The sequence below is a fragment of the Argentina anserina genome, chromosome 7 (assembly GCF_933775445.1).
Source record: "Argentina anserina chromosome 7, drPotAnse1.1, whole genome shotgun sequence".
NCBI lineage: Eukaryota > Viridiplantae > Streptophyta > Magnoliopsida > Rosales > Rosaceae > Argentina > Argentina anserina.
In genome coordinates, this window is record NC_065878.1 from 12,028,420 (window position 1) to 12,172,598 (window position 144,179).

The following is a 144,179-nucleotide window of genomic DNA, read 5'->3' on the forward strand; positions in this document are numbered from 1 at the left end:
CAGCAGAATTGATCTCTAATGTTCATCAAAATCAAAGAACAGATTCAATAAACTAACCCCGACTCAAATAATACAAAGAGGAGAATAAATTCGAAACGGATCGAGCGTTGGGGGTTTAGAGAACTTACGGTATTGAAGATCTAGAGAGCTTTTGCGGCTCGGCTAATCAAATGGGAGAAGCTCAGATTGAGGTCGCAGACAGTGAGAAAAGAATGAGAGAGAGAGAGAGAGAGAGAGAGAGAAGAGAGAGAGAGAGAGAATGGTTGCGAGATGGACCAACAGGTAAAGTTCTGGTGTTTTGAAGGGCACCCATTGTCATTACGGGAAATATCATTTATCGCAGACCGCTTTTTTCCCGACTTCTACTTATTTTTCAAAGGCCCTAACTTCCACTTATCCCGACATTCCGGCTTGTCTTCCAATGAAGTACTGAAATATCTATAATTTTTTAAATAATTTTTTATGACCGTTTCTATTTTTCGACATATGAATATATTTATTACATGTTAAGTATTTTTTAATGTAATTTTTAAAAAATTTCTGATATATTCAGATATTTTCATAATATATCTGGAAATTTTCGAAATTTCCAGATATTTTCATAATATCACCACGTGTCAAGCCAATTTAAAATAAAATTACAAAAATCACTGGTTAGGAGAATTGAACATCTGATCCATCCTTTTGTAAACACAAAGTTATAATCAACTTTACTACACCAACTTATTATTATATATGACTTTTTTTTGTTATATATTACATTACATGTCTCAACATTCACTTAAAATTAAAATAAAACCGAACTAGTTGTTGAGGGGAATCGAACCCCTTTGGTTTAGGAGGAAGCAATGATGGACATTACCCTTATGGGGGAAATTCAACATGCCTTATACACCATATTTATTCTCTAATGAGATGCATTCAAGTGAAAACATATAGACACAATCTGATGCACAATCTTCACAAAGATATGGTTATAGTCAAAGTCAAGAAATGTTTGATCCAAACGGGAATTACCAGTACCACAACCCACAATCAATCACCCACGACTCCTATAGTTGGCATATAAGTCAATATATGCAAAACTAGAAATGAGATATATCATTTAATGACTATTCTTCACAAATCACAATATACTTAGGATTTTACTCAAAGACATAATAAAAATAGTGAAAATGTTGTACCTCATAGATCATTTATGTGGTTCTAAATCACTCATGTAATTTCATGTTTAATATATCATATGTAAATAAGGCGTGATGAGCTAGCCTCCTTTTGGGTATATATACATATGTTGCAGGATAATTAAACAAAAATAATAACAACGTAATGGAACATAACATAACCGTTTATTGATTGATAATATGGCATATATATAGGCATTACATAACTACAATCTTGTAGGATTCGGAGTCCTAATCTATTACAGAGATGTGAATCTATCTCTAACAAGAAACCTAATAAGGCTAAGACACACACAATAGTAGAATAGTAATTCTCCCATAATATTCCCCTTGTGTCGCATGCCTAGGTTGCATGGTGCACACATCATTGGCTCTGTAAAAACCTTGTCAAGCAAAATAAAAACCTCTTGGCTAAAAACAAAAGGTTGATCGAATGGAAGAAGAGCACAACGCACCAGCTACATTTGATAGCATCATGTGAGGTAGACTCCCCGTGAGGTCTACGAAACAACTCTCCCTGATTAGTGTCATAATCGTATAGTACAAAGAACAACGTATACAACGTTCATTATATGCTTCTCAAACGTAGTCTTGGGCTAATGATTAATCATTAATATAGCCACACATCCTTAGATCATACATGTTATACTTAGCCAAACTTAGATCTTAGAAAACAAGATTGCATAACAACTCAAAACAAGAGTTTGCAGTGAAAATTAGATTCTCAGATAGAATGACCTTCACTCACTTAAACGGCCATAACTTCTTCGTCACAATAGGTATCAACAAACCGTAAAATATTCTGGAAAGTAGACACCCGTGGCTTTCCAATGACATAAATTTCATAACCTAAGTCGATCGGAGCCGTTCATAGTGCTCTGTTGAAGTTAACTTACTTGCAAATTTCCAGACATAACTATCATACTTTACTCAAACGGTCATAACTCACTCAATATGATAATTATGAACAAATGGTTGGTGTCCCTAGAAAGTAGACACATAGACCTTTCTAATGGTTCAATAGGTATCAGAAAACCGTAAAATGTTCTGGAAAGTAGACACCTGTGGCTTTCCAATGACATAGAGTTCACAACCTAATTCGATCGGAGCCGTTCACAGTAATCTGTCGAAGTTGACTGACTTGCAAATTTTCAAATATTACAGTCCTACTTTGCTCAAACGGCCATAACTCACTCAATATAATAGCTATGAACAAATGGTTGGTCCCTGGAAAGTAGACACATAGACCTTTTCCAACGGTACCAATTTCACCATATTTCATTGAGTGAGCTGTCATGTAGGTCTCGTTGAAATTGACTTATGAACTGGATATATTCTGATTTGTCACATTCAATGTGTATTTCATAAAGGAATGGGGGAATTGACCAATGAATGACTGATTTTAGTCCAAGACGGAACCGTACACATCCTCTACGCAACTAGTGTCGATTGCTATACCAAGGTGTACGTTGATGTTGATGTTGCTGGAGCTGCTGGCGGCGTTGGTGTGGATAGGATTTATGTTGGTTCACAAAGTGTAGAACTAAACCCATGTCAATGGAACAATGTAAGTCCAATGACGATGCATAGACACATAGTTAATCACATCATAATAAAAGCAATAGTGTCCCAACAACACTTACATATATGAATCCATAGCTCATTAAGTCTCTTCATCATCTTTACTTAGACAGATCAGAGTCCAAAATTGGCTTTCATATGAACACGTATGGGTATAAGTTCTTGCAACCGATTGTACTATGTTCTCTCGAACATCGCAATCTGATTACATAAGCTCTCCGTGGTCTGGAGGCATTCAATCAAGCAATTAAGGTCCTTCGGGCACTTTCATATATGCGTTAAGATCCCTTTACAGATATTCTATGACCACTATCATATGTTGTAAATCAGTTTCCATGTACACTACTACTGATTAAATATGGGAAAACAATTATGTCCATAACGAGAAAATATAACTCATCGTAGTCAATACTAGGATAATGAGACAATCTTTGTGCCATAAGTCCTGCAAATATCGCATGACTTCATCTTTCTCATTACACTTACAAACAATGACTAATATAACAAGTCTAGTTCAACCTATATTGATTCTTTCCACTTCGGTCAAGTTGCTCATCGTTGATACTTTACAACAGAATAAGAGTATATCTCTTGATGATGGGCGAAATACTTATGCCTACGCACCTCGCTTCTTTATGGTTATTAATTACAGAGAATAACGGTCTCCCCTCATCTAGGTAGGAGCCAAGACCGAAGTTATGACCCGTACAAGTCCATCTTTGCGTTTACCGCCCTTGTTTTGTGGTGCAATACCACGGGCGCCGACAACACCACAGCGTACGATGGTGTCATCGCCGACTTCCTTCCCACTATCAAGGATGGTACCAACGCTGCTAGGACCAGGTCATATGAAATTCTCCCATATACTGAGAGTTTCAACTTTACTGGCACATCATAACATTTATGTGTGATCTCGTCACTTTCACAATATCGTTAACGTCATTGAGTATCAAATTTTTGACTTATGGAGGTTAATAATGCTTTGCACTTCTTACTTACTCAGAGCAGTGCGGGATCTTAATGAGACATAGTGTCAGACCACGTCAATTTCTGGCGTTAAAATCGGAATGGGAAAATTCCATATCTCCCCTAACAACGGGAAGTATGTCTTATCAAAGTTACCGTCTACGGATATCGCATGATAGAGATCCACGGTTTTAGATTGGAAATAGCGAACAAGTGTTGGTGATTCATAAATCATAACCAACCAAAATACTTAAGCGTTTCAAGTATACCCATTGAGATTACTACAATGGAGGCACATAAACAACTTAACCAAATAGACGTTAGTAAAAAGAATGTTGGGATCGTATCCAGTAACCATCTGGTATACACTAAACACTTGGTAAGTTGTGGGTCTGAAACGAATAAGTGTCACTGCATGCAACATCATTACATATCCCCAAGCAAAGATTGGCAGGTTAGTACCCATAACCAAGTCCAAACTCTGCTGGATCGTACTATGAATGAACATGATGAATTATATGTTCAACGACGATCTCATTAGACATGCAAAACGTAATCATCAAAAGTCTTGGAGATGAACTCTCCAACGGTATCCAGTCAAATAGATTTGAAAGGATGTGAAGGGTAGTGAGCCCTTAGTATGATGATCATAGCTAAAAACTTAGCAAATGCAGCATTCCTTGTAGATAGTAAAGCGACGTGTGACCAACACGTCGATGCTCTTAACCTATACCATAAAAATATCAAAAAATGTCCGCATTCGGTTGGATAAATAATACAAACAAGCTTTCAATTTCAATAGACCACTTAAGTTAAAGTCGAGCAAGAAACATGGCAATGCCAACGTCATACTTGAAAAATAATATGCAGAAAACATAATCAAAAGAGATTGACTAATCAAAAGTATGTAGCAACAAAAATCTTGCATATCGGACTGGGCGGAGCCTTAGTCTGAGGCTCAAAATTTGCGTACGTGAGAATGGAAGAATGTTACATTTCCATCTTCAAAGTTCCCCCAATAAATAGATACAGGTGCCAAAAATTACATGTGTTTCTTGGATGTAGAGCATGAATCAAGGTCAACTCTGGTAATACAATGTCATAGACGGTTATTGAATCACTTTAAGTGTGTCCCATAGAATTTACTATTTTTAGGATCTTTTGTCAACCAATATTGCTGCTTCAGAGTAATGGATTTCAACTCAAATAAACGAATACATAGACATTGAGATTATCGTTTATAAACATTTGTTTAAGAAAACTCAAACATTTAAATAACAGTCGCGATGACGACACATCTATAATAGACGAGATTTGTATAGGTTTCGAATAATCGAAACTATTCAAGTATTTAACTGGAATTATAAGGGTTGTGCTGTATATGGTCACAAAATAATCGATGTATATCGGCGATTCTCATAATCGCACCCAAAACAGCGGTGTACTTAGACAACCACACAAAATCGATTTTTTTCCTTTAAATAATAGCGTGACTCCCCCATGACCGTCACACGAAAAAGGTCGACCAAGAGGGGAATTATATCCCTCTTTGGTCTCATCGGCGTTATAAGAAAGACCGGAAAAAAGACATGAAGAAGGCTAATAGCGCCCGATATATATGTTCAAAAGCAGCAATTTTAAGAAAAATTTATTTTGTGGTTTGCCAAGTAAACCGCATTAATTTGAGATAGTCTTCAAACTTATCTTCATGCAAGAAAGTTGCTTGATGAATTCTTTTTCGATCTTCGTCCGATGACATAAAAATCTTTCGAGGATACGATCGAAATCGCATGTTGATGACAAAAGTATCTTCCATCTCGGCATGAATGTCATCACCATCATACGACAAGTGATCACTTTTGCTATGCAAGCATGTGAAACATAGTTAGAAAACTAAAACGTGCAAATAAATGATTAAAGAAATAAATAGGAAAAAGAAAAGGAGAGAGAAAAGAGTTGAAAACCCAAATAGGCTTATTGGACTCGATAGGGTCTGAGGCCTAAAGATGAGCTGTTGGGTGGGTCGGGTCAGGGGACCGCCGACTCGGGTTGGGTCGTGCAGATCCGGGGCGAGTCCAAGAAGAGACGCGGGTCTGCAGATGCGATGGAGGAGACCTCCATAGGTCGTTGGAAGGAGGAGCTCGATGTCCTCGGCGCTGAGATGACATCGGGACTAGGCTTCTCTAGGCGTCGTCGCCGTTGGGCTTGAAGCTCCAGAGGACGGGGTGAATGACGCCGGAGTCTGGGTCGATGGATGGCTGCAATCCGGAGCTCTCAATCTACAAATCATGATGGGACGGCGTCGAATGGCCGGTGCGCAGAGCAGGCACACGGTGGGAGCAACAACATGTCACCGGAGGAGAGACGAGGAAGATGATGAGTGCCCAGAACAATGTTCTGGGTGCCCTGAGAAAAAGATAAATTTCTCTACTTTTGCCGACAATCAATTTGTCGGGCTGCTGACATATTTTTCCGATGATGTCAAGGAAGGGAGGCTGCCGAGAAAAAAAGAAATTTAAGGTCTAGGGTTAATTTTTCTTTTAGTGGCCTCATCGCTCAGACACTTTAGAACAAAATGTATGATAACGTGTTTGAGGAGGAACAAAATGAATAATAACAACGTAATGGAACATAACATAACCCTTTATTGATTGATAATTGGGCATATATATATGCATTATATAACCATAATCTCGTATGATTCAGAGTCCTAATCTATTACAGAGATGTGAATCTATTTCTAATAGGAAACCTAATAAGGCTAAAACATACAAAAGGGTAAAATAGTAATTCTCCGGGAATACTTATTAAATTTTCTAATAAAGAATTAAAGGATATGTGAAGAAAGTGTTAATTTTATACCTAATAATTAATCACATATTAATTTATATTAATTTTTATATTCACATAAGAAAAAGAGTCCATTTTTTTTGTCGGACCCTAGGCTTGGGCCTAGTGGCTCTTGGCCCAGGGCCGGCAGTGGGTAGTTAAGTGCAAGCGTCCTTCTGTGGTTGCTTAAAGATCATAGCTCCCGGAGTGGTGGAGTGAGTTTTGTTATTCGTGATTGTCTTAGGACAATGGTGGGAGGAGGTTCTTGTCCTATGCTTAGTTTGTTGTCACCTGAGCATGCGAAATTGCTTGCATGTTCGAAGGCGGTGGTCCTTGTATTTTGAAAACGGATGCTTTGGAGGTTCAGCGTCAGCTGTCAGATGCTTGTATGCCTAACAATACGGTGTTAGGTCGGTTGTACGAGGATTTTTGGGTCACTATATGAAGGAACAAGGGAACTAGATTGTTCGATTGGTTCATCGGTCTGGTGCTCCTTCGGTGCTTCAAGCTGCTCTTGCAGCTGAAGTTTGTAATGTTTGATTTTGTTCATGTTCAATAAGATGTTTTGGCTTCTGATTCAAAAAAAAAAAATTTGGGTAAGCAGTTGACATCGATGAATGTTTTACTGGGTTTGAGATTCCTCAACTAGCCTCATACTAGCTCGATCGCATGTGGTACGTGGTATACAAATACAGGATAATAAATGATTCAAATAGAACAATTTCAGGTATTAATAATTCTTATTTTTAGATATCAATCATAGATGTCAAAGAAATACACTTAAAGCAACATACATTACATATAAGATCACTCCATAATAACTTTAGCTTTCTGAAAATGGAATAGTCTTCTAAATTTTTCGTTCTTATTGTCCCAAACACCAACTTCATATTTTGCGGTGACAGCCTCATCCTTAGCATTAAGGTCCAAGTCATACAAAAATCCCGAGGATAGATTATTTAAGATTTTACCTTGAATTACATTTACAAAGACCAACTTTGTTTTGGACTTCTGGTTGTAAGCAGAGACTGCAAACTCTGCTATCTCCACCACTGTTGGATCGCTTGTGTTTGTTATTGGATCCCAACCTTTAAGTTCCGCGGTGGTAATGAGAGGAAGGAGGAGAAGCATTAGCGCAAAGAGGTATTGGGAACCCATAACTTTATTTTTGTTCAATGAGATATTGACATACTCTGATTTATATAACATAAGTTGGATTGCACATATAGACATACAGTGGTAACTGCTAAGCAATTCAATGTGCATTTATTAATTGATCTACGAAAATTACATTTTAGTGACTCATAATTTCATTAGATTGTCTACATTGTATCTCGATTGTCAGTTACAAGAGTTAAAATTTATGGTACTTAATTTAATCAATTGCCATTGATGAAAAATACTGGTCAAGAATATGGAGATATATATTAATTAAGACCGTTAAGCCTAGCAAGATTTAATTGACTAAAACAGTGTAAAATATTTAATATTGTGTCCCTTGAATCTGACCCACAAAGAGCAGATTTCCCCCCTCACCTAATTACGAATTTACAATGATGTAATCTTGCTCAAAGTTTTTTGCAACCATCTAAAAAGTATGGTTTTGCTTCTCAGCCTAATAATGTGTGGTGTGTGACAAATAAAATACAACTTATAAATGGTGGATAATACTCATTTATATCGAGACATTTTGTGATTAAGTTAATTAAGGATAGTAGTGATTCATCGTTTGGATCTCAAGTTATAGTTATTTTTCCTAGAGTATACATATATTAATTAATACCATATTTAATACAATTATGTCGATGATAATTTTTTTGCGACAACTATGTCAAAATTCATGATTTTCTTATTTAATTAATTTATATTTATGATTAATTAATGACTATAATTAATTAATACAATTACCATATAGACATCCCCCCACACACACACACATATATATATATATATATATATATATATATCTTGCCCACGTGCACACATACACATATATATCTATATATATTCAAGCATACTTTGTATATATCGTATTTGTTTTACATTTTGAGAGTATTTTGAAAAATAATAATGATATAAAAAAGAACTACAATTTTTTTATAATAATCTAGAGCCGCTTAATTAATAAGGATAAAATTATTTTTTCATTTTAAAAATAACATTTTGTGATTATTGTAATTACTTATACGACAAGATGTCATGACATGTCACATGAGATTTTAGAGCCAGATCTACCGCCATAATATGGCGCTAAAATATTTTCCCCATGAAGAATACTATTTTACAATTTTGTACAAAGACAAAGTATACTAGCTCAGGAGCCAGGGACTGAATTACTCCTCTAATATTTGAATGCCCAGATTCTTTTTCCAGGATTTTTTTTTGATCTGCAGGCACAAGAAACTATAAACCAGCGGTAAAAGGCACGTTGGTGTCTGGCAACCACGAACTCCCAGCAATGAAGCTACCCACAGTGAACTTGGAAGCCTCCGAAGAACTTGTTATGACATGGTAACCTTCCCACTTAACCCTGCCTGAAGTGGATGAGCCAGGGCCCGTATTCATATACTCACCATAGTACAGAGTTTTTAGGGCAAAAGTACCACTCCATTCCAACCAACCAGCTGAGTTAATCAAGCTGTCAAGGTACGTCTTCATAAAAACTGTTCGAGAATACTCCTTCCATGGTCTTCCTAGGTACGTTTTGGTTGAACTTTTGTCTAAATCCGAAGCAGCCGTAACCTTAGAGTTGTGAATGGAAATCCCAGTGTTCTGGTTAGGATCGGTCCGACCTTGAGCAGTAACGGTGTTGGTTTTGTGGTTGTGTACATAAATGTTACAATTTTGTATAACCACGGCTGCATTGCCAAAAATGAAGTCCACGGTTCCGTAAATATTACACTCTCTGTAGAATTGCCTGTCGGAGTGGACATACAGGGTGTCTTGGTACCCCTCAAAGCTGCACTTGTAGAACACTGAAAGATCTGAACCGGACCGAAGTGCCACAGCTTGATTGCTTGATACACCGGCAGTGTTCTGGAATGTAATGTCACGAGCAATAAACCCGTCTCCAGTTACAGCTGATAAAATCACAATAAACCGTTATAATATTCATAATTCATATATTTCATATTTACAGTTGTGATTATATCACAATACCAATTGATTAGTGGTATGTACTATATATAACTTGATCTATAAGTTGACAATCAACTTCAAATAGTAACTTGCATATTGAGGCACTGACTTCCCAAATCATTGACTATAACTTGCAAACTAAAATAAAGTTTGTACAAATTGATGTTTATGTTCCAATCAAAGGACCTACATCAGCCCTATTTTTTTGTCCACTTGATTAATACATATCAACAAACTTCTTATACAATGAATCTATAAACACATTTTCTGCCTCAATTTGTAAAACTTTATTAATTTTAGCATAACTAACGACTTTGGTAGTATGAAATGCCACACACGTCATCTGATTACTATCCACAACACTTAATTATTTTGTTATTATATATTTACATGTACAATTTCCATGAAAACTGATGTGAAAACCTTGCATTAATTGGTTGATATATTCGATCAGTACGTACTTAGTCCCAGCACATAGTACGTACCATGTTCAATCCAGACATGGAAATTATCGGTGACATTTTGAGAATCAACTGGCCGGTTAATTATATGGTTCCTAATTATATATCTTAGTATCTTACTATTCCATGAATATAATATGAGATGTCTTATCGTAGCTTAGTCATACTTTTAAATTAGTAGTTTTAGCATGACCAGGGCCGGCTCTGCGTATATGGAGGGTTAAGGTGAAAAAGATTTGAGTCCCCGGACATAAATATGGAAAATTTTAAAATCCTTATAAATAAAGATGAAGTAAATTCATTATTCTAAACATATTAATGATTATGAAGTCCTATATTTTCAACTAATTACAATTTTATTATATTATCTTAACTAAAATAGAGAAGAAAAAATACAAAAATAATAATAATATAGAAAACACAAAATAAAGAGTTACGAAAATCTTACATCTTATGTCTTAAATTGATAGAAGGAAAAAATTGTAATAAGAAATAGAAAGACATGGTCGCCGTGAATATTGCATGATTCATGCATAATTAAGAAAAAAGTTATTCTTAACTAAAAAAAATGAAAGCATACGAAAATTTTTGTTGACGCCCCCAAAAAATTGGGCCCTAGACTTGTGGGACTAATCTGTCTTGCCCCAGGGCCGGCGGTGAGCATGACTGACTAAATGGTGGTTGCACACTACAAAGATTTTCAGACAATACAACAAATAAGAAAAAGAATGACAACGGCGTTTCATCATCACTTACCGACGGTAGCAGAATTGAAGGTTGTAGAACCTCCTCCAACACTTTTGCTTCCTGTAATAATAGTCTTCCCTATGCCGTCTCCCATCAACATAATATTCTTGGACTTTATCTTAACGTTCTCCTTGTATGTTCCTGCCTTAACGTATATCACATACCTTGCGGTGCCTGATCGTTTAGACGCGGCAGAAATTGCCTCGTTCACCGTCTTGTAATTCCCTGACCCGTCTTTAGCCACCAAAAGATTCGCTTTCGGAGAAGTTGACTGCAAGAGCTTCCGGTTACCTGCGTTAACCCAAGTCGGAAATCCGTCTTTGTACGCCGGTTGAGGGTTGTAAGGTACTTTGTTGATGGAAAGAGTGTTTCTGATCAAGTTAGAAACGTTATTCGACATCACGGGGATAAATAAATCCGACACCCCGAGCTCGGAAAACCCTTCACGGCATGTCTCAAGGTTTGTGAGAGCCGTGCTGAGCCAAGTCTGAGTATCCTCCTGGGTGCACTTGGTGCTAGGGTTTATGGTTTTATTGAGCCTGCGGATTGTGTGGTCATAGAGCACAAGACAATCGTCCCATGCAGCTTTTGCACGTGGATTTGCGAACTTTGAGCTGAGCGAAAGAAAGTTGGTATAAGCATGCATGGCTCGGTCTAGGGCTAGCTGGGTAGATATCTGGAAGAACTGGGATTTTTGTTTAATGGGGATTTGATTTTTGTTATGGCTCAGAAGATCCTCGCATGGTTTTGGATGTGGGGTTTGGCTGCACCATGTTTTGATATCATTGACAGAGTAACCAATCACGAATGGAGAAAGATAAAGAACGAAGGAAAGTGTTAAGAATAACCGAGCGGCCATTTTGAATGGTTTTGTATTTAAACTTAATTCGAATGGTGTTTCATGGCCTAACTTGGGCTCTTTATATAGAAGTGAGAAACTATGGGGTTTGGCAGAGTTGCTGATGTAAGCAAGCGTGTGCTAGCTGAGCTCCTGATAGGGGTTAGGGGGTACAACTTTTTTTTGAAACATTTTTCATGAATGTGATACCTAATTTATTTGGGCTGCTGTTGAACTCCACATTTGTTCACTAGACCTCACATACTCTCTACACTTCAAATTTATTTTTAAAAATAAACATTTGCTCACTAGACCTCTATTTAATTTACTAAAATAACTTTGAATATTTTATTGACTTATATTTCAATTAGTTACTCACTACACATCTTATTCACTTACTAGACTTCCGTTTTATTTTCTTCTTTTTGTATCTCATCATTCATTCCGAACTCTATTTTTTTAATAAGAATCTCTTCTCTTCCTTATTATTTTTTTTGTACATATAATGTTGCTAAACTTGTATTTTTTGCTCAACTGTAAATAAGATTTTACAATATATCGGTTTTAGACTAATTTATTCGAACAAGTAATCATTTGAACAACCAATTGTAATCAATAAAATACATCAACTCCAGTTTATTATAATTATTATAAGAATCTAACAATGAAGAATCATTTTGAACATCATGAGATATATATTTTAATAATTACATATTCTAATCGTTATTGGTTACTCACTTTTCAAAGAAAATTAGGAAAAATGAAAGATTATAATTGGTAGAAAAGAGAGGGGAGGTACATATATGATATTGAGAATTGGGGATTGGGAGGTAGAAGATGGTGGTGTCTTCATGTCTTCATCAGTTCACGTCAAACCTAAACCTTGGTTGACAAGGTTTATAAACAACCCTATTTTAATTATTATTGAATGATTATTACGAAAAGAAAATAATTAAATGCTTTGATTTTTACCAAATTTAATGTCTCAAATTGTTTTTTACAAGAGGACATACATGTAATCTAATAATTAAGAAATTGTGGAGGTCCCAAAGCAAAAAAAACTTTATTTACTTGTCTTGATTTATTTATCATTTTGGAATATCTGAATGACTGATATCGTAACGAAATTGCAATAATAGGCAGGCGATGGGGTGATGATAATTGAAAGACTTTGATACTAATTGTAAGGATAGTTGACTGACTGCATTTCTTTATTTCAAAATATATAAAAATATATATCAGTTAAATTTACGCTGAATGTTCCAGTTCTGACGGGATCATATGTATGTGTATGACCTTAAAACTTTTATAATTAATGAATAACGAACGCCATATCAAATATGATCATAAAGAAACCAACCGTAATATAATCATCACAAAGATCTAATATTTACTTTTAATCGTGTTCTAGCTTGCTTGAAATGGTTAGGCATGGCCAAGTTTGAAAAAAAAAAAAATATATATATATATATATATATATATATATGACAAATGATCAACGGGAAAATTAACCTTGTGAATTCTTATCAGGCTATTGTTTCTGAGACCTTTGATTCAGAATTTTCCAGAACGTACAACTTTGAACTATTCCAGAACGTGTAATAATCACTGGGCCGCCCAGCTACTTGATTGATCTTCTCAGGACGTTGATTGCATGGGTTCGTAATCTGTGGGTCGCATAAAGATACTGCGGGTTCAATCTCTGTGAAAGTGGATGAATAAATCAACTAGAAAGATCTTTCAACATTCTCTACTATTCCTAATATGAAAACCTGACTGATCATATTTGATTTTCTTCTAGAATTTTTTATATTCCAAAACCTGAAACTGTTGATTCTTGGTAAAACTCAGAGTTCCGAGAGAAAAAGAGTTGGAACATTTTGTCTCAACTTCTATCCCCACATAAGAGATAGTGTTCGGGGAGGTCTGAATTGAAGCCAAGTCTTAACAACGTGCTGCTTTATGTTTCAAATAGTACGTGATTTGTATCCAAAAAAAAAAAGAGTACGTGCTTGCATGATCAAGTTGGTTTTTTATTGTTCTTATTATTTCCTTGCTCGCTTAACTTGTGGGTGAAAAAATGTCTAAATTTGTGGTTTGGCAAGTCAATTACCACACCTTTGGCCCTTACCGTTTTCCTTGGTGAGATATCTTCAAAGTTTATAAAGAGTATGGGCTGCAAAATTAGTATTTCAATTATAGTGTGACCATTTCAATCATGATAAACCCAGCTAATAAGCAAAACTATTAGGATTCTTAAATATGTAAGGGCCTCCCTGAATATTTTCTTCCTAAAATCCTTTGGTCCTACTTGCCATACACTATCATCTACGTGCACGCAACTGTCAATGCATGCATGCCTTGCCCACCATATAGACATATAGTGTTAGGTGTTTATAATGTGCGGCCGGTCCTTGATTAAGCTCCTCTTGGTGGATTAGTATGATCATTTATTTGATAATTACAGTGAAAATTTACAGTATCCTGCATGACACATAACTAAAAAATAGTTCGATGTTTATGTATAATTATAAGCTAGAAGTTCAGTTTGAATTAGTCATGCATGTAGACTAAGTTCTGATGATTGACCAATGGCCAAAACAAAACAAAAGAAAACAAATAGGTTTTTGATTTGTTTAAAATATTAAGAATGATTGGATATATATGTGCCCAGAGTCCAGGACTAAGACAATGGCAATACCTTAATGTTTTAGTCATGACCTAGTTGCCCCGAACTTGTGCATGTTCGGTTTGAAAATGAAGGCCTAACCAACACCATCGACAATATAATGATCGAATTTGAAGACGACGTTCAATTTCCAATGGGAATGATTCTAGTGCAAATCAATTCTCTAATATCAACTATATTCGTGTCTATCCGGTCCTAATGATATAAAAATATTCCATCTTAATTGTATCGGAAAATTTTGATTAGGATACCTGAACAATGGACTACTATTAATTTTAGTACACCAAGTCCTAAATGACTAAAACATATATTTTAGTACATTAAATTCTTAGTTAAACTCAATTATCATACACGACGTGATTAACGCCGTTAAATTAAGTAAACTCACCATACTTTAAGGGTAATTTAGTCTCTTCCATAACTGCTTCACTCACCAGTCACCACCCACACCCCTCTCTTCTTCCTTCGTCTCATTTATCTCTCCCCAATTCCTCCCATGAACGAAAATACAGAATAAACGTTTAGTCTACTTCTGCCTCCATACCAAATTTTGATGGCAATCAAACCTCCCCATATGCAGCACCCTAGAAACCTTAGGAATAATCCACCAAAATAACAAAACACACTATTTTGAAATCAATCAAAGTCCGAACTCCACAACCCACCACAACGGATTTGTTGAAAAATATATACATGCATGAAATCACCTATGCGCCGAGTTCGAGTTCCTCCGCTAGTTTAGAACATACTTCTTGCTCCTAGCAGCGGTAGACATCGTAAAGACATCGTCGAAGGCAGTGACGGATCCAGAAAAATTTGCCAGCCAAGGCAAAGAAAAATTTTCTTGTCACTTGAAAATATGATCTAACTTATTGAAAAAATTACAGTACGGAAAATACTTGTGTCCATACCGGTATAGACGCACATGTCTATACCCTATCTTATTTTAATACTTTTAGTAGTGTGATTTTATGATGTTAACTGTTCAAAAATTTACTCGTTTAATAAATATCATCCATGTAAAATATAAACAAAAATCGTTTGCTAAGTTGTTTATATCAAACAAATGAACGGTACTTGTGAAAGTTAGTAGTCTCATAATCAGCCGTCTGTTTATTTGATACAATCGGTTAAGCAAATAATATTTGTTTACATTGATTTTTTACAAAAGTGATTTTTATTGATTGACAAAACTTTTGAATGGTTAAGATTTTTTATTCACACTACCAAATGTATATAAATAAGAGGAGTTTGGACGCACATGTCTATACCAGAATGGATACAAGTATTTTCCATGTTATGGGTATAATAACATTTTAGAATTTATTGTTTACATGTCTAAATTATAAAAATAATTATCAAAATGACACAGCATCTCAGGGAAACTAATTTACATTACATATGAATAAGTTTATTGAATCAAGAACAAAAATTGTTTGTACGTCCTATTTGGGGGAGATGGGAGAACCTTATTCAACTCTGGGAGAACCCTTTTCAACTTGGTTTTGGGGTTTGGGTCTCTGAAAGATCAAGATGAATAAAAAACTAGACTATTAGCCTATTAGACTTGATTGATATTTGATTTTAGGAGTTGACGCATCGTACAGGCAACTTGCGTCTTTTATACATGAAACGACATCGTTACAGCTCAATTAATAAGAATCACGACGTCGTTTTGGGTTGTAGATTTGAAAAAAATAAAAGAGTACCTCTGTAAATCGTATTCTTCCTCTAACCTTCACCAGATTTTGCCCTTTTTACATGGTTTTTCTTAGGAAAAACTCTACACTCCAAGCCTAGACTCAAGAACCTAGTTGCCTAGGCTTTCCCATGAATGAATCCGCCCCTGGTCGAAGGCCATTATTAGCAAAGAGGGTGAGTGACGTTTAGAACGAGATAGTAATCAGCCCAAATATAAAAATTGCATAATTCACAATTAGATGTATATAAGACTTAGATGTATTAGATCAGTGTGGTTGGGGTTCTATTAAGGCCTAAAGAAACTAATGATGACAAGGTCAAGGGAGTGGAGGAGGAGGTTGAGATGGACAGAGAAGTGTCAAGGAAGAAATGAGATCATGTGAGGAAGAAGAGGATAAACAGGTGTAAGTTTTGGGGTTGGAGCGGAGGTGCTAGCAGCGGTGAGGGGCAAAATCGAGGGGAGATGAAGACCATTTTACCCCTAAAACTGTGATACTTGTCAGGCAAACTAACGTCGTCAGAGACATCGTGTACATGTATTAAGTCGGATCTCATATTTGATGTACCAAAATTACAATTTTAGAACTTGATGTATTGATCTTAGTAGGGGGCTTAAATTCATATACTATTACCAAACTTTTTCCTAATTTTATCGTCAATTATATCAGTGAGTCTTCGATCAGAGATCTTGTTCCACCAAAAAAAACTAGGTTAATCACTTTTTAAATTGATTTCATATTGTCATTTGACTGTTATAGTTATAGTTATCCATATAAAATGATGGGAAAAAAAAATCAATTGTACGTGCTTACCGTAGAGGCATAACCTCAGAAGTAAATTTGCCGACCACTTTTTATTTGCCCACTTTGTACTCATCCTTCTAAATTCATGTCATGTGTCTTTTCTCAACTCAAAATTAGATAATAATTGAGCAATTGGACACATGATATGAGTTTAGAAAGATAGACACAAGGTGACAAATAAAAAGTTATCGGCAAATTTGTTTTCGCATAACCTCGGCTTGTTAACTGTCGTATGATTTCTATAACCGGAAAGCAAAGCAAAAACAAGTTCAATATATGGACTTTTTTGGTGGAAGATTGAAGAAGGGTACGTAAACCTTAGGCTCTTGCTCGTTTCCGAAAGTCCAAAGTGAAGTTTTATTTGAACGATGCACAATTGCAAAGAAGTCTTATCTAATATTTTGTTCCTTTCGACTAATTTGGTACCAAGAAGAATCAAAGAGGCATCATCATTTTCAAATTGTTACACCAGAGAGATGCGAGAAAAAGATGGGCGCTGTCCTCATTGCTGTCATATCTGCTGGTTATGTTAAGGTTTGACTTGGAGCTAACTTATTAATCAAGCTTAAAGCAGGGTGTATATATGCTAATTGCCGTTGCTCGGTGATCATTGAAACACGATCGTAGTTTGATTGACTGAAAACCCAAAACAATAGACGAACGAGCTAGGTAGATCACCAATATTATACCGAATTTGTTGACATTGACTAATGAAAACCATCAAAATCAGAAAACAGTGTCTGAGTTATATTTATCTCATCAAATTGATTTTGTTGAGATATATATGTGGATAGATCATAAACCCAATTCATATTCCCGTCGATTTTAAGCTCACTCACACAGAGATACATATATATATATATATATATAAATATGTGCGCGCGAGTTTATATATATATATATATATATATATATATATTCCAAATAGATATCTTTTTCATATTTTAAAATAATAACTCATTAACTAACTTTTTGATTATATTTTCACATATCAATCGTTCAAATTTTATGGTCTAATATGTAGATCACTTATGTACAATTTCAGCAAAAATGGTGATCGTTAAGATATCAAATTTTGTGAAAGTAATAGACGCACTAAATATGTTAAACTTGAACCGTTTATGCTTATAAGTTTAAATCTTAGTTTTGAATGTCTTAAACACTTTCATTTTGGCTGAAATTATACATAAATAATCTACATATTAGACTCTAAATATTGAACGGTGGAGATGTTGAAATGTGATTGAGAAATTGACATATCCTAGCATTTAAAAGACAAAAAAATAATAATTCCTTAGTAGAAGAGCCCTGTATGTATATATATGTGTGTGTGTTTGTCTTTATTCATTTGTGAAATTTCATTCTAAGACTCAAAGAAAAATTTAATTCTACTCAACGACGACTTTGAATGTCATATGAAAACGGTCTATATAATACGGTCCATATAATCTTTGTGTGACAAGTAATAAGAGTGCGGATGAGTTTTATTCTGCTTGCATGTATTTGTTTAGTTTATACTTTGGACCTATTTTCCATTTTTCTTTATATATGTGCTTTTTTTATATGGAGAAAGAAGTTCTATTTAATCACTAATTAACTAATTGCATCATTGCATTGCATGCATGGTAAAACATTTTGTTCCTTCTTTCTTTGATACGATAAATCATGTTTACTTGTCATACGTACTGTTCATGCCTCTTTAACATAACTCGAATATTTTCTTGTCTATATATGGTGCAGACTAAAAACCTAGAATGATACATGAACTATCGCGAAAACTAATTTTTGGTACCTACGAATTTTTGTTATTTAAAATGGTACTTGAATTATTACACTGTTACCAAATATGGTACATCCGTTAGTTTCTCTGTTAATTGATGCCGTGACATATATTTTGACTTTTTTAACTAAATAAGTAATGAGAAAAACAATAATGTTAAAATTAATTTTGTTATAATTGCTAAACAAATAATATATATACTAAAATTGTGGTATGTTTTATGGTACAAGAGTAGATTTTGATCTTAAAATTATAAATTTCATTACAAAACTATAAATAAATTTACGAATAATATAGGTATGATTTATCAAGTCCACCAAATTTATGATCAATTTGGTGAATTTGTGAGAATTTTGAAGGAAAAATAAAAAAAGTAGGGAGACAGAAAATAAAGAATTTTTTGTATAGACCATTTTGTCTATCTAAATAGGGAGCTTCTATTCATACCTTCAAAAAATGTATTTAGACCTCCATTTTACTTTTATAGATACATAAAATAATATTTAGACCTCCAAAGTTTTCTTAAAATGCCCATTATCTAATTTGATATATCAAATCATACTACTATCTATTAGTTTCTTTCCTACTCTATTTCTAAATTTATTATAGGGAACTTCTATTCATAACCTCAAAAAATGGTATTTAGATCTCCTTACTCAGTAGACCTCCATTTTGCTTTTATAGATACATAAAATACTATTTAGACCTCCAAAGTTTTCCTAAAATGCCCAGTATCTAATTTGATATATCAAATCATACTACTATCTATTAGTTTCTTTCATACTCTATTCCTAAATTTATTATATATAACTCTGAAAATGCATAATAATCACATAAATTATCTTCTCGAATTAATTCGATCATTCTTCCACTCTATTTCTAAATTTATAATAAATTGGTAAACTATAATTTTCATTCATTGATAGTAACATCAACGTATATTTTTTAACCTCTAATTAACGAGTTTTGTTTATCAACGTATATGAAATAATTTAACCTCTAATGAACGAGTTTTATTTTATTTTTGGCTCAAATCGAAGTTTATGAGAAATTCTATATAGTTATATAATTTATACATTAAATCGTCCACATTCAATTTGATGTTTATCAACTTCATTAAAATTTTGACCGATGATGTTTATAAAAAAAAGTAATCAATTAAATCATTTAATGTAATTTAATATCCAATTTTGGATTGTTTAGCAATAAATATAAAGAATAATTATCTACATTTATATTTTATAATAGATAAGTAAAGAATTATTTTGTCACGCCCCAAATACGAGACCACTATTATATGGAAATATGATTCCCGAATTAGATGTGCGACCTTAAAACCAATAAAATTTTCTTAATAAAACTGACATAAATATATGTCTGAATAATACTTTTATTAGAAAAATAAAATCAGAGTTTTACAATACAATAGATTTAAAAATAATGAAATTTAGCGAAGATACATGAGTCTCTCATTTATTGTCTTGAAATAGTATTTGAAGGAAAACCATCATTTTATTTAGTAGATTCATCACATTCCCCAAACATCTACTCATTACCTGAAAATAAGATTGTGTAGCATCATGAGTAACACAGACCCAGTAAGTACATAATATATTCTTATAATAATTTGGCTAATGAGAAATTCAAATATGAACAACCAAGTAAAATGTACCAAGAACCAGATGTATTGGGTCACACGACTTCTTACTTATGCATATAGATATACATATCAACATCAATATATTCAATCAATTGTGTGAATTTTCAAGAAATTGGTAATTAATCACAAAGTCACGTGTTAGGGTTCACGTTTACGCAAAATACGGATAAGTCTCAGCATACCGAGGCCAACACCAAAGTATGTATACTAAAGGTCAATTCTCTCATGAGTATAATAGTGCACTATTTGTAGTGACTAGGGCCCAAGGCTAACTCACAAAGCACAAAACAATTTTACCAGCAATTCACTTAAGCACGAGATAATACTAATCACTCGGCTTCACACCTCAAACTCAATAACGTCAATAGAATATCACAAAATTTAGTAATTAAGACAATATTTAAATACTAAAAAATATATAAATCTTACACTAAGATATAAATACTTATCAATAACTCAATGTATGCATGAAATAAACATGTTAATAAACTTGAAAGTAAATGTGCAAATAAAGTAAATGTACTTTAAATTAAAATTAATTAGATAATATTAGTTAATAATCAAAGGATTAGTAGTTATTTCTCTCATAATAAGGAAATTTTTTGTCCAAAGTAGCAATTTTCATTCAAATAATAGTGTTAAAGTCCATCAACTTTCCGTATCAATAACTCAATCAATAAACGTCCAAATTAGGCAAGTGAGAGGTCTATGTTCAAGTATTTTTCGTAAGGAATCCAATAGAATAAGTCATACAGTCCAGTTGAAAATCATTGAGTCCAAAAATGTTCAGACACAGTAGTAGTGTAGAAACCGATCATCAAGTTATCATCTTAGATGTCTACATATTCTACTTGTAACAAACATTTTATCATTTCTTCTGAAACTTTCCAGATTACAAGTTGAGGTCTTATACTTTAATTTGATATAAAGTTTGTGTAAAATGATTAAAAATGAGTGAGATATGAGTTTTTAAAGTTGTGAGTGCTACAAAAGATTTTCAGTGAGTTTATTAACTCTAACATTGATTAGCCATAACTTCTCCATTTCTAAACATTTTTGAGTGATTTAAAAGCCTAAATTGAAGCATTTTTCATGAGAAATTTAATGTTATTGTTACCTATAGACAAACTCAGATGTTATTAAATACGAAAATATAACTCGTACTAAAACATGGTTTTTTTTTCATTTTATCCTTAGCTATGCACTTTGATAAATCTAAAGAGGCAAAAGATTATAAGGATGTAAGATATACTTCAGTTGAAGTTTCAGGGGTGAAATGAAGGTTTTGATGTGGATCCAAAGTTGGATTATTTTAGTAAAGAATGAACTTGTTTAATAGACAAAGAGTGAAGGCTATAATTGTAGCTTGAGAAACATTGGATGATTGAGTTTTCTATCAACTAAGAGAATTCTAAACTTACATGATTTCTGATTTTGAAGTGTGAAGAAAACTTGAGGTAGCTCACATCTATAAATATGCTAAGAAGGAACACAAAAGTTCAATTCTCACATACCATTCTCAATAATTAATATTGACTGATGACCTAGCTAGTTAGTGTGGTTGTTGGTAAAGAAAAAAAATAGTGTAATGGGTTAAAACATAAAAATAAATCAGCTAGGTTAAAAAAATATTAACATAAGGATTATATATATATATGTAGATATAACAAACACATTTATATGTGTTATTCTAAAAAGTAAAGGAATTTAGTATATTCATTTCATAAGGTTTTCAATATATTTGTACTATCTAATACTAATATAATGCATAAAAGATAATACAATTAGTATTAGTCTTAAACTCGATTACAAAGTATCGAGTATACACAAGAATATGAGCTAACATAATCAAATTGTGGTCGAATACTTAAAAACAAAATTCTATATGTGAAAGTATGACCTTAGCATCAATGGTTTCTAAATAGAAATATTAGAAGAAAAATTGAATTAATTCTAAGTTAATACAACCATAGAGTATTAAATAGTGAATACTAAATTTCAGGGTATTACATATTTCTCTTATTGTATTTTTATTGTTATATATTTTTGATAATTTCATATGTATTGACTAAGTCAAAACTATCTAGGTAAAAAATTGAGATCCAAGTGTCATTTTAAGAGTTATGAATAGAAGCTCCATTCTAAATACTGTTAACACTACTCTCTTTAATGGGCTAAATATCGTGATTGCTCGCAGCTTTAGGGTCCGATTGACCCAAAAGCCCATTGCGTGTATTATTAGCCCAAGATGACAGTTTGGTAAGTACACTGATTACACCCCACTTATCTCTATAAATACACATATCCTCTCCACATCGAGGTAAACGGTCACATCCCGGAAGGGAAAATGACGGTACTAGAGTTAAAAATTTTAAATTAACAAGCGAACAAACGAACAGAGTACGTTTGAACACTCGCTAGCTTGGAAACTTGTAAAACAATTTCGCTAAACAACAAACTGAGTTTTATAAATGTAACTTGAAAATAGAAACTCAAATTACAACTTTGGAAATACACTTCAAAAGAAATATGTGAGTTTTACAATAATTTGAAACAACGGAAGGTAATCAAAGAGTCACCAGCACAAAATAAATACAACTATGACAACCCAAAATATACAACGAATGTGACATGGTTTATAATACAACCTCAGAACTTATATCTAAATAAGAACAAGATACAAGAGAGAACTAATAGAATAAAAATGACTTCAAACGATTCAAATGGTGTGTACTCCTAAACTTCATATTTCCTAAACTCTTGCTGGCTCCTAACCTGCACAGAAAACTATAGTATGAGTGAGCTTCGTCCTCGCTCATCAAGTAGGGGTCAGTCCACCTATGTGATTTGAAAGTGAAATAGGCTAAGTTTTATGAAAACTTAAATAGTTTTAGATGTGAGCTCGAGCTATAAACCTTTTTTATTACAAAAGGGATAAGTTAATCTTTTGGGGAAATCAATGCAAACATGTATGATGGCCATCAATAATATCCAGTTAGTGGTGACCGATCCTAACGACTTGTAGCAAAACTATCAAGTCAAGACCAACTGCCTTTGTTGTAACAACAAATGAGTAAGAGTGTCCATTTCCTAGAATGCCCTCAATAATACTGTAAGGTATGGATCCTTTTACGGTTATCGACACCGAATGGTTACTGGAATACCGGGCCCTAATCACTCTCAGGTCAACTCACTCACGAAGTATCCGTCTATCCTCGGGTTTTAGCATTTCTAAAGCAATAATGCATTTCATTTAACATTTAAATAAATCAACCGATGCATCAATAATGAATTCAAGGGCACAAAATACACACAGGGGGTTAGTTGACCCTACCTGGATTGAAGTGCAGAATCCTCGCTGCTATTCCAGTTTCGAAAGTAATCCTGCTATTGCTGCTCTAGCTTTGTACGATCTCATTGCATCAACTCTGAATCCATTTATCAAAGAGTCAACATAAATTTCCGAGTATCGTAAATTGACTCGATTCAATATTCCTAATTTGACCAGGAAGGTCGAAGGTTGACTTTATGTTGACCAAGAATTCCTGGGTTGACCAGGAATTGACCATGTTGACCAATTAAATCTCGGAAAACCCGAAAATAGTCTAACTTCAAATGTCTAGTGATAAAAAACATACTTTAATGATACTCAGAATTGCATCGACAACTTTATTATTTACCGACACATTTCTAAGTTATTCGGTTCTCGATTTCCGAACCGGGCGGAAATCAGAACTAATATTATTCGTAACTAAGCATTACGTTAATCGTCGCCATTTTAGAATAAATCAGGTTTTCACTAAGTTACTATAGGTAAAAGTAAAATCATAAAAATCACTTGGTAAATAGTAAAGAGGTAACTTATGATAAAACAATAAATAGTAAAAGTCAAACAGTCAAACAGTAACTTCTGCCAATGGCAGTTTGGTAAATTCACATTGATGGTAAAACAATAAAAGGGTAACTTTAATTCGGTAAAAACCAGGGGATTTATCCCATTCACTTCCGATCGATTTCTCCCTGCTAAACCCGTCTCCGATCAAGCCTAAACTAGCAAGCAATGTACTCACAAGCTTCTCAACAACATTAAAGGCAAATAAACACAATTTAAAGGTCAAGACAAGGTCTTTCTACCTCCAAGAACTCAAAGTCGAAATCGGAGGTTGCTGGGCACCGTGCTCTTGAATCCTAGTTGTAGCTGCCACACCGCTGCATTTCAAATTCACTTCAGAGCCTCCATGTAGCTACCACTTTGTCTAGAAGACAAGAATGGTTCGTTGGGCATGTGTTTTCCATACCCAAAAATCGAAACAGAGAATGAAAGAAGATTAAGGATTAATTTCCAGAAAAACAAAGGGGAAATTAATTGGGAAATTAAAATAGGAACAAAAGTTTGATTAGGCTTACCAAGATAAGGTTGACATGCTCATCGGAGAGTCTTGGTTACGCTGAGAAGGGGGAGAACAATGGAGGAGAGACCTGCCGGAGAGGCGAGGTCGATGGTGGTGCGGCAGTGACGAAACCGAGCAACAAAGAACATGAGATTAGGTCGAGTTCTCTGAAATTGAAAGAGAAATTGAACTGGGTTTCTGAAGGAGTGATTCAAACTTACCAAGGTGAAGGTTAAAAAGCTCGCCGGAGCCATGGAATCGCTGGAAGCCCTTCAAATGGCTTGGTCTGTCTCAAGACCGATTTGGGGAAAAACTTGGGTGTTTGCTTAATCGAAAAACATGGTTTTCTAGAGAATGAAGTGGGGAGTTGAATAGTGTGGTTGTATGCGATTGGAATCGACAGACGGCGGCGGCACAAAGCTGACAAGGTGGCGGTGGTGTTCGGTGTCCAGTGGTGTCGCAGAAAGGAAGAAAGAAAGAATGAGGGAGAGAGAGAGAGACGAAGCTTCTTTTAACAAAAATGGACTTGGGCCCGGGTATGGGCCCGGGTAAAAAAATGGCCTGGGCTGGGCTTTCTTAAGCTCATAAACAAAAACATAAAACTGATTTTCAGAAAATAATTTTTAAAACAAGTAAAACCTTTAGAAATTCGTAAAAACAAAACTGAGCGTCGGAAAAATATTCCGAAGACATTTCCGAGCTCGTGGTGACGTGTAGCTTAATAAAGACGTATTAAACTATGTTCTCGACATTTAAGCTAAATATCGATTAATTAGTCCTAATGTATCGGTAATCGAGATTAGAAATCTCAGGTATTACATAAGCCTCCTAAGCCTCTTATACTTCACTCACACATATTCTAACCCTATATGTCCATCTTTACTGACTTAGTCATCAGAGCGTTGAAGGCCGGCCAACCAGGTCTTCTTTTCGTAACCCCGTGTGTTTGTGGATCTCAAGTGACGAAGAGCTTCATCGGGTCGCCGGAGTTCCCCCGTCGGAATCCCGACATAACAAATACATGCCACGTAATCAACTTAACAGATAAATTAACATATGTACCATATTGGGTAACAATGCAATAATTTAAGTACCATTTAAGGTAATAAAAATTTATAGGTACTAAAAAGTAAATTTCACAATTGTCAAGTATTATTTTGGATTTTTACTCATATGGTGCATCTAAATTATTGTTGATTTCATTATATATATATATATATATATATATACAGTCCATATCCAGAGTGAACTTTCACTCTGAAATTGCAGAGTGAAGATCCAATTTTAGCACACTTTTCGGTCAAATATTTTCACCATAAGTGATTCAATATTTAGGTATGTTATTCAAGATTATCTCTACAAAGTTTCATCCAATTTGACAATGGTTTGAGTTTTCAAAATTGAGATTTACACGAACGGTTCACGTTGAACAGTTTTAATTCATTCATTGATTTAATCTAATTTCAATACTTTAACGATGTCCGAATTAGATGAAATTTTGTAGATATGATCTTAAATAACATACCTAAATATTGAATCGCTTATGGTGAAAACATTTGATCGAAAAGTGTGCCAAAATTGAAACTTCACTCTGTAATTTCAGAATGAAACTTCACTCTGGATAGAGACTATATATATATAAGAGTGAGTTCCGCTATATTATATTTGTGTCCGTGCAAATGTCTATGATCATAATGTGGGGTTTCGGGATTTATCAAAATAATTAGTAGGACATATAATTAATTACTTGATATGCTTAGTGGTGACAGACCAAAACCCTTTAAAAGATGATCTATACTTTTATTTAGGTCGTCTAAGTACATATATAGCATATCCTGCCTAGGCAAACGGGCTAAGCCGGGCCGGGCCAAATTGCGGGGGAGGAGTAGGATAGGGTGACAAGATGATTGTAATGCGTCTCCTGTCGCCGTAGCCTTTATGTTCTTGTAAAAAAAATTTTTTTTGTAACGGCCTTTGTGCCGAACTTGTTATTGTCTGATGAATGGAAGTTCTTTTTGATTCGTGTTGTTTTTGTACTATTGCCGTAGCAATATTGTAGTTGTTGTTTTGTGCTTTTGGTTGTATGCTTAATTCTATCTTTGTTGCGCGCACAATGAAATTTTCTGTCGAAGGAATTTAATTGCCATAGTACGCTAGCGTAGTAAGGGTCAATGGTTTGAAAAATTCCTCATTTCATTGATAGCCTGGCCGAAGCCGTTTTGTACAAAGATAGCTAAAGCAATGTGCCAGAAGCACTCAAACAGTTAGTCCTTGTCGTGTGCTACGCGTGGACTCTTACTTGTAATAGTACTTGAGTTGTTCCATGTTCCAAGGATGGGCTAGTTTCTCTCCGTACTTGTCTTCTAGGCAGTACGTGTTTGGTGCTATGATTTGGACGACCTTATACGGTCCATCCCATCTCGGGCGTAGTCCAGTGACCTTTGTTTGGATCTTCTTTAGGACCCAGTTGCCTAATTGTAGTGTCCTGCTCTTGACTCTCGAGTTATAGAAGCGTGCCACGCGCTGTTTGTTCTGGATGTTATGGCGATGCGCTGTGATGCGTTTCTCTTCCAGGAGATCCTTATCAAGGTGTATACTGTCCGAATTGGTATCAGGGTCGAATAGCGAAACCCGTTGTGTTGGCTGAATTACTTCGATGGGTAGAACTGCTTCCGTGCCATACATTAAGCAAAAAGGAGTTTCGCCCGTGGCCTCTGTTGGTGTGGTACGGATTGCCCATACTATCTCGTCAAGTTTTTCTGGCCAAAGTCCTTTAGCTTCACCCAGCTTTTTCCGAAGAAGGCTTTTAATCAATTTGTTGGCGGCTTCTACCTGCCCATTGGTTTTTGGATGTGCTACGGATGCGAATTTGAGCTTAGTTCCTCTTGCCTTGCACCAACTGATGAGGTACTCGTTGTTGAATTGCGTACCGTTATCTGTGATGATAGACTCCGGCGTACCGTGACGGTAGAAGATGTTGCGTTGCAGGAAGTTTTGAACCTTCTCGGTTGTTATGGTCGTCAGGGGCGCAGCTTCAATCCATTTGGAATGATAATCGATACATACAATGACCCACTTGAATTGACATTTCCCGACGGGTAATGGGCCAATCAGATCCATTCCCCAAAGGCAGTTGATCCACGGGCTAACTATGTAGGATAGTGGTTCGGAGGGTAGGCGTGGTATGGGTCCATGGATTTGGCATTTGTGGCAAGACCTGGCGAGCTCCTGTGCATCGGAGGCTAATGTGGGCCAATAATATCATGTGCGGAGTGTTTTTGCGGCCAATGCGCGGCTGCCGTAATGGTTGCCACAATCACCGCTGTGGATTTCGTTCAAGATCTGCTTGCCTTCTTTGGTTGTGACGCATTTGAGGTCAGCATTCAGCAGACCGTGGCGATAGAGTGTGTTGTTCCGCAGGTAATATCTTACCGCCCGTCTCCTTAGTTGTTTTGCCATGGTCTCGTCTTCTGGTAGCTTGCCGTTGCACTTGAATGCTACTATCTCATCCATCCACGAGGCTTGGTCGCGCTCTATCTGGCATATCTGTTGCAAGGTCTGGTGAATGGAGGGATGGTGGAGAATTTCGACCCTGGTATCCTGGTGGCATTGGTGGGGTTGCGCCGTGGCGAGTCTTGCTAAGGAGTCCGCTCTTGCGTTATTGGCCCTCGGTATTTGATTGATGTGGTAGAATTCGAACCGCTTTAATAATGTTGTGGCATACGCCAGGTAGGCTGCTAGTTGCTCATCCTTAGCAGTGAAGGACCCGGTGATTTGATTGACTACGAGCTGAGAATCACTAAACACATTAATGCTAGTGGCACCCGTGCTTAAGGCCAATTGTAGTCCCGCAATCAGTGCTTCGTACTCCGCTACATTGTTGGAGGCGGCAAAGTTGAATTTTAAAGCATACTCGAGTTCGAGTCCCCCCGGTCCGCTCAAGATGATCCCCGCTCCGCTAGATTTTGCGCAGCTAGAGCCATCTACGTGCAAGTTCCATGGCGAAATACTGACGGGGTGGATGACCTTATCTGGTTCCACTTCCGCCGTACCTCGGGGGATCATTTCTGCTATGAAATCGGCTACGGCCTGTCCTTTGACGGCGGGTCGTGGTCTGTATTCGATGTCGAATTCTGTCAGCTCGATAGCCCATTTGCTGAGTCGCCCGGAGTGTTCTGGATTCTGTAGTATTTGTTTGAGAGGTTGATTTGTAAGTACGTGGATGCTGTGAGCTTGGAAATAGTGGCGCAGTCGTCTGGCTGCTACGATGAGCGCGAGGGCTAACTGCTCCAATGTTGGGTATCTCGTCTCTGGGCCGTTCATGGCTCGTCCTGCGTAAAAAACTAGCAGTTCTTTAGTTCCATCACGGCGAACTAAGGCACTGCTGACCGCGGTTGTGGATACCGCTAGGTAAAGGTACAGGGGTTCACCCGGTTGTGGGGTTGACAATAATGGTTCTGCGGCGAGGTAATTTTTCAATCCCTGAAAGGCCTCTTGGCAGTCCGGTGTCCATTCGATCAGTTTGCTCTTAGAGCGCCTTAACAATTTGAAGAACGGCTCACATTTGTCAGTCAGTCTTGATATGAATCTAGATAACGCCACGAGTCTGCCTTGGAGGGCTTCTACATCCTTCTTGAGTATTGGCTGCGCCATATCTAGGATGGCTTGTATCTTTTCGGGATTTGCCTCTATGCCGCGTTGACTGACGATGTAGCCCGGGAACTTGCTTGTTGTTACGCCGAAAAAACATTTCTCCGGGTTTAATCTCATCTTGTACTTTTTGAGCACATTGAAAATGGTTCGGAAGTTGGTTACATGGTCTTCTGCTTTTATGCTTTTGGCCAGCATGTCATCGACGTACACCTCGATTTCCCGACCGATGTGTTGGCATCCGGTTAAGTGTAGGCCGGCCGATGATCCCGTTGTATGAGCTGTAGGCATCGACTATGATGAACTCAGCTTCGACGCAAACTGTGCATGGTGCGGTCCCAATGCGTACTGTCATATAATCCGAACCTAGGGGTTGGGTTATGTCACCAGAGAAGCTGACTAGCGGTTCGTGGTCTTGTACCAACTTCTTGCCGCTACGCTCCATTTTTTCGTAGCAGCCTTTGAATAGGACGTTGACTGCCGATCCCGTGTCGATCATCATCTTTCCTACATCCCATTGTCCGCCCAAGATTGCGTCTATGAGGAAAGCGTCGTCATTGGGTAGGGAGATGCCAATTTCCTCGTCCTCAGTGAAGGTGATCGGTTTCCATCCTTCTTTCTGTCGTTTAACGGTTCCTCCTGTGATGGCGTACACCTGCCTTGGGTGATTATTGCGGTCAAAGCGCTTTTTTGCTCGGTTGGACAAGTTGGTCTTCGGGGCTCCTCCCTCTATAACGTTGATGCGGCGTAGGGTCTCGACTGCAGCAACCACATTCTGCTGTGCCCTCTGCTGCGCCGGGCGAACTCCCGTGTCGCCATTGGCTCTTAATATGCGGAGGGTGCGGCAATCATTCGTGTTATGACTTCCATTTTCGTGGAATCTGCACCATTTACCAGTTTCTGCTTCGGTTTGGGGGCGTAGCGGTCTTGCTGGTTTCCTCAACGTGCCCTGATGTGCGTGGAAAAAGTCTTCCAGGGTCTCTTCCCTAGGCAGTGTGTGGTCACTACGGCGTCCCATCGCATTAACTTGGCGGGGGTCTCTCTTGTCGCGACGTTCCTGGCCGAGTCTCCTGTTCTTGTCCCGGCCTCTGTGCCGATCGTTGTTACGCGCATCATGGTGATTGGCTTGATGCCACTCTCTTTTCCTGCCTTTGCTATGGTCTTCTGTGTTTGGGAAGAGCTCGCGCTGGAGGGGGACTGTGTGTGTAGACGTCTGCGTCACAGTAGTTTTGTCTAATGGTACTGGGGTCCGCTTCTCTCCGTATGTGACGTATTCTGCCTGAGCGTATCGTACTGCTTCAGTCATGATGTCATCGTATGTGGCGCCGCGCATTCGAGGGTCCACATTAATGTGGAACAAGAAGTTCTCTGACCGTAGTCCTTCCTTAAAAGCGGCCAAGGCGAGCGTTTTGTTCAGGTTCCGACATCTAGATGCCGCAGTCTGCCATCGCATGACGAAGGTGCCCAATGTTTCCCTGCTCTCTTGTTTTACTTGAAATAGGCCATCAGTTGTGTGGGCGGCCCCGACCATGAGTATAAACCGATTAAGAAATGCTGTGGTTAACTGCGCGAAAGAATCCATGGAGTTCGCTGGTTGTTCAAAGAACCAATTCATGGCATCCCCATCTAATGTTTCGCTGAATAGGTGGCACAAGGTGGCGTCGTCGAATTCTCTACTGGCGGTGACTTTTTTGAAGTTATCAATATGCCGGAATGGGTCGCCTTCACCTGTGTATGGCGTGATTTTTGGGCTCTTGGATTGAGAAGGACGCACGGTGTTCATTATTCTCGCAGTGAATGGGCCTGGCCTGGCCGCGAACACTGGTTGGCACTGTGGATTGGCATCCTGTTGTTCTATCGCTGTTAGGCGCTGCAAGATTAGGGCTAGCGTGGCAGACTCGCTGTTGTGAGCGGCTGTGTGGGGTCTGGAACGGGAGGTGACGCTTGTGCTTCCTTCCTCACGGTTATGGATACGCCGTGGTGATGGTGGCCGTTTCTTGGCGAGTTCGGAGGGGGTCAAGCTGATGCTTAAGCGAACTTGTTCTCGTCCTCTTGTTTGCGCGCTGCCCTCGCGATTTGACTCCCCATGTAAATGACTGCGCTCAGCCCGTTCGAGCTGTGTCCGTATCCTGTCAAGTTCGCTCTGAAGAGCTGCTGCTTTCTCGCGTTCCAGTACCTCGCGCTGCTGGCAATCGGCTAGATCGCGAGCCATGCTTTCCATTCTTGCGGCGGTTGCCGGATCTGTAGTCGCATTGGTACTAACGACTGTTCCGGGTGTAGGTGTGAGGATGAAAGGGTCGTTGGCGGAGGGTAGGGGGTGGTTGAGACTAAGGTATGTGACGTCTTCGATGTGACCGCCTGCCGGGGTAGAGGGGGATGGATTCCTAGTGCCCATGTCGAACTGTAATTGTTTGGCTAGGTGTTGCATGGGGTGTGTTTTGTTTTGTTTGACTTTTTGTTGCGGTTTCCCACAGACGGCGCCAATGTTAATGCTGTGATTCCCACTTGATCCAGTACGCCGTGCTCCTCGTGTATACAGTACGCCGTACTCCTGGTCACTTTCCTGTCGCAAGTAACACACGTCGTTAGAGTAGAGACCACGGCGGCGTGGTCTTCGACTCTCCGACGCTTAAGTTAGGGCAATGGTAATTTGTGCAGAGTTATGGTAGAAAGTTCAGTGTACTTCCCTTGTAAGGTCAAGAGTCTGACCTTTTATTGTTGAGTTGAAGTGGATCGTTTACTTACCATTCGATGTGGGACGAGGTCCGATTAAGGTGCTCTCTGGAGCCTTCTTTGAGATGCGCGTGAGGGCACGTCCGTAGTCAGTTTGGGCCGTGGGAAGGCCCGTTGTGTAGCTAGCGCGGCTGACTTGCTATTAGTATTGTAAGATTGTGCTATACGTTAGCTTTAATGCGCTGGTAGTTGTGCTGATTATGGCGGGCATAAGCCTATGCAAACATGTATGATGGCCATCAATAATATCCAGTTAGTGGTGACCGATCCTAACGACTTGTAGCAAAACTATCAAGTCAAGACCAACTGCCTTTGTTGTAACAACAAATGAGTAAGAGTGTCCATTTCCTAGAATGCCCTCAATAATACTGTAAGGTATGGATCCTTTTACGGTTATCGACACCGAATGGTTACTGGAATACCAGGCCCTATTCACTCTCAGGTCAACTCACTCACGAAGTATCCGTCTATCCTCGGGTTTTAGCATTTCTAAAGCAATAATGCATTTCATTTAACATTTAAATAAATCAACCGATGCATCAATAATGAATTCAAGGGCACAAAATACACACAGGGGGTTAGTTGACCCTACCTGGATTGAAGTGCAGAATCCTCGCTGCTATTCCAGTTTCGAAAGTAATCCTGCTATTGCTGCTCTAGCTTTGTACGATCTCATTGCATCAACTCTGAATCCATTTATCAAAGAGTCAACATAAATTTCCGAGTATCGTAAATTGACTCGATTCAATATTCCTAATTTGACCAGGAAGGTTGAAGGTTGACTTTATGTTGACCAAGAATTCCTGGGTTGACCAGGAATTGACCATGTTGACCAATTAAATCTCGGAAAACCCGAAAATAGTCTAACTTCAAATGTCTAGTGATAAAAAACATACTTTAATGATACTCAGAATTGCATCGACAACTTTATTATTTACCGACACATTTCTAAGTTATTCGGTTCTCGATTTCCGAACCGGGCGGAAATCAGAACTAATATTATTCGTAACTAAGCATTACGTTAATCGTCGCCATTTTAGAATAAATCAGGTTTTCACTAAGTTACTATAGGTAAAAGTAAAATCATAAAAATCACTTGGTAAATAGTAAAGAGGTAACTTATGATAAAACAATAAATAGTAAAAGTCAAACAGTCAAACAGTAACTTCTGCCAATGGCAGTTTGGTAAATTCACATTGATGGTAAAACAATAAAAGGGTAACTTTAATTCGGTAAAAACCAGGGGATTTATCCCATTCACTTCCGATCGATTTCTCCCTGCTAAACCCGTCTCCGATCAAGCCTAAACTAGCAAGCAATGTACTCACAAGCTTCTCAACAACATTAAAGGCAAATAAACACAATTTAAAGGTCAAGACAAGGTCTTTCTACCTCCAAGAACTCAAAGTCGAAATCGGAGGTTGCTGGGCACCGTGCTCTTGAATCCTAGTTGTAGCTGCCACACCGCTGCATTTCAAATTCACTTCAGAGCCTCCATGTAGCTACCACTTTGTCTAGAAGACAAGAATGGTTCGTTGGGCATGTGTTTTCCATACCCAAAAATCGAAACAGAGAATGAAAGAAGATTAAGGATTAATTTCCAGAAAAACAAAGGGGAAATTAATTGGGAAATTAAAATAGGAACAAAAGTTTGATTAGGCTTACCAAGATAAGGTTGACATGCTCATCGGAGAGTCTTGGTTACGCTGAGAAGGGGGAGAACAATGGAGGAGAGACCTGCCGGAGAGGCGAGGTCGATGGTGGTGCGGCAGTGACGAAACCGAGCAACAAAGAACATGAGATTAGGTCGAGTTCTCTGAAATTGAAAGAGAAATTGAACTGGGTTTCTGAAGGAGTGATTCAAACTTACCAAGGTGAAGGTTAAAAAGCTCGCCGGAGCCATGGAATCGCTGGAAGCCCTTCAAATGGCTTGGTCTGTCTCAAGACCGATTTGGGGAAAAACTTGGGTGTTTGCTTAATCGAAAAACATGGTTTTCTAGAGAATGAAGTGGGGAGTTGAATAGTGTGGTTGTATGCGATTGGAATCGACAGACGGCGGCGGCACAAAGCTGACAAGGTGGCGGTGGTGTTCGGTGTCCAGTGGTGTCGCAGAAAGGAAGAAAGAAAGAATGAGGGAGAGAGAGAGAGAGACGAAGCTTCTTTTAACAAAAATGGACTTGGGCCCGGGTATGGGCCCGGGTAAAAAAATGGCCTGGGCTGGGCTTTCTTAAGCTCATAAACAAAAACATAAAACTGATTTTCAGAAAATAATTTTTAAAACAAGTAAAACCTTTAGAAATTCGTAAAAACAAAACTGAGCGTCGGAAAAATATTCCGAAGACATTTCCGAGCTCGTGGTGACGTGTAGCTTAATAAAGACGTATTAAACTATGTTCTCGACATTTAAGCTAAATATCGATTAATTAGTCCTAATGTATCGGTAATCGAGATTAGAAATCTCAGGTATTACATAAGCCTCCTAAGCCTCTTATACTTCACTCACACATATTCTAACCCTATATGTCCATCTTTACTGACTTAGTCATCAGAGCGTTGAAGGCCGGCCAACCAGGTCTTCTTTTCGTAACCCCGTGTGTTTGTGGATCTCAAGTGACGAAGAGCTTCATCGGGTCGCCGGAGTTCCCCCGTCGGAATCCCGACATAACAAATACATGCCACGTAATCAACTTAACAGATAAATTAACATATGTACCATATTGGGTAACAATGCAATAATTTAAGTACCATTTAAGGTAATAAAAATTTATAGGTACTAAAAAGTAAATTTCACAATTGTCAAGTATTATTTTGGATTTTTACTCATATGGTGCATCTAAATTATTGTTGATTTCATTATATATATATATATATATACAGTCCATATCCAGAGTGAACTTTCACTCTGAAATTGCAGAGTGAAGATCCAATTTTAGCACACTTTTCGGTCAAATATTTTCACCATAAGTGATTCAATATTTAGGTATGTTATTCAAGATTATCTCTACAAAGTTTCATCCAATTTGACAATGGTTTGAGTTTTCAAAATTGAGATTTACACGAACGGTTCACGTTGAACAGTTTTAATTCATTCATTGATTTAATCTAATTTCAATACTTTAACGATGTCCGAATTAGATGAAATTTTGTAGATATGATCTTAAATAACATACCTAAATATTGAATCGCTTATGGTGAAAACATTTGATCGAAAAGTGTGCCAAAATTGAAACTTCACTCTGTAATTTCAGAATGAAACTTCACTCTGGATAGAGACTATATATATATAAGAGTGAGTTCCGCTATATTATATTTGTGTCCGTGCAAATGTCTATGATCATAATGTGGGGTTTCGGGATTTATCAAAATAATTAGTAGGACATATAATTAATTACTTGATATGCTTAGTGGTGACAGACCAAAACCCTTTAAAAGATGATCTATACTTTTATTTAGGTCGTCTAAGTACATATATAGCATATCCTGCCTAGGCAAACGGGCTAAGCCGGGCCGGGCCAAATTGCGGGGGAGGAGTAGGATAGGGTGACAAGATGATTGTAATGCGTCTCCTGTCGCCGTAGCCTTTATGTTCTTGTAAAAAAAATTTTTTTTGTAACGGCCTTTGTGCCGAACTTGTTATTGTCTGATGAATGGAAGTTCTTTTTGATTCGTGTTGTTTTTGTACTATTGCCGTAGCAATATTGTAGTTGTTGTTTTGTGCTTTTGGTTGTATGCTTAATTCTATCTTTGTTGCGCGCACAATGAAATTTTCTGTCGAAGGAATTTAATTGCCATAGTACGCTAGCGTAGTAAGGGTCAATGGTTTGAAAAATTCCTCATTTCATTGATAGCCTGGCCGAAGCCGTTTTGTACAAAGATAGCTAAAGCAATGTGCCAGAAGCACTCAAACAGTTAGTCCTTGTCGTGTGCTACGCGTGGACTCTTACTTGTAATAGTACTTGAGTTGTTCCATGTTCCAAGGATGGGCTAGTTTCTCTCCGTACTTGTCTTCTAGGCAGTACGTGTTTGGTGCTATGATTTGGACGACCTTATACGGTCCATCCCATCTCGGGCGTAGTCCAGTGACCTTTGTTTGGATCTTCTTTAGGACCCAGTTGCCTAATTGTAGTGTCCTGCTCTTGACTCTCGAGTTATAGAAGCGTGCCACGCGCTGTTTGTTCTGGATGTTATGGCGATGCGCTGTGATGCGTTTCTCTTCCAGGAGATCCTTATCAAGGTGTATACTGTCCGAATTGGTATCAGGGTCGAATAGCGAAACCCGTTGTGTTGGCTGAATTACTTCGATGGGTAGAACTGCTTCCGTGCCATACATTAAGCAAAAAGGAGTTTCGCCCGTGGCCTCTGTTGGTGTGGTACGGATTGCCCATACTATCTCGTCAAGTTTTTCTGGCCAAAGTCCTTTAGCTTCACCCAGCTTTTTCCGAAGAAGGCTTTTAATCAATTTGTTGGCGGCTTCTACCTGCCCATTGGTTTTTGGATGTGCTACGGATGCGAATTTGAGCTTAGTTCCTCTTGCCTTGCACCAACTGATGAGGTACTCGTTGTTGAATTGCGTACCGTTATCTGTGATGATAGACTCCGGCGTACCGTGACGGTAGAAGATGTTGCGTTGCAGGAAGTTTTGAACCTTCTCGGTTGTTATGGTCGTCAGGGGCGCAGCTTCAATCCATTTGGAATGATAATCGATACATACAATGACCCACTTGAATTGACATTTCCCGACGGGTAATGGGCCAATCAGATCCATTCCCCAAAGGCAGTTGATCCACGGGCTAACTATGTAGGATAGTGGTTCGGAGGGTAGGCGTGGTATGGGTCCATGGATTTGGCATTTGTGGCAAGACCTGGCGAGCTCCTGTGCATCGGAGGCTAATGTGGGCCAATAATATCATGTGCGGAGTGTTTTTGCGGCCAATGCGCGGCTGCCGTAATGGTTGCCACAATCACCGCTGTGGATTTCGTTCAAGATCTGCTTGCCTTCTTTGGTTGTGACGCATTTGAGGTCAGCATTCAGCAGACCGTGGCGATAGAGTGTGTTGTTCCGCAGGTAATATCTTACCGCCCGTCTCCTTAGTTGTTTTGCCATGGTCTCGTCTTCTGGTAGCTTGCCGTTGCACTTGAATGCTACTATCTCATCCATCCACGAGGCTTGGTCGCGCTCTATCTGGCATATCTGTTGCAAGGTCTGGTGAATGGAGGGATGGTGGAGAATTTCGACCCTGGTATCCTGGTGGCATTGGTGGGGTTGCGCCGTGGCGAGTCTTGCTAAGGAGTCCGCTCTTGCGTTATTGGCCCTCGGTATTTGATTGATGTGGTAGAATTCGAACCGCTTTAATAATGTTGTGGCATACGCCAGGTAGGCTGCTAGTTGCTCATCCTTAGCAGTGAAGGACCCGGTGATTTGATTGACTACGAGCTGAGAATCACTAAACACATTAATGCTAGTGGCACCCGTGCTTAAGGCCAATTGTAGTCCCGCAATCAGTGCTTCGTACTCCGCTACATTGTTGGAGGCGGCAAAGTTGAATTTTAAAGCATACTCGAGTTCGAGTCCCCCCGGTCCGCTCAAGATGATCCCCGCTCCGCTAGATTTTGCGCAGCTAGAGCCATCTACGTGCAAGTTCCATGGCGAAATACTGACGGGGTGGATGACCTTATCTGGTTCCACTTCCGCCGTACCTCGGGGGATCATTTCTGCTATGAAATCGGCTACGGCCTGTCCTTTGACGGCGGGTCGTGGTCTGTATTCGATGTCGAATTCTGTCAGCTCGATAGCCCATTTGCTGAGTCGCCCGGAGTGTTCTGGATTCTGTAGTATTTGTTTGAGAGGTTGATTTGTAAGTACGTGGATGCTGTGAGCTTGGAAATAGTGGCGCAGTCGTCTGGCTGCTACGATGAGCGCGAGGGCTAACTGCTCCAATGTTGGGTATCTCGTCTCTGGGCCGTTCATGGCTCGTCCTGCGTAAAAAACTAGCAGTTCTTTAGTTCCATCACGGCGAACTAAGGCACTGCTGACCGCGGTTGTGGATACCGCTAGGTAAAGGTACAGGGGTTCACCCGGTTGTGGGGTTGACAATAATGGTTCTGCGGCGAGGTAATTTTTCAATCCCTGAAAGGCCTCTTGGCAGTCCGGTGTCCATTCGATCAGTTTGCTCTTAGAGCGCCTTAACAATTTGAAGAACGGCTCACATTTGTCAGTCAGTCTTGATATGAATCTAGATAACGCCACGAGTCTGCCTTGGAGGGCTTCTACATCCTTCTTGAGTATTGGCTGCGCCATATCTAGGATGGCTTGTATCTTTTCGGGATTTGCCTCTATGCCGCGTTGACTGACGATGTAGCCCGGGAACTTGCTTGTTGTTACGCCGAAAAAACATTTCTCCGGGTTTAATCTCATCTTGTACTTTTTGAGCACATTGAAAATGGTTCGGAAGTTGGTTACATGGTCTTCTGCTTTTATGCTTTTGGCCAGCATGTCATCGACGTACACCTCGATTTCCCGACCGATGTGTTGGCATCCGGTTAAGTGTAGGCCGGCCGATGATCCCGTTGTATGAGCTGTAGGCATCGACTATGATGAACTCAGCTTCGACGCAAACTGTGCATGGTGCGGTCCCAATGCGTACTGTCATATAATCCGAACCTAGGGGTTGGGTTATGTCACCAGAGAAGCTGACTAGCGGTTCGTGGTCTTGTACCAACTTCTTGCCGCTACGCTCCATTTTTTCGTAGCAGCCTTTGAATAGGACGTTGACTGCCGATCCCGTGTCGATCATCATCTTTCCTACATCCCATTGTCCGCCCAAGATTGCGTCTATGAGGAAAGCGTCGTCATTGGGTAGGGAGATGCCAATTTCCTCGTCCTCAGTGAAGGTGATCGGTTTCCATCCTTCTTTCTGTCGTTTAACGGTTCCTCCTGTGATGGCGTACACCTGCCTTGGGTGATTATTGCGGTCAAAGCGCTTTTTTGCTCGGTTGGACAAGTTGGTCTTCGGGGCTCCTCCCTCTATAACGTTGATGCGGCGTAGGGTCTCGACTGCAGCAACCACATTCTGCTGTGCCCTCTGCTGCGCCGGGCGAACTCCCGTGTCGCCATTGGCTCTTAATATGCGGAGGGTGCGGCAATCATTCGTGTTATGACTTCCATTTTCGTGGAATCTGCACCATTTACCAGTTTCTGCTTCGGTTTGGGGGCGTAGCGGTCTTGCTGGTTTCCTCAACGTGCCCTGATGTGCGTGGAAAAAGTCTTCCAGGGTCTCTTCCCTAGGCAGTGTGTGGTCACTACGGCGTCCCATCGCATTAACTTGGCGGGGGTCTCTCTTGTCGCGACGTTCCTGGCCGAGTCTCCTGTTCTTGTCCCGGCCTCTGTGCCGATCGTTGTTACGCGCATCATGGTGATTGGCTTGATGCCACTCTCTTTTCCTGCCTTTGCTATGGTCTTCTGTGTTTGGGAAGAGCTCGCGCTGGAGGGGGACTGTGTGTGTAGACGTCTGCGTCACAGTAGTTTTGTCTAATGGTACTGGGGTCCGCTTCTCTCCGTATGTGACGTATTCTGCCTGAGCGTATCGTACTGCTTCAGTCATGATGTCATCGTATGTGGCGCCGCGCATTCGAGGGTCCACATTAATGTGGAACAAGAAGTTCTCTGACCGTAGTCCTTCCTTAAAAGCGGCCAAGGCGAGCGTTTTGTTCAGGTTCCGACATCTAGATGCCGCAGTCTGCCATCGCATGACGAAGGTGCCCAATGTTTCCCTGCTCTCTTGTTTTACTTGAAATAGGCCATCAGTTGTGTGGGCGGCCCCGACCATGAGTATAAACCGATTAAGAAATGCTGTGGTTAACTGCGCGAAAGAATCCATGGAGTTCGCTGGTTGTTCAAAGAACCAATTCATGGCATCCCCATCTAATGTTTCGCTGAATAGGTGGCACAAGGTGGCGTCGTCGAATTCTCTACTGGCGGTGACTTTTTTGAAGTTATCAATATGCCGGAATGGGTCGCCTTCACCTGTGTATGGCGTGATTTTTGGGCTCTTGGATTGAGAAGGACGCACGGTGTTCATTATTCTCGCAGTGAATGGGCCTGGCCTGGCCGCGAACACTGGTTGGCACTGTGGATTGGCATCCTGTTGTTCTATCGCTGTTAGGCGCTGCAAGATTAGGGCTAGCGTGGCAGACTCGCTGTTGTGAGCGGCTGTGTGGGGTCTGGAACGGGAGGTGACGCTTGTGCTTCCTTCCTCACGGTTATGGATACGCCGTGGTGATGGTGGCCGTTTCTTGGCGAGTTCGGAGGGGGTCAAGCTGATGCTTAAGCGAACTTGTTCTCGTCCTCTTGTTTGCGCGCTGCCCTCGCGATTTGACTCCCCATGTAAATGACTGCGCTCAGCCCGTTCGAGCTGTGTCCGTATCCTGTCAAGTTCGCTCTGAAGAGCTGCTGCTTTCTCGCGTTCCAGTACCTCGCGCTGCTGGCAATCGGCTAGATCGCGAGCCATGCTTTCCATTCTTGCGGCGGTTGCCGGATCTGTAGTCGCATTGGTACTAACGACTGTTCCGGGTGTAGGTGTGAGGATGAAAGGGTCGTTGGCGGAGGGTAGGGGGTGGTTGAGACTAAGGTATGTGACGTCTTCGATGTGACCGCCTGCCGGGGTAGAGGGGGATGGATTCCTAGTGCCCATGTCGAACTGTAATTGTTTGGCTAGGTGTTGCATGGGGTGTGTTTTGTTTTGTTTGACTTTTTGTTGCGGTTTCCCACAGACGGCGCCAATGTTAATGCTGTGATTCCCACTTGATCCAGTACGCCGTGCTCCTCGTGTATACAGTACGCCGTACTCCTGGTCACTTTCCTGTCGCAAGTAACACACGTCGTTAGAGTAGAGACCACGGCGGCGTGGTCTTCGACTCTCCGACGCTTAAGTTAGGGCAATGGTAATTTGTGCAGAGTTATGGTAGAAAGTTCAGTGTACTTCCCTTGTAAGGTCAAGAGTCTGACCTTTTATTGTTGAGTTGAAGTGGATCGTTTACTTACCATTCGATGTGGGACGAGGTCCGATTAAGGTGCTCTCTGGAGCCTTCTTTGAGATGCGCGTGAGGGCACGTCCGTAGTCAGTTTGGGCCGTGGGAAGGCCCGTTGTGTAGCTAGCGCGGCTGACTTGCTATTAGTATTGTAAGATTGTGCTATACGTTAGCTTTAATGCGCTGGTAGTTGTGCTGATTATGGCGGGCATAAGCCTATGCAAACATGTATGATGGCCATCAATAATATCCAGTTAGTGGTGACCGATCCTAACGACTTGTAGCAAAACTATCAAGTCAAGACCAACTGCCTTTGTTGTAACAACAAATGAGTAAGAGTGTCCATTTCCTAGAATGCCCTCAATAATACTGTAAGGTATGGATCCTTTTACGGTTATCGACACCGAATGGTTACTGGAATACCAGGCCCTATTCACTCTCAGGTCAACTCACTCACGAAGTATCCGTCTATCCTCGGGTTTTAGCATTTCTAAAGCAATAATGCATTTCATTTAACATTTAAATAAATCAACCGATGCATCAATAATGAATTCAAGGGCACAAAATACACACAGGGGGTTAGTTGACCCTACCTGGATTGAAGTGCAGAATCCTCGCTGCTATTCCAGTTTCGAAAGTAATCCTGCTATTGCTGCTCTAGCTTTGTACGATCTCATTGCATCAACTCTGAATCCATTTATCAAAGAGTCAACATAAATTTCCGAGTATCGTAAATTGACTCGATTCAATATTCCTAATTTGACCAGGAAGGTCGAAGGTTGACTTTATGTTGACCAAGAATTCCTGGGTTGACCAGGAATTGACCATGTTGACCAATTAAATCTCGGAAAACCCGAAAATAGTCTAACTTCAAATGTCTAGTGATAAAAAACATACTTTAATGATACTCAGAATTGCATCGACAACTTTATTATTTACCGACACATTTCTAAGTTATTCGGTTCTCGATTTCCGAACCGGGCGGAAATCAGAACTAATATTATTCGTAACTAAGCATTACGTTAATCGTCGCCATTTTAGAATAAATCAGGTTTTCACTAAGTTACTATAGGTAAAAGTAAAATCATAAAAATCACTTGGTAAATAGTAAAGAGGTAACTTATGATAAAACAATAAATAGTAAAAGTCAAACAGTCAAACAGTAACTTCTGCCAATGGCAGTTTGGTAAATTCACATTGATGGTAAAACAATAAAAGGGTAACTTTAATTCGGTAAAAACCAGGGGATTTATCCCATTCACTTCCGATCGATTTCTCCCTGCTAAACCCGTCTCCGATCAAGCCTAAACTAGCAAGCAATGTACTCACAAGCTTCTCAACAACATTAAAGGCAAATAAACACAATTTAAAGGTCAAGACAAGGTCTTTCTACCTCCAAGAACTCAAAGTCGAAATCGGAGGTTGCTGGGCACCGTGCTCTTGAATCCTAGTTGTAGCTGCCACACCGCTGCATTTCAAATTCACTTCAGAGCCTCCATGTAGCTACCACTTTGTCTAGAAGACAAGAATGGTTCGTTGGGCATGTGTTTTCCATACCCAAAAATCGAAACAGAGAATGAAAGAAGATTAAGGATTAATTTCCAGAAAAACAAAGGGGAAATTAATTGGGAAATTAAAATAGGAACAAAAGTTTGATTAGGCTTACCAAGATAAGGTTGACATGCTCATCGGAGAGTCTTGGTTACGCTGAGAAGGGGGAGAACAATGGAGGAGAGACCTGCCGGAGAGGCGAGGTCGATGGTGGTGCGGCAGTGACGAAACCGAGCAACAAAGAACATGAGATTAGGTCGAGTTCTCTGAAATTGAAAGAGAAATTGAACTGGGTTTCTGAAGGAGTGATTCAAACTTACCAAGGTGAAGGTTAAAAAGCTCGCCGGAGCCATGGAATCGCTGGAAGCCCTTCAAATGGCTTGGTCTGTCTCAAGACCGATTTGGGGAAAAACTTGGGTGTTTGCTTAATCGAAAAACATGGTTTTCTAGAGAATGAAGTGGGGAGTTGAATAGTGTGGTTGTATGCGATTGGAATCGACAGACGGCGGCGGCACAAAGCTGACAAGGTGGCGGTGGTGTTCGGTGTCCAGTGGTGTCGCAGAAAGGAAGAAAGAAAGAATGAGGGAGAGAGAGAGAGAGACGAAGCTTCTTTTAACAAAAATGGACTTGGGCCCGGGTATGGGCCCGGGTAAAAAAATGGCCTGGGCTGGGCTTTCTTAAGCTCATAAACAAAAACATAAAACTGATTTTCAGAAAATAATTTTTAAAACAAGTAAAACCTTTAGAAATTCGTAAAAACAAAACTGAGCGTCGGAAAAATATTCCGAAGACATTTCCGAGCTCGTGGTGACGTGTAGCTTAATAAAGACGTATTAAACTATGTTCTCGACATTTAAGCTAAATATCGATTAATTAGTCCTAATGTATCGGTAATCGAGATTAGAAATCTCAGGTATTACATAAGCCTCCTAAGCCTCTTATACTTCACTCACACATATTCTAACCCTATATGTCCATCTTTACTGACTTAGTCATCAGAGCGTTGAAGGCCGGCCAACCAGGTCTTCTTTTCGTAACCCCGTGTGTTTGTGGATCTCAAGTGACGAAGAGCTTCATCGGGTCGCCGGAGTTCCCCCGTCGGAATCCCGACATAACAAATACATGCCACGTAATCAACTTAACAGATAAATTAACATATGTACCATATTGGGTAACAATGCAATAATTTAAGTACCATTTAAGGTAATAAAAATTTATAGGTACTAAAAAGTAAATTTCACAATTGTCAAGTATTATTTTGGATTTTTACTCATATGGTGCATCTAAATTATTGTTGATTTCATTATATATATATATATATATACAGTCCATATCCAGAGTGAACTTTCACTCTGAAATTGCAGAGTGAAGATCCAATTTTAGCACACTTTTCGGTCAAATATTTTCACCATAAGTGATTCAATATTTAGGTATGTTATTCAAGATTATCTCTACAAAGTTTCATCCAATTTGACAATGGTTTGAGTTTTCAAAATTGAGATTTACACGAACGGTTCACGTTGAACAGTTTTAATTCATTCATTGATTTAATCTAATTTCAATACTTTAACGATGTCCGAATTAGATGAAATTTTGTAGATATGATCTTAAATAACATACCTAAATATTGAATCGCTTATGGTGAAAACATTTGATCGAAAAGTGTGCCAAAATTGAAACTTCACTCTGTAATTTCAGAATGAAACTTCACTCTGGATAGAGACTATATATATATAAGAGTGAGTTCCGCTATATTATATTTGTGTCCGTGCAAATGTCTATGATCATAATGTGGGGTTTCGGGATTTATCAAAATAATTAGTAGGACATATAATTAATTACTTGATATGCTTAGTGGTGACAGACCAAAACCCTTTAAAAGATGATCTATACTTTTATTTAGGTCGTCTAAGTACATATATAGCATATCCTGCCTAGGCAAACGGGCTAAGCCGGGCCGGTCCATTTTAAGCAGGCTAAAAACGTGTTCATAGTGGTCCATTTATTTTTCGTGTCGGTCCATTTATTTTAAATATTAACATAAAAAATTGTGTAATTAAAATATTTATTTTCTATAACTATTTAGAATAGTAAAATAAATAAAATGGTACAACACATTTGATAATTTTATTTCTAAAACATTAAGTATATCAAAATTATGAATTTTTATCACTACTTTGATGATATTTGTGTCTCAATGTAATTAAAATAATGAAATAATCAAGAGATTTATATGTAGAAGATTTAATATTTATGTTTTATTATTATAATTGTTTAAATATTTATATAAATAATATAAAAATATGTATTTAATAAGTTATCCCATGAATCGGTCTGGCCCATGAGCTAAAATGTCTAGACCTAGCCTAATCCATTACAATAACGGGCTTGGATCGATTTTTAACGAGCCGGGCCCGTGTCGGGCTCGGACCCATTCATGCCTAACATGCAAAGTAAAAAAGGGTAATAGCGTGCGCCTAGGCATCCTGGTTGAGTTCAAGTGTACTAATCCATGCCAATAAAAGCATCTTCATGTAATTTCGAATCCATGCAAAATATGTGTTATTCATTGCGCATATTATTGGTGAATAGAGGAAACACATAAGTGACAGAACTCTACGTGCTTTTTCATAGGGTAGTCTTTTTAGGAAGCAAATTTGCCGACCACACTTTGTGCCTATTTTTTTAAATTCATATCATGTGTGTTTTTTCAACTCATATTTAGATAATAATTGAACAATTAGACACATGTCATAATATTAGAAGGGTGGACACAATGTGAGAAAATAAAAGATGGTCGGTAAATTTATTTACATCATTTTATGAATCAAATTTTTTTGAAGAGTTAATGAAATGAACTACAAATTTATTCAAATGAGTAACAAGAAAATCAGAGTCAAAGAGATATCGATAAGGTGATTGGGCACCTAATTTTGTCTCGACCGGGGCATAATAAAACTCAGGACACGCCCTGGTCTGATGTGTCATATATTTTTAAGGTGAATGGTTCCTTCCTTACTTCTTATTAGTTATACTAGCATCATATTTTATATTGATTTTAAAAACCCGTCTCAAACTCCATTTTCTTTTATTCTGCCTTTTGTCTTCTATTATAACGATATTAGAATGTGTTTTAGTTCCTCATTTCCATATATACTTAAACTACCAAGAGAATAAATGGTTCCTTTTTATCATGTGTATTTGTGTTTGATGTGCATATATCTTTAGGACTTTAGCCCAATCGTTTGTTCGCTGGTGTGTATATATAAATACCAATCGTTTGTCAAAGTGTACGTACGTCGTACGTTAACTTCAATTACTTTCACTAGTTTTTTTTTTGTATGTATTATATCGATTCATGCAGGTGCATGTTAGCACAAGGAAGCACTATATATATATATATATATATATAACTCGATCGATTGACAGTAAGTTACAAACATGCAATTAATAGAAGGAAGCACTATATATATATATATATAACTCGATCGATTGACAGTAAGTTACAAACATGCAATTAATAGAAGGAAGCACTATATATATATATAACTCGATCGATTGACAGTAAGTTACAAACATGCAATTAATAGAAGGTTGCAGTGCATGTTTCGAACAATGGCACGTACAACGTACTCTTAGGATACCAAATCAAACCATACCCGCTGGTTTTCCCGACACGTTGTTTCACGTCCCTAGCTTCTATCTCTAACACGAGTCATATACTTCATAACAACATATCCCTTTTTTAGTTTGATATGTCACTTGACTAACTTCTCGATTATATTTTCACATCTATACCATTCAATTTATAAAGTCTAATGTATAGATTACCTCTGTAAAATTTCAGCCAAAATGAAAGTGTTTAAGGCATTTAAAATTGAAATTTAAACTTATAAACATGAATGATTCCGGTTTGACAGATTTGTGCGTCCATTATTTTTACCAAGTTTGATACCTTAGCGATCACCATTTTGGCTGAAATTTTACAAAAATGATCTACACATTAGACTCTAAAAATTGAACGGTGGAGATGTGAAAATGTAATCGAAAAGTTGGTAAATGAGATATCCCTTTTTTAAATAAAAAAAAAGGATCCCTTAGTGCAATGACCATGAATATATATATATATATATATACAACGGACATTTGCACTGCACCAAAAGTGTAATTTTTTTTTTATGATTGACGAGTTCAACATTCTAATTTTCTCACTTATTTTATAGTATAAGAAAAACTTTCTATACCCCATATTATTTACAAAAAAAGTCTAAAACCTTATATTCTTCACCTCTTTTTATGTTAGATTTTTCTGTTTTAGTGTTTACTAGTTTAGTTTTTAGATTCATGACTTGTTCATTAGATAAATTTGCTCATTTTATTTAAATTTGCAGCTGTGAGATGGAGATATTTTTCAAATGAATATCAAACGAGATATCATATTCTTTTATACAAAATGAAAAATAAAATTAGAAACGTGTAGAAATTAATTTTAAAGAGATTCTTTATGATGACAAATATCGACATATATAATTTAAGGATAGTGGAGTAAATTTTTTTTTTACAATTCGCGCAAATAAAAGTAATTTTGTACTCCCATTTATATTAATTTCTGGTTCCGCCACTAACCAAGACACTCTATACACCCACTCCTTAAGGCACTTCTACAGTGACCTGTCACATATATGACCTGTCACATATATGGAACCGTCGATTTCATATTCGGCGATGCCCCCGCCGTGCTACAAAATTGCGACATTTTTGTGAGGAGCCCGATGGGGCACCAATCCAACATGATCACTGCCCAAGGATATGGAGAACCCGGGAGAGAACACCGGCATCGTTATTCACCGTTGTCTCGTTAGACCGGTGAGGGAGTTTGAGGGGTTCAAGGGCTCATGTAGGACTTACCTTGGCCGGCCGTGGTAGAAATACTCGAGGACTATGTTTTCAGAGACGGATTTGGATGGTTTGGAGAGGTAGTTTTGTACTTTCAACGCTGTATTATGGGGGGTATATGAATTTAGGGCAGGGCGCCTCAACTGACAAGAGGGTTAGATGGCCTGGTTTTCATGCGCTTAATAGTTCTCAGGAGGTTAGCCCCCCTGCCTTACTGGTCAGGACAAACTGGAAACGAGGCACTCCAGGGTCGAAGGTATACATACATAGACTACTAGCCATGCGGATTCTTCCATGTTTGTTAGCCGACGTCATGGTCGTTGCCTCATCCTTCTTTTATACGTTGACTGACAACATTTTCACCGGGAATGGTTCTTCTCTTTTATTTTATTTCATCAAGGTAGCTTGCTTACTTAGTGCTTGTGTTAAGGATACATCGCTTCTCTTGGATTTCACGGCATAGCATCTATACCCGGACTGAACATATCCAAGAAAGCCACAAGGGGTTGAATTACTATAACAAGTAAGCAAGTAAACTGCTTCGGGCATAATTTTTCTCTTAACTGCGCAGGTAAAAAAACGTGCATCCAAACACTCGCGCCTACCCCCGTAAAATATTATTGGAAAGGGCAACAATATGAACTTGGGGTATGTAATTAGTAAATGTTTAGTAAGATAACATATAATAAACTCTAAATAAACTTAGTAACCGAAATACTGTGTACATTTGATATTTGCTGAGAACACAGACTACAATATCTATTTAGAGCCGCTCATGTGACATATATACACGATCATCTTAAAATTAGTAAAATTTACAACGAACAACTTACTACCTATCACAATCAGTTAGTTATAGTGTTGTATAATGAATTAACATTAGAATTTTAGAGAACATGATAGAGATAACGACATGCCAACACTATAACTTGGAGTCTTCTTTCTATACGTGGGAGATAAAGATAAAATTTGGAGAGTTACAACAGTATGAATGACTACATTTACACAGTGTAGTGGAAATGAGGATAACTTGGGGCGCATTTTCGCTAATATGTGAATTTGTAAAATTATATTTCACTTCAAAAACCTCATATAGACGACTCTTACATGTTTGGTTGATTCTTATGTTAAATCCTATTGTTTTAACTAACAAAAAGTAAAAAAATAAACTAACAAAGAGTTAACTTTTATTGTAAAACACGTAATTATTAATTTAATCATTAGTGAATGAGTAATGACATACTACAAACAGCATTTTCATCTTATCTTTCCCATTTTGTTAAGTCAAATCACTCAAATGTAAATAAATTTTTCAAACCAAAAGGTCAAAAAACAATCTCCATATTCTCCCTTGCGTGTTGTTTCCATTTTTAATCTTTTAAATCCTCCACAATATTTTTGGAAAATCAACAAATGTATAAATAGAGAAATCTCCAAGTGGTTTCCCTCTCAACCCCAAAACCCTAGCCCCCTCCTCTTCTTCTCTGTCGCCCAAATCACACCAAATTGACTCCACTCGCAGCTCGCCTGAGGTGCTGTATGCGATCATGGCCGATGTCGCCAGCCTCTCTTGTGCTCGCTGCAGCAAACCCGCCAATCTTCAGTACGTCGATTTCGAGCTTTCTTCAATTTCAAGATGTAATTTTTATGCTTCTCTCGATTGATAAAGCTTTAATTAGGATCAATAAAAGCTATGATTACTCAACTCTGAGGATTCTTGAATGTTCTTGGCATCAAAGATTGGAACTTTAGTTGAATTAAAGCTTTGATTTTGATGTTGCAGGTGTCCCAAGTGTGTGGAGTTGAAGCTTCCTCGTGAAGCTGCCTCTTTCTGGTTTGTAATGATTTCAATCTTTGTGTTTATAGTGGATGATTAGGGTGCACTGTAGAGATAATTAGTGATTTGAGGTTTTCGAGTTTAAGTTGCGAATTTTGAATTATTAGAGCACATTAGTAGTTTGATTTGACAAGAATCGTAGTCGTATGTTGATTTAAGTTTGGAAATGAGTTGTAAAATTTGTCTGATTGTGAAGTTTTGGAACCTATTATATGGTGCCCTGTAGAAATTATTCGTGATTTTGAGGTTTTCGAGTTTAGCTTGATCAGGAATTAGAACATGTTAGTAGTTTGATTTGACAAGATTTGTTGGTGTATGTTGGTTGAAGTTTGGAAATGAGTTGTGACTTGTGAGTTTGTCTGATTATGAAACTTGGAACCTTGCTTACCAGCACTCAAGATTGCTTCAAGGCTTCGTGGAGCTCGCATAAATCGGTGCATGTAAAGGCCAAGCAGTCCGATGGGACAGGGGATTCAGAGACTGAAGGCTGGCTATATTGTATGAGGAAAGGACAGAGTCGGACTCCGAAACTTCCTTATTTTGATTGGACTGGGTATGTTTCTGTGAACTTGTGTGCCTTTTTTTTAATGTTAATTATAAGTGATGGGATTGACTCTTGGCAATTTGTCTAGTGGTTTGGTAATTTATGTATCATGGCTATTACATTATGTAACTTTCTAATAAATTACAATAGTTGATCAGTTTATGGAGTTTCTGAAGATATTACTGTTGTGCAGGACATTGAGACCATATCCTATATCTAGTAAGCGTGTGGTACCTGCTCATATAGATTTACCTGATTGGGCCGCTGATGTAAGTTTCAGAATCGTTTCTATGTATTCCTCATTGGCCCAATTTACAAATATGCACTGCATCTTTCTCTGATTTATTTGGAAATTAGATGCTGCATTCTGTTGCTACTTCTAGATGAGAATATGCCGCCATGGCTTTGACCTTTCATGAATTGCAGGGAATTCCAAAAGTGGAGCCCAGTAGCGACCTGCAGCGTGTTGTTGAGGTAAGAATGTACTTTATGACCTCATAAAATCATACTTAGGTATAGGCTGATGTGCTATCAAGTTAGACTTTCTGCTCTACTTTTTTTTTCTTTTTCTTCTTTAATCTAATTCCAAGTCATTTCATTTCGAAGATCAAGACTCCGGACCAAATTGAGAAGATGCGAGAAACTTGTCGGGTAAGATCCAATTGCTAATTTGTTATCTTCTACCGTGATTATTAAGTATTGATGGGAACTCTTTACTTGTCAAGTAAGTTCCAATTGATTATTGTCTGCTCCATTTTTACTTGTATTGTGGTGTTCTTGTTGTTGTTAGATCGCAAGAGAGGTTTTGGATGCAGCTGCTCGTGTCATACGACCTGGTATCACGACTGACGAAATTGATCGGGTGGTCCATGACGCTACTATTGCTGCAGGTACATAATAGGCTTTCACCATTTGACATACCATGCCAAAACTAGTTGTCTAGTTCACGTTTTGTATGTTCTTTAGTAAGGTCTTATTGATTTGCAGTCTATTACTAGCTCATTTCTTTAGTTTATATTTATAGCTATTTTCGATCGTATTGGTTGTATACATGTGCTAATTAATTATAATATTTATAATTATATATATATATGTGTGTATATATATATAGAGAGAAATTATCAGCTGCGGACGCCCGCACGGGTGCGGATTTGGCGATTCCGGCGACGTGCAACGACAGTGCAGATGCTCCCCCTCCACACGGTGCCCAGAAACTTGAAATTTCGAGATTCCAGCCGGCGTGGGCAGTCGTTGTGCGTCGGCGGAATCGCCGAACCCGCCCGGTGCGGACTGTGCGGACGTCCGCAGCAGAGACGGACTGTACATATATATATGTGTGTGTGTGTGTTAACTATTTAACTACTTTTTACCATGTGGACTTGGCCAAGTTTTGTCTGTTTGGTTGTCTGACTTGTAATTTATTGCAGGTGGATATCCATCTCCCCTCAATTATCATTTTTTCCCTAAGTCTTGCTGCACGTAGGTATTTTTTCATGTACATATTCTTATAGATTTTTTGATATTGTACAATATTGTTCAAGTAAATGTGCTTTCTCTTGTCTCATCTACAGTTCAGTCAATGAAGTAATTTGCCATGGGATTCCTGATGCCAGGTACGACCTATGTACTTTATAGTTGCCAGTGCCGTTTCTGAAACACTCTGTGAAATCTTGGTACATGTTCGGGGTTACATTCTCCAGCACTTTGTTTTGTTTCATTCTTCTGTTTTGTGCTCTTTTTCGTTAGTAGACTACTAGATTAAAATTTAGTGGAAATTGTGTTTAGCATTGTAGCTATTTCGTTCTTATTCATTTGAGTGGAATGTTTGCTCCAGGAAATTAGAGGATGGTGATATCGTCAATGTTGATGTAACTGTATATTACAAAGGTGTCCATGGTAATACTTGCTCTCCACATTTAACATGTACTTCAGAAATAATCTCAATGTTCTTTGCTTGACCAATTGTTATCTCATAATACAGGTGATCTCAATGACACATACTTTGTCGGAAATGTTGACGAAGAGTCTCGACGGCTAGTCCAGTGCACTTATGAGTGCTTGGAGAAAGCAATATCCATTGGTATGCATTATGAAGTACATTGTCTGGTATAATACTGAGTTGGGGTTGTGGATTCTCAAGTAATACAATTGTTTCCATTATGAAGTTTTTTACTTTTATTCTTTCCTCAACTGTCTGGCTGTCTGCTATTCATATTTGCTATTGAAATTTTATTTTATCTGATATTGCATCTATATTTATATAGTGCCTTCCAAGTTGCAACCTAATCAGTCTTGAAATATCTTTGTGGTTGTTTTTGCTTAGTTTTGTATAGCCAACTGTAGACTATTGATAACTGATTGTGTCGGAGAACTCAACCTATTTGTAATTGGAAGTATTCTATTGTATAATATCTAGTAATTTGTGGGTCCGAAAGCATACCACCTGATTTGTGATTTTTTTTTTCTGCAAATGCAGTGAAACCTGGAGTTAGATTTCGTGAAGTTGGAGAAGTCATTAATCGACATGCTACGATGGCAGGATTCTCTGTGGTAATTTACAACTTGTATCTGAGCTTGCATGGTACTTTTAACTTTAAATAACTGATAGACTTTTGAGTAATCTTGTATTGGACCAACAGGTGAAATCATATTGTGGTCATGGTATTGGGGAGCTCTTTCATTGTGCACCAAATATTCCTCACTATGCAAGTATGCTTCTTTAACTGATAGAAGCTTCTGCGTCTACAAATTTATATGTTTTGCTGCTTTTTATTTTTATTTATTTTTATTTTTTATGCATTGGTTACCTTTAATCCAAGCAGGAAATAAAGCAGTTGGAGTGATGAAAGCTGGGCAGACCTTTACAATTGAACCGATGATCAATGCAGGTACTTTTGAAAAGTTGTTTTTGTGCATGTTGAATAGTTTTTTGGTTGCTGGCGACACTTATTTAATTTGAGCAAAATATCAATAGGGGTTTGGCGTGATCGAATGTGGCCTGATGGATGGACTTCTGTTACAGCAGATGGCAAACGAAGTGCTCAATTTGAGCACACACTTCTGGTAACTGTGTAGTTCGTTTTATTTTGTTATGCTGGTAACTTGTTTGCAACTTCTCTAACTGCAAATGTGGCTGTCAGAGGACATTCTTCTTGGTTTTCCTTGGAGTGGTCTGTATGGCATTGATTTTTTTAATACTTTTTAATTTTTTATATATTATTTTTCCCTTATGAAACACAGAGTGCTCAATTAGAGCACACACTTCTGGTAAATGTGTACTCCCTTTTTATTTTGATTTGTTGGTAACTTGTTTGCAACTTCTCCAACTGCCAATGTGACCATCAGGACACTCTTGTTGGTTTTTCTTTTATGTGTATAATCCTTGTGTTGATATGCATGCTGTTCATTTGTTACTTTTTATTTGTTTATTTTTCTCATGGAAGTGTTCCTGAGATTTGTTCCAAGTCTTCAGTCACTCTTCAAGTATAAAAAAAATTAAAAGAATTAAGACATTCTCTAGTTAGGTCTAGAAAAGGCATGCTAGGATTACAACTTCAAGTGTCTATGAGATGGTGAGGAAGTACCTCAAGCTAGTGTATTGGTATTCTGTCTTAAATCAAGTGCTGTTTTATTTATTTACTTTGAAGAAATGCCATTAATAGCGTATGTGCTATTATGTCCTGGTTATTTGTCTGGGCTGAACGCGACAAATTTCCTGATCATGTCCTTTGTTTCAATATTTTATAGGTGACAGAGACTGGAGTTGAAGTTCTTACAGCACGGTTGCCTTCCTCGCCAAAAGTGTACCCTTGGCTAGATGTATGATCATTTCCTATTTAATTGAAGTTGCAAACAGAGGGGTTCATGTATGACAGACAATACAGTAGTAAAGCAAATATTGTGTTTCGTAGGGGTCAAATCGTTTTTGTAACTCAGTATTAAAGTTTGGCTAAAGAATGAATGATTTTCTTTTTGTTTAGAGGAGCTTGACGAATAATGTTAAACAAGACATGCAACAGAATTGGCTTGATTTTCAACGTTGATTTGTATTACATTTCATGATTTATATCTGAATAGAATCGGCTGTTGACATTTGTTGTTGGGCTCGGTCATTCGATGTTGAATGAAAAGCCAAATACCTCAAGACAATTGCTTCGCTTTATTTCCTGCAATTTTATAGCGTTTTAATAAATTGCTATTCTTTACGTGCTACTAGCATTTGATTATCATAAACATGGGCATGTGAATAAAGAATAAACTGAGTTCCTTACAGCCTCTATGACTATCTAATCCAGCTTGAGCCTCATTCACAAAGAATCAAAATCACAAAATTTCAAACCCAAGTTCTTTGTTTTCCTTTTCATCTGATCACTTCGTTTCCTCTTCCCTTGTGATCTTCCTATTTCCTGCATGATCGATTATTCATGGCTCTGGAATTAGTGGGCGGAGCTTTCCTCTCTTCATTTATCTCTGTTTTGTTTGACAGACTTGCCTCTCGTGAAGTAATTGACTTCTTCTCGAAACAGAAAGTCAACTATGGATTGCTCAAGAAGTTAAAGATGAAGCTGATCTCCGTGAATGGGGTGCTCGACGATGCAGAGGAGAAGCAATTCAGAAACCCAAATGTGAGGGAGTGGCTCGGTGAGCTTAAACATGCTCTGTACTTTGCAGGGGACTTGCTCGATGAGATCAACACAGAAGCTCTACGTAGTCAGGTACACTGTCTCAGCTCTACTAATTCATCATGTGAATTCGACAAATCTATGGAGCACAAGTTATTGGAGACTCTTGAGAGATTAGAACTTCTTATGAAGGTAAAAGATGAGTTTGGTTTGAAAGAAAGTTTTAAAGATACACTACAACCAGCCAGATCACTTGAATTTTCTTCTTTGGTAAATGATTTTGATGTGCATGGAAGAAATGATGACAAGAAGGTCATCGTTGATCTGTTGTTGTCTAACAATGCAAGCGATGATAAGATAACTGTAATTCCTGTTGTGGGAATGGGTGGGATTGGAAAGACTACTCTTGCTCAGCTCGTATACAACGACGAAAGAGTGAAGCTACATTTTGATCTCCGAGCATGGGTTTGTGTATCTATAGAATTTGATGTTCTCAGAATAACACAAAAACTGTGCGGTTCAATTACTTCACAATCTTGTGGTGTGACAGAGCTTGACCTACTTCAAGTTAAACTGAAGGAACTTTTGACGGACAAGAAGTTTCTCCTTGTTCTAGATGATGTTTGGAATGAGAATAATATCGACTGGGATGTACTAAAGCGTCCATTTGAATCAGGAGCACAAGGGAGTAAGATCATTGTCACGACACGGAATGAAGGTGTTTCTTCTGTGATGGGTTCTGTTGCAAGTCACCGTATGATGCAAATGTCTGAGGAGGATTGCTGGTTGTTATTTGCAAAGCATGCGTTCAAAAATGCTGATGTGCTGAGGTCAAATCCAACTCTTGAAGTAATCGGAAGACAGATTGTTGGAAAATGCAAAGGCCTTCCTTTAGCTGCGAAGTCACTCGGGGGTCTCTTACGCTCAGAATTGAGCATTGGGAAATGGGAAAATATACTCAAGAGTGACTTATGGGACTTGTCAGATAGGGAGATGAACATTCTGCCTGCTTTATGGTTGAGCTACCATCATTTGCCTTCACATCTGAAGCGTTGTTTTGCCTATTGTTCAATATTTCCCAAAGGTTACGAATTTAAAAGATCAGAGTTAGTCTTCTTGTGGATGGCAGAAGATCTCCTACAATCGAAAAGTAAGAAAATATTGGAAGAACTTGGAGAGGACTACTTTGATATCCTAGTGTCAAGGTCGTTTTTCCAACATTCATTTGATAATTATCGCCATGAAGCAATTTTCACCATGCATGATCTCATCCATGACTTGGCAAAGGTTGTATCAGGGGAATTTTCTGTTACTTTTCATGAAGAAGAAGAACCAGCCAACATTGTAAGCAAAACTCGTTACTTTTCATATATGAAGACAAGTGACAAGGGCTTTGGGAAGTTTGAGGCTTTATATAGAGCCAAGTATCTGCGGACCTTCCTACCATTCCGACCACATTCTCCACATGAATACTTTCCAATGTCGAAAAAGGTTCTGTATGATTTATTGCCAATGCTTCAATATTTGAGAGTGCTCAATTTGTCAGACTATGATATTAAGGAGTTGCCTGGTTCAATCTGCAACTTGAAACATCTAAGGCATTTGGATTTGTCTCGCAGTTCTATTGAAAAATTGCCTGATACACTGTGTAGCTTGTATACTTTACAAACATTAGTGTTGCGGAATTGTGGAGCTATTTCCATGTTACCAAGCCATTTTGGGAGACTAATCAATTTGCGCCATCTTGATGTTCGAGGGACAAGGTTAGAAAAGATGCCACCAAACATGGGTAAGCTGAAAGATCTGCAACTTCTAACTGATTTCATATTAGACAAGCATAGTGGTTATAACATTGCAGAGTTAAAGGAGCTTCAGGCTTTGCGCGGAACACTTCATATATCAGGGCTGCATAACATTATCCATGCTGGAGATGCTGTGAAGGCCAATATGAGGAACAAGAAGAATCTCACTGCGCTAATCTTGAAATGGGGAGATAATCTTTCTCAACTGAGAATTTGGGGATGTCCTTTGCTTGCAGAACGATGCCAGAGAGAAAAGGGTGAAGATTGGCATAAGATTTCTTACATTCCTCATATAACCATTGATGGATATGAAATATGATCAATGTTGATTCTACCAGGACGCCAGGTATATAGTTGTGTTGTGCTGTCTTTGATTTAACTGCTTACAGTTGGCTGCTCTCTCTTTTTTTTGCCGCTAAGTGAATTGACTGTTAAATTTTGATTTTAACCTTCTCTTTCTTAATCATGATTCTGGTATGTTCTATCATTTTTGACCGAAGTATTTTGATTTTCCTTACTGATTGGACTAATTGGAGTCATAAAATGCGGATAGCTTTAATAAAATGTTTCTATAATTCACTTGCTCCTCTGTGAATTAGCATGTAGGAACTCAATTACTCAAACTTCAATAGGGCTCAAAATAACTGTGCCGGCTATGCGGATGTTTGTTGCAGGAAGCCAACCTGCTAGAAGCCAGGGCTGCCAGGATATGCAGACTACAGCACTTAATGGAGGTTGTTATCGCTGTCATATACATTGGATGCCTTAATGCTCTCAGATCGATCGGATAAGCTTTCAAGTCGACTAGTCGAGGATCATTTTCCACATGTATTTATACCCTATATTATCCACATGTGTCTTGGAATTTTGGAGGTACCCTAGATCCCTAGATAGATAAATGAATTCTCTCCCAGTATATAGTTAAGTCAAGAACCCAACAGAGAAAAGAGTCGTAAGACATTATTCAGATTTGAGATTATAACTGGGTTTCTTTCCAAAGTTCAGACATGCATTGTATTCCTGAATCTTAATCATCGGAGAGGAAAGCAGACTAAACTTTGTTTATTTTGTCAAACGTGAAAATAAAGTCCAGCTAGCTGCACCTGAAACTGTGTTCTAGCTGTAGAGTGACATCAAATTAATCTGAGTTTTACTACAAGTCCTAATTACGAGCACCACTACATTGAAAATAGCAGCAAACAAAACTGGAAGGAAAGATCAGGAAAAGAAACGGTAAACTGAAACCTAAAACTATACCTATCTATATAGCTGAAGTCCTGTGACACCACCAGCGACTCAGAAGCTCTCTTCCTCGAAGATATAGTTCACCCAGCCAACTCAGGCAGCTGTATTCGGCCCCCAGCTTCCCTCCTATTGAGCACTCGTCCCCTTGCACTTCTACCCCATCCATCTCCTCTGTTCCATCATTCTGTCCCCCAGACTCTACAGAAGTCTCAGATACTCTTATGATTCCCTCGTTCTCTGTTTCTTTGTTTATCATCAATAATGGAAGTTCCTCAATACCAATTATCGTGAATGATTGCGTGTTCCTCAAGCTATCGGGAAAGTAAGAAAGTTTTGAGCATCCAGACAGATTGAGAACTGTAAGGTGTGCCAAACCACATATACTGTCCGGAAGAGAGACAAGCCTTCTACAGTTTCTCATACTTAATACATTAAGCCCCTGAATTCGTTCCATTGATGAAGGCAGTTCTTTGATTGCAGTCTCATCTAAATAAATCTCTGATAGCTCCATCATCACTTCTGAAATGTGAGGAAACTTTTCGAGATTCACGCAGCCATCAAGGTTAAGGGTCTTAAGAGATTTCATGTAAAAGCTGCTTGATAGAATCTCAAGTTTTTTGCAACCTTTAAGACTCAATAAAACAAGCTTTTTATGATTCCAAATGGATGGGTGCACCTCCAATAAACTTGTACAACCATCAAGAATTAGCTTCTCAAGATTTGTAGCTTCAGTCAAGTTGGGGGTCTTCTTGAGATATTGAGAGTGACTTAAATTGACGAATGTCAAGTTCTTTAAACGCTGCATCTTCGAAAAGCCAGAAAAACGGAGATAATTAAATAATATACGAGGTATATAGACCTTAACTTTCAGATAAAAAAGAAAGAGAGATTCAAAACTGATTATTTTACCTTGTTTCCTTCCCAAAGTTGTTCAAGGCAGCTAAAAGGCATGTCAAGATCGACAAGATTCTTTGGGTGATAATAGGATGGCAAAGACTTTAGGGGATATCTATGCCAGATGAAACACCTCAACTCTTGAGACATAAACTCAAAGTTTCCATTCACATGTTGTTTACAGTCTGTGGAGCCATTGTCATGGATTTCGAGAAGCCTAAGTTTCCTCATTGTAACAAAAGCCTCTGCATTGAAGTTTACCTCTTTTGAGTTCGACAAATCAAGAGTTATAGCTTCAACTGCTTCTGTAATCTGGATAATCAGTAGCGAAGATTGTGTGAATATAAATACTCTAAACCATAAATTAACACATAACTCCTACAAATTTTACTTTACCGGTTTCTAAAGAAGAACAGTCAAGTTTTCAGAATAATCCAATATGTAAAGATATAATAGATGAAAATGGATATAACTTCATATATATATATAAAATATCTCACCAAATTCTGAGATGATGACAAACATCTAATTCCTTGGTAAGCATATAACCTACTGCGGTTTGCAGGATCATGTTCATCTTCGTGGCGGACACAATCTCGAACTATTCCATCAAGTAAATCATGTATTTTGAGAGTCCCCTTATCTGAAATAGCTATCAGAGATCTATCAATCAGAACTCTTAACGCACTATATGGAAAGAAGCCACAACTGTGCAGAATTTTCATTGCATAGTCTTCTTTCCTTCCTTTAAAGAACCATGCAACATCTAGTAGGATGTTCCTCTCTGAGAAATCTAGTTCATAAAAGCTTGTTACAAACACTCGATACACCGTGTGCTTAAACTTTAATATCATCTTCCACTCATCTACACTTTTCTTATAGAGATAACCACCCAAAACTTTAAGATTTATAGGCAGACCTTGAGCAGATTCAATGGCGAGCTGCGAGAGATGATCATACTCTCCCGAGGGTTTGATTGTTCTGAAGGCGAAATGCATGAAGAGTTCTAGAGCTTCAGCATTTAACAGTTTGGGACAATATATCTTATATCCACTCATAATTTGTTCTTCTCTAGTGGTTATGATTATTTTGCTCCCACCACCAAATGAAAGTGGCATCCCAAGTAAGGTTTCAATCTGGGTTATCTCATCTATATCATCAAGAATGAGCAGAACTTTGGTCGTGCCTACATTTTCCATAACCATACTGGGAATTCTATCTAAATTGCACAAACCCTGCACCTTTTCATTTGAGATTCTAGACAGAAGCTCTTCTCGCATATATACTGCACCATGCTTTGTGAAACCTTCATTGACATTCTCAAGAAAGCAACAGTATTCAAATTGAGGAGCAAGGTTGTCGTACACAGCTGCAGCAATGGTTGTCTTGCCAATGCCACCAATTCCACATACTCCAACAATGCAAACATCATCCACCTGATCAGGGCATAATAACAATTGCATTTCATTTACGTGCCGATCCATTCCAACCAAGCAATTGGTTGATGATGATACTGACTTTTTCAGATGTAAGAGAGATAATGGTTGAGTTATGCCACTTCCCTCAATTTCAATGTCCAACAAGGAACCCAACTTCCCCAAGTTCTTTGGCAAGGTATGCAGATTGAAGCACCCTGTAAGAGTGAGACCTGTAAGGAATGGTAAATTACAGATATTGTCTGGAAGAAAGACAAGGCTTCTACAGTTTCTCATGTTCAATAATATAAGCCTCGTAAGCCGTTCAATAGATGGGGAGAGCATTTTGATAGACGTTCTATCCAAATGAAGCTCTCTTAATTGCATCTCTACTAATATTTCTGGAAACTCTTCAAATTTCAAACAACCAGAGAGAGAAACAAATCTAAGTGAACTCAATAAACAAATGCTTCTTGGCAGGCTCTTAAGTTCTCCACAATCTTCAAGCCTCAAAGTTAAAAGATTCCAGAGAACAGATTTGGTTGTAATGGATTTATGATCAAGTCCTTCAAAATCTACAAAGATTTCTGGAAACTCCTCAAATTTCAAACAACCAGAGACAGAAATCTCTGTAAGGCAGTTGAGTTCAAAAATGCTGCTCGGAAGGCTCTTAACTTCTCCACAATCTGTGAGGCTCAAGGAATTCAAATAGCAAAGATATTTTATTGATGGGGGCAGTTCTTCGATTGATGTATTATCTAAACTAAGCTTTGATAGCCAATGCATTTTTTCTGAAATATGTGGAAACCTCCGAAGTTTTGAGCAGCCAGAAAGAACAAGTGTTTCAAGAGTTTCCATTTGAAATTGACTCGGAAGACTCTTGAGCTCTTTGCAATCTCTTACACTCAAGAAGACAAGTTTATTAAGAGCTGATAATGATGGCATAAATTCTGTGATAGATGTCCCATCCAAATGAAGCTCTATTAATCCTTCCATATCTTCTAACTGCGCAATTTTTGGAAACACCTTAAACTTGGAACATCCAGAGAGGGTAACATATCTAAGAGACTTGAGTCGGCATATGCTGCTTGGGAGACTTTGAAATTCTTTGCAATCTTTCAGGCTCAAAGTGACGAGCCCCCTAAGGTTTTCTACTGATGAGGGAAGCTTTTTCATTGCAGTCTTATCTAAACAAAGCCGTTGAAGCTCCTTCATAACTTCTGGAATTTCTGGAAAAATCTCAAGATTTGAGCAGCCCGAAAGCTCAAGGTTATTAAGAGACTTCATACAGAAGCTTCTTGGAAGAATCTTAAGCTCCTTGCATCCTTTTAGACTCAAGGAAACAAGGTTTTTGAGATCAGAAATGGATGGATGAACCTTCAATAAACTCACACAACCTTCAAAATTTGCTTTCTCAAGATTTGTTGCATGAGTTAAGTCAGGGGTCTCTTCAAGGTATGGAGATAGACTTAGATCCAGGTATTTCAACTTTTTCAAGGGCTGCAAGTATTAATAATCAGGAAACAAATGCATTAAACATTCTACAATCAATCTAGAAAGTTAGTTACTTTCTGAAAGAAGAAATGTAAATGGTGATTGTACCTTGGTTCCTTCCCACAGTTGCTTAATGCGGCTGCAACGCATGTCAAGGTCTACAAGATTCTTCGGGCGAAAATTGTATGGCAGAGAGTTCAGGGGGCATCCATGCCAAATGAGACACCTCAGTTCATGAGAAAGAAACTCAAAGTCCCCAATCATATGTTGCTTGCAGTCATCACTTGGATGGTGAAATTCCTCTCGTGAACCATAATAATCCACAGAGTCTTTGGAGCGGTTATAATGGATTCTGAGCAGTCTTAGTTTTGTCATATCAGCAAAAGCTTTAGCATTTATGTTTACATTTTTTAAGTGGTTCAAATCAAGGTCTATGCTTTCAACTGCTTTTGTATCCTGGATAACCAAAGTGAGAACAACATGAGTACAAATATCCAAAATGTTATTCACAATTACAAGTTAATATATGGTTTCTGTGAATTAAGTTTGTCTGATGTTGAAGCTTTCAACTACAGAACATGAGATGTTGAAGCTTTCGAAAATATTTCATATATGAAAAGGAAGTTATCAAGTATAAATTACACAAATACATATATCTTACCATATTTTGAGTTAACACCTCCTCAATTTCATCAGAATCTGTCAACCTACTGTGGCCTAGTTCCCGACGGTCAATTCCCAAAGCCATGTCGACTAGTAAGTCATGCATATCTAGCACATGGAAGTAGTCACCAGAGTCAGTTACAAGAGCTCTATCAACCAGAACTGGTAACTCACTTACGGGAAAGAAGCCACAATCGTCCATAATTTCTGTTACATAGGCCTTTCTCATTCCTCTATAGAAACTTGCAATGTCTAGAAACATCATTTTCTGCAAATGATCCAGTCCTTCATAGCTTGTCCTCAGAACAGCCTCAATTCCCAGATGTTGGAATTTCTTTATTTTCTCAAACTCACCCTCCCACTCCCATATACTTTTCTTATAAAGAGAAGCTCCCAAGACTATAAGTGCTAAAGGCAAACCTTGGGCATATTCTATGGCACGTTGTAAGAGGGGATCATACTCTCTTAAAGGTTCAGATGCTTTGAAGGCAGACTTCTTAAACAGTTCAAGAGCTTGATAATCATGTAAATACCCAGGTTCGTATATATCAAATTCTCTTAGTAGGCCCTTATCTCTAGTTGTTATAATGATTCTACTTCCACGACCAAATAAACGTTGTTTTCCAAGTAAGGCATCAATTTGAGCTGAATTGTCTACATCATCAAGAACAAGAAAAAGTTTTATCTCACTAAGCATTTCCATTATCATATTGGAACTCAAATTCCGCACCTTTTCCTTCAAGATTCTAAACAGAAGGTCTTCCTGCATTTCTGCTTCACCTTTTCTTTTGAACTCTTCCTTAACATTCCGAAGAAAGCAATGGTGTTTGAAATCCCCACACATTTCATCATAAATAGCTTTAGCAATGGTTGTTTTCCCTAAACCTCCCATACCCCATATTCCAACAACTTGGACATCATTACCGTACTGATTAGGACGTAATCGAGACTTCAGTCGGCGTAAGTGGGAATCCATCCCAACCAAATCATTGGATTTCCTTGACCTGGTATTGAGCAATTTCTGAAAAACATCTTTGGCGATTTCATCAATAAGCTTGGCATCATCCCTAACAAATTTTGCAAACCAGAAAGTACATAAATAACCAGCTTTCATGTCACACATCAGCAATGTATATCATAAGTAGGTTATCAGATGGACTAAATAGGATAGAAAGAATAAAGGTTTGATGTGACAACATATAGAGTTTATTACTTGCGAGTTGTGACAAGCCATAAATGTTATCAGATGTGACACAATAATATAACCAACAAAAAGGTGAGTAGAGATGCATGCTTTCTGAGTAAATTCCCCAATTAAGCACACAAACACAAAACTAAATTACACCTAATCAGGAGTTATCCTAAACATTCTAACACCAATTCTACAACTACTATCAAGTTGGATGTATTAATACTCTGTAATGTGTATATTCAAAATGTCATTCAGATTCCAAAAATGCATTGGGATGATCGGATCGCAATGTGTTAAAATATATAACTAGACTGCTTCAGATAGTTTACTTGTCTCGATTCCTATATCCATCATCTGTTATTGAAAAATTAAAAACGGAATTGGTGAAGAAACTTACTCATAATTTCGGGAATCCCAGCCAGATAGAGTGCCCACCCTTCCTAGAGCATCCTTCCACCTCTGCAGCTCTTCCATGCTCACCCTAAGATTGTGCCCATGTTTGGAAAAAGCCTCCTTAAAAGTCCCTCCCACATAACGAACATCAGCCGGTTCGACTTGGTAGAAGATGGGGACAACAATGTGGTTCTTTGCATCCATGCACTCCATGATTTTGACAAGCTCAATTAAGCACCATTTGGAGTTGGCATAGTTCTGGGATAGAACCACCACCGACAGCTTTGACACTTCAATGGCTTTCAGTAGCACCCAAAGAATGTCCCCTTTCTTAAGCTCTTCGGTATCTATGAAGACGCTCAGTGCTTTGCTTTGCAGAGCTTTCAGAAGATGGCCAACAAAGATCTTGCGAGTGTCGAACCCTCTGAAACTCAAGAAGACAACGTAGTTCCCACGACCACTAAATGCAGAAACAGAAGGATCGGCCATCAACTGATAACAGATTCCAGAGCAAATGGCAGCCTGAGATTTGGAAGATTCGATTTTCTGATTGGAACTAAAGAGCAGTCTTGTATGCCCATAGAAATCGGTAGACAGCGAAGCTCAAAAGTCAATACCTATCTCGGATTTATTGTTCACGTATTTACAGCGGCGAGGTGGGTCGCGTCTTGCTCGGAGGTGAGTCACGTCGAGCTCGTGAGGCTGCTGATGCCGGCGGTGAGGAGCACGTCCCTCGGAGGAGGGAGATCGGCGGTGAAGCCGAGAGGGAGAGAGAGGAGTTTCGGGGAGAGAGAAGAGAGGGAGGCGGAGAGAAAAGAGAGACAGAGGGTTTTCCAATTATGGAAACCTTAATCTCAAAAATGCCCTTTTATACTCGTTTCTAAAATCGGAAACTAACTTCCGACGTTAATAACTTTCACATCCGACGTCCGATTCGAATGCGTGACGTGTTCTCAAACTCGTATCGACGAGCTCTACAACTTCCATGAAGGAAGTTTTCATAAACGCACGACGGAATAAAAGTCGATATTCACGTCGCGAAAACGTAACGTTTTTCTAAATAAACGTTCCGAGAACGTTTCCATTCTTGTTTCGTAATGTCGCAAACAACCAATTTCATTTTAAATGAATTTCACAAGTTTATAGAATTTAAATCAAACCAAACATCGTTCCAAAAAATCGGATTATTACAGTAGGGGCAGAGAGCCTATGCTTTCCAGATAAATTACGCGGCTGCCATGGAATGAGTTATTGACGTGTCTGCTATTTCCCTTGCCCACTGCTTTTGCCTGTGCTCTCTCCTCATATTCTCTCTTTTCTTTTAGAACCAAGATCTTTCGGCAAACTTAACCGTAACTTGATTCAGAATTGCCCGCGCTGAAAAATCTTTCGCCCTTTTTTTGCTACACACTGTTGGTGAGTTCATGTATTAAAAGACCAATTTCATGTTTAAACCTTTGGTTTTCATCTTTCACCTGCGTAATTAGTGATGATGGTATTCAGGTCTCTACATTTCTCTGCCGTTTGGTATTTATATTCCATCTGATTCTGAAATATTCGGCATCATCAATCCTAAATCGGATCTTTTTCAATTTGGGTGTGTGTTTTGATCCTGATTTTTTCCTCTTGATATTACCTTAGTCTTTTTCTTGATACGCTGATTATTTGGATTGTTTTGGTGATTCGGAAACAATTGGAAATGCGAGCTTTTAAGGAAGATGGAATACAATAATAGTGTGGTTGAATATTTAGTCTGATATTTGTTTGGTGTCTTACTCAAGTTCTCTCTGCCATCATATCGGAACCGATATTGAAGATTATAAGTGCTCTTGGTTGGTCGTGAAAGCTTTGGAACTTAGCAACGAGGAGTAAAAGAAAACACTATATGTATGTTATACTATTACAACTAACAGTTGTCAACATATATTGCTCAATTCATATTAGCCCAACAACTAAGTAGTGTAAGTAGATATACTCACTAGAATAAATGTAGCCGAAAATCATTTTATAAAAAATATCAATACCAGTTCTTCTTCTGTTCTTTGTTCCATTGCTTCTTCTTCGTTTGTAACTTTCATCATGTTCATGAGATTATCAAAAACTTAACAACGGTGTACTCTTATGATATCTACTTGCTGGTTGGTACAAAGACATAGATATATTAAAAGTTCCACCATACGTTTTCAGGAGAACTATGGGAATCCTGACCCAGCGAAGGTCGCCAAAGTAAAGGCCCTTGACAAAGAACTCGATATTCAGGTTTAGATTTGATCTTATGAAGTTATTTAAATTTCTCAATAGAATCTATAAGTCGGCATCATCAATCCTGAATCGGATCTTTCTTAATTTGGGTGTGCGTTCCGATCCTGATTTTTCCTCTTCCTAATTTTCTTTTATTATGGCTATTTTGTTATTTGATTCGTAAGAAAAGTATGTTCTTAGGTAGGGCGTGTTAATGCTAAGTTTGTTATTGCAAGCGGGCAATATATGCTCTTGCAATATTTACAATCAATACTTAAGTGACCAATTGGTCTTGATCCGACTAGCTATTACAGTAACTGTTCCAATCATTATTTGTCAATGTACCAGATTTTTATACTAATAGCTTAACTATATATCAGTTCATGGTGGTTCAAATATAGTTTCACTGTATTTGTTTGTTTCCTTCTGGAATTTGCTTATTTTTCAAGTTCAGGTGCTAAATTTTGATCGTTTGAAGAAGCGACCGAGCATGAACGATTGGGGTCACAGGATAATTTAGGCGTATTAATTGTGCTCTAGTATTTTTCAATGAGAATTGAGGTATTTTGATTGGATGCCTAATTTTAACACCCCAAATGGTGCAGCTGACGAAAAAAACAAGAGAGGAGACGCCCAAAAAAAGGAGGGAGATACGATAAAGAAAAAGTATATGCGCATAATGAGGATGCGGTAAAACTGTTTGGTCCTTTTTTTCAGATTGTTATGCACTTATGCCAGTTTGATAAGAGGATTCATATATTTTTTGTTTTTTAGAAATTTATTCTACAAGGAGTCTGAAAGATGTGGGTGATGCCACGCTCTGTACATGTGCAGAATTCAGTCAGGTTTGTCACTTTATTAGTTCTTTGTTCAATTTTGTACTTTTTTGGGTGCAGTAGCATTTTTTTTGAAATTATTATGAATTGTAAGATCATGAGCTTCACTAGTTAATCTTATTGGCTTGGTTGATTATAGGTATCAAACATTGATTATGAAATCCTAACCAACATAACTTTTCTGTTCTAATTTCAGAAAAAGGAAAAAACACGGTAGGAATTGTGAATTAATCGAGTAGAGTTGCTATATTTCTTGCAGATATATAAGGGATGACTCAAATAGGTTCAACCTTACAGTAGCAAGCCCATTTCTATTTCAGGTATGGCAATGAAAATGAACAAGTTGAGGTGCAAGATGAATTATAATGCTCTCAAGTTTTCTTCCTAAGCTGAAGCAAATGGCTCATTCATTGGCATCAACAATGAAACCACATTGAAAGTTGCTGCATTTATGATATAAATAGGTTTGCTCCATTAAGGTATGTCTCGTCCCTTTTTGAGTGCTTTATTTTGGAACAAGTGGATCCTATTCTTCTTGCCGAAAAAAAAAACTTGGGTGTCTTTATGCATGTTATGTCTAACATTTCAAGCAAATTTCTTATTGTATTATGTCACTAGCTTTTGATGAACTGAGAGGTGTCTAGAAGATTTTCTAATTGCATTAAAAAAGAACCATAAAACTACATTTACCTGACCAATTATGTCATATAACATATATACATGAGAATGCGATGAACATGTTGATGTAGTACTGATGTAACTATTGAAAAAACTAACCTTAGCTTATTTAAAATAGAAAACCAAACTACAATTTGGCCCTTATAATTTCTTAATAGTCTAATTTTAGTTTTTTTGTGTTCTTAGAATCTTAGGTTGCCTTCTTCAGTTTTTTGTTAAATTGTATAGAAGAGAGAACTGATAGTGTCTTTGGTTCTATTTTTCACTTTTTGTGTTTTTAGGTCTTTTTTTATGTGGCTTCACTGGATTGTTTGAAAGTTGAGCTTTAAGCAAGAAGGTCAACCTTACAGGTTTCGTATTTTAGTCGCGATTCAAGATGAACATATTTTTGTCATCTAGGTTGATCTTCTCTCACCATCGCAGATGTTACTTCATTGGATTTATGAGACATAACTTTTGTTTGTGGAGCGATGCCAAATAAAGCTTATTAATTTCGCATTTTCATATAGCATATAAGTATTTTGTCCTTTTTTTTTTGAATTTACAGGAGATAAGTCCTTGAGCAAAGGGGAAGAGAATTGCTTCATGTGTTGGCCCCTTGCTTCATTGCTTTTGTTTTTGGTTTGGTACTTGCGTGGTGAGGCCCAAACTGGCGACTAAGGAAGCCACTGTTTATAAACAAATATGAGATGTAAAAATATAGTAGTTACTTTTTAGAAACCAAGTAGCACATCCATTGAAAATAGCTTCAGCTATTACAGTATTTTGTATTAATATTTGTTTTATGTTAACATCCTAAAGTTTGGCTGTTCATGACCTGTTACTGGCAGAGTTTGGAAGATAATTTACCCGCAGCAACGCGCGGGCACTCTAACCTATTTCAATTACTAGTCCTCTTTCTCGCAAATTCTGAATGTCATCTTTCCAATTTCTTCCATACTTTGTCTATCTCAAATTCACATTTCCATAAGTTTCATTTTTCATCCAAGAAGCCACAGCAAAGCGCGGGCTTGCTGACTAGTCATGAACAAAAGAGGCGAATCAAACAGAACGTTCTGTAGAAATAAAACAACATGAGGACTCCTCAAGATGAAAATTCCCGAGGAGGAAATTGTTATCAAACTGAAAAAGAGGAGATAACATGGAACAAATTAAGCCGAACTGTTTGGGCCTAAAATAATACTCCGGTATTATCTACTCTTTAGACTCGTGGACCGGTTATTTGGAAAAAATCTATCATAGAGCAAGATTACCTACCGTATTGGAATAGATTTAGGGGACTAACGCTGTATAGAATCTGAGTTGAATAAGGAAGGTGAATCCAAATCAACTAGGAGGTTCTAAAGACTTGATCCGCAAGAAAGAACAATTTGTGTTCTCTATATAAATGGGTCGAATGTGCAGAATAACACACACAACGTCAAACAAACTATCGTGCAACCGCATAGTCAAATCTCCCCACAGAGTAAAAGTCCGATTAGCTTCGGCAACCAAGTCTCCCATCGGAGCGGAGCTACCCAGATGTACGCCTCGCGCTGCATGTAGCAAACAAGTCCGATTAACCTCGGTAACTAGAGTCAAGTCCATCGAGTCGCTAGCCTAGCTTCTAGCAAACACAAAAGTCTGCACTAGTCAGCAATTCCCTATGGCGAGAGAGTCCTGCTATCAACGACACATTATAAGCTCTGCTTTTCCCCAAGCAGTCTAAAGTAAGATCGGCCATCTACTTGAGGTGGAGTGAAATGTACCTAGCAACTCCGGTTGTGTATAGGTCATTCAAACTTTAGCGGTTTATCAGCAACTGCGGAGTAATCATTTGAGAAGAAGACAGTACGTGAGCGCGATCATCGTCAAACAAAGCAAGAGTTGTACCTAACTCAAAGGTACTGGCACGCTAGCAACAACAGAGACTGAAGGTTAGAACCATCTAGGGTTCAACACCGGGGCTTGCTGATTGTTCTCTGAGGAAGATCTTTTTCCCAGCTCGAACACGAACAAAATGAAAGCTATATCGGCTGAGGTCTGGGCAACATAATTCGTTTCCTTTTGCATATAAGTTGATTTTATAAAAAAAAATCCTTTAGTGGTTGACAGGCACCACTTTCATTCTGCCGTTCGACATCACCGGAGAATCGTCATTGTAGCCTAGAAAGGAATGTAGAGTATGTATGTCGAGAGAGTCCTGCTATCAACGACATATTATAAGCTCTGCTTTTCCCCAAACAGTCTAAAGTAAGATCGGCCATCTACTTGAGGTGGAGTGAAAGGTACCTAGCAACTCCGGTTGTGTATAGGTCATTCAAACTTTAGCAGTTTATCAGTAACTGCGGAGTAATCATTTGAGAAGAAGACAGTACGTAAGCGCGATCATCGTCAAACAAAGCAAGAGTTGTACCTAACTCAAAGGTACTGGCACGCTAGCAACAACAGAGACTGAAGGTTAGAACCATCTAGGGTTCAACACCGGGGCTTGCTGATTGTTCTCTGAGGAAGATCTTTTTCCCAGCTCGAACACGAACAAAATGAAAGCTATATCGGCTGAGGTCTGGGCAACATAATTCGTTTCCTTTTGCATATAAGTTGATTTTATTAAAAAAAAAAAAATCCTTTAGTGGTTGACAGGCACCACTTTCATTCTGCCGTTCGACATCACCGGAGAATCGTCATTGTAGCCTAGAAAGGAATGTAGAGTATGTATGTTAGCTGGCCCTTTGATTTTGTTGGTTTATATTGTCAATTTTGGTGCTTTAAGTTTCCTTTTGTTTCAAGTTAGTCACGTACCATTTGAATCAGTTCATCTTAATTGTATTAGTTATGATCCTGTTTTTATTGAGAAGGGATCTAGGCATGAGTGATTCATTTTAGTTTGAGGCTAAACAGTGAAACGATCGAGACAGTTAATCCAGATATCCAACGTCTAATTACTCTTGTTTTTCCAGCGTACTTTTCTTTTTCGAGCGTCTTATAAGAGAAACATTGTTCCCTTTGGTAGAAATTCGAGATCAACTGCTGGTAGTACGTCTTCCCCCCTCAGCCCCTCACCTAAGTTCAACTGTTCAAGTATATGTTTCATGGTTTTGTTTTTCTTTGTATCTATGTTTGCGTTTTCCTTTCATGTTTATGTTTGGGAGAGATTAATCATATGAAAAAGGATCAAGGGTATACGCATGAGTGTCTGATTTCCATATTCCTTTTTTGGCTTTTAAGTTTCTTCTGATTTGTCATGCAGACGCTTTTTGTATTGATTGTAGAAATCCACTGATGGATTCCTCATTCATTCGAACAACAGGACTGTAAAAATGGGTGTGTCTACGAGGAGTTGTGCAGTCTGTCTATTCTGCCAAGATCTAGGGTTGTTTTTAAGAAATGGCCCCGGTGCGAGTCGCGCAACCCAAATTAAAACTGGCTAGCTCATGTCCCTTATGACTGGAATGGGGTATCTAAATCTTACTGCAAAGCCCTTTTCTTTACTTATGGCCCTTTTCTTTACTTATGGGTCTTAAATATATGGTGTTTGTATATACATGCATGGAAATTAAGAGTAATAAAGTAGATATATGGAACAGAGAACAAACACAAACTTGAGCTATGCATATATATATATATATATATATATCAATTTGATTGTGTGATACTTACCTACAGAAATTTTCCTTTACCCTAGCCTAGCTATTCAATTCATCTCTCAATATTAAAATTAATGTTTGTACAGATTTCTCAGAGAAACCAACCCCCACCCCCCCACCCCCGGTCATTGAATCCATTGATACAAACATTGATTAACATATATATTTGAATCACATAACAGACAACTTCCGAGAGATAGAAAAACTTGGTATTGAGTATTAAAGTTGATCCCTTCACTGTGTGCACATGTTCATACAGACACATATAAACATAAACATCAACAAGTAATTAACACAAATAATGAAAAAGATTAAACCCACGAGACAAAGACAAAACAGATCCATCCTTTTGAAAAGGACTAACTATATGTAGCTATGCTCGCTAGCTTAGAATCGATCTTAGGGTTTCTTGGTGGCACTGCCTGCAGCTCTGTACCTTTTAGCAAATCTATGGAACAAAGCCAGTGCATTACTAGTCGTTTGAGCCACATTGAGCACCTTCCCTTTAATTGTCGCCTTCAGTTTGCTCATATTAGGTCCCGGAAGCGCATCCACACAAGTATTTGCATCAGTTAGAGCAGAGCCAACCCATGTCTCGACGTTGCTTATGTGCCAAAACAGGTCGTCGCCCACAGATTCTTTCTCCAACCGACGTAGTTCCTTGATCGCTCCACTGAGTTGATCCACGCTATCATTTATCTGCTGCAAGCAATCATGAACAACTTGGTTTTCCCTCTTCAATGTGTTGATCTGTCTTGCCACCTTGAGCACGAAGGCTCTTGCATATAGGGCACGGTAGAGGCTTGCCGTCAAGGCGACTTGAGCGAGTTCCTGGGGGCTTTGGATGGTCATGTTGGGTTTGACGTAGGTGGAGAGGCAGTGAATGCATAGGTCTGGGTATCGGGTGGTCCGGCATGCAGCTTCAATGTTGGCTCGGGCCCTAGAACGTCGAGCAGTATGTCCGGAAAAGGCTGGCTCCACTGTCCTCGAAAGGGAGAAGAGGGAAAGGAAAATTACCAGCAAAGGGAGGCAAAGTTTGGCCATCTTCTTTTCTTCTTTACGAGAGAAATGAGGAATGTCAAAATTCTAAAGAGAGAGTTTGAACTTCCGAGTCTGATAGATGTAATGGAGTAAGATGGTGCTTATATAGCTAGGTTTACAAGGTTTATCACATGGATGAACACATGATTAGCTTAACGTGCGCTTTAAGTGCATTAAGCTGCAATAAATTGTGTACATTATTATATTTTGATCCAGAAGAGCGAGATCCCATTAACTAGTAAATTCCAGATTAGATCAAGATAGTTTACTATTTAAGGTGATAACTATGACTCTGCCTACCATTGGCATTATGTCAACTCGAATCTTTGATATGAAGAAATGCATGCCTGGCTAGATCAACCTTGATTCTTCATTTCTGGGTAGCCAACATCTGCAAAACTTCATGGGATTGACAATTAGCGCGTGTCGTATATTATATATGTTGGTCAATGCTTCAAGCAGTTTACGTTTCTTTCTCTTTCGATCAATCTATTTGTGATCTACGTTTCATTATTCTACCATTACACGTACCGAAAACCATGAACAAACTATACATCGATCTCGACATAGTAAACAGGAATTAATATATAGTTCGATATGAACAAAAAGAATGTCCATCTGTGACACTATTATGACTTTGTTAGTCTTGACAGTAGCTAGCAAGAACTTGACATACACGTCCCCGCGTTTTCTCCATTTCTGGAATCCGGATCCCTTTCGGTTAGGGCTTCTTTGTTAGCACTTAGCAGTTAGCACCTCTGCATAATCTAATATATATCTCAGCTAGCTAGCTAGCTGTTGATCCTATGGACTTATATATATGGTGCCCCATTTGGTTTCTAAGCTTGTTGGGGCCTCCGGGTCTCGGATATGGGTGACTGATGTATCTCAAGCTAGTTGAAGTGAATGCATGCATATAATACTGATCCGGATGGTTTTTACTTTGCTGGCAACGGTATTATTATTCCTGGTGATTTGGAAGGGCTCATCTGAGGTCCCAAAGGTGTTACGATGCATGATTTAGTGGTCATTTTCTGGTTCATTTTGCTAATAGTGGTGCTAGCTAGGGCATGCTTCTTAGTAACTGCAGTCCACAGTTCTTGGTAACCACAATTCGGCTACTAAATGGACGACGCATGTCTTCCTACGACCTACCCAGGAGTTTAGGGTACTGACATACTGTTATCATCTCAGGTGAAGCAGTACATAAAATCTTTACTGATGTCGTTTTCAATCTTGCGATCGTGCCATCGTGAGTGTATAAACAATTTACTGATGTTGTTTTCAATCTTACGAAGATGATATCAGCCATCCAATACAGATAAAATCTTTATAATCTGAGCAGAATGATTGTGCATTAAGTTAGTACACATAATAATTTTGTTAGGGAACACAATCCTCTCATTTCGGTGATGAGATTCTAAAATAATATATCAAGGAAACACTAATTATATGTTCTAGAATGGTGCAAGTGGAGTGGGGAAGAGGAACACCACACTCTTTGGCAATCAATCATGTGGGCTTAGATGGTTTCTGGAAAAATCAATCAAAATGATCCTTTTCCTCCGCTACAATCTTTAAACATCTTGCATGCAATTCATTTTGCAAGATTTCGTATTACAGACATTGTTGTCTTAGTTTCACCAACATAATTACTGCAAGTAACCTTGCATTGACCTGCACGCTTTCCTTCTCCCAGTTATAGAATAAGATGAATATATATGCTTATCTATTTCCTATGGAGACGTCAACGTGTTAGCTTAGCCAAGATAAATATACTGCATTCTTTGCATCTATGTCATTCTTGATAGCTGGGACAAGGACTCCCAATTCGCAAGGTTGGATAGCCCCGTTTAAAACAGAAAATATCAGGTCCAGTTGCTGCAGGACTAGAAATTTGACAAGATTTTCAGCCAAGATGTGATTACTCATAACCAAGATGTTCAACCTTACTAGTCCTGGTTATGAGTTATGACCCCAGGTTCACTTTAAAAAAGGAAGCCAGCCAATTGTGCCCTGGAGGATCAATTGGGGCACATCTCGGGCTTAGTCAAAGAAGTTAAAGACATACCGTGAAGAACATCTACCATTTAACGTTGTACATGATAAGGATCTGAATCCTACCATAATTGCATTCTCACCCAAGTGAAACGATTAGACAATTTCATAAAAGAAAATGCTGTATGACCATGGATATGGCAAAGCTCCAAACAACTAAAACAGAATCATACTACAACAATATTAATCCACTCATTCCCCTCGTGGTTTTTGTACACCAGATTCTCAGAAAATTGAAAATAAATCTGCTTAAAAGTTCTTACAGAACACATACCAGAAATGATAGAGAGAGAATGATTGATATTTGATAGCTATTTCATCTTACAATTATACAAGGAAAATACAGACAACAATATATGAAAAGTAGCAACAGACTGTATAAAACACCACATACCCATATGGACATCTTATAGAACTGATCTGGCCATTCATTCAGCAACCTTCATACCAGAGAGATAAACTCGACTCTGGATCACACTGCCTCCAACCCAGAAACCAGGCATCACCATGAGACCAACCTTAGGCTTTTGATCACCTTCATCCATTACCAAATTCTTTACCACACTTTCCATGTAAACCTCTGAAAACTCACTCCCCCTCTTAACCTGGAAGATCTCAACATGAGGATCAAAAGAAAAGGCCAACCTGTGCAAAAGCCATATTGACTTGGCCAGTTTTAAGAAAGCCTGGTAAAATGGAGTCCTTGGATGCCCGCCACCCATTATATAATTTCGTTGATCTAAATTCCCAAAAAATGAAGTCTCCATTTTCGGGTGAACCACTACTAGGTACTTGGTCCTGCAATATCTCCCAAAAACAGAATCTGGAGTTTGGCCAAGCATGTCCAATGGATCCATGTCCCGAAGAGTGAGAAATTGGTGGAAGAAGCTCTCCTTAGCTATTGTAAGATTGTCTAGTTTGATGGAGAAATTTTCCTGCTGGAAGCCACTGAACATTCTTTGGCATATATGAGACTCAAATGCATACTTTTTGTGAGGTCTCTTTGCATACACAACTGAGGGTTCAATTGAGTTAGCAGCTGCATCAAGGTCCCACCCAGCCGCTTTCATCATGTTAATCAATGGTTTGGCAAAGTCGTGAATAGCTTTATATGCTGCTTCAACAACTGATGTAAAGAGATCAGGGGTTAAATCCACAGAAGAAGATCCATTTTCACCAGAAGAAGCTTCTGATTCTTTTGTGGACAAACCCCTAAGCTTTAGATTCTTTTCCAACTTTGCTTGTTTCTGTTTTGCCTCCTCAATATGCTGCTGAAGCTGCATGATTTCAGAATCTTTATTCTGGATCTCAGACTGGAATTTTTTAACCATCACCCCATAGGTTTTCAGCAAAATTTGTTGTTCTTGAATTTCTGCAGCTAAGCGGGAATCCTGTGGAGAAACACATACTGGGCTGGGATTGTTCTCCCTGTAGAAGTGTTTAAGTTCTGAGAGATTTTTCAGCTCAGAAATAACAAGCTTATCGGCAGCTTGAATTTTGTCAGGGTCATAGGGAGTATGAGCAGCTTGGAGTTGGATGTAAGCTGACTTCAGGGACGAGATGTTTGTAAAAACTTTAGATATCAGGGCTTCCACAGCTTCTGGATTCTGACTCATTGAATCTTCCATTGGTTGTGGGTGAACCTTCTGGCTATTGCTCTCACGGAGTTGTGTATCTCTTGCTCCAGTTGGTAGCATAGCTACTTCCCACAAGAGTGGTTAATGTGAACACCTTCAGAAAAACCTCTAACAGTAGGCAACCTGCAAACAAAATTATGTTTAAACCAGGTCATAACACAAAAATAGAGTGGTTATCAACAACAAGACGGCAATTACCTGTGTACAGTACACTAGTATATGACTGTATCTTATATATTAGTCCTCTATGATTTCATATAAACAGCTATATACAAAAATTTATGGCTATATAAAAAATAACTTTGCCAGGTCTTGCATCAATGCTCAGATTATGCCTAAACACACATCTCGAAGTTGTTCTCTGATCAGTCTAAAGGATGTTCCAACTTCCAGCACATTACTAACATATTAGCTGGTAACTTATGCAAGGATCCCTAACCACGAAGTACATCTTAAAGACTTAAACCCAGGTTATATTGTTACGTCATACTCAATGTTACAAGTAATTATGAAGACAAACAATCTATTCGTCAAGCTTCAAATGAAGAAAAACAGTTGATATTAAAAACTAAATCGATACTGCCCCGAGCAGACAAGTTATTTAGCAAGGATGAGTCTTTTTTTTTTTATCAATTATTGACCATATTGTTTTCTTTCAAGGAGCTGACAGAACTACAACTATGGGGGAGTTGGTTTATTTATTATCATTTCATTTTGTATGACCAATTATAATTTCCCCATACTCAAAATCACTATAAATTTCTTGCTTAAGTTTAAATTGTGTGAAAGTATAAACTGATAACTAACATATATGAGGAAACAAATACCTCAAACTTACAACATATCCCAAAAGAAAAAAAAATGAATCTACATGTCTACGTTGCAATTACAGCAGCCGATCTGCATCCAATAACCAAACAAATTATTCTATTATAACAAACAACTTCTTAACTAGAACATTACGACCACATTATCAGGACAATCTTTAAAACAGTACTTAAACTCCAGTCTCATACATTAGTCCACACCAAGAAAATCATTCTACTTTCTTATCCAAACTTATCAAACATTTCAAATTATAGTATATACACAACAAAATTACAACCAACACTAAAATTATATTTATAGTAAAAACAAGAAAGAAAATTCACATCACATATTGCAAAAATGAGAAATGTGCATGAGCTGCTCACCTATAAGAATTGCATATCAACCCCAAACTGCATCTACCAATCATAATAATCCACCTTTCAACCTAAAACCACAGTAAATAAAAAGAGATTTAACATTTTCAATACCATAACAAATTTTACACAACCCACAAGAACCAAATCCACATACTTACCTGATAAAGCTTCCACCTTTCAAGCTCAGCAGAGATCCCAAGCTCGAAACTCTTCAAAAGCCCTAATCTTTACACTAGATTAGACCTCAGAAAACCCTAAATTTTTTAGATGGGTTACCGATCAGGGCCTGGAAAACCCTAATTGGAAACTTGGGGCTCCACCGCCATAGCTCCAAGAATCAGTTGCCTTTTACTAAAAACCGAAACTTTCGCCTCAATTTTTGGGGCTCGTTCTCTCTTCTATGATAGATATGAAACAGAAGAGGGGGTGGTATTATTGGTTTGTTATATATGGGTCTTGGGCCGGGTTAAGAAAAACCCGGTCCAAAAGAGTATATAAACAAAAAAGAAAAGGGGAGAAGTCTTATATAGCTGAAGAAGCGGCTCAAACGCTTCAAAAGCTGATTGCTCATTTTGTCTCAGAGTTCTCCAACTGTAAGAAAAGCTCTCTTCTTTCTCTTTGATTCATGTTCTTCTTCATTTTTAGCTTTTTGGGTTTTCTGTTTTGTATTAGATTTAGTTAAAGTTAGTTAAATGATTGGAAGTTTGGAACTGTGATTGAAATTAGTGAAAACATGTGTTTAGTTCCATATGTTTGGTTTTTAGTTAGTTGGAATGTTTTACTGAGGAATGGAGACTCAAGAAATAGGAATGCAAATCAACTGTCACCCAAGATTGCCTACTAAAGAACCAAAAACTAATTCAGTTTCATAAGACAGTTGTTATATTGTTGGGTTATTTATGTATCATATTTAATAGGATAGTACTTATTCATTGGAAAACATTGCATCGTATAGCGAAGGAAATAGAGTTGATAGTCATATTTTCTGGGGATAGTTATCACTGAACTAGGCATTGTTTAGAATTTATAACGTGAATTGTTAATTGCAGGTATTATATGATAATGGCGGCTGCAATTACATTGCCTACCTATCCAAGAGGTGTTAAGCTATTATCTTCTGAGTGTGTTGGTTCCAGAGTTGTGATGCTGGGTCTTTATGCAATGTCTTACAAACCTACTAGTAATTTTGGGCACGAGAATAATTCTCGCTGCTGTTTCTTCTGCGTACCTGATCCTCTTCTAATCAACAATTTCAAGTAAGTCACTCTGAAAATTGGATTTGTGATAGGACCTTAACATGTGGTGTAGTGTTCATGAAAAGAAAGTGATTGAGATATTCCACTATGGTATCTATTTGACTATTATCACAAACTTCTTTCTTCTCCTTTTTCTGGCATTAAAATGTTTAAGACCTGAAATTTATGAGCCTATAATTGAGTGCGCCAAAAGATAATATTTCAGATTATTGAACTTTTCCTGTGGTATAATTTCTTCTGTTCTGTTGAACTGTACAGGAGAATTTCATGGTCAGTCAGAAGCAGTGTAGATAACAATGGGTCTAACCCATCTCCAACAAATGGCACTACAGGCACAACACGATGAATTAGGGTTATTAGAGAAATTCAATCCAAGTTAGGTGCCAGAATTGGAGAGATAAGGAGAGGTTTGCCCATGAAAATACTCTTCTTCCTAGTGGGGTTCTATTGTTCAACTGCTTATTCCACTGTTATTGGGCAAACTGGAGACTGGGACATTCTCTCTGCTGCCTTTGCCATGCTCATCGTGGAGGGGATTGGGGCCCTCATGTACAAGGCTTCTCTTCCGTTATTGGAGAAGACTAGAAGCCTGATAACCAAGTTTAATTATTGGAAAGCTGGGCTTGTGATGGGTCTCTTCTTAGATTCATTTAAATATGAAATCGATGACATTTTCGGATTCAGCAACCCCTTCAGCTTTGTACTAGATGCATTATCAGTAATCCTTTAGAAAATGGCTCTTTCAATTGCTACTCACAGATGTGTTTATCATTCAGGGATTGAGAAATGTGATTGGTGAACATAAGTTGACCTGACTACAATGGCGGAGCAACATGTTGACCCATTTCAGAAAATAGAAGAGGCCAGAGAGTTAATAGGGTGACACAGATAAAAGTGGCCTTCCTGCCCATGATTAACAAATATATTGTAGCTCCTGACACCATTGGAACTTTCTTCTGATGACTGAATTCTCTTCACTTGGCTTATGTAAAAAGTCTGCTGCTTCGAAATATGGTCACGAATACATGCTTCATTCTGTTGGAGACAGCAAGATGTCAAAAAATAAGATAAGCGGGAATGCTCGAAGTGGATCGAGCAATATGTGCTTCCAGTCCAGCTGCTTACAATAATTCTCAGTCTGTTAATCTGGATATAGCACCTGATTGAAAGGCTAAACGACACTATTGGTTGGTAGCTCTTCAGTTAAGTGGGAAGATTTTGCATATTGGTGTGAACATTATAGCATACATCTTATAATTGTCCAGAGTTGTTTTAAGAAAGTCATGAGATTGCGCATGTTAGATCTCTGCAGCCAGTCTTGAAATTTGATGAAGATGGTCTGGCATTCGAGAGGGCAGGTACAAATAATGTATGGAAGATTGTTTCGTCCACACTGATAATGGTGAAACAGCCTTAAAAATTGGATCGTAATTAAATTTGGCTTTGCTTTCCAGGTCAGCTTCCGTTTGGTCCATCTCATCCCAGTACAAACTGCTTAAGACATTGGCCACATATTTGGTTGTTCAGTTACTTGAGCAGTAGTATGTGTAAGTTCTTTACAGAAAAGGCAAAGAATTTTTATCTATCTGATATACTATACTGAATTAACAAACTACACATAGTGGACAGCTTCGTTGATATATTCAGAAGTATCTTTCTCATATATTTAGCTTTTGGATGCTTAATAATCGTTTGATGCATTCTGTTTACTTCTAATTGCTTAAATATGACTATCCGGTGAAGTCCTGACCGGGTCAAAAGAGTGCGCATACCTTCACCAGTATTAACTGCTGGCCTGCTAGGATATTTTTTGTAAGGCACACTTGAGGGGGCCAAGCAATTCCCTTCCCAAGTGAGACTATGCACCCTTTTTTTTTTCTTTTTTCTTTTTTGGAATCAAAGTGAGCTGCTCTTATGTTGTAACGTTTTGTAAATGTTATTACGAGGAGCGATTCACATTTTATTGTTGGAAAAAACTTTTAAGTGGACAAAAATAAATACATAAGAAGTGGAATTATATTCCATTGCCTGCTTTAGGTGGCCTTGCCTTTCAATGTGTAGATGCAAGATCTGACAATTTTTCACACAGTTTCTCATTTGTTATAACCACCCTGACCCTGCATAAGCATCTTAAGAACATCCCAAATCTGCTAATAATGTATTAATAGATCGTCATCTGAAAAATAGTTCGCTATTATTGTTTTCTTTGTTATGGTTAATCTTCTTCCTGCATTGATTCTATACTTCTGAAGGTAGAAGATCATATCACTCTTTTTCTTTGTTTCTTTTATTTTTTTTGGAGGGATCTTATTAATCTTAAATCAAGCAATCCATTTATGCTCAGCTGTGTTGTTGATCCTTATGCTTGCATAACATTCTCTCTTGATGAGAGTCTGCTCCTTCTCTGATGAGACTGTAGGTGCCTAACGTGTCGTTTGGACTGCATCAAGGGAGCAGCGACCTTCCAAGCAGATCAAGCTCTGTGTGTCTACAAAGCGACATAAAACTCATGAATGATATTGTTCTGAATTCTGGCTCATCTGAAAACAGTCAGTGAACATAAGATAGGTGTATAGCTATAAGCTAGAGATGCAGCTACATTCTTACAGTAGTTGGGAACTTTTCTATAACTAGTCACTGTGTACTATGCTCCTCTGAGTCTCTCGATTCTAGATGTCAATATAACTGTCTTCAACTCTAGAAGTTGAATCGCAGCTTGTCCTCTAGTAGCTTATGAGCTCCTTTGATCATGTTAACTGATATACGCATAACTCATCAACCATTGACAGCCTTTAATCCAATCTTTACGTACGTTTGATCTACCAGAAGAGATGAGCAAAGCGATACCTCTATCCACCTATCAACATTATTTTTAATGTTCGTTAGGATCATTGTAATTGATCTTTGGGTTCCTATATTCTCAAGTATAATTTTGAATACATCGAAGATTATTCTATCCTTTCGAGTTTTCACCGGAAGATGTCTTCTGTCCGATTTTGATGGCTGCTCAATTAAACAAGTGCTCCTTTTACTTCTGAATGTAGAATCGACATTCCCCGGTCCTTGCTTGTAACGAGATTACAAACATTTCATAGTCTCAGACAAGATACATGAAGATTATTATCCAAAATCACCTGAGCAACATCACCTCTCCTAACATGTAAACTTTCGTACTCTATCTATGGCCACAGATTTCATTAACTGAGCCTTGAAACAAGCAGTACTAAGGACACTGAAGTGTCAGATAGCTGTCATCGTAGCGAAGATATATAACCGCAGACCATTTAGAGTGGAAACCATTTATAATACTTGACACATCATAAGAAGCATGCGGCTAAGCCATTCAATGGAATGAAGAAATAATGCTCAGCAGTTCTAACTATTCCTAGGTACATAAGCACTTGACTGCACTTGTTGACCAGTTAACATCTATTGCCGGGTGATAAATAGTAAATCTATATCTATACAACCATGACATAAAAGCAGTATGGTGATGATAAATCTACACCATGACATAAAATCTACACCCAACTAAAAACCCTGTTTTCAGGCATCAACACCAGGGCCAGGATAAGCTGGTAGACTCATAATTCGCTTATCGATGACTGGGCCTCCCACTGTGAAATGATATAAACTCTGGAAGTTTGATCCCTTCAACCCCAGCAATTCATGCACTGCAATACAACAACAGAAACTGTAAACAAATACGGATAGCAGAAGCAAAGAAGCAGACTTAGGACATAGGATGGTTCAACCCCACACATAAGGATGTTATTAGCAGTCTTGTAGTCATGCCGATGTCAAGTTTGATGTATTACGACATATCTACCTTACTGACTCCACACATTACATTTAAGGAATATACAAGTTCTCAAAGCAATTTCACAAGCTCAACCATAAAGAAGCATTTGCATGATGTATTGAACAACAGGCAAAATAGACTAACAATAAGGGTTTTACTGGATAACATGAAAGCTTGATTATTGTGGTCAATATAGTTGAGATGGTCAATATTGCAAAACAGACTACATTAAAAATCTATTTGTCAGGACCTCATGATTCTAATTCAGAAGGCCTTAACTATTGAAACATGTTTGTTGTGTTTAGCAGGGTACTTCAGGTGGTTACCAAACCAAACAATGTTCTTTACTGACAAAGAATTAGGCAATTAGCTACCTAGAGGTCGGCAAAGATTCACAAGTTCACCTTTTTCTTAACATTTATAACTTTAAACTATTCCCACTGAACATCTAAATGCACAAAAACATCCTTTTCCATTACAATGACTCTTGACTAAGAGATGATCTTTCACACTTAACCTTCGTGCTTAGTTACTGACTTATATCTACTACGCACCAACCTTGTGATAATGTCTCAAACCTTTCACCTTTGTACAATCAATAGACGAGTGAAGTCTACTTTTTACAGGATAAAATATCAAACATTCAGCCTAAATGTGTGACACAGTTTAACATGTCATTTCTACACAACACATTCATTGGTTCAAAACACAGAGGGAGGCAGTCATACCAGGATCATCAAAATAACAACCGATTCCTGTTGCAGAAATGCCAATTGCATGTGCTTCAAGGTACAACACTTGACCTAAAACTCCAGTCTCCCAAAACAATCGAGGATACATCCACACTTTCTTGTCCTGCAATAGTGGCTCGAAACAAGCCACCATGCCAAGGCTGAAGCAGCCATGGCTGGCAATTTCCTGCATGCAGAGGCACCATTTTAGTACGAGTTTCGACACACATGGATCAGATTTACTTCATTGAAAATTTTAATTCAGTAAAAATATAGTTGATCGTCAAAGTTTAGTATCTAATTGGGGATCAGTAGCCAAAGCATAACGATCTCACAAGTTTCTCTGAAAGACTGATAATTCATTACTTAATACTAAAATAACAATCAAAGAAAACTAGCACTTACTCCAATAGTACTGTTCACAATGCAGAAATAGCATCGCATTGTTGAATGACTATCAGGTTAGTTTATGCAAAAAGAATCCCATTATTTGGCGGCATCTGATTTGAAATAGCTTTGAAATGCTGTAAGGAACTATATCATGATTAGCTTCCCATTTAGTGGTTACGAGTGACTTAAGACAGCACAGGGGAAGATACAAGAAAGATTTCTGCTTTCCGGGTGAAGTGTTATTACAAAATGTATACATACTAATGTGTAAGGACTAGCACAGATGTTCCATCCATATCCAGCTACTTCCACTAACCTACGTAATTCAATGTAAACAAAATTATTAGAATCTTGACAAACCTGATGGCAGGAGAGCCTTTCCGCAACAGCCTGACAATCAGTTCTCTGCAGTTCATACAAAGGAAGATCTTCCGGACACCCTTCAGGTTTCACCCACTTAAAGCTAGACTTCATAGATTTCTTGAGCTCATCAAAATGATCCTCATTCCTCACCAAGAAATACAACCCCTCCGGCAGTCCCTTCACCCTATGAACAAACAAAGCAGCATGGACCTGCGCATCCCACGAAAGAGCACGAAACGGCAATGCCAGCTGCCGCTTCTGCTTCACTCCACTCCCCGAAGGAAGACAATGCAACAGAATCTGATAAAACGTATCCCTCTCCATTACAGTCACCCCATCCATATCCACAGCACTCCTCCTCTTCCTAACAACCTCCCTAACTGTAAAACCCTTATAGCAATCCTCACTACAACTCCCACTACTCGGAAACTCATCAACCGAAAACTTTGCCCCTAAATCCCTCTCTTTCTTCACTGCCTCGGCCGTTTTATATATCAAATCCCAACATATGTGCTCCTTACTAAGCACATTAGGCTTCCCCTTCCACTCCAACTCCGAAAACCCCGAAATCGCCAAGCTCAACTTCTCATAGTCCACCTCAACATTCCCACCTCCACTAGGAAAAACCAACATCACACAATCCGGATGCTCAAACTCAATCTCCGGCATCCTCCCCTTCATAGCTCTCGCCGGAATCTCGAAACCCTCCGGCACCCCAACCCCCATAAGCTTCTCCAAATCCCCACACCCCAACCCATCAAGTATCTTCACATCCCACCCCAGCTCCGCCGCCGCCACCGCCACCGCCGCAACCGCGTGCCCCACGTCATGGTTACAATACCGAAAAGCCCGCTCCCCGTATTTCCAGGCCTCCCGCCAGAAAACCGACGTCAGCCCAACTAAACACGAGTTTTTCGGGAGTAAGTCCGCGAAACGCGGCGGGATTTCCGCGCGGAGCTCCAGCGCGTGCTCCTTGGGCGCGTAGTGCGCGACGAATGCGGAGGAGTCCGAAATGGGAGGGGAGATGACGTAAGCCTCGGTGGGGTGGAGGTTGCCGCTGCTGGGGTTGACGCGGAGGGACCAGGTGGAGAAGGAGGTGGATTTCCAGGCGGAGAGGGCGAGGGAGGAGAAGAGGAGGTGGGAGAGGGAGGAGAGGGAGAGGGGCTGGGGAGGAGGGAGGGAGGTGAAGATGGAGGAGTAGAGAGGGGAAGGATAGGAGGAGGAGGAGGGTGTGGGGTGGAGGAGAGGGAGGAGAGGGGCGGGGAGGTAGCGGCGGAAGGGGTTGGGCTGGTTGGCCCAGTCGAGGCCGTGAGGGCCTCGGGCGTAGCGGGTGAAGTGGTGCTTGGTGGTGTTGTGGTATTTGAGGACTTGGGAGAGGTTTTGGTCATGTGACTCTTGTTGTTTGGGGTTGGAGAGGGGAGAAGAGGAGGAGAAGGACATGGTGGCGGAGGAGGAGGGGCGGAGGTGGTGGAGGAGTGGGGAGGTGAGGGGGAAGGAGAGCTTTGTGGGAGTGAGCGGTGGCATGTTTGGTTTTGTAGAGGAGAAATGATGGTCCTCTAAAGTTAGCGAAAATAGTTGGGAGTTCTCTCTAGAGCTCTCGGGACCGGTTTGTGACGTGTGTAGTAGACACCTGGCTATGGATGTAGGTAAAAATATTAGTTGCGAACTTGCGATTTCTCCAAAAGCCACCCTTAAATACGTTTTTTTCATAATAAAAGAAACGTTTCTAATTTTTCTAGTACTACTGGATGAGTATTTTATAGTTTAGAAGATGAGTACTTTAAATTTGTGGGTTTGATTGTTCATAAGGGATTTAAGTCTTATGAGATTTCTCTATTTGTCAGCATTCGGATGAGTTTTCCCTTATACTGTTTGCTAAACATAAATATAATTTTGACTAATGATTCAAATAAAAAAAATTCTCTTATGAAGAATTCAGTTAATTCCTTAATGGGGTCTCGAGTGTTCCATAGAGACGAAGATATTTGTTCACTTGTTTCAAGTTTTGACTCAATTTATTTCAAGTGCATTTTCAGGAAAGCAAACTTAGTAGCTGATATTATAGCCAATCTTGGTCATAAATTTAATCAAAGAGCTAGTGGGTTTGATTATGTGTCAAGCGTAGCCACTAGTGCTAATGTATTTGACATTGTACAATATGGGTGCCCTAGAGGGTACTCTATATAATATATTCTCTTTTGTATAAAGAAACACACTTTTTTCTAGAAGAAATAAATTTATATATAAAAGAAAAGGTACAACCATGTGAAATATCGGTAGAGGACATAACTTCCTCACTCGCCTCCCTACCCAGAAACTCATCCATTACGGTGGACAAGAGACGATAGGGGTTCAAATGTAACAAAAAAAATATTCCAGAAATCTCGATACATCCTTACTGTCAATCTCAAGAAGAAACAACCATCTTCCAACACTATATATCATAAGAACCAATAAGTATTGGCGGATCCAGCCTTGGCTTACCTAGGCTTAAGTTTTTGAGGGGTTAGAAAAAAAATCATTATATGTATACATATATACACAAATATAATTGGTATCATCAATTCTTATTCTGGAATGTTATATAAACGTTAATTATTACATTTGACTAGAACATATTATTAATAATTTCGAATTCAGATCCTTTTGTATTGGAACCAATTAGCCAAAAAATAGTATAATTAGTTGATAGTGCCAATAAGATTTCGTTTGAAACTCATAGATTAAAGGTCTAGTGCCGATGAAGGTGTTATATGCACGAATTGATATATAGTGATTCAAAATAGTTAGTGTATGTTCTAAATTTTTGTGTATGCTATTTTGTCCAAATTTATTGAAATTTTTTTCGTTACAATTAACCTAAATAATAATTTGATCTTAAATCCGCCGCTACAAGTAAGAAACACACTCTTGTAAAACTAAAAATTGATAATTTGAATTATGATACGTCGGAAATCCGTTTGTAACCATGGATTGCGTCCGTGTTTTGTTTTGCTTCGCAAAGCCAACCCTCAGTATATTAGGTTGGGCCTGCAAAAGCAGACACACAGACCCAAACTGTCAGGTCCGATTCCAATTCTCAGTCACCGGAGCTTCGGACGGCGGATCTTAACAGTATGCTGAGTTGCTGACTCTCACACGTCATCAAAAACACAACCAAACCTTGAAGCGCGTGATGTCAGTTTCCAGGATTTGTCCAACATCAGAATGATTGCTCTGTGACTCGGCAAATCACCATTCTAATCCAACATCATTTACATTACATTAATACGTTACACACAATCTAATCCTCCTCAAACCCACCAAACCAATAAAGCTCAAACCTTTCACGTTTCTTTTGCCTTCCTCCCACATTCGACTCTGCAGTCTGCACCCATTTCTGTTCTTAAGTATGTCGGCAATCAGCAGAAGAGGAATCCACTACTTGCAGAAACTGAACGCTCCGAACGTCCCAACTGATTTGATACACAAGGGTCAGAACCGGGTCATTGATGCCTCCCTCACTCTTATTCGTGAGAGAGCAAAGCTCAAGGTACATGCTATCTTTGTGTTTTCTGTGATTCGGGTTGGTACATATAAGGTTGGTGTTGGAATCAGAATTGGTGAAGTGGGTTGGTTCTGTTTTGTGTGCTTTGGTTGTAGGGAGAGCTGGTGCGTGCTCTTGGTGGAGCTGTAGCGTCTTCTTCGCTTCTGGGGGTTCCTTTGGGACATAACTCGTCGTTTCTTCAAGGCCCGGCTTTTGCTCCTCCGAGGATAAGGGAGGCTATTTGGTGTGGGAGCACGAACTCTACGACGGAAGAAGGTATGATTGGTGCAATATTGTTGACAATTAGTGATAACAATATAGGATGATGAACAAATATGTGGCTGTTTTTGTTTTGTTATTTTGTTTGGTGGGGAGAATGATCATATGGTGGCCTTTTAATGCAGGGAAGGAGCTGAAGGATCCGCGGGTGCTGACTGATGTTGGGGATGTGCCTGTGCAAGAGATTCGAGATTGTGGGGTGGATGATGATAGATTGATGAATGTCATAAGTGAGTCTGTTAAGCTAGTGATGGAGGAGGTAAGGTTTGTCATTTGTTGAAAATTCATGTTTGAAAAACTATGCTGAATTTAACTTTCTCGTTGTTCTATTGATATAATTATATTTGGGGGGGGGGGGGGGGGGTGGGGGGGCATGCCTAGTTTACTGAATGGTGTAATTACTAGTACTCGTATTTTTTTTTCACATACTTGTAGGAAGGCATTGGATTATGTCTCACTAGTCATGTGTTTCTCTGTTTTAGTAGGTGCCTGTTGTTCTCTATGAGCTTTATAACTCTGCAACCAGTTTTATTAGCTCCCATTATTCTCTAGCTTTCCATGAGATTGAACCAGTTTAATTCAAGCTTGTCAAGAGTTATTATATCTTATAGTACTTTCATGTATAATTGTGTTGTTCTTACTGTTGAATACATTACAAGTTTACAAGTTCAACTAGTCATTCTCTCATCTTGTTTATATGATAGGATCAGAAGAAAACATTACTTCATTGAGTTTGCTGTTTTCAAACCTCAGAATTTCCTGTCTTTGTTGAATTTCCAAGAGCTGTGGTATTGAGTTACCAGATTCTAGCTGTACCCTCCTTCCAATTGTTGGAATGTTCTACTAAGTATGTGTTTAAAGAATTTGAGATGTTCGTACCCAGAAGCATGGAAAATAGGAAAAGTCAGCTTATGTCTATTGGCAACACTAATCTTCTGTTGAGTTTGTTTCCTGATGCTCCAGTCTACCCATTATGTATTTGGTTTAGCTGGATTCCAAGAGGTCTAGGATATAAATTATATGGGAAAATTTCAGAGAATTTATCGCCGGTTCTTATTCAGTGTAGGGTTCTTCATTGCGATGAAAGTACCAGTATAATTTGGTTCTATTAGACGAAAAATTTATTTTGCCATTTCAGGCTCCACTGCGGCCCCTAGTATTAGGTGGTGATCACTCAATTTCGTATCCTGTTGTAAGAGCCGTCTCCGAGAAGCTTGGGGGACCTGTGGACATTCTTCATCTTGATGCCCATCCTGATATTTATCACGCCTTTGAAGGTAATAAATACTCGCACGCATCTTCTTTTGCTCGAATTATGGAGGGTGGTTATGCTCGGCGACTTTTGCAGGTAAATTCTTGTGTCTATAGATCTCACAACTTACATTTCCACTATCTAATCAAATGCTCAAGGGACCAAAAAAAGATACCGATTAGAAGAGTTTATTCACAATTTTGTGATCTCTTTTTTAGTTCCACCTAAGCTGGCTGGGTGTGTCATGTGTGTACAGTAATTTTCTGTAACATCCGATAGGAGTTTTGCAACATTTGAGGGATAGTTGTGACCACTCTCTGTCACATTGCCTTTTTTCTCTGCATCTCCTAGGATCCATTTGGGAAGTCACAGAAAGGTGATGGAGATTTGTATTGAATTTCTTCACTCAATTGTGGTTCGATGAATGCTTCAGGTCTGGTTTAGCTATCATGTTACCTAATGAACTTGGTTGCTGTCCTGTACCTATCCCATGATAAGTGGGCAAGATCTTTTCCAGTATGGCTCCATCACCTTCTGTCATTCTGTGGCTTCCCAAATATAGTTTTTTTGCTGTCGACACCATGCCCCTGCTTCAGTTGATATCCACAGTTTTCAGTTAACCCTATGAACTTGGCTGCTGAATTTTCAGGTTGGTATTCGCTCAATTAACCATGAAGGGCGTGAACAAGGAAAAAAATTTGGTGTTGAGCAATATGAAATGCGAACCTTTTCAAGAGATCGTGGCTTTTTGGAAAACCTGGTATCTATCTCTCTGTCTCTCTTTATGGCTCTGCTCTCAAGTTTGAATTTGCATTTATTCATGAGGTGATAAACAATTAGTTCATGTGGTTTCAGAAGATAACGTCTTGATACCACACTGAAAGTGAGATGATTGCTTGCTACCATAGTAAGGGTATTCATTAAGAAAATTTTGTTTTGACAGAAACTAGGGGAAGGTGTGAAGGGTGTGTATATCTCAATAGATGTAGATTGCCTTGATCCTGCCTTTGCTCCGGGAGTATCACACATAGAGCCAGGGGGTCTCTCCTTCCGCGATGTTCTCAACATACTGCACAATCTCCAAGGAGATGTGGTTGCTGCAGATGTCGTCGAATTCAATCCACAGCGCGACACTGTTGATGGGATGACTGCAATGGTAGCGGCTAAACTGGTGAGAGAATTGTCTGCCAAGATATCAAAATGATAAAATCCATCCCCAACTCAGAAGAGACGAAGCTTCGAGCTCGAATTAGTTCCAAGCCTATTATTTCAGTGGTAACATCCTGTTGCTAATCTGATACTTATTAAAGAGTAGACAAACATATTTTTTCTCTCTTTATTTGATGAGATTAAGCAGTTTGTTTTATTGTTTAACAGTAGTTAGAAACTGATTATTATAGTTAAATAAGAAAGGGTCGAATTTATTTCAAGTATTTATCTATTCTATGGAGCATTTACATTACAAAAAACCATCGGTCATTCCAATAACGGGAACCTATGTTGAATACCGGCGGAGGCTGATTATTCCAATAGCGGTACCCTGTATTGAGTACCGGCGGCAACACATCCAATGAGGTCATTGGTAAAAGTTGTGATCTACTCCTCAACGGAGTAAGAGTTCTAGTCACTGGCTGCAGCACCAGCTTTCTAAGCAAGTCTAACACCAACAGCAACTGACCCACCCAAAGAAGGTAGAGCACAGGCTTAGAAGAAGAGTGCAAAAGTAACAGAAGTGAAGCAACTGACACCGAACCAAACGCCACCATGACCAGGTGGCACCAATTATATTCTCTCGTACCAAATCTATAACCAAAAGTATCACTACGGCGAGTAACCCACAACGCAAGGCAATAAATTAGCAAGCTTAACATCACAACCATCATGGTCTTGTGCCGTGTGTCGAACAAATTTTCCGATGGATATCTGATCTGGACCATGGTCAGGAGGATTGAAACAACGAGCGCGACAATGTCATGAATGGTTGAAATGCACTGATGAAGGTGGTGATGATTTGTTTATGAACTGCATATTCATGTTGATGAAGCAAACTGTGACATTACAAGGGCTTTGCCTCTGCATCACAACTCTCAGTTAATCCCAGCAGGATATATTTGTTGTTAGGGATTTCAGGGAGAGGATGAAGAGTAAGGAGTATGGTATAAATAAAATCCTAGAGGATCGAAAAAAATAGGATGCAAGCTTGTCGTTCATCTTTGTGACAATATTGATCTTGTCTTTACTAATTTTCCTTCTTGTCTAATCTGAAGGACTAATTTGGTTTGTATATAAAAGTTAACTGGTCAGTTCTTGTTTTTACGAAAACGAATACGGACTTCTTTGGGTTCTACCAAAAGATTTGATGAACACTTTTGGTTGTAACCAAAACAACATTCGGACTTTGGTATCTAGCGTACGTACCAAAAAAGTACTTGGTTTTTTTTTTATCGGTTTGGTCTGGATGCTTTGGGATAACCGGAGGCCGAAGGCGTCTGCAGGCTGCAATAGGCTAGCTTGTAGTGTGTGATATAGTAGATTTTGAAGATACGCGACATAAGCCCAGTTTGGCCCGTGAAATTGTGGATTATGAGCTTTTTTCCCCAAGTTAAGTTGATTGATGTCTGTAGTGAATAGATTATTGATAACTTATTTCATAAGTGCACAATACCCTGCAAATTATAAAAGTTGGGTTTTAGGTACTTGTGATGGGATTCTCAAACCGGTGAAATATCAAATAATATCAATTTTGTTGCAGGGAATCATCTTCTATGCATTATTGGTGTATCTTGTCCTAATTATTATAGTCTGGCTAGTTAATGAATATTATCTTATTCATGATTTATCATGATATTTGATGTAATGCATAAATATAAGGTTATATGTCTATCAATAAAATTACAGTTATTCTCTCGAATTCATTATAGTTTCACGTTATCAAGCACGTAGCTCTAACCCTGAAAACCCTAGGCCTAGAACCCGTAAAAAAAACCTAAAACCTTAGGATTTTTTTTCTCTAGCCGGCCGCACCTTTTGCCCTAGCGATGCCAGCCTCCCCTGGCCGCCACTTCTCGGTGGCCCTAGCCTCCTCTACCACCGCACCAAGAGTTGAAGACCAAGGCTTCAAGGTTGTTGCCGTACAATAGGAAAAGCAGAGAAGAAGAAGAAGAAAAAGACTTTTGCAATTCAAGGTAAATTTATAAATTACAGTTCATGTTTTCAATGAAATTTACGTTGATGTGATTTTTCTCTTGCATCGGGGACTTTCAAACTTCATTTTCTTGTCAACTCGATTCTTCAGCTTCTCAGGTGATACACAGGGATATGACTTCTTGGTATCGAGTTTTAGGAGCGGCTGGGAGTGCCGTTGTTACCATCCGTAGCCGTTGTGTGTAGCTACATATGAAAAAAAGGGAAAAACAATAAAAAATTTCGATCGTGGTAGTCATAGCCGTAAATTCGCATCGATTTGACTCATACCATTGTTATGAAATAGTTTTATTTAATCAAACTTGTTTCGTTAATTTGAAACTAACATTTTCAATAATTTTCTTGTAGATGCCTAAAAATACACGAACAGAGTTCGACATCCTACATTCTCATGGAACTAAGTATCATCGATGGGTGTCCGACATGCAAATCACGTTTGTCGGAAAGAAGTTTACTGCTGCCATCAACCCTCCAAAAGAAAAAGAGGACCAAGCATCTGATGAGGTGAAAGCCCAGACCCTGATGTTTCTCAGGCGCCATATGGACAAGGTGCTCAACAAATAGTGCCTAAAGTATACAGATCCGAGTGTTCTTTGGGAAGCTCTTAAGGAACGGTTTGATAATGTGCATGACACGGGGTTGCCAACTCTTTTGGCAGAATGGAGATCTATTCGTCTACTGGATTTTGCCAAGGTTCATGATTACCATCAGGAAATGTTAAATCTCCAGGCAGACTTAAATGTGTGTGTGGCAAAGAGAAAACTGACGATGACATGATCGTGAAGACCCTAGAATCTGCGAGTGAAATAGCTCACCAATATCACCTTGATTATGAGGTCAAAAGAATCAAGAGTTTTGCAGATTTGTTGAACCTTCTCAAGAAGAAGGAACGTTATCATGAGATCATCTCAACAACAACAATCTATGACTAACAGAGGGCCTCATCGTAACATGACTTGGACTAGGGATTGCGCCACCGCCGGCCCCCCAACCCTCGAGGCCATGGTTCCAAATCTGAACCTTTCATGCTACAAGTGCAGTACAAATAAGCACTTTCATAAGCAAGGTTGTGCTCCTAAGGAGATTGTTCGAGCTCACAAGAAGTGTAAGCAATACTTGTCCAATGAAAGCAACTATGTTGAAGATGTGGAGATGCTTGATTCTAATACTACCATCAAGCTCAAAGTTGGGGACTTTCAGACGAAGGAGAAAGTGAAAGTCGGTTCTGAGGCTCATTCCACTCCTGATTTTGAATAAGATCCATATCAATTGATTATCGTTATATCGCTTATTTTATTTAAGCTTTTATGTTTGATTTGTAATGGCAGTATCGCTATAATAAGACTTTTTCAAGTCAAGTGTTTATTTTTCAAGAACAATGTTAATGTACGATTATTGTTGGCATAGGCGTTTGCCCAACCATAATCAACGCAACTATCAGGACACTAAGGCCCATAAATAGCTCAGCCTCATAGTACCAGCAGAAAGACAGCCGCACTAGCTGTGTAACAAGCCGCCTCGCGGCCCAAACCGACTACGGACGCGCCCTCACGCACATCCCAAAGGGAGCTCCAGAGAACACCTCAACTGGACTTAATCCCACATCGGAAGATGAGGGAACGATCTACCTCAACATAGCTATAAAAGGACAAACTTTTGACATCATAAGGTAAGCAAACTAAACCACTCGCTATTACTCTGCATAAATTATTATCAACCTGACTTGAGCATCAGAGAGTTGAAGACCACGCCGCCGTGGTCTCCACTTTGATGATTTGTGCTACTTGTAACAAGAACGAAACAAGTAGCACGTCATATCTTCTGAACGAATAGTGAAGCGTATTGTCACATCGCAATACACTACATTAACATTGGCGCCGTATGTGGGAATATGCAACAAAAAGTTCACGTAAAACACATGCAGCATCTAGCGAAGCAACTGCACTTCGAATTGAGCACTCCCAACTCTCTACCCCTTATTCCGGCCGACAGTCATGTGGAAGAGATAACTGACCTCAGCCTCAACCATCCCCTACCCTCCACAAACGACCTTATAATTCTCACCCCTACACCCGGGGCGGTCGCCAGCACTAGCGCGAATCCCGACCCCATTATCGCTGCAAGGATGGCCAACATGGCCAAAGATCTCGCCGAATGCCAGCCGCAAAGTACTCGAGCGTGAGAAGGCTGCGGCTTTACAGGCCGAACTCGATAGGATGCGAGCACAGCTGAGAACGCAGTCGTCAGCACGAAGAATCACAATGCACAAACAAAAGGGTGGGAACAAGTCAACCTCAGCGTCAGCTTGACCCCCCAGGCGTATTCGCACTGCGAAGAGGGAAGCATGAGCGTCACTTCTCACTCACGACCCCATACCACTGGCCACAGTACGGACCCCACACTGAGCTTGATATTACAACGGTTAACCGCCATCGAGCAACGGGACGCCAATCTGCGGTGCCAACCAGTATTTGCGGCCAGGCCGGGTCTCTTCACCACACGAATAATGAATATTGTACGCCCATCACAATCTAAGAGTCCGAAGATTACGCCATACACATGTGAGGGCGACCCGTTCCGGCACATTGATAACTTTAAAAAGTCACCGCTAGCAGATAATTTGATGCCGCCACACTCTGCCACCTGTTCAGCAAAACATTAGACGGGGATGCCATGAACTGGTTCTTTGAGTAGCTGGCGAATTTCATGGATTCATTTGCACAGTTGACTACGGCATTTCTCAACGGTTCATCCTCACTCATGGCCAACGCAGCACACACAACGGACGGTCTGTTCCAGGTAAAGCAGGAGAGTAGGGAGACGTTGGGCACCTTTGTCATGCAATGGCAGACGGCCGCATCCAAATGCCGAAACCTCAACAAAACACTTGCCTTGGCTGCATTCAAAGAAGGACTATGGTCTGAGAATTTCCTATTCCACATCAACGTGGACCCTCGAATGCACGACGCCACCTACGATGAAATTATGATAGAGGCGGTGTGGTATGCTCAGGCGGAATATGTCACATAAGGGGAAAAGCGAACTCCAGTACCATCAGACAAGAGCAATATGCCGCAGTCATCCATACCTTCAAACTCGAGCCCCCTACAGCGCGAGCTCTTCCTTGGTACTGAAGACCGCAACAAAGGAAGGAAAAGAGAGTGGCACCAATCAAACCGCCATGACAGGCGTAACCATGATCGGGACAGAGGCTGAGGTAAGAACATGAGACTCGGTGACGAGCGTCGCGACAACAGAGACCCTCGCCAAGTTAACGCGATGTGTTGCCGCGGTGACCACACACCACCGAAGGAAGAAACCCTAGAAGACTTCTTCCACAAACATCAAGGGACATTGAGAAAGCCACGAAGGCCACAAGGCCCTCAAACTGAGGCGAAAACTGGTAAGTGGTGCATGTTTCAAGAAAATGGAAGCCACAACACGAATGATTGTAGAACCTCCACACACTGAGAGCCATCGACGATACAAGGATTCAAGCAGCAAATCCAAGAGCACAACAGAACGTGGTGGCCGCCGTTTAGAACCTACGCCGCATCAACGTAATTGAGGGCGGGCCCCCAATAATAAGCATGTCCAACCGTGCGAAAAAATGCTTCGCTCGCAGAAACCACCTAAGACAAGTGTGCGCCATCACAGGAAAACACGCTAAAAGGTAGAAGCAAGGATGGAAGCAGATCACCTTCACTCAAGAAGAAGAAGAAATCGGCATCTCTCTAACCAATAATGACGCATTCCTCATAGATGCGGTCTTGGGTAGACAGTGGGACGTGGGTAAAATATTGATCGATACAGGGTCCGCAGTTAATGTCTTATTTAAGGGATGCTACGAGAAGATGGAGCGTAGTGGTAAGAAGTTAATACAAGACCACGAACCGCTGATCAGTTTCTCCGGAGACATAACCCAACCTCTAGGCTTAGACCACGAACCGCTGATCAGCTTCTCCGGAGACATAACCTAACCTCTAGGCTCAGACCACATGACGGTACGCATTGGGACTGCACCATACACAGTCTGCGTCAAAGCTGAGTTCATCGTAGTTGATGCCTACAGTTCTTACAACGGGATCATCGGTCGCATACTCTCAACCGAATGCGAACCTTTATTGATGGGTACATGATGCTCATCAAATTCCCAACTCCAAACGGAACAGGGCAAGTCCGAGGATCACAGTTTGTGACGAAAGAGTGCTAAGCACACGCAGTTAGACGCATGGGCAACCAGCACGAAATCTTGGCAGTACATGCTACAACAAACTTAACCGAAAAGGTCATCGACATGCGAGACGACGATGTAACAAAAAGTAAGGGCAAGAAAAGGGCTACGCCTTACGAAGCAAAGACTCCGGCGAATCCCGAATCTTCCGTGAAAAACATCACACCCTTCCCGCACGACCCGGAGTGAAAGATCAAGATTGGCGCTACCCTTAGCCCCACAGTAGAGAGGGACCTAACAAGCTTCTTGGGAGAAAGCATGGAAGTATTTGCATGGTCATACGCGGATATGCCTGACATCTCACCTGACATGATCATGCACGAGTTACACATCAAACCTTCCGCATATCCAGTCAAACAAAAGCGTCGTAGCTTCGACGAAGAAAAAAACATGGAAATATGCTAGGAGGTCGACAAGCTGAAGGGCATGAAGTTCATTAGGGAGGTCCAATATCCAGAGTGGATTTCAAACTATGTCATGGTCGGTAAAGCCAACGGCAAATGGCAGATATGTGTGGATTACAAGAACGTGAATAAGGCATGCCCTAAAGATATCTTACCTTTACCCAAAATCGACTAACTAATCGATGCAACATCAGGTCATGAGTTGCTAAGCATGATAGACACCTACTCTGGGTACATCCAAATACCCATGAACCCTGCGGATCAAGAAGCTACGACCTTCGTTACTGACAGGGGCCTTTATTGTTCCAATGAGATGCCATTTGGGTTAAAGAACGCAGGGGCTACGTATGTGCGTTGTGTCACACAGATGTTCGATAAGCACATCGGTCATGAGATTGAAGTATACATGGATGATATGTTGGCCAAGAGCGTCAAAGCTGAGGACTACGTAGCCAACCTTCGAACCATCTTCAACATGCTTAAAAAGTACAAGATGCGGTTGAACCCATAAAAGTGTTTTTTCGGCTTAACAACAAGCAAGTTCCTGGACTACATCGTTAGTCAACGCGGCATAGAAGGAAACCCAGAAAAAGAACAAGCCATTCTAGACATGGCGCAGCCAGTAGTTAAGAAGGATGCGGAGGCCCTTCAGGGCAGACTCGTGGCATTATCACGATTCATCTCAAGGCTGACCGACAAATGTGAACCATTCTTCAAGCTATTAAGGCGTTTCAAGAGAAAACTGATTGAGTGGACACCTGACTGCCAAGAAGGATTTCAGAAGATAAAAAGACTACCTTGCCGCGGTACCATTATTGTCAACCCCGCAGCCAGGAGAACCACTATATCTTTACCTTGCAGTATCCACAACTGCAGTTAGCAGTGCATTAGTTCGCCGAGACGGAACTAAAGAGTTGCCAGTCTTCTACGCTGGCAGGGCCATGAACGGTCCAGAGACGAGATACCCGATATTGGAACAGTTAACTCTTGCGCTTATCGTGGCAGCTAGATGACTGCGCCATTACTTCCAAGCTCACAGTATCCACGTACTTACAAACCAACCCCTCAAAGAAGTACTTCAGAATCCAGAACACTCGGGACAACTTAGTAAGTGGACTATTGAGCTGACATAATTTGACATCGAATACAAGCCACGACCCGCTATAAAGGGCCAAGCCGTAGCTGATTTTATTGTAGAAATGATTCCTCGAGATACGACTGACACAACACCAGACGATGTCATAACCCACACCATAATTTCCTCATGGAACTTACACGTGGATGTTTCAAGTTGAGCCAAGTCTAATGGTGCAAGCATCATCCTGAGTGGACCGAGGGGACTAGAGCTGCAGTACACTCTCAAATTCAATTTTCTGCCTCTAATAATGTAGCGGAATATGAAACACTGATTGCAGGACTACAATTGGCCCTCAGCACTGGCGTAACTAGTATCAATATATTCAGCGACTCTCAGCTGGTAGTCAATCAAGTCACCGAGTCTTTCACCGCCAAAAATGAGTAATTAGCAGCCTACTTGGCATACGTCACGATGTTATTAAAACGATTCGAATCCTATCACATCACCCAGAACTCAAGGGCTAGTAATGCAACGGTGGACTTCTTAGCCAGGCTTGCCACGACGTAGCCACATCAGTGTCACCAGGATACCAGGGTCGAAGTACTCCATCATCTTTCCATCTCCCAGACTTTATAGGAGATATGCCAGATAGAATGACCCCAAGGCTCGTGGATAGACAAGATCATAGCATTTAAGCGTGATAGAAGCTACCCGAGGAGAAGGATGCCGCAAGACGACTAAAGAGACGCGCATTTAAGATGCGTTACAACTGAAGAAGACACACTCTATTGTCAGGGCCTCCTGAACGCCAGTTTAAGATGCGTTACAACTGAATAAGACAAACAGATCTTGCAAGAAATTCACAGTGGCGACTGCGGTAACCACTATAGCATTCGGCACTAGCTAGAAAGACACTTCGGACAGGCTATTACTGGCCCACACTTGCCGCCGACGCACAAGTGCTAGCTAGATCTTCTCATAAATGTCAAATACATGGGCCTATACCACGGGAACCCTTAGAACCACTATTATACATAGTCAGCCCATGGATTAACTACCTCTGGGGCATCGATTTGATCGGCCCACTTTCCATCGGGAAATGCCAATTTAAGTGGGTCATCATGTGCATTGACTATCACTCCAAGTGGATTGAAGCCGCACCCTTGGCCGCAGTAATAACTGAGAAGGTCCAACATTTTCTACAGCGCAATATATTTTACCGACATGGTACGCCAGAATCTATCATCACGGACAATGGCACACAGTTCAATAACGACCACCTCATCACGTGGTGCACAAGCAAGGGGAACTACGCTCAAGTTTGTCTCTGTCGTGCACCCCAAGACTAATGGGCAAGTGGAGGCCGCCAATAAACTAATCAAGGGCCTCCTTAGGAAGAAATTGGATGATGCAAAGGGGCTTTGGCCCGAGAAGCTTGACGAAGTACTATGGGCAATTCGCACCACGCCAACAGAGGCCACGGGCGAGACACCTTTCTGTCTAATGTACGACACATAAGTAGTACTCCCCATCGAAATAATTCAGCTAACACAACGGGTTTCGCTGTTTGACCTTGAGACCAATTCGGAAAATATGCAACTAGATAAAGACCTTTTGGAGGAGAAGCGAATTGCAGTGCACCATCACAACATCCTGAACAAACAGCGTGTGGCACGCTTCTACAACTCTAGAATAAAGAGAAAAACACTTCAGCTAGGTGACTGGCTCCTCAAGAAGGTTCAAACAAAGGTCACCGGTTTACGCCCGAGATAGGACGGACCATATAAAGTTGTCGAGATCATCGCACCTAACACGTACTGCCTAGAGGACAAGTACGGAGAAAGACTAGCCCACCCTTGGAACATGGAATAGCTTAAGTACTACTACAAGTAAAGGTCCACACGTAGCCCAACACATGGACTTAGACTGTTTTAAGTAGTTACGACACACTACCAAAGCTATCTTTGTACATTCGGCTACGGCCAGGCTATCAATGAAATAAGGATTTTTCAAACCATTAATTCTTACTACGCCAGTACACTAGTGTATCACGGAAATTAAATTCAGTCGACATACTATTTCATTGTGAGCGCAACAAAGATAGTATTGAGCATGTAGCGAAAAGTATAAAACAACAATCACACAACTTTCGCTATGACAATAACACAGGAAACAAAAATAACTTCGAAAGCCTAAGGGTTTTAGTTCATTAAATTAAACAGTACGGCAAACAACCTATTACAGATGAAAGCTTGGAAAATACAAAGGAAACAAAACAAAAAAAATTAAGAAAGCGCATCGGGTATAGAAGAGGTTCTTCCCCTACGCCCAATCCAGGTAACATCTTTTCAGATACTCCTTTCCCGTTCCTCCCCCGCAGCTTTGACTACGTCGCGATGTTCATGCCGCATCACTTGTCCGCACAATATCTAAGTCCGCCGCTTACCCCAGTTCGCCTTGCGATGATTGTGCATCCTGGCGCTCTGCGAGGGAAGAGTAGGAGAAGGAGTCTCCGGATTAGAATCAGACATGTCATTATCACAAAATAAACCAGTAGAAGAAGAGTCATAAATTTCCTTACCATTTCCTCTTACGTTTCGGCCTCCGCAGCAGAGCGGGGCTGCGAGAAGGGCAGTACCACCTCATGCGGCATAAGTGGTGCTTACAACCCATTCTCTCTCAGCCGAACCTTGTAGTCCACCAGATCCAACATCCCCAGCTCCTAAAGTTGCACAATCATGTTACCCACGACCGTGATGTAGTACCCTTTCAGGTACTCCGTCATCTCCGGCACGCCTTAAATGCTGCCACTGAGTTGGCTGCAGCCTCCTCTGCTAAGCGCGCCTTATCCACCTCCGCTTCCTCTTGCACTTGCCCGAATAGTCCCTCTGCCTTAACCAGAGCCTACTGCGCCGCATCCCTCTCTGCGGTCATTTGCTGCGCTAGAGACTCGGCCTCCTCCCGACGGGCAACCCCTTGGTGAAGGTCTTCTTGCAGGTTCATTGCATTCTCCATCTTGGCCCTGGCATTAGTCAAGTCATTCTCTAGCAGCAGCACCCTTGTTGCATGATTGTTGTTGCGCTCAGTCACTTCGGCGAGCAGACGCCCGCTCCTCCATGACTTCCTGCTCTGCATCTAGCAAGTTGAATACCATCTTTGCTGCCCTAGTCGCAGCTAGACCGAGGAGACTACGCACGTCCAAGCTGGATCCCTCAGGTCACCGTAATCCCCCGAGCCCGGCACGTTGGCCTATCAAGACCAGCTTCTCCAAGTCCGTCGTGCCCATCTGGCTTAGTGCACTATGATCCAGGGCCGAGAGGTCCTCGTACACCCTGGATTCAGTGAAAGTTATTGGCCTCTTCTGGGTAGTCTTTTGTCTCTTGGGCTGCGGCGCATCAATTGTCATATCTACCACCTCCTCATGTGCGGCGGTGGACTTCGCCTTACGTTGAGTGGTGACCGCTTTTTGTGCATTCTTCTTCTTGCCCCTCCAACGACTCCGTCGGTGTGGCCAACTGCGGATCAATGTCTATCCATCCCATAGCTTCCGCATCGCTACGGAGAGGCAAGCCTTGCTCATTTGGCAAGGATGTGTGTGTTGGTACGGGCATGTCTATGATGATGTACAACACGTCCTCAACCTTCTTCACGGCAGTGTTCACCTTCTTATTGGCCACCGCCGATTGCTTAGCCATCACATGTTGCAGCATGGTTAGAGCAAGTCCTTCGGTATCGATAGTCACGTTGGGATCTTCTTGCTGCAAGAACCTCGTGTAGCAAATGTGCTCCGACTTCTCAAAGTTCATGTTCACCGAGAGCGTCATAGCTGCACACACAAGCACAGATCAGTACGCAAAAAATAAAGGCGTAGTGGCGTCACTCACGATGGTGGCGGAGCAATCCTTGCTCCAATAGTAGGTACGGGTTGGTCAGCACCTTCTGGTCATGGATCAAGCTCTGACCTTGGTACCTCCACAGATACGTCACACGATTGACACGGTCAACTTCGCGTTCCAATAACACTAGCCTTCTTCTTGTTGCACAACATAAGAACAACCATACATTAGTACACAACTATTATGCAGAACATAATCAATAAAAATTAACACCTACGGTTAATTGCTTGAAAGTGTGAAGAGATGCGCTTCTCCAGGAGATACTCTTTCTCATTGATACGCCCATATTCCCACCCACTTTCTATGACGAAGCTATTCTTTCGCCAGTTAGCTTCCGAGGAGGGCCAATTCTCCAACACTTGGAACTCGCTACGCTCATCGCGCCTAACGAACCGCACAGTCCTTCCATTCTCGTTACGCTGGTTGTAGTGTATTTTGAAAAAGTGGAGTACCTCTGCCGCAGTAGAAAACCAACATCCCGACAGGTGGAAGAGCGAGCAGAGGCCGAGAATAAGCCGCCACATTTTATAGCTAACCTGCCCAAAGGCTAAGCCAAACTCCGCCACCAAACATTGCAGCCGCGAATCCAACGACAATTCCACCCTTAGCCGTAATATGGAGGGACTGACCAGCGCGTATCCCTCGGGCAGTATCGAGCCGCACTCGTCCACCTCAATGGCCCGCGCCACGATCGTATTCGGCAGCTTGAACTTCTCCATGTACTCAATGGTCTGCCCCATGCGGCTCCTCCACCTCTGATTTATGCACCCCCCCATCTAACCAGCGCCTCACATGCGCATGACTCAACGCCGAACTCGACATACTAGTCCCAGAAGCGCTCACAATACGCTCGCGCAAACCCCGGTCTTGACTAGGAACCAGTCACACCTCACTCTCCCCGATTTCCTCTCGTCTTGACTCCATCGTACTAGTCGACTCGCTACTTTCCCAATTTGCTAGCACCCTCGCAAAGATTGTGGCACGATTCTCACAACGCGACTGGCTACCCATGCTTCGCCGTACCAGGTTCAGGTAGTTAGCCTCCAACTCACTCGTCCACGATTCAGACGATGTTGACGCGAATCAACTTCCCTATGCAGGCGCGGAATCGCTGTCAGATAGTATATTTATCCTAAGCATTACGCCGCAGCAAGTAACACCGCAGTCAAAGACGAACAACATAAACCTAGAAGTTAGATAGTTAATCAGATATAGCCTAAGATTATCGCAATGAAGAACACGAAGAACATGAAGAACACCAAACCCAGTTTTAGGCGACATTCATCGGCAACCGCCTACACAAACATCCTACTTACCCAGAAAACACTTGCCCACAGATCAAACAAATCCAAAACCCATCAATTTTGACGGAAAACCCAAGCCTAAAACCGATGCATCACCCTATAACCCAAAAATCACCAAAACCAACCCTAAATGCAAACACGAATAGGAAGTTTCGACCAATACATACCTTGAAGGCCGATTTTCACAAATAATTCTAGCAAGATTCCGTCCAACCTTGAAGAATAGGGTCGAGAGCAAAGGATGAAACGAGAGAGCTTTCAGAATTAAAAAAGCTTGGAACTGTCGATAATGACATATCCTCTCTCCCTTTCACCCTTTTATATTAACCCCACACTTCATCGCGGTCGTTCATCTTTCAAAGACACATCCCAGCCGTTGATATAGAAAAACGTTACTCACATCTTAGCCGTTGATCCAAAAGGCGTCATCCCATATCTCGCCACGTGGCACGAGTTATCGAGACGACGCCTCGGTAACGTATGCAATACCTGCCTGGCTGCCTCAGCCACTAACGTCACCCTCTCTCGAAATTGAACCGTCCACGACACGTTCACCCAATGCATGTACAACACGTGCTGCCCACAGCGCGAATAACGCTTCTCTCGGACCACGTCACTACGCTCAAAGATAGCGTCTAAAGACGTCCTACGGGTAAAGATGTACTACGCCATGACGGACGTACTACGCTCAAAGATAGCGTATAAAGACGTCCTATGCGAAAATATTTACTCCGCTATGACGGACGCACTATGCTCAAAGATAACGTCTAAAAACAATCTATGTGTAAAGATGTACTACACCATGACAGACGCACTACGCTCAAGATAGCGTATAAAGACGTCCTACGCGTAAAGATTTACTACGCTATGATGGACGCACTACGCTCAAGAATAGAGTCTAAAGACGTTCTACGCGTAAACATTTACTATGCCATGACGGACGCACTACACTCAAAGATAGCGTCTAAAGATGTCCTACGCGTAAAGATTTACTACGCTATGACGAACACACTATGCTCAAAGATAGCGTCTAAAGATGTCATATGCGTAAAGATTTATTATGTAATGATGGACACACTACGCTCAAAAATAGTATTCAGATGCCCTATGCGTAAAGACTTACTACACTATGACGGAGGCACCATGACCAACATCAACACCCAAAGATGCTCACCACACAGTTTATCACACCGTCCACAACTTAGGTGACATTCCTTAACCGGGGAGTGGGGGGACTCCGGGGGGTCTGCGGGACCCACCGCTGTTTTATGGCAAAATGCTTAATTTAACTCCATAGTCAAGAAATTGCCTCTCTAGACTGGAAACTTGGGGGGACTTTTTGTCATACGCTTATGCCCAGCCATAATCAGCGCAACTATCAGCACATTAAGGCCCATAAAATAGCTCAGCCTCGCATTACTAGCAGTAAGACAACAGTACTAGCTGTGTAACAAGCCGCCCCGCGGCCCAAACTGACTACGGACGCGCCCCCACGCACATCCGAAAGGGAGCTCCTAAGAACTCCTCCACTGGACTTAATCCCACATCAGAAGATGAGGGAACGATCGACCTCAACTTAGCTATAAAAGGACAAACCTTTGACATCATAAGGTAAGCAAACTAAACCACTCACTATTACTCTGCATAAATTATTATCAACCTGACTTGAGCCTCAGAGAGTTGAAGACCACGCCGCCGTAGTCTCCACTTTGACGATTCGTGCTACTTGTGACAGGAACGGACAAGGAGCACGGCGTATCTTGTGAACAAATAGTGAATCATATCCAATCAGCTACGTACCATCAGCCATGCATAGATAATTCTCTTCTTGGTAAAAGACTGATCGAGAGACTGGTAGGAATTTTTTTTTGTATGTTTTGCCATATTCATACCACCCACCTTCGAATAAAAATCTTAGAATGGAACGGAAAGACAAATCGTTTACATGCATGTAGCAACGACTCTGCAGATAGGACCGACGCCAACATTCCCAGGGGGGGTATCTTCCTAAACATATACGCCCTTGGATTATGTTCACTGCCAAAGTCGATCGACATTTGTAATCGTGTTTCTCAATCTATTCCGTATCAGCTAGGGTTTGCTTTTTGGATCTCATGTACTTTGATATATTTGGTGCTATTGATTCACAGAAACGCATCCAGAGAAAAAAAAAACAGAGGTTTTTTTTTTTCGGAAATGAAAGAAACTTCATTAAGGACGAGAAAAAACAAAGGGGGTCAGAACAACAAACAGATTAAACGCGTACGTACATGACAATGCGACAAAAGCATAAATAACAAAATTTAGAATTCTAATTTATTTCAATTCATGTACATAGTGCCAATGCTAGTACTAAGAGTATATTGGTTTGACAGAAACTAGGGAGAAGGTTGGAGGTGAGTATGTTTCTATATATAATTGCCTAGTTCGCGGCTCTGTTGCCGGAGTCTCGCAGGTCGAACCAGGTAGATGTATATATATATATATATATATATTATATATATATATATATATATATAGTCTCTTACTATATATAGCTCTCCCTGTGCGATGTTCTCAGCATATATACTCTACAACGTCGACCAAAGTGTTCGATCTTATCATTGGTAGCTGCCCACTTGATCATCATTGTACAACTCCATCGATCCGTCTACATTGTGAGGGGATGACTGGTTATTGTTACTGGAAAGCTGGTGAAAAAAATGAATTGTAAACTCTGAAGCCAATAAAAGGATGTATCTTCCTTAATTAAGGTGGCACATCTGGAGAGCAAAGCTTTTTCCAGTTTCATTATAGAACCTAGTTAGCGTTAACTCCCTTCAAGTATCAGATATATTGGAGCATACTGTGTGAGCATGCGTGACAATTCAAATATGGCATACCATTTTTCCCATTATATATGTACCAATGTGCATTTGGGAGCAGAGATATCGACGATCAAACTTTATTGAACTCAATATGGTAACTGGTAAGTTGTCTCTTTAGGCTTCATGAGAATAATAATAATATACATGCGAGTTAGCAGAATTAAATTTTTCATCAAGCAGGTGGAAGTTGCTAGGAGATTTGATGTCCATGCATGCTTAGTACGTACTGACCTTAAGACACGGTATCGATATCTACACACCCTATTTTTACAAACCACATCTACTAATATATCCATGAGTAACCTTTCGATGAACATGTAAATGAAAGAGAAGTGTAGATTGTGTAAAACAAAGTCTCAGTACGTTTTCGCTCTCTACTCTGCACTCAATTTACTCAGACACACTACAAAAAAATTGAGTATTAAGCACATTTATATGTGGCTCAAGTGTGGGTGTTGGTGGTGTGGCCAACCCCCAAAATCTCACAAATTCCATCTAAATGTGGCTTATTAACCATATTATAATTAACAAGCCACATTTGCATGGAATTTGTGAGATTTTGGGGGTTGGCCACACCATCAACACCCACACTTGAACCACATATAAATGTGCTTAATACTCATGTTTTTTGTAGTGACATGATTTTATTTAATTAGGTGATAATATATACCAACATATAGATCAGCAAGAAAGCAACATTTAATATACAAAATTGCGCTTTCTTTCTCTTTCATTTTTCTCAGTCGAAGGGCTGATTTCTCTATGTAGGAAAGAATTGTTGTTATCCAACGTATCTCATATGCATGAAAGTGAAGGGTACATCGGTACATGTTCAAACAAGCTAGACCAGGGCAACCTAATAGACACTAAGTATAATACAACAACGTAACAATCATGAATTTACCTTCAACCATACAGTCGTTGATATACAACATCAAAATTAATGTCTGTATACAAAGTTTCTAGTTTGTAACAAAGAAATATTCAAACTTTACGCCGTGAATAAATGATAAGTACGTATAACAACACTGGTTATTGGTTAACAATCACACCACGTACAACTTTGATTTCCCTTTGTTCTTTTTTATTAAACTCAAAACTATCAAACTCCGATAAAATGCTAAGCTTACGTGATGACTTAATTTTAACAAGTGATGCTTATGCTAATTTATTAGTTCCCGGTCGCATAAATTTCACGCATTGGCATGGATATGTTTAGACATTGTTCCAAAACTAGTTTGGACATTTCCTAAACCGTCTGTGCTTCACGAGTCACGACTCACACAGTCACACATAATAAATTTTTTAAAAAAAGGTTATCAATAGTTAGTATTAACTATCGTCGTTCTCGTGAGTATTGGCAATTAATGCATTCTGGTCACAGGCAAAATGGGGTTCATCCGATGTTGACATCGAAATTTCCGGAGCAACGTGATCACCAGTAACAATTCACCCACCCACAGAAAGAAGAGTGAGGGCTGCCATGACTTCGGAAACAGAAGCGAGGCGAGTGAAGTGATTGAGATTGAACCAAACACCATCATGGCTTTGTAGCATCGCTTGTACTTTCGAGTTTCTCTAAGACCATCATTCAGACTACGGCTTACAAACCAAAATGTAATAACCCCAATTGTTCAAACAATATTTGAGATGAAATAATTCTACAAGTTTTGAAATTCATTTAAATTGAATTTGATTTGTTTGCGTTGTTTTGAAACGAAAAACGGAAACGTTTTCGGAACGTTTATTAAGAAAAACGTTACGTTTCCGAACGGAATTATCGACTTTTATTCCGTCGCTCGGTTGTGAAAACTTTCTTCACGGAAGTTGTAGAGCTCGTCAATACGAGTTCGTGGGTATGTGACGCGTTCGAATCGGACTTCGGATGTAAAAGTTATTAACGTCGGAAGTTAGTTTCCGATTTGGAAACTAGTATAAATAGATGATTATGGAATTAGGGTTTCCATAATCAGAAACCCTTCTCTCTCTCTTCATTTCCGCCGCTCTCAACTCTCTCTCTCCCCGATTTCTTCTCTCCTCCTTCTCCGAAAATCCTCCTCTTCGATTCGCCGTCCCTGGGCCTCCGTGTCGTGCACCGCCACTTCCTACGGCATCACGAGGCCCTCCGCACCAGACCCTGAGCTCGCGCCGCCTTGTGTCGCCGCCGAGAGTCTTCCCTCCCTCTCCAAGCCTTCTGCATCTCGTCGCAACCATCGTCTCCAAGCCGTCGCGTTCCTCGTGATCGATCCCTGGAGCACCGTGTGACCTCTGCATCAACCCTCAGGCGCACCGCAGCTCGAGTCGACGTCGCCGGCTTCCCACGCATCATCGACGACAAATCAAGCTTCTATCGTTCGAATTAGGTAAAAAAACTATTGTATTTGAACTGTTGTCGTGTTTGATTGGATGTGATGGGTTTGATTTGGGAGTTTGGATCGATTGGAGGGTGGTGGAGGAGAATCGGTGGTGAAGGGTGAGCACCGCTGCCTTAGGCAGCGCGTGTGAGAGAGTGGGTTAGTGTAGGGGCGGTCATGGCCGTGGGGAGGGCAGAGGGGGAGAAAAGAGGGAATTTTGGGCCGGCGGTGGCGTCACACGCGCCGTGGGTGGCTTCGGCGAGTGAGCCCCACGCGCCGCCTGCCGGCGGGTGGCGCGTGTGCCCCACGCGCCGCCACGTGCGGCGGTGTGAAAATATTTTCCGATAGGGGTATTTTGGTAATTTACTGTGTAATGGTAAATGTAAAAGTAAATTTTATTTACTACGGTAAATGTAATTAATTTTTACCTTCGGTAAATGTAATTATAAATTACTTTCGGTAAATGTAAAAAGTAATTTGTAAAAGGTAATTAGTAAATTTTATTTACTGAGATTGTATTTACCTTTAAACAGAAATACGTATATAATATTTATACGTACAGAAATACGTATTAATATTTATACGTACAGAAAAATGTATTATTATTTATACGTACAGAAATACGTATTTAATATTTATACGTACAGAAATACGTATATAATATTTATACGTACAGAAATACGTATTAATAATTATACGTACAGAAATACGTACTAATATATATATACGTACAGAAATACGTATTAATATTTATACGTACAGGAATACGTATTAATATTTATACGTACAGAAATACGTATAAATCGTATATTTGTACAGTAACCGTGAATAGTGAACCATGAACAGTAACTTCGTATAAACCAAAATTGCTGAACAGTAACCGTATATTACTGTTTTGGCATTTAAAGGTTTACGAAACGATTCTAAATTCTTTTCTTATTCTTTTAAGGTGATCGTTAAATCGAGGAAAGGAATTAGCATCACGAATTGTGGAATTACGCTCAAGTCAATAAGGTGAGTAAAATCTCACTGAATTACGAATCTACCCTCGTGGTGATTCAACATTTTTACAAGTGTGTTTATCAGATGAATTACAACATGTATATAATTTTGTGGACTACATATATACAGTATAATGGTAATAAGTACATATATATATATAGTTCATTAAATTACGTACTGTTATTAATTCATTAAAAATAGTCATTTCGGTGACAGAAAAATTGTGCATGTGTGTGATTTAAATGGTACGATATGATGTGAGATTATCGTACGTAATTTTCAGGTGTTTATGAAATATGACATGTATAGGATATAGTGGACTATGTATATATTGTATAAATGGTAAATAAGTACGAATATATATAGTTTGCTATATAATATACTGTTATGATTTTTATTGTGGATATATCGTGAAAGTTTTAAAACGTACAATATGATGTGTGATTATTGTACGTGATTTTATCACGGAAAATGTAAAATATTGTGATTTGTCTTCGGACGTGATGTGTGGTACAATATGATGTGAGATTATTGTACATGTGAGGCAAGTCGGAACCTAGCCTTTGGCCGGGCGAAAGTTACGATACAGTTAGAGCTCTAGTCTGTCTGCCATAGTACTGCATGAGGTAACGGGTGGTTATCTGATCATGGGTACTCAGCTTGTTTTGGATGTTGGGTGGCGGGTGGTTGCCCAACATCAGCGGTATACTAAGTGAGGGGTAACGGATGTGTACCAGCGCTCATTAGATACCATTTTGTGAAAGTATTAGAGTAACCAGATGGGTCGCTCGTTTTCTCATGATTTTTCATTATACTGTGTTGATGTGGAGTTGTGTCTTTTATGAGACTTGAGATATTTTAATATTTTACTCATACGAGCTGTAAAGCTTACCGGGTTTGTGTTGCAATCCCGGTGCACCAATTTCAATGGTGTAGGGAATACTTCCGCAGGTGCTGAGTAGTGGTGATTGAGTGACGACTCCGAAAACTCGAAGTCGATCGCATCCAGTCGTGGTGAGGTTCCAGCGTGGATTGTGTGTGAGATTTGGTGTGATTTTATTTGTGAGGTTGTTGTGAGGATTATACAATTCCATTTGTTATATGTTGAATTATCATTTGGGTTTGTAATAATCGGCTTGACTGAGTTATATTTTAAACTCAGATGTGATCCGCTGCGACATTAAAATGATTTCGATTTCATTGAGATTATTTTTGTGTTTAACGATTCTAAGATTTTGAGTTTTGAAGCTCGAAATTTTGGGGTCGTTACAGTTGGTATCAGAGCCTAAGTGCGTATTTGGCGATTATCAATATCATCCGGGAGCGATGATCCGACTGCAGGCGGGCCCCCATCACATGCTCCTCGGTATTGATATGTCGTCGGGTACGCGAGAGTGTTTTAGGAGCCATACCTAATGGTTTGGTCCTCCGAGATGTATCGTGATGATACTTCGATGATTCATCATATCCTGAAATTTCATGTTAATACCTATTGAATCTGTTTTAGTTGAATTCGAGATTTCACAAGTGTTGACTAAGTGTTTCGTTGTTTGAAGGTGATGAACGGTGACAAGGGCCGAGGACAGGGCCGAGGACGGGCGAGAGGACGTGGTCGAGGCAGGACCGCGGGCCGAGTCCGCAACGTGGAGAACCTTTACGAGGAGGCTGCTCCACAGGTAGAGCGGGTAGGCCGAGGTCGAGGTAGGGCCACAGGTCGAGTCCGCAACGTGGAGAACCTCTACGAGGAGGCTGCGCCGCAGGAGGAGCAGGATGAGCCAGCTCCTGCGGTTAGAGATGACGGTCGAGTGTTGAAGCTGATCAAGGATATTAGTGCACTGTCAGCTCCGACATTTCATGGGGGACTAGATCATATGGTAGCTGACCATTGGATCGAGGGTATGGAGACGTATTTTGAGATGATAGAGTGCACAGAGATTGAGAAGAGAAAGATAGCTACATTCTTTCTCAAGGGTGAGGCTCTAGATTGGTGGAAGAGCATGAGACAGATTGTGGATGTGTCTACATTCACATGGGGAGATTTCACCACCATATTCCAGGAGAAGTATTTCCCAGCCTCAGTACAGGAGGACTTAGAGTTGGAGTTTCTGGCATTGGTACAGGGAGACATGACCATTAGAGAGTATGATGCTCGATTCTCGCAATTGTATCGGTATGTCAGGCCTATGGGTGCGACTGCTTTAGCTCAGAAGTATCTACGTGGGCTGAAGCAAGAGTACAAGACCATGATATCAGTCCTTTGCCTGACTTCACGGGAGCAGATATTTGAGAGTGCTATGAGTTTGGAGCAAGCAGAGAAGACTCGAGTGGGTGATGTGGGGAACAGAGATGCGAAGGGGAAAGGCAAGGCAGTCTATACAGGCAGCGAGCACTCAGGGCAGAGGGATAGGTCATGGAAGAGGCCAAGACCCCACTATCAGGCCCCGACAAGGGCACCACCCTTAGCTATCAGGGCAGCACCAGTCAGACCATTAGCAGCAGTGAGGTGTTATGGCTGCAATGAGATGGGACATTACGCCTCAGCATGTCCGAAACCGAGGAGAGGAGGGTGCCACCGGTGCGGGCAGGTGGGGCACATAGCTCGAGATTGTACCCGACCACTTCCGGGTAGACAGGAACGGCCGCAGAGACAGCTACCAGCAGGCCAAGCTAGAGTGTTCGCAGTGGGTCAGCGAGACACGGGAGTGGAAGGTACATTATCACTTTTTGACTACCTTGCTAGAGTGTTGTTTGATACGGGAGCATCGCATTCATTCGTTGCTAGTTCGGTAGTGGAGATGCTAGGATTGATTCCTACACCTCTCGGGGACGCCTTATGTGTCACTTCACCCCTTGGAGTGTCACTTGAGTTAGAGACAATCTGCAAAGCTTGTCCTATATTGATTGGGAGTAGAGAGTTCTCTGCTTCGTTGATTGTGATTCCGGACCACACTTATGATGTGATCTTGGGGATTGATTGGTTGAGACCACAGCATGCTGTGATTGACTGTTTCGACATGGTAGTGTCCTTTCATAGACCTGGAGAGCCAGTGTTTCGTTATCGTTGCCTCAAGTCCGACAACGCCATGAGATCAGGAGTTTTGGCACATGTGGAGTCAGTGGATCAGAAGGTATCTATTGCAGACATTGTGGTAGTATCTGAGTTTGGTGAAGTATTCCAAGAGATACCGGGGCTACCTCCTCGAAGAGTGGTAGATTTCTGCATTGATGTAGTACCCGGTACAGCACCTGTGTCAAAGGCGCCATATAGAATGGGGCAGAATGAACTTAAGGAGCTGAAGGTGCAGATCGATGAGCTATTAGACCAAGGGTTCATTAGACCTAGTGTTTCACCTTGGGGAGCACCTGTTTTGTTCGTGAAGAAGAAAGATGGTTCTCTGCGGTTATGTGTGGACTACAGAGAACTGAACAAGGTGACCATCAAGAATAGGTATCCATTACCTAGGATTGATGACTTGTTCGATCAGCTCAAGGGTGCCACAGTGTTCTCTAAGATTGATTTGAGATCCGGTTATCATCAACTCAGAGTGAAGGAAGAAGATATATCGAAGACAGCCTTCAGGACCCGGTATGGACATTATGAGTTTGTCGTCATGCCATTTGGTCTAACGAATGCACCAGCTGTCTTCATGAGTTTGATGAACCAAGTATTTAGTCCGTACTTGGATGAGTTTGTAGTGGTGTTTGTGGATGATATTCTGATATACTCCAAGACACGAGAAGAACATGTGGTGCACCTGAGAACAGTGTTGCAGACTTTGAAGGAGGCGAGACTGTATGCCAAGCTAGAGAAGTGTGAGTTCTGGAAAGAAGAGGTCAAATTCCTTGGTCATGTTGTCTCAAAAGATGGAGTACTAGTGGACCCAGCAAAGGTAGAGGCAGTGAAGAATTGGAGTCGTCCAAAGAACCCTACAGAGATACGTAGTTTCCTCGGGTTGGCAGGTTACTACAGGAGGTTTATCGAGGGGTTTTCTAGTATCGCATCTTCATTGACCAAGTTGACCAAGAAAGATACTCCGTTTGTGTGGACGGATGCATGTGAGGAAGCATTCAACAAACTAAAGACTAGACTGACCACAGCTCCAGTGTTGACGATTCCCTCTAGTGGTGGTGGCTATGTCATTTACAGTGATGCTTCACTCCAGGGTTTGGGCTGCGTGTTAATGCAGCATGGAGGAGTAGTTGCATATGGCTCGAGACAGTTGAAGATTCATGAGAAGAACTATCCGACACACGACCTAGAACTTGCGGCAGTTGTTTTTGCCCTGAAGATTTGGAGACATTACTTGTATGGTGAGAAATTTCAACTCTTTTCAGATCATAAGAGTTTGAAGTACTTGTTCTCACAGAAGGAGCTGAATATGAGGCAGAGGAGGTGGATGGAACTCCTCAAGGACTATGACTTCACATTAGAGTACCACCCGGGGAAGGCAAATGTGGTGGCCGATGCCTTGAGCAGGAAACCGAGAGGCGTAGTAGCTTCACTTATGGTCCAGGAATGGTTCATGCTAGAAGCTGCATCAGAGTTTGATTTGGTACCATCAGGAAGAGAACCGAGGGTCTTTCTTGGTAGTGTCACAGTGCAACCCACATTGATCACGAGGATCATACAGGGTCAGGCACAGGATAGACTCTCACGAGCTAAGTTGGCGGATCTTGTAGTTGATACGCTTGATGAGTGTCCTTCTGAGTGGAGAGTTGGACCCGATGGAGGGTTGAGGTTTGGGGCAAGATTGTGTGTCCCAGACTGTGATGATCTTCGAGAGGAGGTTCTTCGTACGGCACATCGTTCACGCTATACGGTCCATCCAGGGAACACCAAGATGTACAAGGACCTATGCAGACAATTCTGGTGGAACGGTATGAAGAAAGATGTAGCAGAGTTTGTATCAAAGTGCCTTACATGTCAGCAAGTGAAAGCAGAGCATCAACGACCAGCTGGCATGTTGAAACCACTGACTATTCCTCTTTGGAAGTGGGAGCAGATATCTATGGATTTTGTGACCGGGTTGCCTAGATCGAAGAAGGGTCACGATGCCATATGGGTGATTGTCGATCGATTGACAAAGTCGGCTCATTTTCTCCCAGTGTCGATGAAGTACTCAGTGGACGTGCTTGGGAAACTATATGTGGATGAGGTAGTGAGACTTCATGGTGCTCCAGTTTCTATTGTTTCCGATAGAGATGCACGTTTCACTTCGAAGTTCTGGGGTGGTTTGCAGAAGGCGATGGGCACCACCTTGGATATGAGTACAGCTTTTCACCCTCAGACTGATGGACAGACGGAGAGGGTGAATCAGGTGATGGAAGACATGTTGAGAGCATGTGTGTTGGACTTCAAGGGTAGCTGGGAAGATCATTTGAGATTGATTGAGTTTGCCTACAACAACAGCTACCATTCTAGCATCGGCATGGCACCTTATGAGGCACTTTATGGTAGACCATGTCGATCTCCGATCTGTTGGGCCGAAGTTGGTGATGAGGCACTGATGGGTCCAGAGGTGGTTCAGGAAACCACGGAGAAGATCTCGATCATTCGGGATAGAATCCGGACCGCTCAGAGTAGACAGAAGAGCTATGCAGACCTGAAGAGGAGACATGTGGAGTTTGAGATTGGTGACCATGTGTTCTTGAAGGTTTCACCTATGAGAGGTGTAGTGAGATTCGGCAAGAAGGGAAAGTTGGCACCGAGGTATGTTGGGCCTTTTGAGATACTTGAGAAAGTGGGCGAACTAGCATATCGACTAGCCTTGCCTACTAGCATGTCGGGCGTTCACAACGTCTTCCACATTTCCATGCTGAGGAAGTATGTACCAGATGAGTCACATGTGATCGATCATAGCACCATTGAAGTGAAGGAAAATGCCACTTTTGTTGTCGAGCCGGTTCGTATCCTGGATAGATCCACTAAGAAGCTACGGAGGAGAGAAGTTGGGCTAGTCAAGGTGTTGTGGAGTCACCATGATGAGGGTGATGCATCTTGGGAGCTAGAGTCAGACATAATGACCAGATATCCACATTTGTTTGTTGAGTGAGCTTGAATTTCGGGACGAAATTCCTTTAAGGGGGGTAGATTGTAATAACCCCAATTGTTCAAACAATATTTGAGATGAAATAATTCTACAAGTTTTGAAATTCATTTAAATTGAATTTGATTTGTTTGCGTTGTTTTGAAACGAAAAACGGAAACGTTTTCGGAACGTTTATTAAGAAAAACGTTACGTTTCCGAACGGAATTATCGACTTTTATTCCGTCGCTCGGTTGTGAAAACTTTCTTCACGGAAGTTGTAGAGCTCGTCAATACGAGTTCGTGGGTATGTGACGCGTTCGAATCGGACTTCGGATGTAAAAGTTATTAACGTCGGAAGTTAGTTTCCGATTTGGAAACTAGTATAAATAGATGATTATGGAATTAGGGTTTCCATAATCAGAAACCCTTCTCTCTCTCTTCATTTCCGCCGCTCTCAACTCTCTCTCTCCCCGATTTCTTCTCTCCTCCTTCTCCGAAAATCCTCCTCTTCGATTCGCCGTCCCTGGGCCTCCGTGTCGTGCACCGCCACTTCCTACGGCATCACGAGGCCCTCCGCACCAGACCCTGAGCTCGCGCCGCCTTGTGTCGCCGCCGAGAGTCTTCCCTCCCTCTCCAAGCCTTCTGCATCTCGTCGCAACCATCGTCTCCAAGCCGTCGCGTTCCTCGTGATCGATCCCTGGAGCACCGTGTGACCTCTGCATCAACCCTCAGGCGCACCGCAGCTCGAGTCGACGTCGCCGGCTTCCCACGCATCATCGACGACAAATCAAGCTTCTATCGTTCGAATTAGGTAAAAAAACTATTGTATTTGAACTGTTGTCGTGTTTGATTGGATGTGATGGGTTTGATTTGGGAGTTTGGATCGATTGGAGGGTGGTGGAGGAGAATCGGTGGTGAAGGGTGAGCACCGCTGCCTTAGGCAGCGCGTGTGAGAGAGTGGGTTAGTGTAGGGGCGGTCATGGCCGTGGGGAGGGCAGAGGGGGAGAAAAGAGGGAATTTTGGGCCGGCGGTGGCGTCACACGCGCCGTGGGTGGCTTCGGCGAGTGAGCCCCACGCGCCGCCTGCCGGCGGGTGGCGCGTGTGCCCCACGCGCCGCCACGTGCGGCGGTGTGAAAATATTTTCCGATAGGGGTATTTTGGTAATTTACTGTGTAATGGTAAATGTAAAAGTAAATTTTATTTACTACGGTAAATGTAATTAATTTTTACCTTCGGTAAATGTAATTATAAATTACTTTCGGTAAATGTAAAAAGTAATTTGTAAAAGGTAATTAGTAAATTTTATTTACTGAGATTGTATTTACCTTTAAACAGAAATACGTATATAATATTTATACGTACAGAAATACGTATTAATATTTATACGTACAGAAATATGTATTATTATTTATACGTACAGAAATACGTATTTAATATTTATACGTACAGAAATACGTATATAATATTTATACGTACAGAAATACGTATTAATAATTATACGTACAGAAATACGTACTAATATATATATACGTACAGAAATACGTATTAATATTTATACGTACAGGAATACGTATTAATATTTATACGTACAGAAATACGTATAAATCGTATATTTGTACAGTAACCGTGAATAGTGAACCATGAACAGTAACTTCGTATAAACCAAAATTGCTGAACAGTAACCGTATATTACTGTTTTGGCATTTAAAGGTTTACGAAACGATTCTAAATTCTTTTCTTATTCTTTTAAGGTGATCGTTAAATCGAGGAAAGGAATTAGCATCACGAATTGTGGAATTACGCTCAAGTCAATAAGGTGAGTAAAATCTCACTGAATTACGAATCTACCCTCGTGGTGATTCAACATTTTTACAAGTGTGTTTATCAGATGAATTACAACATGTATATAATTTTGTGGACTACATATATACAGTATAATGGTAATAAGTACATATATATATATAGTTCATTAAATTACGTACTGTTATTAATTCATTAAAAATAGTCATTTCGGTGACAGAAAAATTGTGCATGTGTGTGATTTAAATGGTACGATATGATGTGAGATTATCGTACGTAATTTTCAGGTGTTTATGAAATATGACATGTATAGGATATAGTGGACTATGTATATATTGTATAAATGGTAAATAAGTACGAATATATATAGTTTGCTATATAATATACTGTTATGATTTTTATTGTGGATATATCGTGAAAGTTTTAAAACGTACAATATGATGTGTGATTATTGTACGTGATTTTATCACGGAAGATGTAAAATATTGTGATTTGTCTTCGGACGTGATGTGTGGTACAATATGATGTGAGATTATTGTACATGTGAGGCAAGTCGGAACCTAGCCTTTGGCCGGGCGAAAGTTACGATACAGTTAGAGCTCTAGTCTGTCTGCCATAGTACTGCATGAGGTAACGGGTGGTTATCTGATCATGGGTACTCAGCTTGTTTTGGATGTTGGGTGGCGGGTGGTTGCCCAACATCAGCGGTATACTAAGTGAGGGGTAACGGATGTGTACCAGCGCTCATTAGATACCATTTTGTGAAAGTATTAGAGTAACCAGATGGGTCGCTCGTTTTCTCATGATTTTTCATTATACTGTGTTGATGTGGAGTTGTGTCTTTTATGAGACTTGAGATATTTTAATATTTTACTCATACGAGCTGTAAAGCTTACCGGGTTTGTGTTGCAATCCCGGTGCACCAATTTCAATGGTGTAGGGAATACTTCCGCAGGTGCTGAGTAGTGGTGATTGAGTGACGACTCCGAAAACTCGAAGTCGATCGCATCCAGTCGTGGTGAGGTTCCAGCGTGGATTGTGTGTGAGATTTGGTGTGATTTTATTTGTGAGGTTGTTGTGAGGATTATACAATTCCATTTGTTATATGTTGAATTATCATTTGGGTTTGTAATAATCGGCTTGACTGAGTTATATTTTAAACTCAGATGTGATCCGCTGCGACATTAAAATGATTTCGATTTCATTGAGATTATTTTTGTGTTTAACGATTCTAAGATTTTGAGTTTTGAAGCTCGAAATTTTGGGGTCGTTACAATAGTTAGTTAGTATTAATAGTTAGTATTAACTATCGTCGTTCTCGTGAGTATTGGCAATTGATGCATTCTGGTCACAGGCAAAATGGGGTTCATCCGATGTTGACATCGAAATTTCCGGAGCAACGTGATCACCAGTAACAATTCACCCACCCACAGAAAGAAGAGTGAGGGCTGCCATGACTTCGGAAACAGAAGCGAGGCGAGTGAAGTGATTGAGATTGAACCAAACACCATCATGGCTTTGTAGCATCGCTTGTACTTTCGAGTTTCTCTAAGACCATCATTCAGACTACGGCTTACAAACCAAAAGGCCAAGCAGTAGGCACTGAAGTTAAAGATGAAGACGGAAATGGTTTTAGGGTGTGTTTGTAACAAATCTTCTGATCTATATCTGATCTGGACGAAGGTCAGAATGATCGGAATGAGGTATGCAACTATGTCATTGGGGTGATTTGAGGTTGAGGATCGGTTCAGAATCTGTCGCAGACTAATATTATTGTTGGTGAAGTATATGTTGATTACATGATTGATAGAATTTTGGCTCTGCATTGTTCTCATCCCCAATCACTCGTGGCTAAAATATGTTGCTTTTTGGTATATATGAATGTTGAATTGAGTGATTGGGAAGAGGAGGTAAGGTCATGAATTCATCCTTTAAATAGAAGTATTGTTCTTAATTTTGAGACAGTACGCGATTTCGTCCCCTACATTTGTGACAATTCTGATGCAAATCAACTTGATATTCCAAAGCATTTTTTCTGTTGTCATTTTCCTTCTTGTTGGTAATGAACCTAAATCCAAGAAACATAATATGAATGACAAAAAAATGCAACAAAAATAAACACGAGTGTGAGATACACTTCTTTTTGCGATTCGAGTATTTGGGCGATCTTATTTATGATGCTATGGATTTAATCAGAATATTCGATTGATTACAAGTGAACAAATTAGTAGCTGGATAGCTGAATGATTAGCCAAAGCCCAGGCTGCTGCAAGCTGGAAGAAAATTCTTATTGAGACGGCGATAACTTTCACGTTGTTTTCGAAAGGTATAAGCTAGTGTATCTCTTCTAGCTAATCTGAAATCTAGCTAATAAGAGGCCTCTTATTTTGTATACACTACAAGTCTACAACATATGTCTTATTGTCCTCTGGGTTCGTAAGAACTAAATTAGCAGTACGTACGTACGTGAAGGTCACTCAAATCTCATTATTGAAAGAGATTAGCAGTAAGTAAAGTCAAGTGTTTGATTTAATCAGATTTTTGACTAACATAATTAACATACATTTGGCTAGTACCCAGAAGGTGAAGGCCAAGCAGTATCCAAGTATGCTAGAAAGGGCGAAGATGATGGTGACAGGGTGTGTTGTGAACAGATTTTCAGCCAGATATCTGATCTGGACCAAGGTCAGCGGTACCGGAATGAAACTTTACGCGCAACGACATCATGATCATGATCATACCTGTTAGAACATCTATCTAAAATCAGTTGCAGGCAGAATGCAGAATTATCATTTCTCTAAAGTTTTGGAACCGAACATTGAAGTTAGTTAATAGTGATGGAGTACACATTTCATGGCCGTGGACTGATGTCGATCTAATGCTTATTTATAGTAGAATTTTCCTTGTATATGTCTAATTTTACAGAAGCAAAGAAATCAATCATGAGTTTATTTACCAAAACACAAACACATGTGGTTGATAACATCAGATATGATCAGAATTTCCACACTGGGAACTTTAATGGAAGCTCACAACGTCTACTTCGAGCTCAAGAAAATTAAATAAATCGACCACAAAAGATAGTAAAACTATAAATGTAGATACAAATATGACATGTGACCGGTCACTTGCAACAGCTAGCGTTATCAAAACATGAGAACCATATGGCATATCACTCACATATTTTAAACTTTTTTTTCTCAAATAAAACTGCAATATACATGAATTTAGATATATAATTCATGTCATTTGACCGAATATAATTACTATTTCATTCATGTATCTGTGTGTGTTTTCATTAAGTACAATATAATACCTAATCAATTAGTAATCTAGCTAGAAAACACACTCAATCATATAAACTGTTGGGCAATACCTCTCTAACAACTCTGGTTTTTTTTTTTCGAAAAAAAAAAACAAAAAACGAGAGAGAGAGAGCGCAGAGGCGAAAAGTAAGTTTTTTTACCCGTCCGGCAGCGAGCCCCTTCGCCGTCGTCGGACAGGATTCATGTTGATCCCTTGTGGCTCGTGGAGTGTTGGATCCTTAGTCGTTATTTCGGATCGGAGATTCGCGATGGCAAGGTGGGGATCGTGTGGTGTCCGTGTCACAGCCCCGAAATTTCGAATGATAAAAATTCAAATTCGAAACCATGAAAACTCTAAAACAATCTCAAATATATTGAAATCATTTTATAATAACAATGTATCGAAACTGAGTCCACAGCATGACTCAGTCGACTTGAATAATACATAACCAGTTTATACCTCAGTATTATAACCAATGGTATTGTAAAATTCACTCTATCCTCACCACAAACAGAAGAAAAAAAATATTCAGAGTAAGCCCTCCGAAGCTGCTAATCTCCACATGTAGAGCTATTCCCTACACCATCGAATTGGTGCATCGGGATTGTAAACACAAACCCGGTAAGCTTTTCATCCCGTATCAGTAAACCAACAGTATAAAATCGGCACTATTCACAGACCCTAGAAAAAAATTCGTCGATTCTCCTTGTGTGTTTCGAAATAGATAAAACTGTTTGAGAGAATTGATAAACATCCTACAAGCTTCAAACACACAAGAAGAATCACCTTGATTGGTTGCTGGAGGAGGGAGTTCTCCTCACTTCTTCAAACAGAACAGCCGTATTGTTTCTTCATTTCTGGGCTTCAAACAGCTCGAATCTCTCCCAAACACTAACCAGATCGGTAGAGGACGAAGAGACCGTTCAAACGCCACCAGTCTCACTCAATTCCATCGCCGGACGACGGAGATATGGCTGGAGAAAGATTCAGCAACAAAGGGGGAAAAATCACGTGAACAGTGCCCAAGCTCAGGTGAACAGTAACTGAGCTGATTTTGAAAAAAAAATTGATTTTTTGATTTTTAATCTCCTCTCCTTCCTTTTATACTCATCCCAAAATCGGAAACCAAACTATTGTTGCTAACAACTTTCACATACGACCTCTGATTAAAGCGTGCCACGCCTTTACAAACTTGTATAGACGAACTCTACGACTTTCATGAATGAAGTTTTCTGAAATTTCTAACGGATAAAAAGTCAACTTTTTACCCTAACGGTAATGTTTATGAGTATAAATCGCTCGAACACTTTCGTTTTCTCCCTCAGACTATATAATCGGATCACCATCAATTTAAATATCTCTGAACAATAATTAGAAAATAATTATAAATTTATGAGATATTACAGTACGGGGGGAGGAGAGCAAGGCGACAGCTGGGCTTTGGCTCGATTTGTACAGGTATAGACGCCGACGTGCGTGGGTAGAGCGGTGGTTGCAGATCATGGTGGTGTGGCTAGTTGGGTCGTGCGGATCTACAAGGTGGTTGTTGCGAGATTGAGGTTGTGTGACATGGATGAGCCAAATTGGATTTGATCCAGATATGCACTCAATTTTTGTGAGAACATGCAGTTCACGGTGTGGTGATGGTGGTTGGAGGACGGTGGTCTGGCATGCCTGGCGGGATTGGCAAGGCCTGGATTGGCCGGCCGCTCTGGTTGACTCTATACCATGGTTCATTACTTGGGCTTGTGCTCACTTGTTGGGCCCAGCTTGGGTTAGTAATATTATGTTTTTTACATTTGTTATTTACTTTTATTTTTTTAATTAATATGAACTTGAGGCGGGCAATAACTCCATACATTAGTTGTGTAAGGCGAGTAGGGCTTGGTGCCAATGTTTGCACTCTAAGTGTTTTGTTTGCTCTGGGTAGATAAGGGTTTCTTGCTTTGTCAAATGCCACGTAGTGACAGGGTGAGACGTAGTGTTGTTGGATCTATTTTCCGGCGGTAACATAATCACAGAGCTATTTTATTAAACATTAGGTTATGTAAGTGTGTTACATACATACAGTTCTCTCCATTATATCATCGCTTTTATAGCAGTTCTCCTTGTTAGTTGGCTTTGTTGGGTACTTGTTTTTAGATATTTCTGACATTATTTCAAATCTTTGTAATGAGGGGTATATAGGCTTCATGCCCCCATGTATTCGAAAATTTCATTAATGAAGGCTTAAGACAGCCGTACCAACCCCATTCAAAAAACAAAACAAAAAACTGTTTGGGCAATATCGCAAGAAAACGTGGAAAACTCCATACTCCCATATACACGACGTGAGTCATGTGACTGATGTATTGTAAAGCTGATCATTATATATTGAATTAACTTAATTAGTGTGTTGATTGGGCAAACAACTTAGGAAGACAATAGTCAATAGGCCTCATTATTTAGCCCGCGGACCCGAAAAGCCTGCAAAGGCCCGCATGCCCGACAGGCTTTTACCCGGCCCAGCCCGCGAGAAAGCCCGCCAAAACCCGCTTCTGTGGGTAGAGGGCCGGGCTTAAATTAGAGGTGTGAAACCCGGCCCGGCCCGTGGGCCTAGCCCGCCAAAAGCCCGCAAGGCCCGTGAGGCCCGGCCCATAAAAGCCCACCAAATAATAAAATATTATACATACATATTTTATTAGGTTTAGAATAAAACTATTGCATTATGAAGCAACTATATTAAGGAAACTTCTCGATATCGATCGACACCAGTCGATATGATCGGTATATATATTTAGTGACCCTGTAAAAATTTCATCCAATTCGGAACTCGTTTGACCGTCGGAATTTCCGGTAAACTGAAAACAACACTAATATGTCATAAGGGAAGACCCATTACCAAAATGCGAACACCAAAAGTCATTTGCATATCTGAAATCACCTAATTTTTGTCACAGATTGTGTACAGTCGCACCAAGGAAACCAATTTGGCAAAGCCCCGGTCAATGAGGATTTCAATATGTCAAAACGTCTTTTTCTTTGTTAACCGTAGGTACGGACGGTCAAACAATATCCAAAACGGACGAAATTTTTACGGGTTCACTAAATATATATACCGATCACATCTACTGGTGTCGATCGACCATATTTCGAACTAGAGTTATTGATCGCCGAAGCGTCTACTAATGTATCATAACCTTTATATTAGGTTTATATTAAAACGATCGCATTATGAAGCGACTATATCAAAGAAACTTGTCGGGATCGATTGACACCAGCCGATGTGATTGGTATATATATTTAGTGACCATGTAAAAATTTAATCCAATTCGGACTTCGTTTAATCGTCGAAAGTTTCGGTAAATCGAAAACACCACTAATATTTCCTAAGGGATGAACTATTACAAATATGCGAATGCTGAAAGCCGTTTGCATATATGAAATCACCTAATTTTTGGTACCTATCATGCGCGGTCGAACTGAAGAAATCTATTTGGCAAAACCCCAGTCAATGAGGTTTAATTATATCAAAAAGCCTTTTTTTAATTGACCGTTGGTACGAACGGTTAAACCATGTCCAAAATTGATGAAATTTTTACGGGTTCCTAAATATATATACCGATCACATCTACTGGTGTCGATCGACCATATTTCGAACTAGAGTTATTGATCGCCGAAGAGTCTACTAATGTATCATAACCTTTATATTACGTTTATATTAAAACTATCGCATTATGAAGCGACTATATGAAAGAAACTTGTCGGGATCGATTGACACCAGCCGATGTGATTGGTATATATATTTAGTGACCCTGTAAAAATTTCATCTAATTCGGACTTCGTTTAACCGTCGGAATTTTTGGTAAATCGAAAATACCACTAATATGCCCTAAGGGAGGACCTATTATAAATATGCGAATGCTGAAAGCCATTTGCATATATGAAATCACCTAATTTTTGTTACCTATCGTGCGCTGTCGAATTGAAGAAATCTATTTGGCAAAGTTCCGGTCAATGGGGTTTAAATATGTCAAAACGCCTCTTTTTTAGTTGACCGTTGGTACGAACGGTCAAACCATGTGCAAAACGGATGAAAGTTTTACGGGTTCCCTAAATATATATACCGATCACATCTACTAGGGTCGATCGACCATATTTTGAGTTGGAGTTGTCGATCGCCGAAGTGTCCACTAATGTATTATACGTTTATAACCTTTATATTAGGTTTATAATAAAACTATAACATTATGTAGTGACTATATGAAGGAAACTTATCGGAATCGATCGACACTAGCCGATGTGATTGGTATATATATTTAGTGACCCTGTAAAAATTTCATCCAATTCGGACCTCGTTTAACCGTTGGAATTTCCGGTAAACCAAAAACAACACTAATATGCCTTAAGGGGGGGGATCAATTACCAAGATGCGAATGCGGAAATTTGTTTACATATTTGGAATCACCTAATTTTTGTCACTAATCGTGCGTGGTCGCAACGAGAAAACCATTTGGCAAAGCCCCGGTCAATGGGGTTTTATTATGTGAAAACACATCTTTTTTTTTGTTGACCGAAAATTCCGACAGTTAAACGAGGTCCGAATTGGATGAAATTTTTACACGGTCGCTAAATATATATATCGATCACATCTATTGGTGTCTATCGAAAATGTTTCGAAACTAGAATTTATTTGTGACTTTTGTTTTAGAATGTTTTCTAATAATTTTTGTATCGTCTCAAACCCTTAAATTAGAGTATTATATTGTTTTTCTAATATAACCCCTTAAGGCCCGGCCCGTAAAAGCTCGCCTTAGGTGGGCGGGCTTGGATCTTCGTATTTTTGAAAATATCCGGCCCGACACTTATTTAAATTTATTAAGGCCCGGCCTGGACCCGTCACTCATTGGCCGGGCCGGGCCGAGCCCGGCCCGTTGACGAGCCCTAATAGTCAAGATGCATCATACATGAATGAAGGGGAAGTATTTAACGTACGTACGCGTGGCCTTAAAGAAATTAAAATATACAAACCATAAATCAAAACGTCCGAAGAAAACAAGTGATGATCGATGATGGTATGAGTGAAACGATTGTGACTTTTATTCTCGATCTGTGATCGAGTTGCTATCGAGCTATAAGAAACATTGTTGTTCTTCATGATTAACGATAGAGTTCAACATGCCTGCAGTAAATATTGTCTTCTTGTTGAAGGGAAAATGGAATAGTCTGCTCATTTCATTGATACTCCTCTTTATATAGAGGTCATAATTACAATAGAAATAAATGGTAATTAATGCTATATAATGGTGATTGATATGTTATGTCTGTTGATCATAAACGTAATTAACTCATTCTGTTATTTACTTTAATGAAGGCATATTAATAATGTTTTTCCTTCAACACTCCCCTTTGTGCCGAATTGAATATATAATGGTGCATAAGGTGTTGCGTCATTAAAAACCTTGCCAAGTAACAAAACCCAATGGGAGAAAATAAAACCTTGGTCGAAAGGGAAAAGAGCACAACGCACCTATTACATTTGAGATTAAAATATATGTACTAGACTCCCCTGATGTCTGCACCTCCCCCTGATCTTTACATTAATCGTGAGAGCTTTGATAACTTTTGCATAATTACTTTAAACACATCTGGCGACAACGTAGATAGTGTTCATCCTTACCATGTCGTTTTCTCATTTGTGTATAGGGATTAAATAAGCCTAAACTTTTAAGTATTGTTGTTGTATGGGCGCAAAGCTATACAATGAATGAGAGGTCAAGTCAAATATATTGTGTTAAGTGAAATAATGTGTTTTTGCACTTGTATAGGGAATCTCATTTCCCAACACTTATTCGTCATCTTTCAATTAGACGAAAACATATCTATCTTTATAGACTTCGACTGATCATGAGATTTATAGAAGCCTCACTTTTAACCTTTAGAGTGTTTGAAGCCGATTGATGGTTAATCATTAATATTACAATCCTCGAGATCTATTTCGAGTATGTGTCTTTCCAAAGATCTTTTTCATTCTCGACTTATGATTTGTAATTGCGACATCTTTTTAGTTCATCAAAAGACTATGCAAATTCATATTGAATACGCAATAACATAATTCTTCTGATCCCTATTCCTAAACAAGTATTTACTTCGTGCACGTTTCAATTCTTTTTGTAGCGTAACGTGGTCTAGTACCATTTCTTTGGTGAATAAAGTATGTTCTATGACTTTCATGTATATTTCTTAATTTCGATCTCACATAGAGATATCTTGTTACAACGTTCATAAGCTGCATTTGTCAATTTTTCAGAAACTACTAAATTGATAAAGTAGTGGAGTGCAATGACATCCATTATGAGAATATCTCATTGTGGTCCATTACGAATAAATATCTCCTCGTAGTCAATTCCAGTGCGTTAGTGAGAGATCTTGCGCCATAAGGTGAGTCTATACTCTTAATTCTCATACACATACTAACAAAGATATATGATATGGTTTACACTTGCGGTGTCGGCTTCACCTACCCAAATACCTATATCTTTGTTAGTGAACTTTAGTTAATGCTGGATCGCTTCTTTCCATTGGGCCAAAATTACTACGTTGGTAATTCTCAACGAAGTATGGTTCGATATCAAGACTTAATATCCAACATCCTCATGTGGTTTGTATTTGTAGAGATCTCTGTATTTGCAAGGATTTGTTCTAACATCTGAGCTGTCCCCCAGTGATAACCAAAATCCAGGAATTCTCATGAGGCGTATTTGAGATTATGGATCAAATTATGTTAAACTCAATTTCTTCCTTTAATTGAGTATATATTGAATATAAGGTGGTATCCCCATCTTCCTTGGAGAGTCACGGCCTATGACACCATTTATGCCACTTTATGATGTCAACATGCCACCATCAATGCGGCAACGCAATGCCAAATTCCTTTTGGGTGGTGTCATGTCCTCTTCTTAGAACATTGAACGTTGCAAGCATATTTACAGCTAATATCTGTGATCTTATCACTTTGTGCAATAGTGGGGATCAAATTGAGACACAATGAGGACAAACCACAACAATTCTTGTCGTTCCACTTGAACATTCTTTGTTCTTATCTCCCCCTAACGACGGGAAGACTGTCTCATCAAAGTAATATTTCACATATCTAGCGGAAAAAGAAATCACTTGTCAAGGTTGTAATATAGCAGAATATCTGGATGCTCGTCTCCAATAAGAACTCTTATTCACATTAATTGGCTTCACCATTATGCGATGTAGTGTCACAATTTGGCACGTAGGTTAATCTAGTTAATCCTTCGATGTTATGGATTTTAATTCTTTTCACAATGATTAAGGTGATAGCCAAGAACTAGTGAGTAATAAGTTTTGTATGTAAAAATTACATTACCCTAAACGGAAAGATTGGTGCGTATTACCATTTACCAATATCAAGACTAGTACTTTAGTCATTTTCCGTGAGATCAAATGGGTTTGTAACTAGCATAATTAACATTAGTTTTAGTAGTGAATGGTGTGATGACACGTGACCAGCGTGTCGACACATCAACTAACACCATAAATTATTTAAACTGTCCGCAAGTTGGTTGAATTAATCCACATAATTTTCGTTGGATTCAATCCTTCAACATAGTGACCATATTTAAGAGATTGAGAAGCTTTGAATGATTAACTTTATATATGTAAGCACAATAGATATAAGAAGCATAATATGGTGTTAGTGCATATACTTGTGCATCAAACATTTCACGGTTCCGTCTTAAAGGAGTGACGAAATATGAGAATGAAATCACATCTTCAAATCCTCCATAATTTTTTTTAAAGGATTTTCACAGTTTTTGTTTTTTGTTCTTGCTTTCTATTTATCCAAAATATGAGTGTCCTGAAGTAACTCCTCTAATATATAGACACCCATCACAACCTGGGTATCCCAGTAAATCATGTCAAAGTCCAAATATGTCAAAATCCCGAAGGTCAATTTCTTTTAACGTTGTTAGATTCATTAAGCAATTTTTCTTATATACTTGCTAAATTGACTTATGAACTTCTCTAATACTCGGTTACATTCGCAGTCATTAGAGATAGTACAAAGGAAGTAAAATGTAATCTCACTTATTTTTTTCATATGGAAAGTCGTTGACATAAATATTTAAAACGTATGAGGGTTCGATTGTTTCTTGTTGGCTATTGTTACATAAAGTGCCAATGAAGTATGTAGTTGAGACATGAAAATGAAATATAAACCCAAATTCTTTAGAGTAATTTGATAAATCGTAAAACGATATCTCCATCTCATAATGCATGTACATTTTGAATCCCGAAGGATTATACATTAGCGATCATTATTGATATTATTATTTATATCCACAAATATAGTACTATTATTCTTCAGTACTACTACTGTGGGGATCACATGATGCATTTCTTTGCATTCAGTTATTTATGTCATACTAATATTTTGTGAAGTTGCTTTACTTTATGCGGTACTTCGCAAAGTCAAAATATTAAAAATCAAACTACGTATATCTCGATTAATATTCGAATATTCTCATCATTTCATTGAGAAAAAGTCATAACCGTGGTTATATGTCAATGATTGCATCAAGGTCTTGTCCAATCCAAAAATACTCCAATACCGAAGTCTAATGACATTTTAGGCATATATAATAGCCATTGTAATTATATCTTGGAAACTTAGTGGCAGACTATAATCAAACTCTGAAACATTTTGAATTAGCCTAGATTTGTGTCGCTCTTAAAATTGAGGTGCAATTTCCTTGTAGTTTGATATTGAATATACTTTTTCAAATTGCCTTACTCTCATTATTCTATACTCATTTTGTAAGAGGGCATTTCATTTCTCATGTCATATCCCCTATGCATTTTTCAAACGGTACATTGTTATTAAATGTCATTGATCGATTTATATGAACCTACATGTTCATAATATTTTCCCATTACTTTAGGGTTATTACTTCTTTATTATCCATAGTTCGTTCTAAGAAAACTTTTTTGTCTTGAGAGACATTTATTTGTCATTCAAGATTTGAATTATGTTTCTAAGTTACATGCATGAAAACATGTTTGCATAATTCGATCATGGTTGAGCCTAGGTTGGCTTGTAGGGGAAGTTGGTACTCAAATTCTTTATATTCCAATATATGTTGTGTTGGTTTAACCAACTGTAGATAGAGTACGAGACTTACTCGTTTCCCAGTTTGAAATTCTAAATAGACTTACACGAAAATTAAACATACTAAGAGACATTATGGCTCTTTTTGAGCTTTTTGAAGTTGTTTTATCACAGTAAATATATACAATTTAATTAATTTAGAAGAAATACAAATCGGATTTCAAGACCAAGAATTGAAATTGTCGTATTTTTCAATGCTTCATGAAAATATTTTATCACAAGAATCTGTTGGTCCTCTCTTTGTTTTTAAATTATAAAATTCTCATGAAATTTCGTTATCATGGCAATGCTCATATAATATACTAAATAACATAATTATAAAAATTATATAAACATACCATATGTAACAAATAGAGCATATCATTTAACGTGGGTAAATGATATAGCAAACTTAAGCAGTATACACAAAATAATTTGCTCACATATGCTTAATACGATATATAATCATAATGTCAAAAAGTAGCATGATAGTTCATTCACATGCCTAGCAACAAATTTATTTAATAAAAATGGCATAGCATATAACATGTTCAAAATTCGAAGAATACTTTGCTCACGTAACATGCATAATTTCATATATATGAATGAAATTCTATAAGCAAGAAATATAATTTAGATCTTACTTGCATGTGAGTTTGTCATATAAACTGCATATTAAGCGATTTTTGATCTCATAATTTCATGTTGCTCGTCACGTTGTTATTTGATAAATCACATACAAAAACAACGACATATATATGATTAGTTACTTTTAATCAATATAAATTGAATTAAATTGAATATTTTAAATTTTAATATTGTGAAATAGTAAATAGTAAACTAAGATTAATTATCTGGTAATTTTGAGAATTACCTTAAATTGTTTTTTATCAGAAGAGGTAAATTATGATTTACTAGGGGTAATTTTTTTTTCTTGGGCCGGGTTGAGCAAATGATACATCCGGTTTGGATGAGCTCCAGGGTCGAGCTCGCAATTTGCAGATATGTTGTAATAGAGGCGAGTAGCAATCTCGTCGACCAAGGTGTGTCCAACTTGATTCTTGGCAACATCAGGGCTACGTTGTCGGAGATCAGAATAGAGTGAGCAGGCGCGCCGATCTGGGGAGTGGTGATGGTGGATCACCGGTGGAGAAGATTGTCGTGGGGAGGGACTAAGGTTACCAATCTAGGTTGCCGATCACGTCGATCTGGATCGGACAACCATCAAGGCTGCTTGGAAGCTTCAGTTTTAGGCGACGCTCTAGGCTGGGAGCATGCTGGCGGTTCCAGGAAGGAGGGGATGAACCCACCGAGTCAGGTTCGTCGCTACTGCACCAGTGAGGGTCATTGACGCCTTCGTCGATAACGGGGTCGTCTGGTCGACGACGGCTTGGCCGCAAGAAGTTGTGGTTGAGTCGATCTACATCGTTGTCGAATCTGCGAGGAGGAGTAGGACGCCGGAGATCGACGTGGATGCTTGCCGGCACAGGGTCAACGTTGTAGATCAGAGGACATGTGTGCCTAGAGAAAATTTTGGGTGCTCAAATGATATTCGATTTCTACTATCTTTTTTTTCTTTCGTTGTCTTCTGCAATTTTGTTTTTGGCAGAAGGAATTTTTCTGAATTTTTTCTGTTTTTCTTCTTTGGCTGAAAAAAAAACTCAGTTGAAAGCAAAGTGTTGATAACGTGTTGTAGGAAAAATGGAATTGTCTACTCATTTCATTGATACTCCACTTTATATAGGGGTCATAATTACAATAGAAATAAATTGTAATTATAATGGTAATTAATGCTACATAATGGTGATTGAATTGTTACTTCCGTTGACCATACACGTCCTTAACACATTATGTTATTTACTTAAATGAAGGCACGCTAATGGTGTTTTCCCTTCAATAGTTGTTAAATTTTAATCTGATAAAGAGTCATCACGGTTATAACTCAAAATTCGTATTTCATGCTTATATATACGGTCAACGATCTTTATGAGTATTAAGAATGATTTTGAGTTATCCATAAGAAATTAAATTCAGACATGATTACATAAAGATTATAATTTGACGTACGTAATCGATTATGAGGTATACCAAATCAACATGTAATGACCTGATTTTTCGAAATCAATTTGTTTGAATTCTTTGGATTTAATAAAGTGTGTAAAATTATTAACCACATTGGTTTCACTTCGTAACGTTGTTAAATCGAAAACGGAAACGTCGTCAGAAATCTCAAATTGAAAAATGTTACGTTTCCGCGACGCGGGAGTCGATTTTTACTTCGTCGCTCGTTTCTGAAAACTTCCTTCACGAAAGTTGTAGAGCTCGTCGATATGAATTCGTGGACGCGTCACGCGTCCTAATCGAATATCGTATTTTAGTTTCCAATTTGGAAAAAGGTATAAAAATGAAATTTTGAGAATTAGGGTTTCCATTTTCGGAAACCCTTTCTCTCTAACCCGCCTCCCTTTTTCTCTCTCTTCTCTCTCTCTCTCTCCCCGATCTCTCCCTCCCTCGCCTTCATTGGCGACCTCCACCCCCCGACCTCTGTAGCTCTCACCGCCACTCACACAACCACCGCAAGCCCGACTGTAGAAACCCAGAGCCGGACGCGTCCTCCCTCGCCGCGGTGACGCCGCACGACAACCCGAGGCCCCATGATCCTCTCCGCCGTTCAACCTTTGTTGCCGGCGAGGCTAGGGCACGAGGATCAGCACGCCATCGCCACTTATCCCTGGCGCCACTTGTGAAGCGATCAGAGCTCGGATTCAAGTCGCCGCCTCACGCTCTGCTCAAATCCACCGCCGCCGGGTTCTAGCACCTTCGGCGACACTCTGGTGGATCCAAGGCACGAATTAGGTAAGGGATCAGAGAAGGAGGAGGTGGAAGGAATACCGCCGCCTTAGGCGGCGCGTGAGGAGGGTAAAAGGTGGCCTTGGGCCGTGGAGGGGAAGAGGGGAAGGAAATGAGAGGTTTTGGGCGGCGGTGGGCAAGCCACGCGCGCCGGTTCGAGCGGCGCATGAGCTCCACACACTGCCACTATGGTGAGGCGCGTGAGCACCACGCGCGGTCGCCGGAGGTGGCACGTGAACAGTAAATTTTTCAAACAGTATTTATGTAAAATTATTTTACGTACGGTGAATGTAAAAAGTAATTTACGTGCAGTAAATGTAAAATTATTTTACGTACGGTGAATGTAAAATTATTTTACGTACAGTAATTGTAAAAATAATTTATGATAGGTAAATCAGTAATTATTATTTACTGAAACAGTATTTACGATGAAATAGTACATGGCGGTACATGAATATGTAAATAGTATGTACTCATATAGAAATACGTAAAGAATATGTAGTCGTACATGAATACGTAATTAATATGTATTTGTACAGTAATATGTGAATAGTAATTACGTGAACAATAATTTCGTAAAAACCAGAAATTGCTTAACAATAAAACATTATTACTGTTTCGACATTTAAGGTTTTACGTAATGCTTTTAAATTCACTTCTTATCTATTCTAGGTGATCGACACAACTAGTAAAAGATTCAATTTCAGAATTGTGGAAATTACCCTCAGGAATATAAGGTGAGTAAAATCTCATAGTGACGAATCTACCCTTGTGGAGATTCATAATTACACTTAATTAAAAAGAACGAACTGTGAGATATATATGATATAGTGGATTGTGTATGTGTATATGGTAAAATAGGTACATATATATGGTTTGCTATAATATATACTGTCATAATTTCGATTTGCGAATGAGTTCATTATAGCATTGATATTTACTTATTTGAGCATGTCTCTTGGATTTGTACAATAACATGTGATGATTGTTTGTACGTGATTTTAACTTGGGTTATGTTAAAACGTTTTTGTGGTCTGTGGACATGTCTTCGGACGTGTTGGCATGTCGGAACCTAGCCTTAGCCGGACGACAGTTACGATACAGTTAGAGCTCTAGTTTGTCTGCCGGTGTACTGCATGAGAGGTAACAGATGGGTCATCGGCTTATGAGTACCCATATTTTGGATATTGGGTAGCAAGTGGTTACCCAATGTCGGGCAACCTACTAACATAAGGGGTAACATAGGTGTATCAACGCTCATGAGTACCCGTATTATAAATGTATTTGGGTAAACATAGGGGTTGCCTAATTTCTCATGAGCACATATATTTTCTGATATTATTGGACAACCAGATGGGTTGTCCAATGACTCATGAGTGCATTGATGATTAATGCTTTATGTATTTTCTTATGTATTTATATGTGAGTTATATTGTTGTTTACTCATACGAGCTGTAAAGCTTACCGGGTTTATGTTTACAATCCCGGTGCACCTATTAGATGATGTAGGGGATAGTACCACATGTGTGGATTAGGAGAATCGACGGACAACTCTGAAGATTTTGAAGTTGTTTTATTTTATCTTGTGGTGATTGAGAGGATTTTTACATTTCCATTTGATATAATGCTTGAATTATAAATTTAGTTTGTAATAATCAATTTGACTGAGTTGTACCATGAACTCTGTAATAATCCACTGTAACGTTGAAATGATTTCGATTTATTGAGATTTTTTTAGAGTTTTTCATGTCTTCGAGTTCGAGTTTCATACTCTAAATTTCGGGGTTGTGACAGTTGGTATGAGATCGGAGGTTGTATATTTGGTGATATATCAATATCATCCAGGAGCGATGGCCTGACTGCAGCGGACCCCCATCACATGCTCTTCGGTATTGATATGTCGCTGGATACGTAAGAGTGTTTGGAGCCACACCTTAAGGGTTGGTCCTCTAGTAAGTATTGTGACAATACTTCGATGATTCACATTCTGTCTGAAATCTGAAGTTAATATATGTTGGATCTATTTTGTTCAGGTTCAAGACTTCACATGTATTGACTAAGTGTTTAAATGTTGCAATGTGATGAATTTGGAGAAGGGCCGTGCACAGGGCTGAGGACGGGCGAGAGGTCGAGGCCGAAGTAGGGCTGGAGGCCGAGTCCGCAATATGGAGAACCTCTATGAGGAGGCGGCATCACAGGAAGAATAGGCCATGCGGTTGTCATTAGAGACGATGGTCGTGTGCTAAAGCTGATTACGGACATAAGTAGTCTGCCAGCGACATCAGCGGATCATTGAATTGAGAGTATGAAAACCTACTTTGAGATGATGGTGTGCTCTAAGATAGAGAAGAGGATGATAGCCACATTCTTCTTAAAAGATGATGCTCTGGATTGGTGGAAGAGCACGAGGCGGACTGTGGATGTGTCTACCTTGACCTGGGATGGTTTCACGACACTTTTTCGAGAAAAGTACTTTCCAGCTACAGTGCAGGAGGATTTAGAACTTGAGTTCCTTGAGCTAGTACATGGAGATATGACTGTCAGAGAGTATGAGGCACGTTTTGCACAGTTGTATCGGTTTGTCAGACCAATGGGTGAAACCTCCTTAGCCCATAAGTTTCCACGGGGACTTAAGCAAGAGTACAAGACCATTATATCAGCACTTTGTCTGTCTACCAAGGAGTTGATGTATGAGAGTGCCCTAAATTTGGAGCAGGCTAATAAGACTCGCGAAGAAGATGTGGAAAGTAGAGATACTAGAGGAAAAGGCAAGGCAATCAGTTCAGGCAACCGGTCCTTAGGACAGAAAGGTGGAACTTGGAAGAGGTCGAGATCCTATTACCAGACTCCGGCCAAGACAACATCTCCTTCTGTTAGGACCGCACTTGTTAGACCGATGACATCAATAAGGTGTTTCGTTTGCAACGAAACAGGGCACTATGTCACAACTTATCCGAAATCAAAGAGAACAGACTATTATAAGTGTGGGCAAGTGGGACATTTGGCGAAAGACTGTAACTGAGCTCCGTAGGGTAGACAGGAACATTAGCAGAGACAGTTACCAGCAAGCCAAGCTAGAGTGTTCGCAGTAGGTCAGCGAGACACATGAGTGGAATATACCTTATCTATTTTTGACTACCTTGCTAGAGTATTGTTTGATACAGGAGCATCACATTCATTTACTGCTAGTTCGGTAGTGGAGATATTATGATTGATTCCTACACCTCTTGGAAACTCTTTATGTGTCACTTCACCTCTTGGAGTGTCCCTCAAACTAGAGACAATCTGCAAGGCTTGTCCTATTGTGATTAGAGGTAGAGAATTCTCTGCTTCTTTGTTAGTGATTCTGGACCACACCTATGATGTGAACCTAGGAATTGATTGGTTGAGGCCGCAGCACGCAATGATTGATTGCTTTGACATGGTGGTGTTTTTCCATAGGTCCGGAGAACCAGTGTTTCGTTATTGCTGCCTCAAGTCAGATAATGCCATGAGAACAAGAGTTTTAGCACATATGGAATCTGTAGATGAGAAAGTGACTATTGCAGACATTGTGGTAGTATCTGAGTATAGTGAAGTGTTCCAAGAGATACCGGGGTTACCTCCTCGAAGACTTGTAGATTTCTGCATAGATTTGGTACCCGGTACTGCACCTGTGTCAAAGGCGCCCTATAGACTGGGACAAAACGAACTTAAAGAGTTGAAGGTGCAGATAGATGAACTATTAGACTAAGGGTTCATTAGACCTAGAGTCTCACTGTAATAACCCGAATTTTTAGAAACTAAATGTCGAGTATTTTCAAAGTGTTAAACTTGTGAAATTAATTCAAGATGACAATTGGAGGTTTGCGACATTTCGAAACGAAAACGGAAACGTTCTCGGATCGTTTAATTAGAAAACATAACGTTACCACAACGTATAGATCGACTTTTATTCCGTCGCTCGGTTATGAAAACTTCCTTCTCGAAAGTCGTAGAGCTCATCGATACGAGTTCGTGAGTATGTGACGCGTTCGAATCGAACGTCGTACGTAAAAGTTATTAACGACGGAAGTTAGTTTCCGATTTTAGAGGGGGGTATAAAAGGAAACATTTCTGAAGTAGGGTTTCCATTTTCGGAAACCCACTTCTTCCCCTCACCCCGCGCCTCCCTCTCGTCTCTCTCTCCTTTCCCTCGAACTCTCTCCCTCCGAACCTCCTCAACACCGGCGATCTCGACTTTCAGGCTGCCGTGGTCTTCACCACCTAGCCCAAGAGCACCGCACGGCTCTCCTCTACGAACCCCAAGGTCGTCGCAACACCTCGTGACGTCGTGAGCCTCCGCACTCCAACCCGAGGCTGCAAGCTCCATCGCCACCATCAAGAGCACCACTTTGGCGACGCCAAGGCACGAAGGAGAGCATCACAACACCGATCGTCGCCCTTGGAGCTTCTGCCATCGATTTAGGGACAAAACCCCACGATTCAAGCCCTCCCCGAGGAATCGAAGAACTGTCGGCGATCCAAGCTCTTTCGGAGCCAAATTGGAGTTCTTGGCTTCGATTAAGGTATGATTTGTTGTATTTGATGGGTTGGTTGTGATTGTTGATGAATTGTGGATTGATTGGAGCAGATCGGAGGTGTAGGAAGAGGAGGGGTTACCGCCGCCTAGAGGCGGCGCGTGGGAGTGCGTGGGTTAGCGTAGGAGGGGTCTGAAGTTGTAGGAAGGAAGAGGAGGAGGAGGAGAAGAGATTGGACCCGGCGGTGGCGTGATGCTCGCCGTGGTTGGTGTCGGCGCGTGTGCCCCACGCGCTGCCCAAGTGAGTGGCGCATGCACCCCACGCGCCGCCACGTGCGGCGGTGTGAACAGTGTTTCCGAAAGGGTATTTTTGTAATTTATTAGGTACGGTAAATGTAAATGTAAATTTTATTTACGTACAGTAATTGTAACTGTAAATTACTTTTAGTAAAGGTAAAAAGTAATTTTGGAAGGGTAATTCGGTAATTATTATTTACTGAGACAGTACGTACATTTGAATAGTATGTATACGTACAGAAATACGTAAACAGTATGTACTCGTACAGAGATACGTATTAGATGCGTATTTGTACATTATTACATAAATAGTAACTATGAATAGTAACAGTAAATAGTAACACTGAACAGTAACGGTGAACATTAACAGTGAACAGTAAATTCGTAAAAACCGAAAATTGCTGAACAGTAACTGAATATTACTGTTTCGGCATTTAAAGGTTTACGAAACGTTTCTAAATTCTTTTCTTATCTTTTCAAGGTGATCGATAAATCAAGGAAAGGAATTATCTTCGGAAATTGTGGAATTACGCTCGAGTCGATAAGGTGAGTAAAATCTCACTTATTTACGAATCTACCCTTGCGGTGATTCAAGATTTTGCAAGAGTTTTTAATATTGAATTACGACATGTATACAATATAGTGGATTACATATATATTGTATAAATGGTAATAAGTACATATATATATAGTTTGCTATATTATATACTGTTATGAATTCATTGGAATTGGTCATTTCGAATGACGAGAATTAAATATTGAGCATGTGATTTGATTTTTGTACAATATGAGGTGTGATTATTGTACGTGGTTTTAACATGAGTTTGTTAAAATGTTTTGTCTTCGGACGTGTTTATGAAATATGACATGTATATGATATAATGGATTATATATATATTGTATAAATGGTAAATATGTACATATATATATAGTTTGCTATATAATATACTGTTATGATTTTATCGTGATTATGTCATTTTGATGACGAGATTTATATATCGAGCATGTGATTTTGATTTATACAATATGATGTGAGATTATTGTACGTGATTTTAACATGGAGATTGTTAAAATATTGATTTGTCTTCGAACTTGATTTTTGTACAATATGATGTGAGATTATTGTACGTGATTTTAACATGGAGATTGTTAAAATGTGATTTGTCTTCGGACCAGATGTTTGGTACAATATGATGTGAGATTATTGTACGTGTTTGGCAAGTCGGAACCTAGCCTTTGGCCGGGCGAAAGTTACGATACAGTTAGAGCTCTAGTCTGTCTGCCGTAGTACTGCATGTGAGGTAACAGGTGGTTATCTGCTCATGGGTACTCAGATTGTTTTGGATGTTGGGTAGCGGGTGGCTATCCAATATCGGCGGTGTATTACGAGAGGGGTAACAGATGTGTACCAGCGTTCTTGGTACCCGTAATATAAATGCATTTGGGTAACCAGAAGGGTTACTTAATTTCTCATGAGCGTTTTATTTCATATTTCTTTGGGACGACCAGATGGGCCGTCCATTGACTCATGAGTGCATTTATATTTGTTTGATTTCTGGATTTTCGTATATATTGATATGCGAATTATATTTTCATTTTACTCATACGAGCTATAAAGCTTACCGGGTTTGTGTTTACAATCCCGGTGCACCAATTCGATGGTGTAGTGGATAACTCCGCAAGTGTGGTTTAGCGGGAATTGACGGACCGCTCAGAGGACTTGAAGTTATTTACCTCCAGCTTGTGTGGGGATTTTGTGTGACTATCTTGTGAGGTTGTTGTGAGGATTATTCATTTCCATTTATTATAATGTTGAATTATAATTTGGTTTGTAATAATCGATTTGACTGAGTTGTATTTTGAACTCAGAGATGTTCCGCTGTGGCATTTAAATGATTTCGATTTCATTGAAATTGTTTAGTGTTTAACGACTTTGAAATTTTGAGTTTTTAAGCTCGAAATGTTAGGGTTGTTACAGTTGGTATCAGAGCCTAGTTGTGTATTTGGCGATTATCAATATCATCCGGGAGCGATGATCCGACTGCAGGCGGGCACTCATCACATGCTCCTCGGTATTGATATGTCGTCGGGTACGCGAGAGTGTTAGGAGCCATACCTTATGGTTTGGTCCTGTAGAGAGTATTGTGACGATACTCCGATGTTTCACTTTCTTCTGAAATTTCATGATTGATATTGGTTGGATCTATTTTGTCGAATTCGAGACTTCACATGTATGACTGAGTGTTAATTGTTGAATGGTGATGAATTTGGAAAAAAGGCCTGAACAGGGCCGAGGACAGACGAGAGGTCGCGGCCGAGGTAGGGTTACAGGCCGAGTCCGCAATGTGGAGAACCTTTACGAGGAGGCTGCTCCACGGACAGAACAGGTTGACCCTGCTGCTGTCGTTAGAGACGACGATAGTCGTGTGTTAAGTTGATCAAGGACTTAAATCGTTTGTCAACGTCATATTTCATAGAGGCCTGGATCATATGGTAGTGGACCACTGGATCGAGGGCATCATAATCTACTTTGAGATGATTGAGTACCCTGAGAAAGAGAAGAAGATGATATCGACACTTATTAGTGATAGTTTGGTAGAGGAGATGGTAGGATTGACTCCTACATCTATGAGAAACTCTTTATGTGTCACTTCGCATTTGGAGTGTTCCTCGAATTGGAGACAATGAAAGGCTTGTCCTATTGTGATTGGAAGTGGAGAGTTCTCTGCTTATTTGATCGTGATTCCGGATCACACCTATGATGTGATCTGAGGAATTGATTGGTTGAGGCCGCAGTACGCGGTGATTGATTGTGTTGACATGATGAGTTCTTTCATAGACCCAGGAAACCAGAGTTTCGTATCTGTGCCTCGAGTCGGATAATGCCATAATAGCTAGAGTCTTGGCAAATGTGGAGTCTGTGGATCTGGAAGTAGCTATCACAGACATTGTTTTACTATTCGAGTATAGTGAGGTGTTTCAGGAGATACTGAGTTTACCTTCTTCGAGAGTTGTTGATTTTTTTATTGATGATGTGCCTGGTATAGCATCTGTATCAAAGGCGCCTTATGGGATTGGGAAAGAACGAGTTTAAAGAATTGAAAGAGCTGATAGATGACATATTAGACCTAGGGTTCATCAAACCTAGTGTCTCACCTTGAGTTATGCCGGTGTTATTCGTGAATAAGAAAGAAGTCTCATGCGGTTGAGTGTGAATTATAGGGGAATGATTAAGGTGACCATCAAGACTATGTATCATTTACCTAGGATTGATGATGTGTGTGTTACGTCCTTAAGGTGGTGATACAATTATTAAACTGAGATTCACATTACGTCGTTGGTTCGTTCCAACTCGTGTTGTTTCAGACATTGACAATTGAAGTTACACATTGTTCTTGGCTGAGCAAGAAATCTAATGTGTTAGAGAAATTTCATTTTGACGTCACGAATTAATTATTTTGCTAGATGAGCATTTAATTGAGAACGCTGATCTTTCAGGATTTAATCATTTTGGTGTTGGGGATTGGAATTTCACAATACCACAGGTCCAAATGAGACGTTATGGCGGCGAAGTAACTTTATGGAAGGTAAGGAACGAGATGACCTTAGCTTAGTAGTGTTTTAACGAATTTTTCGTGACAATCACCTTCCAACTAGTAAAGAAATGGTTGAGGACCAAAATTTGCTTTTCAAGTGCAAGTGGTGTTAGCGTTGGTGACTTAGAGGCTATTTTCCCTCTATGCATTAGATTGAATATTGTTGGATAAAGTGGTGTTGACTGAAGTGTTCAACAAGGGATAAATTTTACGATAAAAGGGTAATCAAGTATATTGTTGCTTACAGAGAAGTTATTTTGGCCGAATGCGTTGGCCATGAGGGTTCTTATTGAAAGTAAAGAAACAACTGTTTAGAGTGGTGGTGTAGCAATCATTTTGGGGTTAGTTTTGAGGAGATGGTGGACTTATTATCGGGTTATGTTGAAGAAATTACTAAACTTATTAGTACTACAACGGTGGGGGAAACCAATATTTTAGATGATGCACTAGGGCATTTGTGTGGGACCGTATGTCATGCATTTGAGGCATCTATGAACCAGGGGGTAAAGTATATCTCAGTTGTGGTCGTGTTGGATTTTGCGCTGTAAAGTTCACCTAATTTTCATGTTCCACTGTTGGGAGATAAATACCTTCTTTGTCTGAACCCCAAATTATGGCATACCACTCATGGAAGCAGGAAGCTGTAATTAATTTTCGACGGTAAGTTTTGGTGAGTGTGATGGGGTGCGTGATGCGTAACTCTTGTGGTGGCGGTAGAGGTTCTCTACTGTCTTGTGCGTATATTAGTCGATTCTCTGGTGAATTGTTTGAGAGTAATTCTTAATCCAAGGTGGTGTTCTGTGGTGGTTGTGAATTCAATGAGTTAAGATTTCTTTATCGTGTTACCGATACAAATATGGTACTTGTGTGGGTATCATGCACGACAACTTTTTATGGTTATAATAAGATGATCATGAAAGGGGATTATTTTGTTGATTAGAAGGAATGGTAGGTTCGTTATTCTAACGATGATTTGTGGCGAAGTCATGAAGGTATTGTCGTGATAAAGCACGTTTATTTGAAAACCACTATGTGTGATGTAAGTAGTAGGCATGTGTTAATCATTGATTTGACTCATGTTAGATGTTGGGTTCCACTATCGATGGTCGGGTTCCATTACAAGCATGCTCACTTGGGTGGCTTACATGTGGCTATTAATGTTAGAACATGTGACAGATTGTCTGTTTGGAAGAAGTTTGAGGTATGTGGTGTTTGAAAACTCTAATGGTCCAAGAGACTTGGAAATGTTGGTTTCTAAGACTTGAAAGCGACACAGTGTAAAGAGAGATTATATAGTGTCGATGTGGTAGACCACTCAACCTCGAAATCTCGTTCTTAATAGCGTAGTGAGATCTGTCAGAGAAGAGAAGTCACCTGTAAGATTCGTTGAACAAGTTGGTGACATTCAAGACGACGATGTCTAGCATGTCTCCTAATGCCCTACCGTGCAATATGTACATTTGAACTTATCCTGCCCTTAAGAGAAGACTATTAGATGGCGCCGTGTGACCATCTAGTTGAAGGGCGCACCTATAGTGGGGTGGTGAGAGTGGACAAGAAGAGAAGTTGACATCGAGGGTACGCTGGACTCTGCGGGAGCAAGGTCATCTATCAGGTTTAGGTACATATGGTATGCTATGTGCCTACGCTAAGGTTGTACATATGCACTCAATGTGTGTTATATAAGTAAATGCAGTTATGACCTATTGGAATTTGGTTGAATAGTGAAGTTCGTTCTAAATTCGCCTTATACCTTAAAGGTCTTGTGTTGCAGAACATCTTGTTTTTGCATTTGATTAGGGATGTTCGAGTCGTGGTTTTTCCTGGATGGGTGTTATCATGCTCATTGTTAGAATTCTTTGCAGACACAATGAAGTTATATGACACCATAATAGAAGAAAAGTGAGCTGTGATCGCCTCGTGGAGGCATCATAGAGAGGAAAATTATTGGGGAAGGAATTGTGGAGTCACCATGTTGAGGGCTGGGTACCCTTAGTTGTTGTTGAGTATGGTGTATGAATTTCGGGACGAAATTCCTTTAAGGGCGGTAGAATGTAATAACCCGAATTTTTAGAAACTAAATGTCGAGTATTTTCAAAGTGTTAAACTTGTGAAATTAATTCAAGATGACAATTCGAGGTTTGCGACATTTCGAAACGAAAACGGAAACGTTCTCGGATCGTTTAATTAGAAAACGTAACGTTACCGCAACGTATAGATTGACTTTTATTCCATCACTCGGTTGTGAAAACTTCCTTCACGAAAGTTGTAGAGCTCATCGATACGAGTTCGTGAGTATGTGACGCGTTCGAATCGGACGTCGTACGTAAAAGTTATTAACGATGGAAGTTAGTTTCCGATTTTAGAGGGGGGTATAAAAGGAAACATTTCTGAAGTAGGGTTTCCATTTTCGGAAACCCACTTCTTCCCCTCACCCCGCGCCTCCCTCTCGTCTCTCTCTCCTTTCCCTCGAACTCTCTCCCTCCGAACCTCCTCAACACCGGCGATCTCGACTTTCAGGCTGCCGTGGTCTTCACCGCCTAGCCCAAGAGCACCGCACGGCTCTCCTCTACGAACCCCAAGGTCGTCGCAGCACCTCGTGACGTCGTGAGCCTCCACACTCCAACCCGAGGCTGCAAGCTCTATCGCCACCATCAAGAGCACCACTTTGGCGACGCGAGGGCACGAAGGAGAGCATCACAACGCGGATCGTCGCCCTTGGAGCTTCTGCCATCGATTTAGGGACAAAACCCCACGATTCAAGCCCTCCCCGAGGAATCGAAAAACTGTCGGCGATCCAAGCTCTTTCGGAGCCAAATTGGAGTTCTTGGCTTCGATTAAGGTATGATTTGTTGTATTTGATGGGTTGGTTGTGATTGTTGATGAATTGTGGATTGATTGGAGCAGATCGGAGGTGTAGGAAGAGGCGGCGCGTGGGAGTGCGTGGGTTAGCGTAGGAGGGGTCTGAAGTTATAGGAAGGAAGAGGAGGAGGAGGAGAAGAGATTGGACACGGCGGTGGCGTGATGCTCGCCGTGGTTGGTGTCGGCGCGTGTGCCCCACGCGTTGCCACAGTGAGTGGCGCGTGCACCCCACACGCCGCCACGTGCGGCGGTGTGAACAGTGTTTTCGGAAGGGTATTTTTGTAATTTATTACGTACGGTAAATGTAAATATAAATTTTATTTACGTACAATAATTGTAAATGTAAATTACTTTTAGTAAAGGTAAAAAGTAATTTTGGAAGGGTAATTCGGTAATTATTATTTACTGAGACAGTATGTACATTTGAATAGTATGTATACGTACAAAAATACGTAAAACAGTATGTATACGTACAGAAATACGTAAACAGTATGTACTCGTACATAGATACGTATTGGATGCGTATTTGTACATTATTACATAAATAGTAACTGTGAATAGTAACAAGGAATAGTAACAGTGAACAGTAAATTCGTAAAAACCGAAAATTGCTGAACAGTAACCGAATATTACTGTTTCGGCATTTAAAGGTTTACGAAACGTTTCTAAATTCTTTTCTTATCTTTTCAAGGTGATCGATAAATCAAGGAAAGAAATTATCTTTGGAAATTGTTGGATTACGCTCGAGTCGATAAGGTGAGTAAAATCTCACTTATTTACGAATTTACCCTTGCGGTGATTCAAGATTTTGC

At 39.7% G+C, this 144,179-nt stretch overlaps 11 protein-coding genes and 2 long non-coding RNA genes across 23 annotated transcripts in view; 6 read left to right on the forward strand and 7 right to left on the reverse strand.

The window, feature by feature from the left end:
* Positions 1 to 261, reverse strand: part of LOC126803358 (uncharacterized) — a 2,182-nt gene extending 1,921 nt beyond the window's left edge. The window contains exon 1 of one of the 2 annotated variants that reach the window (XM_050531166.1): positions 129 to 261. The gene's annotated coding sequence lies outside the window, so the exon portion shown is untranslated. The remainder of the gene's footprint in view (positions 1 to 128) is intronic. The other variant, XM_050531165.1, reaches the window with a different exon arrangement.
* Positions 262 to 8,910: 8,649 nt separating this feature from the next.
* On the reverse strand, positions 8,911 to 11,778 carry LOC126803350 (pectinesterase 2). The gene is made up of 2 exons (XM_050531156.1): positions 10,916 to 11,778; positions 8,911 to 9,640 (listed from the first exon to the last, which is right to left on the reverse strand). The coding sequence occupies exons 1-2, from the start codon at positions 11,763 to 11,765 to the stop codon at positions 8,964 to 8,966; spliced, it is 1,527 nt and encodes a 508-aa protein (XP_050387113.1). The 5' UTR covers positions 11,766 to 11,778; the 3' UTR covers positions 8,911 to 8,963.
* Positions 11,779 to 22,941: 11,163 nt separating this feature from the next.
* LOC126803374 (uncharacterized) lies at positions 22,942 to 42,834 on the reverse strand. Of its 6 annotated transcripts, none has more exons than XR_007673117.1 (5): positions 34,022 to 34,255; positions 33,817 to 33,888; positions 24,512 to 24,633; positions 23,712 to 23,805; positions 22,942 to 23,164 (listed from the first exon to the last, which is right to left on the reverse strand). It is a non-coding gene; the product is annotated as an uncharacterized LOC126803374 (long non-coding RNA). The 6 variants fall into 6 exon arrangements; XR_007673118.1 differs by lacking the exons at positions 33,817 to 33,888; positions 34,022 to 34,255 and adding exons at positions 24,785 to 24,856; positions 24,990 to 25,206; XR_007673116.1 differs by lacking the exons at positions 23,712 to 23,805; positions 24,512 to 24,633; positions 33,817 to 33,888; positions 34,022 to 34,255 and adding exons at positions 32,744 to 32,837; positions 42,572 to 42,834.
* A 6,214-nt stretch (positions 42,835 to 49,048) lies between these two features.
* LOC126803355 (methionine aminopeptidase 1A) lies at positions 49,049 to 54,100 on the forward strand. Its single transcript, XM_050531162.1, has 16 exons — positions 49,049 to 49,228; positions 49,409 to 49,459; positions 49,854 to 50,015; positions 50,200 to 50,275; positions 50,433 to 50,480; positions 50,613 to 50,657; positions 50,797 to 50,896; positions 51,434 to 51,485; positions 51,578 to 51,619; positions 51,841 to 51,902; positions 51,988 to 52,086; positions 52,483 to 52,556; positions 52,646 to 52,715; positions 52,829 to 52,894; positions 52,981 to 53,069; positions 53,754 to 54,100. The coding sequence occupies exons 1-16, from the start codon at positions 49,173 to 49,175 to the stop codon at positions 53,829 to 53,831; spliced, it is 1,170 nt and encodes a 389-aa protein (XP_050387119.1). The 5' UTR covers positions 49,049 to 49,172; the 3' UTR covers positions 53,832 to 54,100.
* Positions 54,101 to 54,350: 250 nt separating this feature from the next.
* Positions 54,351 to 57,332, forward strand: LOC126803346 (putative disease resistance RPP13-like protein 1). The gene is made up of 2 exons (XM_050531152.1): positions 54,351 to 56,776; positions 57,105 to 57,332. Exon 1 carries the CDS (start codon positions 54,431 to 54,433, stop codon positions 56,747 to 56,749), a length of 2,319 nt encoding a protein of 772 aa, XP_050387109.1. The 5' UTR covers positions 54,351 to 54,430; the 3' UTR covers positions 56,750 to 56,776; positions 57,105 to 57,332.
* Positions 57,333 to 57,478: 146 nt separating this feature from the next.
* Positions 57,479 to 64,417, reverse strand: LOC126803342 (disease resistance protein RPV1-like). Of its 2 annotated transcripts, none has more exons than XM_050531144.1 (6): positions 63,731 to 64,417; positions 62,140 to 63,208; positions 61,587 to 61,934; positions 59,070 to 61,484; positions 58,585 to 58,881; positions 57,479 to 58,474 (listed from the first exon to the last, which is right to left on the reverse strand). In XM_050531144.1, exons 1-6 carry the CDS (start codon positions 64,213 to 64,215, stop codon positions 57,692 to 57,694), a joined length of 5,397 nt encoding a protein of 1,798 aa, XP_050387101.1. In that variant the 5' UTR covers positions 64,216 to 64,417; the 3' UTR covers positions 57,479 to 57,691. The 2 variants fall into 2 exon arrangements, with proteins under 2 accessions (XP_050387101.1, XP_050387100.1); XM_050531143.1 differs by having other exon boundaries at positions 57,479 to 58,480; positions 63,731 to 64,416.
* An 815-nt stretch (positions 64,418 to 65,232) lies between these two features.
* Positions 65,233 to 68,563, forward strand: LOC126803373 (uncharacterized). 4 transcript variants are annotated; one of them, XR_007673111.1, is made up of 6 exons: positions 65,233 to 65,325; positions 65,508 to 65,613; positions 65,914 to 66,657; positions 66,742 to 66,812; positions 67,124 to 67,282; positions 67,763 to 68,563. It is a non-coding gene; the product is annotated as an uncharacterized LOC126803373 (long non-coding RNA). The 4 variants fall into 4 exon arrangements; XR_007673110.1 differs by having other exon boundaries at positions 65,285 to 65,613; positions 67,763 to 67,880; positions 68,029 to 68,563; XR_007673112.1 differs by having other exon boundaries at positions 65,285 to 65,613; positions 67,063 to 67,282.
* A 2,769-nt stretch (positions 68,564 to 71,332) lies between these two features.
* On the reverse strand, positions 71,333 to 72,151 carry LOC126803368 (pectinesterase inhibitor 7). Its single transcript, XM_050531176.1, has one exon. It carries the CDS (start codon positions 72,149 to 72,151, stop codon positions 71,507 to 71,509), a length of 645 nt encoding a protein of 214 aa, XP_050387133.1. The 3' UTR covers positions 71,333 to 71,506.
* Positions 72,152 to 74,360: 2,209 nt separating this feature from the next.
* LOC126803353 (protein GRAVITROPIC IN THE LIGHT 1) lies at positions 74,361 to 77,416 on the reverse strand. The gene is made up of 3 exons (XM_050531158.1): positions 77,189 to 77,416; positions 77,037 to 77,098; positions 74,361 to 75,966 (listed from the first exon to the last, which is right to left on the reverse strand). The coding sequence occupies exon 3, from the start codon at positions 75,901 to 75,903 to the stop codon at positions 74,635 to 74,637; it is 1,269 nt and encodes a 422-aa protein (XP_050387115.1). The 5' UTR covers positions 75,904 to 75,966; positions 77,037 to 77,098; positions 77,189 to 77,416; the 3' UTR covers positions 74,361 to 74,634.
* A 676-nt stretch (positions 77,417 to 78,092) lies between these two features.
* LOC126803592 (ycf20-like protein) lies at positions 78,093 to 80,142 on the forward strand. Its single transcript, XM_050531375.1, is given in 2 exon segments — positions 78,093 to 78,286; positions 78,545 to 80,142. Coding segments are annotated over 2 exon segments (666 nt in total). The 3' UTR covers positions 79,017 to 80,142.
* Positions 80,143 to 81,552: 1,410 nt separating this feature from the next.
* LOC126803349 (uncharacterized) lies at positions 81,553 to 85,115 on the reverse strand. Its single transcript, XM_050531155.1, has 3 exons — positions 83,570 to 85,115; positions 82,817 to 83,006; positions 81,553 to 81,960 (listed from the first exon to the last, which is right to left on the reverse strand). Exons 1-3 carry the CDS (start codon positions 85,094 to 85,096, stop codon positions 81,833 to 81,835), a joined length of 1,845 nt encoding a protein of 614 aa, XP_050387112.1. The 5' UTR covers positions 85,097 to 85,115; the 3' UTR covers positions 81,553 to 81,832.
* A 1,806-nt stretch (positions 85,116 to 86,921) lies between these two features.
* On the forward strand, positions 86,922 to 90,059 carry LOC126803356 (arginase 1, mitochondrial). The gene is made up of 6 exons (XM_050531163.1): positions 86,922 to 87,104; positions 87,215 to 87,374; positions 87,503 to 87,636; positions 88,516 to 88,725; positions 89,279 to 89,389; positions 89,573 to 90,059. Exons 1-6 carry the CDS (start codon positions 86,964 to 86,966, stop codon positions 89,831 to 89,833), a joined length of 1,017 nt encoding a protein of 338 aa, XP_050387120.1. The 5' UTR covers positions 86,922 to 86,963; the 3' UTR covers positions 89,834 to 90,059.
* A 44,381-nt stretch (positions 90,060 to 134,440) lies between these two features.
* On the forward strand, positions 134,441 to 135,136 carry LOC126803593 (uncharacterized). The gene has a single exon (XM_050531376.1). It carries the CDS (start codon positions 134,441 to 134,443, stop codon positions 135,134 to 135,136), a length of 696 nt encoding a protein of 231 aa, XP_050387333.1.
* Positions 135,137 to 144,179: the final 9,043 nt, after the last annotated feature.

Coding starts and splice junctions, on each gene's coding strand:
- LOC126803350 (XM_050531156.1), bottom strand. CDS start 11,765: ATGGCCGCTCGGTTATTCTTAACACTTTCCTTCGTTCTTTATCTTTCT. Junction 9,641..10,915: donor CTTCAATTCTGCTACCGTCG/GTAAGTGATGAT, acceptor TGATTTTATCAG/CTGTAACTGGAGACGGGTTT.
- LOC126803355 (XM_050531162.1), top strand. CDS start 49,173: ATGGCCGATGTCGCCAGCCTCTCTTGTGCTCGCTGCAGCAAACCCGCC. Junction 51,486..51,577: donor TTCCCTAAGTCTTGCTGCAC/GTAGGTATTTTT, acceptor TCTCATCTACAG/TTCAGTCAATGAAGTAATTT. Junction 51,903..51,987: donor ATATTACAAAGGTGTCCATG/GTAATACTTGCT, acceptor CTCATAATACAG/GTGATCTCAATGACACATAC.
- LOC126803346 (XM_050531152.1), top strand. CDS start 54,431: ATGGCTCTGGAATTAGTGGGCGGAGCTTTCCTCTCTTCATTTATCTCT.
- LOC126803342 (XM_050531143.1), bottom strand. CDS start 64,215: ATGGCCGATCCTTCTGTTTCTGCATTTAGTGGTCGTGGGAACTACGTT. Junction 61,935..62,139: donor AGGTGTTAACTCAAAATATG/GTAAGATATATG, acceptor TTGGTTATCCAG/GATACAAAAGCAGTTGAAAG. Junction 58,882..59,069: donor TGTCATCATCTCAGAATTTG/GTGAGATATTTT, acceptor CTGATTATCCAG/ATTACAGAAGCAGTTGAAGC.
- LOC126803368 (XM_050531176.1), bottom strand. CDS start 72,151: ATGGCCAAACTTTGCCTCCCTTTGCTGGTAATTTTCCTTTCCCTCTTC.
- LOC126803353 (XM_050531158.1), bottom strand. CDS start 75,903: ATGCTACCAACTGGAGCAAGAGATACACAACTCCGTGAGAGCAATAGC.
- LOC126803349 (XM_050531155.1), bottom strand. CDS start 85,096: ATGCCACCGCTCACTCCCACAAAGCTCTCCTTCCCCCTCACCTCCCCA. Junction 83,007..83,569: donor AAAGGCTCTCCTGCCATCAG/GTTTGTCAAGAT, acceptor CTCTGCATGCAG/GAAATTGCCAGCCATGGCTG. Junction 81,961..82,816: donor TTGTTATTTTGATGATCCTG/GTATGACTGCCT, acceptor GTTGTATTGCAG/TGCATGAATTGCTGGGGTTG.
- LOC126803356 (XM_050531163.1), top strand. CDS start 86,964: ATGTCGGCAATCAGCAGAAGAGGAATCCACTACTTGCAGAAACTGAAC. Junction 87,105..87,214: donor GTGAGAGAGCAAAGCTCAAG/GTACATGCTATC, acceptor CTTTGGTTGTAG/GGAGAGCTGGTGCGTGCTCT. Junction 87,637..88,515: donor TTAAGCTAGTGATGGAGGAG/GTAAGGTTTGTC, acceptor TTGCCATTTCAG/GCTCCACTGCGGCCCCTAGT.
- LOC126803593 (XM_050531376.1), top strand. CDS start 134,441: ATGGTGTGCTCTAAGATAGAGAAGAGGATGATAGCCACATTCTTCTTA.